The sequence below is a fragment of the Salvia miltiorrhiza genome, chromosome 7 (genome assembly GCF_028751815.1).
Source record: "Salvia miltiorrhiza cultivar Shanhuang (shh) chromosome 7, IMPLAD_Smil_shh, whole genome shotgun sequence".
In the NCBI taxonomy this organism is placed as follows: domain Eukaryota; kingdom Viridiplantae; phylum Streptophyta; class Magnoliopsida; order Lamiales; family Lamiaceae; genus Salvia; species Salvia miltiorrhiza.
The window spans coordinates 22,292,756-22,434,421 of NC_080393.1; the positions used below are offsets into that span (position 1 = coordinate 22,292,756).

Genomic DNA, 141,666 nt, shown 5'->3' on the forward strand with positions numbered 1-141,666 from the left:
AGATATAATAAAAATATATAATTTTAACTGAATCTATAAAAAAATAAAGAAGAATTTACAATAATAAAAACCGATATAATAAAAAAAATTAAGAAAATAAAATAAGTTAAAATGAAAAGAAAACAAATTAAAAAAATATATTTATTCAATAAAAAAGGAGGGAGAGGATATAATTTTCTTAAGTTTTAATCATTACATAAATTTAAATTTTACGTTTTAAATTCAATATTTACATAAAAATATATCAAATTAAAGCTCTAGTTGTGATCTTTAATTTGATATGCATATCAAATATTTTATCATTAGTCAAGTTTCACAATTTTAGAAAATAAATAAGACATGAAAATAAGAAGATAAAGAAAAAAAAGTAATATATGAATAAATCTTTAATTTTATTATAATCACAAAATTGCTACTCAATTTTGAAATTGAAAGTTGCATTTTTTTTTAATATGTTACTAGTATTTACACCTCACGCAATGCACGGGAAATGTTTTTATATTTCTATATTTATATAAAAATGGTAACAACTCAATTATCATATTTATAAATATAATAAAAATAATAATAATTTTAACTGAATATATTTGAGATGAATATTGAAAAAAAAATATTCACAATAATAAAAATTGATATAATGAAAAGGTAAAACAAAGTTAAAAATTAAAATTAGACTAATGATATGGAAATGCTTGAAGAATTAAGATAAATAAAAATACAGTCTAATACATATTAAACAATTGAATAACATATTAAGACATCACATATAATACATATTAATAACATGTAATTATATAATATATCGATTGTTTGATAATAATATACAGGACAAATAGCAGCAAAATCCATCAATTATGGGTGAATTCTCATTTTTCCTATAACTTTTAAATATTAGTGTAAAATCCATCAACCCTTTTATCCTCTTTCTCTGATTCCACCATGGCCTCGGCTGGTTGTCCTCTAACACCGTTTGTCGTTCGCTCATCAAACTCTGAAAAATTTAGCCGCTATTCGTTGTTCACTCATCAAAGGGGATAAGAGAAAAATATACTCCCTCCGTCCCCAAAATAAGTTCCTCTTTGGGGACGGCACGGGTTTTAAGGAAAATGGTAAAGTGTATTGATAGTGGAGAAAAATATGTTATACAATTAGTATTGGGAGTGGTGAAAAGGTGAAAAAGTGGTATAATTAGTATTGGGAGTGGTGAAAAAGTGAAAAGTAAGAATAAATAAAGTATTATTAGTGGTGGGGTAGTTGTCCAAAAATAGAAAGAAAGAAAGAGGAACTTATTTGGGGGACGTCCCAAAATAGAAAAAGAGGAACTTATTTCAGGGACGGAGGGAGTAATTAATAGAGGGAAGAGTGAGTATTAGAGGAAAAGGAGTCAGGTCGCAGCGGTGTTCCTCTCAACGACGGGTTGGTGGACGTGACGCTGATTGACAACGGCGACTAATTGCCGAAAATTAAGAAGTGAAAGGGATGAGACTGGCCTGTAGACGAGAGATGGATGAAAAAGATAAGCTTGCTTATATATGTGAGTGTTAATTACGTAGAAGAAATTGAAACATTTTATTAAACTTATTTGAAATTATTTTGAAAATAATAATTTTTCAACACATGAAATTGTATAATAAATGTTATTATGTATATATTAAGTATTAATTATTTGATTATATATTTTGAGTATGAAAATAATTTATCTATCTCTCTATATATATAGATTAAAATACAATTTTTAATGATACTTTTCTTATCATCAAAATTTTAAAATTCAATTATTTGTACACTTTTTTAAATACACGAAGTTTCACCAAATTTATATATTTTGCACATGACCTTAAAAAATAAGATCCATAATACACAAACTATTGATTTAATTGCAATATGCACACATGTTGACCATAACCTAAATCCTAGTTGACGTGGCTCCCGGAATTTGCAGACGTGGACACACCGACATTCAAGTAATACGACGTTGTTTTGTAATTATATTTTAACACTCAAAGAGACGTCGTTTTGAGTGAGTATAATTAAAAAACAAAAAAGGTGGGAAATCCCCAGATCTGCAATCCACCGCACCGCCACCTCCAGAATCCAGCCACCCCAATCCACCGCCGCCACCGCCTGAATCCAACCACCCCAATCCAACCCTGAATCCAGCCACCCCTTTCTCGTATAAGGGGAAATCCCCAGATCTGCAAATCTCTCATCCCAAATCCTGCCGCTGTCGTGACCCTCTTACTCTCCTCGCTCCCGGCTACCGCCACCGCAGTGAAGGAGAAATAGGGAGAGTTAGAGGAGAGGGGAGGGAGTTGTTGTTGCTATCAACGGCGGTGGCTTGATACTGAGGGCCATTTTCTCTCCAAACTGCTCTCACATTTTTTAAGAAAAAGGCTCTACAAATTTCCTCACACGCACACACCATTTTTCCAGCTTTTATACTCACCATTTGCACATTTCAAGAGCCAAAAAATTGTGATTATTGAAAACCCTTTCTGCTTTTCTGATGCTTATTTAGTCGTTGTATTGGTAGGGATGTCAATCTAGCCCAAAATCAGTGGGCTGGCCCGATTAACCCACCACCTAAGAGGGTTAGGGTTGAATATTTTCAACCCGATAAAAGTTACAACCCGATTAGCCTGTAACCGAATAGCCCGACACCCGATTGGGCCGGCCCGACTAACCCGATGGGCTAGCCCGAAACCCGAATACTTAATATTAAATATTTAGATATACAAATAAAAAAATAACAAAATATTATAAAGTCTCATCATTTCACTTTTCTGTATTTTTTAGATGCTTTGCTTCTATGAATTCAAACTATTGTTGGATATTTTATTATTTTTTCGTTAACAAAGTTGAACATTTCATTGTTACCAACTTATTTTATATGTTATGCAATTTAGATGTTTTTTTCAATATATTATATTTTTGCATTTCATGCTTGCTATATAATTTATATATTTGATTTCTATGTATATTTTATACATTATACATTAGATCATTAAAAATAACAAAATACAAATGATTATTTTATTTTACGCATTTAAGCCAACTAGCCCGATGGGCTAGCCCGAAACCCGAATGTTTAGGGTTATGGTTGAAAATTTATAACCCGACAAAATCCTCAGCCCGATTAGCCCGCACCCGATTAACCCGAAACCCGAAACCCGATAGGGCTGGCCCGAAACCCGGTGGGCTGGCCCGATTGACATCTCTATTGGTTATTACACGTAAAACATGCAATTTTGGGGTTTTCTTGTTTGATTTTTGGTTCTTTTTGTTTTTGTTTTGGAGTTCATTTGATAGTTGTAATGGAGAATTGCTAGTCAGATCTAAAGAGGGTGTGTTTGCATTTCTAGATCTTTATTTGAAAGGGAAGTTCAGAGATGGTGGCTGAGATTTGGATTTTGAGGATGGGGAATCAGGTGAGTAGCGAGAGAGAAGACGAGAGAGATGGGAGACAGAGGAGGATGAGGAGTGTCAGTGGTGGTAAGGGAGCCGACGACGATCGCAGCCGCCGGAGAAGAAAGAGGAGCCGACGGCGGTAGTGTGTATTCTGAATTGTGTGTGTGTTGTGCATGTGCAAGGTTAAAGAAGAGAAATGGAGTTTCTCAGGTCATTATGTTAAAAATGCCACGTCTACTGCCACATATTTTAATAATAGTCCACGTCATTGCCGGTCAATGTTAATTTTAATCGAATTTCTCACCGTGTGCACATTGCAATTAAATCAGTAATTCGTGTATTATGGAACTATTTTTTAAGGTCATGTGCAAAATGCAAATTTGATGAAGCTTCGTGTATTTTCCGGCCATTAACCCTAAATTTAATGATAATTGATATATAAGTTATGAATAATATTTAAATTCAACATAACAGAGATTATATTATCTCTTTTTAATATGTGATTGACTTATGCATTAAAATGCTTCATTGGCGACCATTATTGTTCCTCTTCAAAAATATATATATCCAAGAGTTTTTAAATTTTATGGTAGCATGTCTATTTAGAATTTCAAAAACCATGTACATGTTATTTGAAAATGAACGATATAGTCTTAAGTTCAAACTTTTTTTTTTTCACTAACTCGCTGATAAAAATAACTATTGGTAAACGGCTTAAATTAAAAATTTAAATCTATACAAAAATAATTACTGTCATATTTCTTTTTGGGAGTTTTTGAATCTATGCTTATTTTCAACTCTCAGAAGCATTTTTTAGTTTTTTGCCATGTATCTCCTCACAACTCACCAGTACTGTTCATATCAATATTTATCTATACTCATTATCAATTAAAATCAATTAATGTATCTAAAAGGAATCAACTGTTAAAAATATAAAATTGAAAATTTATATGTTTTTAAATTCAATTTTTTTATTGAGTAATTGATAATATAAATTATTTTATTTAGAAAACAATTAGTATATGCTTATATTTAAAATATTTATATTTGTTTATTTATAATATTATTTAATTTTGATGTTCGCCGGGCACCGACGACGACGTACTAATACTAGTTAAAACTTTTAAAAGCCACAGTGAATTTATTTCGAAATATCGAATGGAAAGTGAAATTTGACGGGACAAAAGTTTTTTTTGTCTTTTTGATTTTTTTTGTTTTTTTTATTTTTTGTTTTTTTTACGGGACAAAAGTTGCATTCATATTTCTTCCCACGCAAATTATTGGGTGCGATCGTCGCACAGGTGTGCGACGGGTCGACCCGGCTCCAAACCCGCACTCCTGACCCGAAACCCTGACCCGCGTGGGTTTGACCCATACTCCTAATTATTACATTTGTTTATAATAATTGTTACTTTTAATAAACATAATATATACATTTGTTCATATAAATGTATATTGATATGTATAATATTTTATATTGAATGAAGGTAAATATTTATATTAATATAAGTATACATTTGTGCGACCAAATGTATATCTTATGCTTATTAAAAGTAAATACTCCTATTAGGGTTTAGTGTTCAGGCTTAGGGTTTAGTTTTCACCTATTAGGGTTTAGTGTTCACGCTTAGGGTTTAGTTTACAGGGTTTAGGGTTTAGTTTATAGAATTTAGGGTTTAGAAAATATAATACTGTACATTAAATGAAGGAAAATACCTATATTTATATAAGTATACATTTGTGCGAACAAATGTATATTTCATTCTTATTAAAAGTAATAATTATTATAAACAAATGTAATAATTTAGAATCTAGGATTTTGAGTCTGGAATGCGGGCTGGGTCGGACGCGGGTCGGGGCGGACCCGTCGCACACTGTGCGACGGTCGCACCCAAGACCAGCTGTTCTTCCCAAATGAAATTTGACCAAATGTTAATATCATAACTCTTAAGGGACCAAATTACTATATTTCCTATATAGTTAGTGGGGTAGAAGTGAAAATACCGAAATACGGCCGGCTGCTCCTGCCTGCGTCGGTCTCACTCTCTCAAGTCTCTCTCCACTTCACTTTTCTCTCTGAACGCTCCCCCGTCAGAGAAGCCCCTTTTCGCATCCCAAAAATTTGGCAAATGGTAATTCTATTTCTTGAATGGCCCTTGTTGTATTTGACCAAGCAATATTTTCCTCTCAGTTCTTCTATAGAATAATCGTTATCTTGATTTTGTTTGGATTAATGTCTACTTTTGTTTAATTATATATTTTTTTCTTTGTTGTCTACTATATTCACCATTGAGTGTTTAGTCAACCCGTCTGATAACTTTTCCGTGTTTCCAGGTAGCTGATATTTAATACTTTCCCCTCTGCATTTTTATGTACTCTTTCGATTTGGGTTTTGGAGAGGTGTTTTGGGGCTTATGATATAATGAGGGTTATTTTCAGGCGATTCGTCTGTGATTTTAGTGAAATTCTTCCAGAAATGGATTGCTGAAATAGAGAAAGGTTGAGTGAATGTTTATTGAGAAATAGTATGCGATTGCTTTTGTTAGTTTATTGAAATCAGATGTGAGATTTTATAATTATTCTTGCTTGTTCTTGTTAATGTGGAATTTATAAGTTCCTTCTCAATGTGGGCATGATCGCTTACTCACGCAGTTATTCCTTTCCAGGTCCGGGGGTGTTGTTCAGATCAGATGTCAACATAGATTCTTGATTACCTGCTCGTGATTTTGGAGGAATCTTTTGTATTTCATTCTCCAAATTTAGGATTTTGTGTTTGTTCCAATCCTTGTCAGCAACTAGGTGTTTTCCAGTGGTCTTGAGAGTGGTGTTCGACTTATTTTTAGCATGGAGCCTCTTTGGAAGCTTGCATATTTACTTGAACCGTCTTCACTCACCCTCTTTGTCACAGCCATAGTAGTGTCATATGCATCTGCTTCTAGAGCTCTGAATTACGGAAAGGAAATGGAGCGGAACCGTGATTTATCTGAAGCTTCCATTACTCTAGATAGCTCTCAGGCATTGATGATACCGATAATGAGCTCGTGCAGCTTGCTCTTTATGTTCTATCTGTTTTCTTCCGTCTCTCAACTTCTGACTGCTTTTACTGCAATTGCATCAGCTTCTGCCTTATACTTTTGCCTTACACCATATACTGCTCAAGTCAAATCGCACTTTGGCCTGCCCGATCCATATGTATCCCGGTGCTGTGCCAAGTCATTTACAAGAATCCAAAGTATCCTGTTATTGGTCTGTGTCGCTTTAGTTGTGGCGTGGCTGGTCACAGGGCACTGGATTTTGAACAATCTGTTGGGCATCTCTCTTTGTATTGCTTTTGTCAGCCATGTTCGACTTCCGAATATCAAGATATGCGCGATGCTCCTTGCCTGTTTGTTTGTGTACGATGTATTCTGGGTTTTCTATTCAGAGAGATTCTTTGGGGCAAATGTTATGGTATCAGTTGCAACGCAACAGGCGTCTAATCCAGTACACACGGTAGCTAATAGTTTGAATCTTCCTGGCTTACAGCTAATAACAAGAAAGCTCGAGTTGCCTGTCAAGATTGTGTTCCCCAGGAATATGTTGGGCAGTGCAGTACCTGGAAATAATACTTCGGACTACATGATGCTTGGTCTTGGTGACATGGTAAGATAATCCAGTTCTAGAACTGTTTTGACTTTATATGCTTGAAGTGGCCCAACATGCTGCTATTTGTGCAGATTAAGTCTTAAAATGGATCTAATTATGCGAACACTTTCAGAGACTCAGCATGCACTTAATTTTTATTTTGAGCTCTTTCATTAGCTGACAGGACTATCAGCATATTTCCATCTTAACTACCATTTACTCTGCCATTGCACTTTCTACCTCCTGTTGAAACTTTTTATAGTCTCGATTTCCATATCCTGTCACACTTGATCTTGCTGCAGCTATTTAATGCTTCAATTTCTGAATGGAGGCAATTCCAAAGTTTACGTTAGTGTTATACAATCATTCACATCATGTGCTGCTGCTTAACTTTTCTTTGACAATGAAATGCTATTGAAGTGTCCCACATTGGATTGGAGATAGTGGCATGAGCCACTTTATAGTGGCATGAGCCACTTTATATGGTGAGGCAACCCTCTCCCTTATAAGGCCTTTTAAGGGAGGAATGAGCCCAATATCCATTTCTAACATGGTATCAGAGCCAACTCAATCCAATGATGGGCCCCCCCAATATCGTTGTCAACAGATGGCGTTTGGGATAGTCCACGCTGCGCGTGCGGGGGGTGTATTGAAGTGTCCCACATTGGATTGGAGATATTAGAAATGGATATTGGGCCCATTCCTCCCTTAAAAGGCCTTATAAGGGAGAGGGTTGCCTCACCATATAAAGTGGCTCATGCCACTATCTCCAATCCAATGTGGGACACTTCAATACACCCCCCGCACGCGCAGCGTGGACTATCCCAAACGCCATCTGTTGACAACGATATTGGGGGGGCCCATCATTGGATTGAGTTGGCTCTGATACCATGTTAGAAATGGATATTGGGCCCATTCCTCCCTTAAAAGGCCTTATAAGGGAGAGGGTTGCCTCACCATATAAAGTGGCTCATGCCACTATCTCCAATCCAATGTGGGACACTTCAATAAATGCTCTCCGACTGATGTTGGTTGTGTTGATTGGTTACATTATACGAGGGTCTCTATGGGGGTCCGTTTTCAGTAATTTCATGATTGTTTTAACTTTTTGGCCCTTCATTTTGTTGTCTGTCAAGAATTTTTAAGAGATATGATAAACAACTATTGAGTATTTTTTGGTTCTGCTTATTGATCTTTTAGGCTATCCCCTCGATGCTTTTAGCATTAGTTCTGTGTTTCGATCACCAAAAGGGCCGGGATTCTAAAACTATCTTGGATACACAACCTTCAAAGGGATTCAAATACTTTTGGCATGCTCTTGCTGGGTATGCTGTTGGACTGTTTACTGCCTTGGCAGCTGGCATCTTGACACGCTCGCCTCAGCCAGCGCTTTTGTATCTGGTATGTCTGCTGATTTCTTGTTTGTTTTATTTATCTTTCCCAACATAGTCAGAGGTCATACGTTTGTGTGTTTGATAAGGGGTCAAAGGTCTCATGATCACAGTATCACTATGTCCTACATATCTATACTCGTAGATCCATTCCGTTTCCCCTATGACATCCTCTATAATTTTATTGAAGTAAGCATGAAAATATTTGCTCTATCATGCTCAGTATTCCGATTCCTTGGGTTTCCTCTTGTGGCCCGAGGGCAGCCTAGAGCGTTTGGAGGTACCTTTTTTTGAGCTGTCTCTTATACTGTAGCCCTCACTCGACTTGATGAATGTAGGTACCTTGTACATTGGGGCCGATCATCATCCTGTCTTGGATGAAGAAGGATCTAGCAGAGTTGTGGGAGGGAACGACGGGAAACCCTAACGAGAAAGCACATCTCACAGGAGTATGAGCGGTAGATCAGCCCTCGGGCTAGATGTTTGAGTCTACGGAAGTTCAATGGAGAAAATTTAGGACTGCAAGTCTTGGTAGTCAACTAGGCTGTCAAATGAAGTTTATTTCTTACCTAATGTCAATATTATCATACACCATGAAAAGGGCAAAATTGCATTGAAATTTACCTTTAAATTTCTGCAGGGAAGAAAATATGATGCTTGTTATTCTATCTTATGAGATGTTGGTGCTGGTATTTTGCAGCTTTGATATGGCATATGCTGCCAGCTTCAATCGAAATAAATAGAAAACTCGGCTAAACTTCACTTTTGTCACAACTACGTAGCCCCTTAAATTTAATATTTCTTTTTTATTTTACTATCTTATTTTAGTTAGCCAAAAATTTAGGTAAGACTGAGTGCATAGGTGAGACGGGGCGAGGCTGGAGTGCGGGTCGGGATGAATTTGGGCGTAGGGCGGGTCTGGGTGTGGGTCAAAGGTCAATAATTCAAAGTCAAAATCATTATTGTGATGAAAAGTAATAGTAATCGACATGAAGAAAAATATTATAGTATTTTTTTTATGATAATTGTAATATTTACTCACAAAAACTTGATACTTTTCGTTTGTTTGGCAAGTGATTATTATCGTAATAAAAAGTAATCACTGATATGATCAAATATAATGTTTCTATATATTTTTTTTCAGTACATAAATGAATTTTAAGGCTGCGCTTGGGCCGCGACAAAATTGCCCTCGTGACCTGCTTGCATTTGTCAGGCACGGCTGTGCCATAGCCCGCCATCATGCCCTCTCTTAGTGAGAATCGGTTTCACGGGATACCAATTCTTTTAATTAAAAATGAAAAAAAAAAAAGTATTGGCACAATATAATTTATTTTACAAGAATTCAACTTCTCAATCATTGTTATAATACGTGCATGTTCAAAATTATTAACTTACAGTTAAGCTATTATAAATAATATTCGATACAGTCACTACGACTACTATTACTACTAAGAATCTAAAATAATAAAAATAACAATAATTTCCGTAACATAGCAAATGGAGACACAGAGTAAAAAATACTTATAAAGAGTGAGCTAATAAAATATTTATAATGTTATTGTGAAAACAAAAGAATAGCTATTTTTATAATTTTGTACTCCCTCCGTCGCAAGCCAATAGGCCCAGTTCATTTCGACACGGAGATTAAGAAACTCATTTTTAGTAGGTAAATGGTGTGGTCCACCAATAATTAAGTATTTAAATGTTCCCTTAATTTTCCTTAATCATATTTGCAATTTACTGCACACCAATAATCTGAAAATTAATTAGAGGAATCAAACACAATGAATTCAACAATGCAGAAATTCAACAACAACAAAATTCGTCTTATCGTTTCACAATGAAGAACTCATCTTATCGTTTCAACAACAACAAATTAATTAGAGGAAACTCATCTTATCGTTTCTCAATGCAGAAGTTCAACAACAAAATCAAAGAACTTAAAATCAAGAACTTAAAAATCAAGAAGATCTGGAGAGGAGGCAACTTAAAAATCAAGAAGATCTGCAGATTCTTCTTCAGATCTGCAGCCACCACATCGTCTCCTTCACCAGATCTGGTCATCTATTGCAACAACAGCCCCGGCCAAGCCATCGTCGTCGCACCTACTCCCTCATCTACGGCGGCAGCGTCGCCCCTTGCTCAGCCCGGCGGACAGCAGCAGCTCCGTGCCACCGCCACGCCCCAAATCCTCCGGTCCTAGCCCTCTGCAAATCCCAACCCAATTCACCTCTCCTTGCTCCGATTCCCGACGACAGCAACTAAAAACCAACAACCGCCGCATGACCCAAGCCCCCATCTCACTTTCTTCAAGGTTACCACCGCTGCCTCTGAAGTCTCCGGCGAAATCACTATGAAACGCTAATCACAGACCGACTCTGTCGCGGCCACCATGGATGCTCCGTCTCGCTCCCCTCGGACGACCGGCGCCTTCACCAGTCCTCGTCCTTCTCAAACGCGTTGCCCCAACTCTTCACCAGATCTAGAAGAAAACCCTCTGGAGAGAAGGCTAGCTAGGGTTTCGAGCTTGAGAGAGGAAACGACGAATGAGAGAATGAAAAGGCGGAGGAGAGAGGAAAAAATTGAGGCAGATTAGATTTTAGTTTAAGGGGTATATCCCCCTTTAATTAAGTATCTTTATGTATTGGAGTGGGACAGCCAAAAAAGGAAACTGAGCCTATTGGCCTGGGACGGAGGGAGTAATTATTACTCCTTCCATCCCACTGTAAGTGAGATATTTTTTTTGGGCACGAGAATTAAGAAATGTGTATTTTGTGTGTAGGTGAAAAAGTGAAAAGGTGTTTAAAGGGGAAAAACTTTTACCCAAAAAGGAAAGAGTCTCACTTACAGTGGGACGCCCAAAATAGAAAGAGTCTCAGATACAGTGGGAGGGATGAAGTATTCTATTTGTACACAAGAAACAATCATAGAAGATAGTGACACGAATTTTAATAAAAATGATTAAGTGTATTATGAGTGGAGAAATGATTGAGTAAATAAAGTAAATTATTTTCTTTTTGGATTGAGACATTATAAATGAAATGCCTAAAAAGAAAATTTGGGACGGAGAGAGTAATATATCGTGAGTAATGTCTATAAATAGAATATAATTATGTTTTGTGGATATCTCAAAAAAAAAAAATTATGATTACTTTTTTATGGACGAATGAAGTAATATAATACTCACTCTGTCCCGTATGTTATCTACAATTCACAACCATAAAACTTCTTATTATAAATATATCAAAATATTCATCTTATTAGATAAATAGTAAAATGGGTATTTTGATATATTAACTTGACTCGTATGAAATCCGTTAAAATTTGACAGGTATCACTTGATACTGTGATTTATTTACTTGTTCGCATAATTTTATTTGTAATTTGAAAGATTATAATTGAATTTCGAGTATCATCTCGTTTGAAGTATGATAGATACTCTATGGATACATAGATTATGAATATTATCCCGTATGAAACTTAAAATATCATAACTAAATTATGAAGATCATCACTTCTGAAGCTTGAGAGTGAAATTATATTAAGTCATAATTCCACTTGATGGCTCTCTAGCAAACACAAATCTAACAACTTACTTAATAATAAAATAATTTTTTTATTATAATTTAGTAGTAATTGATAATTTGAATTTAATAATTTGTAGCAATTAGAGTTCAGTAATTAATATCTAAAATTTTGGCTAAAGACAACAAAAAATGACTATTAATCTACAATAAAATAAAGAAAAACACATAAAAGTTATCTTAATAAATAAGATAGGATTAAAAATTAATTATTACTTGTAAACAAAAATACTTAGAACGGGCAAAGAATAGTTTATTTTTAAGTTTCCAGGAAGAAGAAAGAGATACCGAAAGTTTCCAAGAAGAAAGAATGGTTGGAAATACTGTAAGCAAAAACTAGCTGCGACCTCCTTAATTGTTGAAACCTAAAACCGGGAAGTTTGATTTTGCAGACGCTCTTCTCCAACAAGTTCACTCGTGGAAAAAAAAGCCCTAAATTACCCGTTTCTGTGGCGCTGCGTTTTCCCGCGTAAAATCCTCAAGCACCGGAGCTACGACGGTGAAGCGCCGAAAAAATCTGAGGCTGTAGAAGATAAATAACCCACATTGAAATGGGGACGTCAGTGCAGGTGAAGCCGCTGTGTGGAGTGTACAACGAGAATCCGCTGTCGTACTTAGTCTCAATCGACGGTTTCAATTTCCTCGTCGACTGCGGTTGGAACGACCAGTTCGACACCTCTCTTCTAGAACCCCTATCCAGGTCTTCAATTTCACTCTATCTTGTCATTGCAGGATATCTTTATTACACTTTTGTTTTTCCAATGCTTAAGTAGAAAGGGTTTAGGGTTTAAGTGAATAATGCATCGTAGTACAACCCCCCTCCCCAACATTATATTTTCAGTTTTTCTACGAGAGTGAGATCTTCACATAATTGTGGTTACTCATGTCAAGGTAATTCGTGCGCATGCTAGGAAGTAAAAAAAAAAAAATGATTCTCATAGTCTCGTCATCCTCCTAAGCATTAAATTAAGTCAATATAATTGGTGTGAATCAACATTACACTAGAGCCGTCACTTGACGTTTTCTAACCTCAAAATGTTGATTATTGTCTCCACAGAATTGAGTAGTGACCATGCTTAACTATGTGAAAGCATGGACCTCTGCCAAATTCTCCTCATCTACATAATTCTGTAAATTCAATCAATAATCGTCATGTTTGAATCAACCTTGCGTACAAAATCAAGCATGTAGTCTGCAATAGACGGGAAAAGTGTTTTAAACGGAAAGGAAAGTGTAGATAAGTCGGATTTTGAAGAACATAATTGACCAACTTTGGGGCCTTGCTTGTATCATAATTTAATATAATCATTTAGTTTGCTGCTAAATTCTTTGCTTAAGAAAATAATTTGTTGTACTTTTACAGTAAATTTATAGTTTTGATCTGAACAAGAGCCTATATTTAGTAGTTATTGTGGCCTCTTCTGTTCTCTAAGTTGAGATAGCTTGCAATGGTTATCAGGGTTGCTTCAACTGTGGATGCTGTCTTACTATCACACTCAGACACACTTCATCTTGGTGCTTTACCTTATGCTATGAAGCAATTTGGAATTTCTGCTCCAGTGTTTGCAACTGAACCTGTCTACAGATTGGGCCTCCTGACCATGTACGATCACTATTTGTCTCGAAAGGTGAAATTTGATCTTGGGAATGTGCCTTCGTTGAGTACCCTTGATCTTGATTTTGGTTCAGTTTAGTGTGCTTTGACTGTCAATTCAGAGTTGTGTAAGTGATTTGGTGTTCCTGTTTTCTTCTGAAGTAATCTAAATTAAAGTAATGAGATTCTGAAATGGTGTTGATTCATCAATCATAGTCCATGCTCGATCTCTGATTTGCTTCACTAGGTTTCAGAATGACTAATTGCCATGGCTCAAACTTATCCAGATGTGCTGCATATTATTGTAATTGAAATGATATCAAGGAAAAAATACACTTGTACTACAGATTTTCTCCAAACTAATATATAGTCCACTGTTGATGGTTAAAATTGTGTCACATTCTTAATGTTTAAATAATTTTCAATGTAAAGCATAAAGTGAATGCAAATTTTGTACTGCAGCGATACTGTTATGAAGGTCTTTCAGTATCGAGCAAATACTTATGACGGGGCTCTATTTTATGAACATAGCAATTTACCTTTCTCCTGCAATGGACTACAGTGATGCTTTCAACAGACTAGAAAGGAAAAGAATGATGTGAACCCTTGAAGAAATGTAACAAATCTGAATTGAAAGCTGTGGCTATAAGTGACCTATACAATTGTTATAGGTGCTGAAGTAGTATATCTTATCCTCTCGTGTAATAAGTCACCATTCTTTCTGTCCATACTTTTGTTATATAATTTTGAAAAAAAGTAATAGAGATTATTTCTAGCATGTCATCTGTATTTGGTGCAGTTCCCATTAGATGTATGAAGTTTATATGGAAATGGGTACAGACTGTGATTATCTTGTAAACCATTTTATTGGAAGTTTTACCAGAAGATGATTCTGTGATTTCTATGCATTTCATCTTCTTCATAATGAGCGCGCTTCTTCTTTTTATTGATGATAATTCTTTATCTAATAGTATCTGTTTGTTGCAGCAAGTATCTGAGTTTGATTTGTTCACCCTGGATGATATTGATTCTGCATTCCAAAACATCATCAGATTGACGTACTCCCAGAATTATTATATGTCTGGTAAGTTGTTCTATGTTCTCTTGCCATTTGGAGATAAAAAAATATTGTCTATGTTATATGTCCTTTTTCCCTTTATGCTACTTTTGTGCGTATTTGGCTTAATTTCTCGACATGTGAGCCTTTGTAAATGCCTTTTTTTTGTGTGTGTTTGTGTTTCCGTCTTTCATTCTGTGTGTGTGTGTGTGTCACTTGTGAGGAGAAAAAGAGGCTGATTTCATGTCATACTAGCACCTCAAGTTGCAAATGTTTATGTTAAATTTTACATTCTATATCATGTTTAGTTTGACTCTTAGCTGTTCCATTACTTCCATTTCCCGATAACTAGTAAAAGTTGTATTAAGTCTGTATACCTATTTTGGCGAGGAACTCTGTCATTATTAAAGATGATATTAGTTGTTCATTGCAAGTGAATCGTGTGGATATGAGTATGGATCATGTATTGCACTAATACACTAATCTTACTCTTTGTAATGCATCTTATAAGTTTCCATTCTAACCGTCTCTAGGAAAAGGAGAAGGAATTGTTATTGCACCCCTTGCAGCTGGTCACCTTTTAGGGGGCACATTTTGGAAGATCACAAAGGATGGAGAGGATGTTATATATGCTGTCGACTTCAATCATCGTAAAGAAAAGTTGTCTTGTGATTGCATAAATTGTTTTAGCCATAGAATGCTTCTTGTATGGATGGGTTTCTTACTGATGCTTGCTCTTGTTTCAATCAGGCTTTTGAATGGAACTGTTTTAGAGTCTTTTGTGCGCCCTGCTGTATTAATAACAGATGCATATAATGCTCTGTTAAGTAATCAGCCTCCAAGACGTCAAAAGGACCAGCAATTGTTAGGTAATGATTGCCATGCTGACTATTGCTACGACTGTAAATTTTCTTGTCAAATTTTACCCTCTGAAAACCATCCAGACGCATTAGCTGTATATAAATGTGTGAGTGTGTACAGTACACATAGAGAGGAAGGGACAGAGAGTATAAGATGCTGCTAAACATATATCATCTATGTGAATCATATATTGCAATTAGAATTGCTTCACAGCCCACATCGTTATATCTTCTCCATCTGCTCCCTAATGGAATCATGACTTGAGTTTATTTAGGTACATAATTTAGCGGATCAACATCCTGTTTTCTTTTAGTTATTCTTTTTCTTGAAGTATTTGTAGTCATTTTTTTACGTTTATACTTAATTGTTTAATGATAGGGTTGCTTTACAAAAAAAATTGCCTTTCCTTTTGCTCTCATTTTTCTATATGAATGCCTTCAACATTAGGGCATGGTTTTTTGGACAAATCATTTATCACATTCTTGTTTAGATGCCATACTGAAGACATTAAGAGCAGATGGTAATATATTAGTACCTGTCGATACTGCTGGTAGAGTGCTGGAGCTGCTTTTGATACTGGAGCAGGTGAGTTAACCTTTATGACCTTGCTCTTTTGTTCAGACTTTTATCCATTTCTAATGTTTACTTTTGAATAAACCTGCAGTACTGGGAGCACCAGCACTTAACTTATCCCATCTTCTTCCTGACATATGTTTCATCGAGCACAGTTGATTATGCAAAGAGTTTTCTTGAGTGGATGAGTGACAAAATAGCCAAATCCTTTGAGGACACACGAGATAATGCGTTTCTTTTGAAGTAAGATGTTTTTTTTAGCTTTCAGTTCTTTCTCAGGCGACTTCACAACTGTGTAGAGTCAGAGAAGGACTTAATATTGGAATACTACATGTCTTACTGGAGAGCTAGTTTTACATTATAATGGCTTTTCTAGTGAAATTACACACTAGCTCGCTTGGACTTTTTCATATTGTTAATATTGTGATATCACTGGGGTGGATGTGTTGGCTTGTGATTTGGTTGCTTTTTCTTGTGAACTTGGCCTTTTGCCATAAAACGCCTAAGCAAGTTGATGATTGATTTATCAATGCTAATGCTACTGTTCATGTTGTGTTCTCCTATGTGAGGTTGCTCATCACTGCCTTTAATATGTCTGTAGTAACTGTTACTGTTAAAAATCCAGAAGTACCCAAGATGTCGTGATAGTTTCTCATTAAGGATGTTATCTGAAAATTTGCAGACATGTAACACTTCTAATCAGCAAGAGCGAGCTTGAAAAAGTTCCTGATGGCCCAAAGGTTAGGATGCCTGAAGAATTTATAAAATTATACTATTTTGGAATTGTTCGTTTTCTTATTGATAAATTGTTTTTTACATTTTGATCAGATTGTCTTTGCATCCATGGCAAGTTTAGAGGTTGGGTTTTCTCATGATATTTTTGTTGAATGGGCTGCAGACTCGAAGAACCTTGTACTTTTTACCGAGAGAGGCCAGGTTTGCTCTGCAGCTGTGGTTCTTATCAATTGATATATTTAGCAATATCATGGGATGTCCTAGCTAATTGTCCTTTGAAAAAAGATAGTATCATAATTTGGGATCACTATTTTGAAACTTATATGTTGAAAACTGAACACTAATGCCGCAAATTTGTTGGGCTGTGAAGTTCAATAGTTTTTGTATTCTCATTTAGAGCATCCACAGCAGATCTCTCAAAAGTAATCCTAACTTTAAATTTGAGCTAAAATAATAAAAAAGTGAGATAAAATGATCATCCAACAGATCATCTATATTAAGTTGGGCCCACAAAAAATTTACACCCCCTCAAATCTAATTCTAAATTTACACCCCCTTGAATCTAATCCTAAATTTATAAAATAGATAATGAAAAATAGGAGAGCTGCTGTGTGCAATTGTAAAATAGGGGTTAAAAATAATTTAGGGAAGACTTTAGGAGTATTTTTAGGAGTAAAATTTTGAGAGATCTGCTGTGGATGCTCTTAGTTTGCTATTTTTTATCCTCTCTACTACCTTTAAGTTCTAATAGAGTGCTAAAGCCCTTAAAGCTCTAGTTTTGTGGTGAAATTACAAAATTACCCTTGAATATTGATGCCTTTATTGAAAAACTTAGTTATCTTTCAGATTTTACAAAACTTCCATTGTCCATTGATGATTGTCATTGTGCTGGCCTGTCTTACAAATTGTATATTCCATTGTGCTCCCCATAATGGAAACTGCGGATGTAATCTGAAAAGATGATTTTGAATTTTAATGTCACCCTTGGTCCCTTGCACTATTTTTCACAAAATGTAATGAAACAATATTAATCATTATCATATTGAATTTTCAATTTTTTATATGAAGGTACTAAAATTAAGGGTGAAGTAGATATTTATCATCCTTGTTGAATTTTCATTAGGTAAATTAACTGGAGGGACCTTTTATTTAACATAAATCTGCTGAAGCAAGTGACTTTTTTTGATGTAACATTTGTTGGGCCTTGTGAGCTGCACTGGTGCAATGAATAGTTAATATAATTAATACTAGGTCTTATGCATATGCTTTCACATATGTAATTGCCTTACCCTATTTCTGCACTTTTGAAGCAAATTGCAGTTGTATTGTATTAATCACATATGATTTCAAGTATTATCTCTTTTGTATCTTTTCTGTTGGTATTCTTGTATCCCTCTGTTCCAAAAGAGTCTCTTCCCCTTCAAATTTAAAAAGATATAATGCTAATATTGTTGTTGTGCTAGTCATTCAAAAGGAATTTGGAAAATACAAAGAAAAAGAACGGTGATATTTCTCTGCAACTATTTCATTTATATAGGCTAACGTTTCTTCACTTTGCAGTTTGGCACACTCGCGCGGGTGCTTCAGTCAGATCCTCCTCCAAAAGCTGTTAAAGTTACCATGTCAAAGAGAATCCCCTTGGTTGGAGAGGAGCTTGCTGCTTATGAAGAAGAGCAAAACCGGAAAAGAAAAGAAGAAGCCCTTAAAGCTACTCTTATCAAGGAAGAGGAATCAAAAGCAACTCTTGGAGCAGAACTTGCTGTGGGTGATCCGATGATTATTGATGCTAAAATCAAACAACCCTCTTCAAATGGTATTCTTAAGCCCTTTATCACACTAACCAAATATGCCTCAACCAAATATGGAAAATGCACAATTTTGTTTCCACATTTTCCTTCCAACCTTTATTAGCTAATGGGACTTAATTCTTGTGCTTGATCCTAAAGTTTATAGCCCCAACCACACAAGAAAATATACTCATCTTGACTTTAATGTTTACTAAAAAATATTCCATACATCTTTCAGTTGCTACTTTACAACACGGAGCATTCAAAGATGTATTCATAGACGGATTTGTTTCACCCCCATCTAGTGCTGGCCCCATGTTCCCCTTCTATGATAACACATTTGAATGGGATGATTTTGGTGAGGTTATCAATCCAGATGATTATACGCGCAAGGATGAAGACATGGACCAGGCATCTATGCAGGTAATTTGTGTTTATTGTCCTTGCCTTCTGCGTGCTTATCTCAATTTCTTTTACGGCATCTTATCCACCGTACGATTTGTATAAGGAAAGAAAAAGCTATATACTCTGACAAGTATTGTTTATTATTAGAAGTTGTCCTCTTTACATTTTATGTCCGTACTAGTTAGAAATGCATTCCTTGTAGATTTGGATGAGAAAATTAAAGTTGTGTGTCTCACAAAATTATTTGTCTAGGTTGGAGAACTCAATGGGAAGCTTGACGAAGCATCTGCGAGTCTGATTCTTGATGCAACACCATCAAAAGTAGTATCTTCTGAGCAAACAGTATGTCCAACCTGCTTTTATTTTCTTGCATGGCTGAGGCTGAAATTACTTCTATTTCCTGAAACGCTTAGGGGGGGGGGGACCTAACACTATTACATTATTACAAGTTTCTAGTGTTGCACCACCCTACTCCAATTTCACGACTCATGAAAACTCTGCAATGAAAATGGAAAATTGTTCATTGTATTTCTTTAACTTCATAAATAGCTTCTTTTGCTTTCCATCCTTATCCCATGCATGGGTAAAACTCTTAACTGTGTTTCAGATATTTTTCTTCTAGAAATCTCAAATGCAGTGAATATCAATAATATAGATGCTGGATCCATTTTTTACTTTTGAAAAAGAATCTTATATTTCATGGTGTAGGGATATTGTACAATCTGTAGAAGAATTTTATTATATAGATTTGCATAACTTTGGGGAGCTAAATTCTCTGAATGCAGTTTTGCTGCATGTTTCAAAAATTTCCCTTCCATTGTTATAGTGTTGAGTCAATAACCAAAGGCTTGAGATTATCATATATAGCAATTCAGTGATATCGAGCTATTTCTTTGTCCTCATGTCTCAAGTTATGATGTCTTCTTTATTGCTTTGTTCTGAGGATTTATATATCACCCCTCCCCCCACACAAATACAACCAAAGAAAAAGCACCACTGTCACAACAGCCCAGCGTAAAATTGTCATTAGCATTGTACTATTGGATGAGTTGATCTTACTGATAGATGTGCAGATTTGTGCTTATACAACCGTTCACTATCTCTGTGGTTGATACTTGATGCCTTGTGGAACAACCATTCAATGAATTGTCCCATGTTACTGATCAGTTTTAGTACAGGGATTTTCCTTTCTGATTTCAGCATCTGCTCTTTTGCTGAACATTGCATGTTTTCTCCTTTAATGTTGATCGAATGCTTTCTGCCAATGCAGGTCTATGTCAAGTGCTCATTGGTCTACATGGACTTTGAAGGCCGTTCAGATGGCGGTTCGATAAAAAAGATTCTAAGCCATGTATCTCCGTTGAAGCTTGTGAGTATTCTTTTGTACCTTGCATCTGTAAAATATGTTACTGAATCTGACATCTCATGTTTCTGGAAGCAATAAACTAATTATTGTTATCTCGACTTTCTACATACCAATCATATGGTTCACTTGGGTTACCACCTATAGCTGTCAGTATAGTGTGTAAAATCTGGCTTCTTGCCATTATTGAATTCTTTTGGGAAGTATTCATGCTTTACAATGATAAGCTAAGGCATGAGAGGTTCATTTGCCTGCTTAAGGCATGTGAGATTCATTTGCATGCTTTATAAGAGAAGCAGCTCCAAGTCATATCAAATAACCTTTCTTTTCCAAGGAGCGTAGAAATTTAACTTTGTGATGCTAGAGAGTTTCTAGAGATTAGAAGTCGTGGAGCATTAGTAATTCTAGACTATTATGGGAACTGGTTGGGGTATATGATCCTATTTCTCACCAATCTATCTATCGAGTTATTTATATCTAATGCTTGCTTCTCTGGGAACTAAATAATACTATAGTTTAGTGGCTTCTACTGTTGAGAGGTTAAGTTACTGTCGCTTTGATTTCCGCCTTGAAGGTCTTGGTGCATGGGTCTGCCGAAGCCACTGAGCATTTGAAGGAACATTGTTTGAAAAATGTGTGTCCACATGTATACGCTCCTCAACTTGAAGAATCAATTGATGTCACTTCAGATTTGTGTGCTTATAAAGTAAGTTCGTTCATGAAGCAAAACTCACAAGTCCTTACTGAATCACCTTTCTAACCACTCGCCTTTGTAATCTGGGATTCATTGATATTTAACTTGTGATACAGGTTCAACTTTCTGAGAAGTTGATGAGCAACGTCCTATTTAAGAAGGTAATTATATTTTTATTATTAGTTGCGTCTATCAATATTTATCTTTTATATGAATGTCTGTCATGCTGTCCCTAATTTTGTGGATGTATAGAAATCGATAAACTTTGTTAATGCCATATTTTGTTCAGCTAAGGTTTGAGCCTGTGTCCTACACTATTCCTCTTCTGAGTTATGTGAAAGTAACATGCTGAATTTAAGTTAGATTTCCCGTAGCAGACACTTTGTTGTATTCTCTCTCCATGCTTCTGATATCGATATGTGAGTTTCTTATTTTAGCTTGGAGATTTTGAAGTAGCATGGGTTGATGCTGAAGTAGGAAAGGCAGAAAATGGCACATTGTCTTTGCTTCCTCTTTCAACCCCTCCACCACCGCATAAGACAGTCTTGGTAGGGGATATCAAGATGGCAGATTTCAAGCAATTTCTTGCGAGCCAAGGGATTCAGGTATGGCAATCTTCTTTTTTCTAGTCCTTGCCTTGTATACAAATGCACTTCCATCATTTGCATGGGTGTTTTATTCTTCCTTGTGCATTTTCACGGTTTGAATATTTCCACAGCTTGTGAAGTTGTGATGCATTAATGGAGTTCATATGAATTAGAGATTATTTGGTGCCACTTCCATGCTGAAATCACTACTTGCATTGCATAATATACTAATCCAGAATGAGAAGTCGCTATCTTCATTTTACACTCTACCCAAAATTCCCTATCTGAGATGTAAAGTCTGATATACACAGGTGGAATTTGCTGGTGGGGCGTTGCGTTGTGGTGAGTATGTGACCCTGCGGAAAGTTGGAGACTCAAGCCAAAAGGTCGGTATCCTCTGACTAAGTGACTATAGCATAAAGCTAATCTATATTTTCTTTCAGTAGCCACGAAAATCAACGTTTGGTGGCCTGACTTTAGCTCCTATTTCTGAATGTGGGGACGGTTTGTTGTAGGGTGGTGGTAATATCCAGCACATCATACTTGAAGGCCCTTTATCGGAGGAGTATTATAAAATTCGCGATCATCTATACTCTCAATTTTATGCCCTTTAGATCATTTATCAGCATCACTATATTGGAATGTAACACCCTTCTACACTTTCTGTACAATATAGGCATGCCTCTGTTGTAACATTTCCAATGTGGTCCGATCCATTTTGTGGCAGCGAAGCCTAGTTTTTTCAAATTTGTCGAGGCAGATCTTATTTATTGCGAGGAGATTGAAGTTAAATTTAAAATTCAAATAGCTAGACACTTAAATATGGCATTGGTTAGGTCACATGTGATGCTCACATGACCTAACGTGGTTTTGGAGGACAAGGATATAATGCATCTTGAGAAATATTAGAAGTTGACTATTAGATGAGAAATCACTGTTACAATTGGCTCGCTTTTTTTTTTTTCATTAACTGAAATTATGATAATGTATAATTTTTTTGACAGAATCTTCCTGTCGTTAAAAATCCCATGCGATTTAGGCATGGTAACTCACGAAATTTCGTTATCTTAGATGTGAATTGGGGCCCTTGTCATTAAAATAATTGATAATCTTGTGCAGTATTTTTGATATGATCCGTTACAAAAAGAAAGACGTAAACAAGAATAAGAAATTTTGTGCATTTATTGTTTGCACGCAAGTAGACCTTTGTAGAAAACATTCGGTAAAAATCTCTAAATATAGATTATATTAAACCTGCGTAAATTTCAATACTTTGAGAAAAAAAGGCAAACGAAAATAGTTATTGTTATTCAGAAGAATAATTACGTAGCAGTCAAAATAAATAACAAGAAGGCATAATTTTGTGAGGAAGGGAGCGGCTAACAACCATAAAAGCCCAACCAAACGAGGTATCATGAAGGCATAACAGTGAGTGGATAACAACCACCATAAAAGGCTCTATCAAATCCCCACATTCCAAATCACTTAACCATCCATCTGTTATGAACTCCTTTTCAATCTCAATTTCCTAGTCAACATCATTTCGCGATAATGGAACTCTAATTATTGCTGTCCCGCTAACTAATTTTGCAATTTCGCCCCTCAACACCATGTAAATCCTAAATATGGCCCTCATTTTTTTTTTCAAAGGATGTCTTTTTATAAGAAAAATATAAATAAAATGCAAGTGTCCCTATTAAATGACTCGACACGCCTGTAAAAGAACAAACTAAATAAATATGGACACAATCTTTCCTCCTTCACTATTCTCTTTCATTCATGTAAGTATCGCTCCATCGCACAATAATAATGCCCTCTAAAAAATATCTTGTGTCCAATCCCGCATGCTAGTCGTTTTCCTTATATAATTCCTTCTTATCTCCCCGATTACTCCATCTCGTGGAAATCAAATTTCTATGGTTTGATGTCTTAATTACTAAATATTACTGTCAGCTTTGTGTTTTATTCAACCAATATATGTCATAACTATGTATTTATGATAAAAATTAAATTTAATAATACAGATATGAATATATAATAGTGAAACACAAGATATTATGAAATACTATGATAAACAAATTCGTTCCCAAGCCGCTTTAGATGTTTTGTGTTATTTTTGAATTGCAGTTCATTCCATCCTTGAACTTGTGAGTGAAGAATTCATAAATATTCCTTAGCTTCGAAATATGCTTTGTCTCTCTATAAAACAATTAACCAAACCATATATCTAAACGGATTCACATTACGTTTCAATCATTCTTTTCGTTGTTCCTTTCATGTGCACGTTCTTCTAAAGTAGGACCAAAGCCTCGAGAACTTTGCCTGCACAACGTCTCTGCCTCTCTCTGTCTCTCTCTCTTCGTGTATATATTCACACACACACACACATAGAATCTCGGTCTCTATATACATATATATGAGGCATTTTGGGAGATAACAACTCAGAAAGCCGACAGAAATGAAGGCGAATGCGGCGATAGCCGCGTTTAGGTTTCTGCTACTAACGTGCGCGGCGCGGTGCATTAGCTCGCAGGGGCAGCGGCGCGTGAACATGACTCTCGTCCGGAACGCTTCGTCGATGGGCGCATGTAAGTTTTCCGGCAGTAACATGAATCTGGTGATCTCTCATTTCGATTCTCATAGTTACAAGCTCATTTAATTTTTTATTACTTAGAAACAATTTTTTTTTGTCGTCGGGATATAATTTGAAAATTTTGTTTAGATTGCTTGGACGGAAGTTTGCCGGCGTATCATTTGGACAGAGGATTTGGGGCGGGGGCGCGCAACTGGCTTTTGCAATTTGAGGTAATTTTATGGGGCAGAAAGGGCAAAAGCATTCATGCTTGCTCTGCCATGTCAGACTCGTCTCGTCCCTTTTTCTCTTTTCTTTAATTTAATTTTTCTTGTCTCTCTTTTCTGTTTTGTCAACATTTGCTGCACTACACTTTATGGTACATTTCCAATGAGAATTGAAAGATTCATAGGATATAAACATTGAATGGCTAACTAAATGAGATATTTCTTCACAATTGTTAGTTTTTTTTATTATTATTATTATTATTATTATTATTATTATTATTATTATTATTATTATTATTATTATGTAATTTGGATAACAATTTAATTTCTATTTTTAGTTTTTTTAGGGTAGTTTCTATTTTAAGTTAAGCAAAAACAATTATTTATAAATAATCTTTTAATAATACTACTAGAAAATGCCTTTAGGAGGCCTCATACATCGCCTGTGTGTCGACAACGAAAAAATAGATTTTATATTGCCTCAGTTAAAATGGTTGACCGACATGTCACATATGTACTTGACGACAAGGATACCTAGTTTAAAGATCATGGATTCATGGTTAAATGGATAAAACTGAGCTGAATACCTTAATTTTAGCCCACTGGCCACCAGGTCCTCACCTTAGTGAAGTGACCCGTGTTCGATTCCTCTTGGGAGCGAATTGGAGATTGGAGATATAAGGTGGATTTTGGTGAATGGAGAGATAAGGTGGTTCTTGGAGTGGATGGGGGAACTAATTACTAACATCTAACATGACTTTGCCCGATCAAAAAAAAAAAAAAAAAGAATACCTTAATTTTACGATAGTATATAATTTAATTAGAATCCGATTTCATATTTTTCTTAACGCATGGTACCTTAAGCCTCACTTCAAATTCTAACTCCAATTGAGCTGCTATGTTAATAAAAAAATTACGTACATACTTTTATTTATTTATTATATTTTTTACTATTTCATAAGAATAGTAGGTATTATCATTATATTTTAACAACATAATAAATATAGTATTAAAAGATATAGATAGAGCTATGAATATGATAGCTACTGCCACTAGCACTAGCACAGTCTTGTTTTAGCAGCAAGAAATTAGTTGTCAAAAATAAAGTTATGTGAATAATAATAATACAGGGTGGTGGGTGGTGCAACGACGTCAAATCCTGCCTCGACAGAGCCTCTACTCGCCGTGGATCCACTCTTCACATGTCTAAGGTTGAGATTTTCTCTGGCATTTTGAGCAACAACGCTTCATTAAACCCTGGTATATATGCAATTTATCTCATCTCTTTGCTTCCATATATGCTTATTGTTGAATAGGACATCATTTCTTTCTAATTAATTCATATCTGATTATTGAATAATTATCCGACCCACTACAAATATGTTTGCACATGTAACATGTTGACAGCCATAAAATAATTTATACCAAAGAGAAAAAAGAAAGAAAGCAATAGCTATCATAATTAAAGTTTGCTCTGTTTATTTTTTGGTCCCCATAGAAAAAAATAAAAAAAATGAGACGCCTAATCAGACGAGCCTTTTGTCGACTGTTCGTGTAATGCCAATCATAATTCCTGCGGACATAGTATTAATTGTTACTCGAAAAAAACAAAAACTGGAAAAGGCAAAGAAAGGTAGCAAACAAATTAAGGTAGGAAAAGGCCATGTTCTTCAGCACTTTGTGGGGACACCGCTCTATTACACACGAGCTTCCCAGTTCGCTAAAGTAAAAACCCTCGTTGCAGTAAATCCGCATGTAAATTTTATGTATTCTTTTTTATCAAACTATCACACAAATTTTATTTTTCACATAAAATATCGATCTTGATCAATTAATACTCAAATTACATGATTAGAAATTAGTATTTCTGAAAGCTTCTTCCAACTTGCCTAAACTGACAGATTTTTACAATTGGAACCGTGTAAAGCTAAGATACTGCGATGGTGCCTCTTTTGCTGGGGATGCTGTATTTGATAATGGAGTAAGCTAATCGCATTACGTTTTTTCTGCAAAGGCCTTAATTAGATTGAGCTTTGTTTAATCTGAAAGTTTCACCATTTTGAATGAACCACAGACATCATTGCTTTATTTCAGAGGGCAAAGAATCTGGCAAGCAATCATTCTTGATCTTCTCCCAAAAGGCCTAGGCCAAGCAAAAAAGGTTCTTGAACCCTGTGGTCTAAGTTTCATTCTGTTTTCAAGAAAATGAATAGAGAAATTCATGTACCATTTACTTGACTCTGCATAGTTTCATCCTGTGTTATGGCAGGCTTTGCTTTCTGGTTGCTCTGCTGGGGGTTTGGCCACCTTTCTGCACTGTGACAACTTCAGTAGTTATTTGCCACAAAATGCAAGTGTCAAGTGCCTAAGCGATGCTGGGTTTTTTCTTGATGCGTAAGCTCTTAATATGGATATATGCAACATTTACAGACTGAATTTTCTGCACTACTCTATCCTTTATGATTCAATTCTAAGCTGCTGCGTTAACCCTTGTTGCAGACGAGACATTGCTATGAACCACAGCATGAGATATTTCTACAAAAGCGTTGTTTCTCTGCAGGTATGTACGCCTACCGCTGCATACAAAGTCCAGGGAATTATGTTTTGTCACTTTGTTCTGATATTCAGAAATCACCATTTCTTAACTTGACAGGGTGTGGAGAAAAACCTGAATAAGAATTGCACCACTTCTGGTTTTCCCGAATTAGTACGACACTCTTCCTATGTTTTATTTTCATAAGCTAAATAGATGAGTTGTTAATAACCCCCCGATTTCCTTGCAGTGCTTCTTCCCACAATATGTATTGCCATATATCAAGACGCCCTATTTCATCTTGAACACGGCGTATGATGTGTATCAAGTAAGAATATCTAGCATACATGATCTTTGTGCTTGTCGTGCCACAGCAGTTAAACTCTTCATCTATGCCTCGACAGTTTCATCACATCTTGGTGCCACCGGCTGCTGATCCTCACGGCCACTGGTTTCATTGCAAACTTAGTCCAAAAGCTTGTAATGCAGTCCAGCTAGCTACTTTACAAGGTTCACCTCCCTTAATGCTAATCTTCTTCTTTTCACCAAATCACAAAAAAAAAGCACTTATCTAATAGATTGAAGCACAACATTACTCTACATTCTCCCAGGATTCAGGAGATACATGCTCGAAACGCTACGGCCTTTTTACATGAACTCAACAAGTGGAGGGATGTTGATAAACTCTTGTTTTGCTCATTGCCAGAGTGAATCACAGGACACATGGTTAGCACTCGACTCTCCAAGAGTACACAATAAGGTTTGTCACCTTCTTATACATGATCGAGTCGAAAGTAATTTGTTACAGCAGCTGACGTCGTATTAACAGACCATCGCAGAAGCAGTTGGTGATTGGTACTTCAGCAGAAGGATAAGCAAGGAGATAGACTGTGCATATCCTTGTGATAATAGTTGCCATAATCAGTTAAGCTGATAGGTAGATTCAGGTATGCATGTTTCGATCTCGTGGAATAAAGATTTTCCAACTAGAACAAGCTGGTATTAATCTACAGTTTGTTTCCCAGGAATTCTTTTATACAAAGAAGCAGCATACGTAGAAGGATATTCTTTAAACAGGGGTTTTCCATTCTTCAAGGAAGCAGCTTGGACTCAGTTCAAATTTAGGCCTAATAGCATATGGTAATACTACAGATTAATTGTTGGTGAGACCTCTTCTTTGTAAGGGATGAGATCTAAGGATCTAGTCCCACCATTCCGCCTCCTCCAAATTGGAGAAAAAACAATAAGAAAAAAAAAAGCAAGAAACTACAGATGATTGGGAAATTTACATTAGTAATTATTTGCAAAATTTAGGAAGTGAACTTCGATTTTAGATGTGGTGGATGGATCTATTTAACCACCCAAAAATGCACGTTTTCTTACGAGGGTGTGTGTGTGAGTCTATTAATTTCTATACTTAACTTGTACCCATCCCCTGAATTCGTAATCATGTCTTTACTATTGGATTGCTAATATCAAATCATGTAGTCATGTAGAGAAGTTGTTGGAAATATTATTTATATGAATAGCCGAATAGGAGTATTAATTTAAGTGAGCACATTTCTTTAAAAGAGTTCAATTAAAATAAGAGTTTTTTGCATTCCAAGCCCAGTTAATCTGAAGCTCTAATGAAATGAAATAATGAAACATATTTTGATTGATAATAATTAATACCTTTTCTCTAAGAGTAATGCTAAACACCCACATTGTGGCTGCCCACAATTTACTTAAGTAGAAAATAATTTAATTTATTTAATTTATTTTTTAAAATAAAAATAAGATTTAGTCATTTTATCATATTCTCTATATTATAGTAATTTTTTTGCAATTTTTTTGTAACTTTTTTATTTTTATTAAAAAATAAATTAAAAATAAAAAATGCAAAAAAAAATTAAAAAAATAAGTACAATATAGAGAATATAATAAAATAACTAAATCCTATTTTTATTTAAAAAAATAAATTAAATAAATCAAGATTATCCTTATTATATTAGTGTGTGGGTGGCCACAATGTGGCTGCATAGATTTATTGTTTCTCTAATCATTAAATAGTAAGTTTGAGTCATCAGTTTTTTTTTTTTTTTTTTTTTTTTTTTTTTTTTTTTAATCTCGAACGAAATGACAATATGTCTTTTTTAGGGAATGCATATGTTTTTAGGTAGGTGGAAAATGTAATTAGGAAATTTAAAAAAGAGCGACATCGCCTTTTCTAAAGAAGAGATTGAAGAAGCGAGCGACATCGTTTTCAGGACTAACAAAAATAAAATTACGAAATTGCAGAGAGCGTAGCCGTAAATATACCACACAATCTTCAAATAGATTTATCAGATCTTAAGTCTACGATTCTATAACTAAGCTATCCTTTTCATTCTATAGATAATTTACGTTTTACTTTTCATTTTCGGCAAATGATATTGCTTTACTATGTATAACTACTAATGCCAATGGCACTCCGTATGCGAATTGCAATGCACAAGAATAGTTATAATTATTTAAATCAGATGGTCTCCTGTAAAATCGGTTTCACGGTAAAACTGATTTTATAGGAGTTTTTATATATATAAATTAATAAAAATAATTAAAATCAAACTATATATTATATATAATTAATTAATTAATTATAAATAATTTACTTGTAAGTTGTAAATGAAAAAATTAAATAATTAAATCATTCATTTGTAATTAATCAAGCAAGACGATATATTAAGTATATATTGCTTTAGAACATATGCTATAATTATTACTTTTTTATGCTTGACGAAAATTATATTGAATACTTTGATTCCTTAGAAAACTGACAATCGGGCTTAGCAACAATGTATTTTATTCTCTCATTTCTCGATAGTTTGTTATCATGCATTTATTTAGCACATTAGCAAAAATAAAAAATGAGGGAAAAAATGAATAATTTTGTTGTCTTTCTTTTGCTAAAAGTAAAGGTAGAATAAGTACAAAAATTAAAAGTTGGACCATGATTCAGTTATGCCTACGTACCAAAAGATCGATGTATAATAGAAGTATAATCTTTCTCTCGAATCAATTGATCGGGGATTTGAGTTATTTAGAGCGTATAAGTGTGGGTATATGAGTTGTAACAGAAAAAAAGAAACTTTAAAATTTGCCGTCACATTAACATTCAATATTACACCCTTCGTCCTATGTAAGTTGATCAATTTCTTTGCGGCATGGAATTTAAGAAACTACTCCCTTCATCCCATAAAACACATGCATATCATGAGACGATATGAGTTATAAGAAATCTTGTAAAATACAATGTAAGTAAGGAAATGTTAACGGTCTCATATTGATTGTAATGTTTAGTGGAAGAATTATTACTATAAATGGGGTATGCATGTTTTTATGAGATTGACAAAAATGAAAATTATGCATGTTTTTATGGGATGGAGGGAGTAGTGTTTTAAGTGTGTGTTTGGTAATAAAATGAATAAGTGATTAGATGTTTCCTTACTTATATTTATTCTATATAAGGAAATTGATCAACTTATATAATTGGGACGACTCGAAAAGAAATATTGATCAAGTTAGTTGGGAACGGAAGGAAAGGAAATATTAATGTAGTAATAATATTAACCTTTGTAATGTAACACATATGGGCTTAGTTCGAAGCCTAGTATTAGTAGTTAGCAATTTTTTTGTTGGTATGGTGTGTGATTTACGTTATAATATAGTCTCATTCTTATGAGTTATCTCAAATAAATATACAATCAACATCTGTAAGACGTGCAATTCAAGATTCAGATTCACACTGATATTCGGTGATATATTTATTATTTTATTCACTCTGAATTATTTTTTGAATTCATGATACTAACATGTTTAATGAACTTTACGTACTGTCTATAATCTTTACTCCTTAAGAAAAAAAATTGCTTACTATCTAAATAGAGTTGCACTCAAGATATATGTAGAGTCTATTCACATAATTCCTCATTAATCTTTTTATCCATAAGAAACAAAGTTAATCTTTTCATTGGATCATATAGGCCATGCAGTTGACTTATGAATTAGCATGCCAATCTCAAGTTATAATTTCCATATAACCCACACAGTAAAAGAAAATATCCCAGCACGCTTCCTGATATAAATATAGTATACTATCCCATAATAAATTCTCACCCATGATATTCCACTATAAAAATAAAAAATACATATATCAACAAATGAGCCCTACCATCCAAAGTTGAAGCTACTTCAAGATTCCCAATATTACTAATTTGTTACCATGGACGCACTTGTCTATTCTTCTTTGGCATTTTTCTTCACCTTCTTACTCTATAATCATGTAGGTAATTAAGAAAAACACATACCTCTCCATTCTCATTTTTCCTTTTTCATTATTTCTTTCGAATTTGATTTAACTGATGTGTATGTACAGAAGGTGTTGGAGCTACAGTAGGCATCAACTATGGGCTACTGGGAAACAACCTTCCATCTCCTTCCAACTCTGTATCACGCCTTCATCAGATCAAAATCACCAAAATTAGGGTTTTCCAACCCGACAAAGACGTTCTCACAGCCTTACACAACTCCGGCATATCCGTGATCGTCGGAACTTTCAATCAAGACTTGAAACCACTGGCCTCCGACAAATCCGCCGCCGCCGCGTGGGTTGCGGCGAACATCCTCCCTCATCCATCCGGCCGTCAAATTCACGTGCGTCGCCGCAGGCAACGAGGTGTACCCGGGGGAGCTAGCGCAGTACGTCCCCGCCGCAATGCGGAATCTCGACGCCGCCATCGCCGCGGCCAACTTATCCATACCGGTGAGCACGGCCGTTTCCATGCAGACGCTATCGACCTCGTACCCTCCCTCCGCCGGCGCCTTCGCCGAGGGCGCCAAGCCCCTGATGGCTGAGATCGCGGAGTTGCCTGGCGCGGAAGAAGTACCCTCTGCTTGTGAATGTGTACCCTTACTTCGCCCGCGTGGGGGACCCGCTCAACGTAGAGCTGGACTACGCGCTTTTCAGAGAAGGGGAAACGGTGGTTCACGATGGGCGGAACACTTACCTGAACCTGTTCGACGCGATGACGGATGCGGCCTACGCTGCTTTGGAAAAGGTGGGTGGCGCAGACGTTGAGATCGTGGTGTCGGAGACGGGATGGCCGAGTGATGGAGGGAGAGACGCGAGCATAGAGAACGCTGGGACGTATGTGAATAATCTGATGGGACACGTGTCGTCGGGGAAGGGGACGCCGATGAGGCCGGGGAAGGACATCCAGACTTATATATTCTCGATGTTCAACGAGAATCAGAAGGCGGAGGGTGTGGAGCAGCATTGGGGCTTGCATTACTCTAATCTCACCCCAGTTTATCAACTGGATCACCTTTGATTCAATTGTGTATATATATATATATATAACAACAATGATTACTACAAGATCAGCTGCCTCACTAATTTTAATCAATATGCATGGTAACACTAATTTACTCAATTAACCAACATAAACCTGTGGTTACAGCTAATGTTAATTTTCAAGTTAATTAAATGAGTCCAAATAGGTTATATAAACTCTGGACAACACGAAATCTCCTTCGTCTATATCAAAATATGTATAACATATAGAAAAAGGAGTCGCTCTCCGGTGAATTCAGATGAAGCTTGCATCCTACTTCAATTTTAATAATTATATATATATATATTGTTAGTCATTTGTCATAATGTAAACATCTCATTGGAAGTTACTTTTTTTGATCTGTATGACAACGCGAGTGCTTTGTAAAATTTTTTTGCAACATTAATCTGAAAACCTTCATTCTTCGAAGCGAGTGTTTTTGGTAATGAGATTGTTGGCCTCTCCTTAATCTTAGGTCCTGGCTTCATGAGGGAGCTTTATTTCAAATCTATGCAATTTTAGAGCCTTTAACATAAATTTAAACATGGAAATCTCTTTCAGTATGGAAATCTCAAATTACACATAGAAACATTTTAGAGTTTAAAATTATTTAAGTCCACTATCTTAAGGTGGTTTGCAAAAATAGGCCAATATTTTTCGCACTTGCAAAAATAGGCCAATTATTTTAAATTTCGGCATCCGTGAGCCATATTTGTACCCAATTAGGCTATTTTGGGCCATATTTTGACCCAAAAAAGTGGCCTATAAATGCTGAATTGAGCCCAAATGTGACCTAAGAACACCAAAAACTAAAATAATTGGCCTATTTTTGCAAGTCCGAAAAATATTGACCTATTTTTCCAAATCGCCCTAAGATAGTGGTCTTAAATAATTTTAAACTCAACTTTTTTTTTATAATTATCATACTTTCTTTATTTCTTTTTAATTTTTTAATTAATAAAAAATATTCAATATACATATCAAATTAAAGATCGTTGCAAGAGCTTTAATTTGATATATAATATGTAAATAATAGATTTAAACTAAGAAATTCAAATAAGCTAAAAGTTTTAAAATAATACTTCATTTTTCTCTCATCTCTCTCATTTTTTACGCAATATAATTTTTATTGTATTTGAAAATATTATATATACATGTAATATTTGATTCATGGAATTCTAAGACTTGGAGAAATAAAATTAATATAACTATTCAAATAGTATATGATTTTTAATAGGGGTAATTGCCTGTAAATTCCTAACGTTTACACGAAATTGGTTTTTGCACCTTTTTTATTTTTCTTCTTTTAAATACCTAACCTTTAGTTTTTGTCTGAAAATTATCCGGCGATCGGTTTTTTCTTACGCCGGCGTCGGAAATGCCACTGTGACAGCCGGAATCGACAAGGTGGCAGCCGGAATTGCCACCAAAACCTATTTTTTACATGTGAAAAAAAAATTAAAAGAAAAAGGAAAAAAGGAAATCCCCCACCCCAAATTGTCCTTTCCCCTTCCCCCACCCCAAACCCTAACTCTCCCTCCCCCCACCTGGCGCCGCCCCCTGCCACCTCCACCACCTTTGGCGCCGCCACCCACCGCCACCACCACCAACGTTCCACCGCCTGGAGCAGCAGAGGAAGCTCCAGATCTCGATCAAGCTCCACCCGCCGCCGTCCTCCGCCTCACCAAGCTCCAGATCGAGAAGCTCCCCCACCCACCGCCGCTCCCTCCCCTTTCCCTACCCTCCGCCGCAGCCCAGCGCAACCCCATTTTCCGACTCCGCTACGACTCCCTCGCTTGGAAGATAGAAAAATAATATCTTTTTGTGTTGATAGAATTAGGGCTCTGTTGGGATTGAAGGGGGATTTTCAGACGGATGGGGTTTGAGGGAGAAACGATGGCGGCGGCTTCGCCGCTGCTATCGCTGGAATTTTAGAGAGGGGGGAGGTCGGAGGTTGTTGAGGAAGAAGGAAAAGTGTCTGTTGTAGCCGGAAGAAGGGTCGGAGGTCGGAGGTTGTTGGGCCGCGGTTGGAGATGGTGGCTGGAGGTGTGATTCCGGTGGTGTATGGCTGGTGGTCGGATTTCAGAGGTTGGGGGCGGCGCGCCGGTGGTCCTTGGTGTTTCCATGGTCCTTGGATTTTCTTCTCGCTCAAAACAACGATTGGCGGCCGTTCACCGGAGCTTAAGGGTCATCAGCAACGGTGGAATCTGAGGAGAAGAGGTGTTGTGGGGGGGTGTTTGATGAGAGCGGCGGCGGGTGGGAGGAAGGGGCGGCGATGGTGGTGGCAACAGAGGGAAGAAGACGAGAGGGGGGTGGGGGATTTCCTTTTTTCCTTCGCTATTTTCGTCGGTAAATTTAAAAAAATTATTAAAAAATAAATTAAAAATAATAAATAATATTTAACGACAAATTATTTTCCGTCGCTAATAATTTCGTCGGTAAATTAAAAAAATAAATAAATGAAAAATAATGAATAATATTTAACGACAAATTATTTTCCGTCGCTATTCCGTCGATAATTACCAACGGATTATTTTCCGTCGGTGTCCGATATGTTTTGTTGTAGTGTAATATTCGAGTCTCTATTGAAATGGATAACCAATTATTGTGATAAATTATATTTATAAATATAAATTTGTGTAGATATTTAACAAATGTTACTATACATATTTTTTATGAGAACAAATAATAAATCGTTATTTACATAACAAATTCATTACTTTGATATAAATATTATTTTATTTATTACAATTATAAATATAATTGAAATAAATACCCGTCGAATTTCAACGGGTTACACACTAGTGTTATAATATAAGATCCTTGAGAGATTTATTATGGCGTGTGGATCAGTTTAGCTAAATTATATTTTCTTTTCTCTTGGTACCTATTCGTTTGGAATATTTCCTACATGGAATTTTTTTTCACGATTACACCCTATATATAAATTGTTGAAGATTCAAGTGAAGGTTGTCGTTTTTTAGTCTTGTTTACTTAGTATTCTCATAAGATTCTATGGAATTCAAACCCAACACATTGAAGTATTTCAACAAAGTAATAAATCAATCACAGATCTTGATAATCTAAGAGTTGAAAATAATTCTTATTATATATTAATTTTAAATATAGTTCTTATTTTTAATTTAAAACGCCAAATAGAGCTACATGGCTAAATAAGTGAGTATGTTCAACATATCATTGTTAAGTATTTCATAATTCTATTTTTAAGGTTCCAGTGAAAACAGCGATCAAGTTCATAAAACTAACGATAAAATTATATTCCAGTAATTACCGATGCACCTAAAAATTATTGGGGATTTGGGAGCGAAATGTTGTTTTAACTTATATTAATAATTACATACTATCCCCTAAAGAACATTGTATACAAATGATTTTGAAATCTTTAATATATATGTAAACTTTTTATAATTATGTTGGCCAAAAATAATTGACATTATATTTTACTTTTGGTGCGAAAGATTAAACAAGAAGGGTCCATAGCTCAGTGGTAGAGCAATTGACTGCAGATCAATAGGTCACCGGTTCGAACCCGGTTGGGCCCTTATATATATATTTTTTTTCATTTTGCACATTTAAATGAAAAAGCTCATCCATTGCCCTTTATGTTGATTCCTTTGTATATATTTTTTTCTTTCATTTTGCACATTTAAATGAAAAAGCTCATCCATTGCCCTTTATGTTGATTCCTTTGTAATATAGTACGAAATAAAATGTACATTTTCGATTTACTTTGTATCATCTTTTTTTCTTCTTTCATTTTGCACATTTAAATGAAAAATTTGCTCATTCATTGCCCTTTATGTTGATTCCTTTCATTTTGCACATTTAAATGAAAAATTTGCTAATTCATCGCCCTTTATGTTGATTTTTTGTAATATAGTACGAAATAAAATGTACATTTTCGATTTATTTTATATCATAACATATAAAACCATTTTAATGAAAAATTTGCTCATTTATTGTACTTTATGTTGAATTTTTGTAATCTACGAAATAAATTTATAATGTACATTTTTTATTTTTTTTTAATATCATAACATATAAAACCAGTTTAATGAAAAATTTGCTCATTTTTTGCCCTTTATGTTGAATTTTTGTAATATACGAAATAAATTATAATGTACAATTTCAATTTATTTTAGGGTAAAGGTGCAGATTAGTTCCTAAAGTAGACCCCCTAGAGCGTTTAGCCCCCCACACTCGACTTTGGTGCAAATACCTCCACTATAGTACATGAAAAATATGCAAATAACTCCACCTATTAACGGACCTTTTGACGCCGTTTACTTAATTTTTTTTTTATTTTTTTTTTGAAATTGGTCTCTCTCTCTCTCTCTCTCACACACACACACACGTCAGTTCACACCCCCACCCCAATTGAGATTTTGGGGGTTGAAATTGGGGGAAACGGCGTCGTTCAGGGACACGAGGAAGTTGGTCTTGGCCTTAGAGCCGCGGAGCGAGCGAGCGGCGGTGTCGTAGGCGCGGGCGGCGTCCTCCGCCGAGTCAAAGGTGCCGAGCCAGACGCGCGTCTTCTTCCACGGGTCTCTGATCTCCGCCGCGAAACGGCCCCATGGCCTCTTCCTGACGCCGCAGAATCTGACCTCCTTAGAAATACCAGATCCGTTGACTTCGCCGCCGTGAATCGCCTCCGCTTGCCTCGCCACCGCTCTGCCGCGCCGCATCGCCCAAATCAAAAGATGAGATAGGGGGGGAGGGGGAAATCAAATCTATCCATTTGATTTGATGGTGCGAAAATAATTATGAAATGAAAAGGGAAGGGGTCTGGGCTAGGAAGAAAACATATGTACAAGGGAAACAACAACGCTGCAGATACTAGAGAGAAGGAGGCTTAGAAGAGATGAGATTTGGGATAATCTTGTTCATTCAAAAAATTGATACCACTTCAGTTAACTCACATTAATTCTTAAGGTGTTTTTTTTTCAATATGCAAAGCCAATCGCAGAGCAGTCAATTGAGGCAGCGCCGACATCGGAGCAGCAGCGGCGGTGTTTGGTCGGAATGTGCTTGAAGTACCTTCTTCGTCAATTTCCCGTAGACCGTCCTCCGTCGCCCTTTCCCACTCACCCTCCTCTGCCGTTGATGGCCAACAATAGTTGCTGCCGCTTGAAGCTCCCATCCACCGTTGCAATTCGTTGAAGTGTGTGTGTGTAAGAGAGAGAGAGAGAGGTAGAGAGAGAGAGACCCATTTCAAAAAAAAAAAATTAAGTAAACGGCGTCAAAGGTCCGTTTGTAGGTGGGGTTATTTGCATATTTTTCATATACTATAGGGGAGGTATTTGCACCAAAGTCAAGTGTGGGGGGCTAAACGCTTTAGGGGGGTCTACTTTAGGGACTAATCTGCACCTTTACCCTTTATTTTAGTATATCATAACATATAAAACTATTTTAATGAAATTTACGATTTTTTTTTTGATCAGAAATAAGGTGTATATTATACCGAAAAGGTACCAGTAGTACCGTGATACAAGCAAGAGAACAAGAGTATCAAGAGTATCAACTCAAGTTCAAAAGGCACCCAAAACCAGCACAAAAAACCTACGAGAAAGCTGCCAAGAACCAGTTCCTAAAATCCGAGGTAGAACTCGACATCTTGTACGTCATCTTCCATCCCCAAAGCCTCGATTTAATCTCTGCAAACAGCTTCTCTCCATTCCACTTGCCTTGATTGAATTTGCATTCATTTCTCTCTTTCCATAAAACCCAAGTCGTGCAAATCCAAACTCCACGCAGGAAGCGCTGATCCTCCTTTTTCCCCAGATTTGTGAAGGCATTGTAGTGATCTTTCACCTTACGGTGCAACACCGTCTGCTGACCAAGCCAAATGATGATCTTTTTCCAGATGTCATCTGAGTTTTGACAAGCAAAGAAAGTGTGTTCAATCGTTTCTTCCTTTAACTTACACCACACACACAAAGCCTCAGAGTTTTGAATTGGAACCTGTCGTTTCAGAAGATTATCACATGTAGGAAGTCTTCCTTTGAATAACTTCCATGCTGTGGTAACAGCCTTAAGGGGGGCTGGGGCTTTCCAGATAGTCAACATCTCCTTCTTCATCATTCCAGTGCTTGTGGGATTCGCCATCAAACAGATAGCCTTGTAGGCCGACTTGACTGAGAAAGTGAAGTCCGAAGTAGCTTTCCACTTCCAAACATCCGATTTCCCAGCTGTAAGACAATAGTTGCTGAGAAGGTCAGATAACCGGTGCACCTGTTCCTGCTCACTATCCCTTAAAACTCTATTCCAGCTGAGCTTCCACCTCCATTCTCCCCCGATCCACTCTCTCATGCTTTTAATAGAACCTCCCTGGTTATTATTGAGACGGAAAAGTCTAGGGAAAAGGTCCGAGAGTCTCTCATTTCCGGCCCAAAAATGATGCCAAAATAAGACCGAATCCCCCTCCCCTAACAGAATTTCCAAATTCCCCCTAAGCCACTTTCCTTCCTCTCCCCAGCTCAGTTTCAAAATGTTTTTCCACCAGCCTGTTCTCAACCTCCCATTCCCCTCCACCCGAAAGCCCTCGTCATCCCAATTGAGGTTACCATGGCGCGACCTAATAACCCGAGTCCACAACGTCTCTTTTTCCACCAGAAACCGCCAAAGCCATTTGGCTAAAAGTGCCGCATTGAACCAATCAAGATTTTTGAGGCCGAGACCCTAGGGCTGAGCATCGGTTCAAAACCGAACCGAACCGAACCAATTTCACAAAACCGAAACCGAACCGACATAGGTAGTACACGGACCGAACCGAACCGCCTGGAGCCCGAAAACCGACCATAACCGAACCGGCTGAAACCGATCGGTTTCGGTCGGTTACCGAACCGACCGATTTGCCCAATTTTTTGAAAAACAGCCTGTAATATTCGAAAAAATATATAAAAATTTGCCCAAATCAAACCCCAATCTATGCATTCATTCGATTTACCAACCACCAAAAATTCGAAAAAAAAAACTGACCAAAACAAACTTCAAATTTTAATCGAAAAAACAACAAAAATTCGATTTACCTTTCGGACGAGGGGAGAAAGGTGACGGGTGGAGGTCTGCGTGACTGCGTCAGGCTTCAGCGGCGGAGGAGAAGCCGATCTGGAGACGTTAGACGCGGCGGGGGGCGGCCGGCGGTCTGGCTCGTGCTGGAGACGTCAGACGCGGCGGGGGGCGGCCGGCGGTCTGCTCGTGCTACCGTGCGCGAAGAATGGAGGCGACGCGGGCAGGTGGTCGCCGGTCGGAGAATGGAGGCGCGGCTGGGACTTGGGAGGGAGGGAGGAGAGTTGGGTTTCAATGGAGAAGGAGGCGCAGGCAGCAGTTAAAAATTGGGGGGAGGGGCTAGGGTTTTAGTTTTACATTTAGTAAATGTAATATAAAAATATAAAATAAATAATATATATCATGTATCGGTTCGGTTCGGTTCATAACCGAACCAAAACTAAAAAACCGACAACCGAACCGATACCCATCGGTTTTTATACTTAAAAACCGAACCGAACCGACAACCAAAAATTCTAAAACCGAACCGAACCGGAAATGATCGGTTCGGTCGGTTTTTTCGGTTCGGTCGGTTCGTTGCTCAGCCCTACGAGACCCCCACAACTATAATCCACACACATCTCCTCCCACTTGACCCAGTGGATTTTCCTCTCCTCCAAGCCTCCACCCCAAAGAAACTTACACAAAGAAGCGCGAATTTCAGCTAGGATGCAAATGAAATTTACGATTAATTTGAGTTTATTTATATCATAACATAAAACATAATTGAGTTTATTTTAGTGAAATTTGAAATCAATTTCAAATCAATTTAAAAATTCAGTGGTAAATTTGTAGTTATAATTATATTAGTGGTTTATTTATATTTTTTTATTTTTAATTTCATTTTTCTTTATCTTTTTTTTCTTTCTAAAATTGTGAAATTCGACTAATTATAAAATATTTCATATGAATATCTAATTAAAGATCACAAATAAAAGCTTTAATTTGATATTCCCTCTGTCACATTCAACATGACCCCTTTACTCTCACAGAAGGGGCCATGTTAAGTGGGACAGAGTGAGTAAATATTTTATATAAATATTTGATTTAAAATGTATAAGTTATACTCCCTCCGTCCCAATAATCTTGTCCCACTTTCCTTTTTGGGTTGTCCCAATAATCTTGTCCCATTTCCTTTTTTGGTAATAATTAAAAAATGTTTAGCTTCTATCTCTCTCCTAATTAACACACTCACATCTCTTTCATAGCTCTCTCTCTCTAAACCCCTCTCTCCTACCCACCGTCTGGACTCTCTCTCTTTGCCGGAAACTCACGGCCGCCGCCTATCCTCCATCCTCACGGCCGCCGCCCACCCTCTGGACTCTCTCTCTTTGCCGGAAACTCACGGCCGCCGCCTATCCTCCATCCTCACGGCCGACGCCTTCTGTCCTATCTTCTCCATCCTCACGGCCGCCGCCTATCCTCCATCCTCACGGCCGTCACCCCCTCATGCTTCATCTTCTCCATCGCGCCACTGTGCCCAGATCTAAGCCAAGGGAGGGGAGATCTGTAAAACCGCTGTGGTGAAAAGCCCATGAGAGGTCGACGGAACCCTAATCGGCACTGTAGAGGAGCCTCAATGCACCTGCCGCCCTCCCACCTGAATCTGAGCGCCACATCCGGCGCTCTCCCACCTCCACCCTTTCGAGCTCCTTCGCCCTCTCGCCTCCACCCATGCGCCGCCTTCACCCTTCTCCCACCTCCACGGCCAGCGCGCCATGTTCTCCCTTTCCCGCGCCGCCGTGTCGCCGCCTTTCCTGCTTCATCTTCTTCGGCTGAACGGCCGGAGCCACCGCCGCCGCCGCCTGTAGAAATGAGGGTTAGCAATTTGGGGGTTGGGGTTTACAGAAATGGTGTGTTTCTTTAATTTCTTGAATTTCTATAAACACTTCTTCAATATAGGGGAAATTTATCTGTTGGTTGTTGGAATGATGGTGTGTAAGGGAAGGAGGCGTCGGCGCCGGCGCCGGCTTGCCGGAGTTGAGAGCGGCAGCATAATTTTGAAGAATTAGCTATTGCTTTGTTAACCATACTTAAATCAATTAATAATATAATTAAACATGTGGGTCATACAACTTAACCTCTAATACAATTTTTCTTAATCTCCGTGCCCAAAAGAAAGGGGACAAGCTTATTGGGACGGAGGGAGTATTTATTTAAAGATTAAAATTTTAAAAAAAATCTCTCTCATCTCTTATCTTTTTTTGAATAAATCTATTTTGTAATTCTTTTTTATTTTTATTTTAATTTATTTTTTCTACCTTTTTATAATATCAATTTTTATTATTGTGAATTAATCTTTATTCTTTTTATTTTTTTTATATTCAAATTAAATATATTCAGTTAAAATTAATTTTTTTTAACTGAGAGAATTAATGTGCCGGCAGATTTACGCCGATGGGAGAGTTTATGCACTCATAGGCTGAGTGAGAGAGAGAGAGAGAGAGAGAGAGAGAGAGAGATGAATGCGCTGAGAAAGAGATGGGTAGTTCATGCCAAGAGAAAATACGCTAAGAGACACAAAGGAGTTTAATGTGTTGAGAGTGGAAGTTCATGCCAAAGGAAAATACGTTTATAGAGACAAAGGAGTTTGATCCAAAATCTTTCACAAAGAAATTTTTTGGATATATCAATTTTGTCACTCGAGTTATGCCTGACGAATTATTGTCTTTTTTATACTTACGCGTATGTTCTGTGGGTAGGTGGGGGCAATCTCTGTTCCATTCAAATTTGAGTCAAAACTCAAAAGCATATGAGTCATATGACAATTATTTCAAATTTGTTCGTTCTATTGCTCGTGAATGTAAAAGCATTAATTAAAAAATGAAAATCATATGAAGTGTAGATATTTTAGAATGTGGGTAGTTTTGACAGATACTTATAATTTGATATGTTACCACTAAATTTTAATATGAATATATTCAAATGTAAATTTGTTTAATTGTCAAGTCAAGTTTCGACCAATCACATCACTTTCAATTTGTCTTATATGAGTGACACATGAGTGTCACCAATGAGAATAGTCTAAGAAAGTGGACTCCAATTAATAGCTTATAAAATGGGCTTTAAAAATTTCATGTTCATTTCATTGAAAATAACCCATTCAATTTTAAAGTCAAACATTTAATTAATTTTAAAATTTAAATATTACATTAATTAAAATAAAATACAAAAAAAAAATTATACACAATCCGTCCTGTAAAAGATCCTAATTTTTGGAGTGTTCACAAAAAAAATAGTCATATTGTATTTATGAAAACTACCCCACAATAGATTATGCTTCATATATTAACTTTTTAACATATTGTACCACTCATAATATTTCTCTCTCCTTCACATACACAATCCAATTCGACCATATCTCCACTCACAATACAATTAATAATCATTATTAACACTACATTACAATGGGACACCGTTTCTCTAATATATTTAATTAATTTTATTAAAACTCATGTCACTCCCTCCTAGGACTATTTACAAGACGAAGGGAGTAATAATTAAAATAAAATTATAATAATTTAATTGTTGGATCGGTGTGAAGCCGACTCTCCCAATAGCGTGTTCGCGCTATTGGAAGTAAGGATCCGCCTCCACCACATTTACGATGCGTAAGAATAAGGATTGAGCATACTAAAATGTGGCCAGAAAAATGCTTCCCCAAATACCGAATTAGGGGCGAAGTAATCCTGATAAATTCATTGACCACCGGCTTCACGATCTCGATGAATGTATGCTTTTGTCTTTCCTCTTGTTTTTAGAGGGCTATCCAATTCTACATGACTTGTTATTTCTCAAAATCGATTTTCAAGGTGCACAAATTGAATGACGGGAGGAACGTTCAAAGTCGGGACGACCGAAATCTTATTGGTGTTTGAGTCGGAGGAAAGTTGGAAGAGGAGTGGGAAGAAGAAGATGTTTTTAGAGGAGAAAATAAGAAATAGGAATTGAATTTAATGTGAAAATTTAAAAGAATATTAAAATAGTATTTATAGAAGAATTTTAGAATTAAATAAAAAAAAGAGCCGTTTGTAACGATTAATTTTTTTGAAAAATCAACTAAAATAGCCATTTAAAATTAAATAAATTTAATTTCTTATTTATTTATTTTTTGTTGGAAAGAAGAGCCAGCCCTCGAGCCGGGGGGCGAACGAGCTGGGCTCGAGGCGCGTATTAGAGCCCACGGTCCGATATATACTCCATATTTTGTACAAAGTCTTTCTTTCATTTCTTTTCTTTTTGTGTTTGAAGGCATTGTGGTACAAAGTTGGTTGGCACGTAAACGTGTAATATTGATGTAGTGGTAATGGTGGAAGATAATGTGAAATAAAATGATTGCTAATTAATTAGCACCATAAATTTCATTTATACTTTAGCAAGTAACCATGATGATAGAGTAGTTTTGAAGTATTTACTCCATATTGCAACTTTTCCCACTGTTATTATATCCTGGACTAGTGAAGTCGATCATTTCTAAATTATTAATAATTGGGTATAATTTGTTAATCTTCCTGGACAATGGGGCCCTTGGATGAGATCTATTTGTAAAGGAAAAGTAGAAAAAATCAAGTGTTGAGTTTTCTTGTGGCTTAGTCCTTTCTTATATTACTGCAAGCCTGATCATAGTTTGTTAATCCATAATATGAGCAACAACTCAATAGCTACCAGTTTAAGTAACAAGAAAAATCATGTGGTGCAGAGGATTTGTACCTGTAGCTATTAAGTTGTTGAGAGCATTCTATCACCTGTTGTGTGTGTGCAGAAAAATCATGTAGTGCAGAGGATCAAACCTTGTTGATGCAGAGGTGATGAGGTTCTGCAAGGAAAACATGGCTGCCTTCAAGGTTCCAAAGAGCTGATTCAGTCCCTAAAACTGCTACTGGCGGCGAATTGTAGCACAACACTTCCTTGCCCTGATATCTACTGCTAAAGTTCCCATATTCGGAGCTTAAGCTGCCTGCTGTTTTCTCTGCTTATTACAAGGCGACCTAAGTGTTTCCATTTTGTTTTTGCTGTGTTTGCATAGAATGCAACATAATATTGTTTTTCTAGCCATCAAACAATATTTACTGTGTTTATATTCATGTATTTGGTGATATTGAAAAAGTTATATAGAAGTCAAGTATCAGTAAAAGAGAAAATGTGCAGCAGCCTAACAAATTGATTGATATTCAAAGATAGCATTAGTTAATGAAAAGAAAAGCACATATTAGACATGCCAAGGAGGCAGGAGTAATCTAATCCGAGAAAGCAAGTAAATCCCTTAAAACACAAACAAAAACACCTGAAGCAACAATAAGAAGACAAAATTTATGCTCCCTCCTGATACTCATCATCGTCTTCATACTCGTAGCCTTCCTCCTCCTCGTCTGCCGTTGCATCTTGATACTGCTGGTATTCAGAAACTAAATCATTCATGTTGCTCTCCGCCTCCGTAAATTCCATCTCATCCATACCCTCTCCAGTGTACCAATGCAAGAAAGCCTTCCTCCGGAACATGGCTGTGAATTGCTCACTGACCCTCCGGAACATCTCCTGAATTGATGTGGAGTTACCAATGAAGGTTGACGCCATTTTCAGGCCAGTCGGGGGAATATCACAAACGGTAGACTTGACATTATTAGGGATCCATTCTACAAAGTAGGATGAATTTTTGTTCTGGACATTGATCATCTGCTCATCCACCTCCTTTGTGCTCATTTTCCCACGGAACATGGCTGAAGCTGTCAAGTAACGACCATGGCGAGGATCAGCAGCACACATCATGTTTTTCGAATCCCACATCTGCTGTGTAAGTTCAGGAACGGTGAGGGCTCTGTACTGCTGTGACCCACGAGAAGTGAGCGGAGCAAAGCCAACCATGAAAAAATGCAGCCTAGGGAAAGGAATCAAGTTGACAGCAAGCTTGCGGAGATCTGAATTGAGTTGACCAGGGAACCGCAGGCAGCAAGTCACACCACTCATGGTTGCGGAAATCAGATGGTTGAGATCTCCAACTGTTAAACAAATGATCATATATTGTAGTAAGATCACGTGAACTTCGAATGCAAAGAAGAATGCATGTGTTAACTTAGCAGACAGTATGAGATCATTAACCAGCACATACAAGCTACCATGTGATGGCATATGAAAGTCAGATTGTATAAATTGTAGAGAATAAAAAAGGAGAATCAAAGTTTAACAGAAGCATATCTTTCTGTTTGATATCTAGAAAATAACCAAACTTTAGCTTCCTTACAAAAAAACAATGACTCACATAGCTAAAGACACTAAGCATGGGATAACATATTCCTTACACAAAGCATGGGATGACATAATCATGTAAAAACACTATACACCTGAAGCCAGAGATAGAAACAATAAATCAGAGCAACTTACAGCTAGGTGTGGTGAGTTTGAGGGTTCGGAAGCAAATGTCATACAGAGCTTCATTATCCAACACCATGCACTCATCAGCATTCTCGACAAGCTGGTGAACGGACAGAGTGGCATTATAAGGCTCAACAACGGTGTCTGACACTTTAGGTGATGGGAACACAGAGAAAGTGAGCATCATGCGGTCTGGATACTCTTCCCTGATTTTAGAAATCAGAAGTGTTCCCATTCCAGAACCAGTTCCACCTCCCAATGAGTGGCACACCTGAAATCCTGAGAATATGACAAATAAAACAAATGGTTAGTCAAGTGAACTGTATAAAATTTAAACAAAATTCACTCTCTTCATCAAGAGCAAAAACAATTTCAATCTGCTTGATTAAATAAAAGCAAAAACATATTGCGGTCCGGAGAGAATAAGCCATTAAATCTCGTGGAAAATGGGATATCCAAAATGATAAGGTCTTTCAACAGGTCAAAATCGTAATGCAAAGCTTGCCACGTGCAATGAATCTCAACTCAAAACTTATTCTCAGAAGTTCTCTAACCAAGATCTATACAAGGACTGAAACGAACAGAGGTCTAAGATTCACACTCTCCATTACGCCATATACACAGCACGAGCTAAATATCTAAACAGTTAGAAATTCGCTAAAGTGTATTCCAGATTGGAGAAGCCGATACAAATCGCACTCAAATCCACAGATCTTTCAAAATCACACCAAAAAATAAGTACTAATACCTTGCACGAGCCAAAGCAAAACGTGAAATAAGATAAATCATAGCTCACCCTGCAAGCAATCACAATTCTCGGCCTCCTTCCGCACAACATCAAGGACGGAATCGATTAATTCCGCCCCCTCAGTGTAGTGGCCCTTCGCCCAGTTATTCCCGGCGCCGGACTGCCCAAAAACGAAGTTATCAGGCCTGAAAATCTGCCCGTACGTCCCAGATCTAACGCTGTCCATGGTGCCGGGCTCCAAATCCATGAGCACGGCACGCGGAACAAACCTCCCGCAGCTGGCTTCATTATAGTAGACGTTCACGCGCTCCAATTGGAGATCGTTGTCGCCACTGTAGCGTCCGGTGGAGTCGATCCCGTGCTCAGCGCACACTACCTCCCAAAATTTTGCACCGATTTGGTTACCGCACTGGCCACCCTGGATGTGCAAGATCTCACGCATTTTGCACAAGTGAAAGAGAAGAGAGTGTGTTTGCACAGAGAGAGAAGGAGAGAGTGAGTTTGTGAGTGCGGAGTGCAGAGACTGATGAGTGAATGGGGTTCAAATAACGGGCAGTTTTCACTCGGAATTTGAATTTTGAATTTCTTCGAAAATTATAGATTTGGTTTCGGAACGAGTAGCCACGCGATCAAGGTTGGGTGGAATTTACGCGCTGGGTCACATGATTATCAGATTATGCATTTATGTTGCGGGGCATGTGGCAATGGCATGTTGTGAAAAAGGCACAACCACGTGATATAATCTTTTTTCCCAAAAAATATTATTTTATGTCTCATCATTTTAGTGAATTATAAAAGAATATTCAATTTAAAGAATTCTCAAAATGATACCCAATATTTATAAAAAAATATTATTTATATCCTATTAAAATTCTCGGTTTCCGAAAATTGACGTGGGCTGCCGAAAAGCCTACATAGCTTGCCTATGTGGATATATATTAAAACATAAAAAATAAAAACAAATATACACATCATACTACACGTTGTCGTTTCTGTGAGGTTGGCCCATTTCTCATTCTCTTCTCTTTTCTTTTTGGGTCTGGGCCAACTTCAGGGCCCAGAACCGAGCCCACCCACTTATCCCTAGCCCACTTCCCCTTCGGATATACCCCACCCCGCCTCTCTCTCTCTCTCTCTCTCACTTCACTCAGCGCCGCTCCACTAACCCTAATCCTCTCTTCTCTCTCTCTGACTCCTCGTTTCCTCCCCCTTTTCCACCGCCCTCTTGCCTTGGTTTCTCCAGCGCCTTCAATGGCGATTCTCCCTACCGTTGCTGCTACCCTCCTTAAATCCCTGATGCTCTCTCATGTTGGGATAACGTATTATTGAAGAAAGAAAGGCTCTGCTATTCCTTTCAAGTGTGGTTGATTCTTTGATAATACGAGATTCCCTGCGTGGGTGGTGGTATCACCGGGCTTTCCTGTCCATCGGAGCCCTGTTTAGTGGTTACCTGAGTAGATCTGAGCCGCCGGAGTTCTGACCTTGGCTCCTGCTGTTGGCGGTTCTGTTGAGATTTGAGAAGCTGCTCCGTCGTCCATCCCTGGTCTTGATCATTCAGCTGCCGGAAGGGTCGCTGAGTTCAAGGGGAAAATCTGAGCCCCTGTGTCCCGAGGACACCTTTTCCCCTTTCCCTGAACTTCATCTCTTTCATCTTTCTTTTCTACGTTTATTTCTACTGTCATTTGCTCTCTTCCTCTTGTGCAGATCTGGTGAAGAAGAGACAGAGGAAGAAGCCACAGCTCAGAGGAGAAGAGAAGAAGACGAAGCCTAAAGTGCTTGAGCACGAAGTGGGGAAGATAGGAGGTTCGGGAACCAAGCGGTGAACCCTGGCTAGGCGAAGATACCCAACAGTTTCTGTTTTCTTCTCCATTGCGCCCCATTCTCCAACAAAGGGCGCCACAACGAACCACCAACACCACCACACTCTCTCAATCTCTCCCTCTATTTTCTCTTTATCTCTTTCTAACCTCTCCTTCCGGAATACGACAAACCTGTGTTCGTCACGTGGCCGATGAAGAAGTTGTCGCATCTGCAGAGGTCGCGCGCAGTGGAATTGCGTTGCGCCGTCTTTTGATCTGTGCGCCAACGAATCTGCAAGTGCGAGTGCGAGAGGCATAGATTTGAAGGCGCACAAAGGAGGCATGAAATACTCGCACCAGAAAGCTAGATCCGCTATGGACTGCGGAGGAGTACGAGTGGCAAGGCAGCTTCAACGCTGGCGCCAGTGTCGGAGACCGGGAGAGGAAGGTGAAGAAGATCAAAAAGTCGGCAAATATGACGTTTTCTTGCTTGACGTCATCGTCGAGAAGGAACTCGACGAAGTGGATATTTTTCAAGGATCTCGAGTGAGAAACAAGGTGAGGTTCTGGTCAATCTCGTTCTCTCAGGAAAAGGAGATGAAGAAGGCGACCTCGTCGTCGGCGTAGTCGCCGGCTTCGTCATGTGACGAGAAGAATGGGGGAATTGAGACCATAAGGAGAGTTGCGAAGGCTCCGGCGGTTGGAAAACCGCGAATAGAGCGCAAGATGAGGATATGAAGAAAAAGAAAACGTTTATGTCGTGCAGGCTGAGGAGATGAGCGAGAGAGAGAGATAACGTGTATTTTGTTTTTTATTTTTTTTCTTTTCAATCCACGTAGGCAAGCCATGTAAGGTCTCTAGCAGTCTACGTAAATAATAACTCTTTTTATACATTGGGTATCATTTTGAGAATTCGTTAGGTTGGAATATTTTTTAAAATTCGCTATGGGACATAAAATGCCATTTTTGCATCTTTTTTCTAATACCCACTCCCTTCCATAATACTCTATCCCTCCCTTTTCTTGGTTATTTGATTTGGTGATTGAGATATATAATATTGATAAGATTAAGAAATAATTAATTTAATTTTGAGTGATAAATAATTATCTAATACTCTATTTGATAGGCTTGATAAGGCCCATACAACAAATCTATATTGTTTTATTTAGTTATTTGGTATCCATGATATACAATGAGAAAGGCTCGTTGTTTTTTTGGAACGGAGAAAGGCTCATTTTAAACTAAGGCCAGGTGAAAAAAAATTATTGTTTCTCTACACATAAGATATCTAGTATCCACCATCGGATAGATTTCTCATCTCAACAGTACCCTTAGAGCATCCACAGCGTGGCTGTGGCGCCCTGGGTCGATCCGCGTAGAGCACGCCTCGGTTGCGCTGTGTCTATGCTAAGCAACATGTCGTTGGGGAGAAAAGTATGATCGCGTGTCTCGTGCGACGCGCAGAAATTTATAAAAAGAAAAATGAAAAATTACAGAAGAGAGGAGAGATAGATTGCAGGCCAGAGAAAGAAGATGGGAGAAGAAGAAGAAAAAGAAAGAGTGGGGTGGGTGGGCGGGTAGGTAGGATTGATTTTGACTTTTTTTAATATTTTTAATATGTTTTTGTTTTATCTATTGTTTTTTATTTTTTAAAATTTGGCATTTTTTAATTCCTTTTAATTTTTAACCTAATTTTTATTTATTGTATTGTATTTAAAATAATATAATATTTATTGTTAATTTTTAATAAAATATTAAATTTTAAAATTGAAAGAGTAATTTTTTCGTAATTTTTAATTATTATTATTTAAATTATGTAATTTTTATTTTTATTGCAATGTTTGAATTTTAAGTTTAATAAAATTTTAAAATTTTAAAATAAAAGTGCAGAATTTGAAACACTATGAAAATGAAGATTTAAGATACAAGTTAAGATACAAGAGATGTGGAGACTGTGTCTTAGGTGGGAACCACCACCTAAAACACAATCTAAGACGCAAGGACTGTGAATGCTCGTAGATTAACTTCGGGGTAATTGCACAAAATGTTACCAAACTATGGTATTTGTATCAAAATTGTTACTAAATTTTAATTTGTTTCACAATAAATACTAAACTTATATTTTGTATCATTAAGGTTTTTAATTCAAGTTCTCTAATAAATTTATTCCATGTGGCAGTTAAAATCCATGTGGTCATTGATAATGAGTAAGGATCTCATCAGCTATTCTATTCTAGAAGGCGGGATTTTGTTAACTTAGTTATCAAGAAATTACTAACCATAGGAAACATTGGATCACCATAGGGACACGGAAATGAGAGTCAGCAGCGCTGACTTGGGCTTTAGGCACACTTGGTTTAAAGAACGTAGACGCATTACCCAGTAACCAGAGTGGGGGATCCAGCGGCGTAGACGAAATTCAGCGCAGACTAAAAAGGGCGGTTCGGCCTCATGGTAATGCCTGAAGAAGACTTAGAAAAGGAAGCATTCCTAGCTGGAGCAAGGACTAAAAGGATGGCTGCGCAGATAAAACCAAAAGGCGACACAGACGAAGGGTTCAATTACGTCTTGTATGAGTGTCAGCACAGACGAAGGCTCGTTCAGGCGAAGTCGGCGCAGACGAAAGTTCATTTGGATGAAGTCAGTGCAAACGAAGGGCGGAAGCAACCAGTGTTGGCGGGAGGACCACACGTTCATCATAAAGCTGCAAATTAGTTAGAAAAGCTTTTTGATAGATAGTGATTCATGATCGTACACCGCTTGTGGAGTACGTGAGTGACTTGTAAAGTCTTTTTTACCCTTCGCCCTAATGTAATTCTATAAATACCTCATGTAATCCATCGTTAGAGACAGGTAAAAAATATCTTAAGAAATCTACAAGTTCTTCGTCTGCAAGTTTCTTTTCCATTCTGAATCACACAGGTTAATCCGAGCGCCTTCTTCACTCATTTAGATCTAGGTTTGAATGTTAAGCTTTACCAGTCATCTCCATCTAAATCAATTAATTAAAAGATTTGCCACATCATTTTTTTATAAAATAAAGTAAATGAAAGAAAAACTAAAAGATTGGAGATAAGTTGAAAACAAACCTCTCGAAAGGAGCAAAGCTGAGAGTAACAAGGAAAAGCCAACTAACAAATCTTGCTTGGTTCAACATGAAATTTTGTCAATTTTAATCATTAAAAATATACAAACTAGAGAAGAGACTCATTATTTTGGATACATATACTGAACTTAATAGGAATTTAATATTAGACATGCGCAGGTAGAATAGCAAAGTCATTTCAGAAAAAAAAAAAAAAAAGAAAACTACATGCTTTGTTAAGAAAATTATATACATCTTCTCGTTGTCTGAATACCATTACTGTATCTTTGGTCTACTTTTGGTGAAGAAACACATTGTTTTACTCAAAGTGGCAGCTGTTTAAAGGAATGCTATAGATAGAGTTCAAGTTTGCAAAGGCATACCATGTGTTTAATAGAATGCAAGTTCAAGACCGTGGGAGCCTCAGCTCTTCCCTGAAATTTTACTTTTTTTTTTCTTTTGTTTACTTTTTTCGGTTTTTAATTTATAATTGATTAAAGAATTGTAGTAACATGAGTAATGTTTATCTACAGATGCATATTGAAGTAATATCAACAATGTTTAACCCATTTTATATAGTGTATTTCAAAAAGTCTTACATTTTTAGTGATCACCTCAATGAATTCAATGAATTTCAAAGGCTTGTGTAGTTGAATCTTGTAATTGTTGTCAATGAGGCAACTCTTTTTCAAGTTCTAGTATGCTCTTTGCAGTGAAAAGAGACAAATGAACCTTGTGATCGGAAGCGCAGAGGAGGAGAAAATTTAGCAAACGAATTTTTTTGATATTTGGGAGAAGAATTTCGCTCTTGTTTCCGCAATGCTAATCTGTTGTAGTGTGCTGTAGTTAGGGATGTCAATCTAGCCCGAAACCTGTGGGCTGACCCGATTAACCCGCCACCCGAGAGGGTTAAGGTTGAATATTTTCAACTCGATAAAAGTTACAACCCAATTAGCCCGTAATCGAATAGCCCGGTACCCGAGGCCCGACTAACCCGATGGGCTAGCCCGAAATCCGAATACTTAATATTAAATATTTAGATATAAAAATAAAAAATGATAAAATATTATAAAGTCTCATCATTTCACTTTTTTGTATTTTTGAGATGCTTTGCTTCTATGAATTCAAACTATTGTTGGATATTTTATTGTTTTTTTGTTAACAAAGTTGAACATTTTATTGTTACCAACTTATTTTATATGTTATGCAATCTTGATGTTTTTTTCAATATCTTATATTTTTGCATTTCATGCTTGCTATATAATTTATATCTTTGATTTCTATGTATATTTTATACATTATATATTAGATCATTAAAAATAACAAAATACAAATGATTATTTTATTTTACGCATTTAAGCCGACTAGTCCGATGGGCTAGCCCGAAACCCTAACGTTTAGGGTTAGTGTTGAAAATTTATAACCCGACAAAATCCTCAACCCGATTAGCCCACACCCGATTAACTCGAAACCCGATAGGGCTGGCCCGAAATTCGGTGGGCTGGCCCGATTGACATCTCTAGTTGTAGTTGTAGGAGACTAGGAGTAGGAGTTTATGTAGGTTATAATAGGTTTCCTTCTATTTACTTTATTTTATAAAAAAATGGTGTGGCAAATCTTTTAATTAATTAACTTAGATGGAGATGACCACATGGATTTTAACTGCCACATGGAATAAATTTATAGAGAACTTGAATTAAAAACCTTAAATGATAAAAATACCATAGTTTAGTATTTATTTTGAAACAGATTAAAGTTTAGTAACAATTTTGATACAAATACCATAGTTTAGTAGTAACATTTTGTGCAATTAACCCATTAACTTCTCCAGACAAAATTACCCTCTGCAAAATTCACCCCGCCATCCTCATCACATTCACCCCATCACTCCCTTCGCCTCTCTCTACAAAATTATCCCTCTTCATTCGTCTTCTTCGTCTTATTCAAAAATCCTTGTAAGCGTTGTTAGAGTCTATCAGATAGGCTAGGAGGCTCTGTTGATTTCTCTCCATCATTTCTTACTAAGCAGCGTGATATTCTTCATTTTGATATAAATTGTATCTGGATTTTGACCATATTTTGAGATGTAATAGAAGATATCGAGAGCCTTCATCGGCGACTAGAAACGCCGTCGCTGGTCAGAAACACCGACCAGGGAAGCCCAAAATCGAGAAATCGAGAGCCTTCATCGACGACAGAAAACGCAGCTACCGATCCGATTCATATGTTTAATTTGGCATTCCTTAAAAATAGAGAAACGAAATAAAATTTCTCATGAATGGAGAATAGAAAAATTCTTATAAATCGAGAATAGATAATTTCTTTTCTTTCTTTTTTTTGAGTAGGAGAATTTCTTTTTCAAGATTATGTAATTTGGTTCACAACCTTGATTTCAAGATTTTTTTTTTTTCAAGATTATAATGGAGCCTCATGAGAATTGATGAGAATTGGACGTCTTGATTTGGATTTGCTGAGAATTGTTGAGACTTGAGAATAGTTCGGATTGGATTTGCTAAGAATTGCACATCTTTTTTCTTTTTCTTTTTCTTTTTTAAATGTTGGGGCATATTTATCTTTTTCAAATTTTAAGTAGATTAGAATTGTAAATCCTAAACAATCTAAATTTCAAACTGGAGTATAAACATGAATTTCATACCATCTAAATTTCATATATAGTATATCAAACACATGAAAATTATACCAATAACCCATTATTAATCTAACATATCTTGGCTTAAGCTATTTCATCATATCCTAATACGGCTATCAAACGAGCCGGCCATATTTGGTAGCCTAGATAAATCCTAAATAGCAAACATATATGAGGTTATCTTGGTGTTTGGTATTGTATAGGGCAAAATTTGTATGAAGCCCAATAAAGTTTATTCGGTCCGACTAGACGATCCAATCGGACGGGTCAGACTCGATCCATATCGAAAGTCCAAATTTGAGCCCATAGACATACAGGTTCGTCATGTCAAACCCTTGAAAGGGCTGCTACTTGGTGAACAAGAAAGGCAATGAGGCATGGTGGTATATCTTTTCCTAAAAGGTCGGAACAGTTAGGGTGGAACTTAAGCTTAGAAGCAACCCTAGCCACCAAGGGACTACTATATATATAACCCGACTAGGTCAGACGACCCATCCAATCATTCATACTCTAATCACTGCTACATGCACTTATACTCTACATGATTTGCTTTCTTGCTGAATCAATCCGCCTCCACGCTCTCACGGTCTGAAGTTCAGAACAACCCTGACCCGTCAGGCTGACTAGTCCGACCAGCCAGACCTACTACTTCAACCCTACTCTATTATTTCATCAATTTTACGTTTTATTATTATTTTTACGGATTCCGTCAAATATCTTTTATTGTTGAACTGACTTGAGCGTCGGAGGCCCTTCAATTGACACCCCCACCGATGTTCCTAGAAGGGCTCTAACGTGTTTATGGTTCTCAGGTTGCTAGTGCCCGCCGACCCGGACATACCCGACGTCCTATTTTGTGATTCTTTGCTTAATTTAACGGTGATAATTTAACCTTTAATTATGATTTTATTTTATTTATTTTATATAATAAATGTTATGTTTGTCATTTCATTTATTTTATGATCTCTCACTCCCTTGGGTTCGTCAATGGAGACTCACGCTCTCTCTATCTCTCTCTCCCTTATAAGCTGCCGCCACATATGATCTCTTCTCCGGCGAAACCGCCGGCAGCAGCGGCTCCCTTCGACAGCAGTCAAACAGCCACTGTCGCCACCGTTTTTTCATTTTTCAGATCTAGCGCCTCCCAGCCGCAGCCGCCTATCACTTCTCGCTTGCTTTTCTCGACCAAACGACCATCAACGAAGAACATCGACGCCACTGCCTCTCTGCCCGTCTTCTCCGGCAGCCGTGGCGCGACACCGCTCGATGACGTCGGCTCCTCCTTCGCCTCTCTCTTTTATCTCGACCAGACCGCCACATCTCCCACAACGAAGGCGGTGACAGATCCGTTGAAGGTAGAGGAAAGTGTGTTGAAGCCCAGATTCGACAGTAGCGGCGCAGGAGGCTTGGGCGGCGTGGCCGCGTCTTTCCCCTCCTGCTCCGAAGGGCGCCAGAGGGAGGTGTGTCGAACACTTGCTTGAAGGTGTCCAGCTCCACGACGATTACCTTATTGGCCGGAGCTGTTAAACGACATGGCGAGGCAGCTGGACGATGCGTCCAGAAATAGCAGAGAGAGAGTGAGTACAAATGAACATACTAAATGTTCGTCGATATGTTCGTAGGAAAACAAATAAACATATTAATGTTCGTCGATATGTTCGTAGGAAAACAAATGAACATACTAATGTTCACCTATTATGTTCATCGACGGATCAGGTCCCAGAATGGGAAGAGATGAATTTTCAGGATTTGTTCAACGAGATCCCAGATTTCGGTGGATTTGAGTGGACATATTTGCCATTTTCGGATTAAATAAATGTAATTAACCAATATTTAAAAAAATCAAATCAGGAAATTATATGAACCGTTGATTGGAGTGAGATGAATGGCCTTGATTTGGTCTTTATTCTCTATCTAGGGGAGTGATTTTCATAGAATGCAACCATATATATATATATATATATATATATATATATATAGGGTCGCATTCTACAGAAACAGAGCTTATACAAGAACATCATAAACATCGAACATGCATTGAACATGGCAGTAAATGTTGTTGAACGTACAAATAATTTGTTGAACTTTTGGTGGCTGAGGGATTCGAACCCTATTCATGTTCAACACAATTCCGCTTTGAACGTTGAACGAACGAACGCTGACCGTTAGATTAGATAAGATCAACGGCTGAGATTAAGACTCTATACTCCGCCTATATTTGTGTTTCTATTGAACTCTCCCCTATATATAGGGAAGGGCTACCGTAAAAACACTTCTTAAAGTAAAAATAAAAAAGTTTTTCAATGTACAAATTTTATGTAGAACACGTATGAATTCATCCAACAGGGTTACGAATTGTGAAAAATAAATTTTTGGTATCTCTGAGATTCGAACTCAGGATCACGAATTCATCCAACAGGGTTACGAATCAACCGTAGATCTTGATGATTTTAGGCTGAAAATTATTTATATTTTATATTTTAAGAAGTATTTTTATTCTAGCCATTCCCTATATATATATATATATATATAGTAAAAAATTATTTTTTCACAATTCGTAACCCTGTTAGATGAATTCATACGTGTTCTACATAAAATTCGTACATTGAAAAATATTTTTATTTTTATTTTAAGAAGTGTTTTCACGGTAACCCTTATATATATATATATATCTATGGAGAAGTTCAATAGAGACTAGTATATATTCAAAGAACATGGACCAAATCTCAGTTGTTGATCTTATCTAATCTAATGGTCAGCATTCGCTCGCGCAACGTTCAACGGGATTTTATGTTGAACGTATACATGGTCGAACCCCAGAAACCCCAAATATTCAATATAATTTTATGAACGTTCGTTTAACGTTCAAAAAAATTACTGATATGTTCAACAGTTCGTGGTCTTCATAGAATGCGACCATATATATATATACTCCCTCCGTCCCATAAGCTTAGGCTGATTGGGATTTTCACAAAGATTGAGAAAAATCATTGGAAATGAAAATATATAAGTAAATTTCCTAGTATGCCCATATTTATTATTTAATGATGTATTAAAGTGAGAGTAAATTAAAGAATTAAATAGGGATATAATAGTAAATGAGTAAAAAAATATTACTTTTTATGGAAACAAGTCTATATAAATGGGACATTAAAAAAAGGAAAACAAGCCTAAGCTTATGGGACGGAGGGAGTATATATAGGGTTAGGATCAAGTGAAAACCACATCTTTTCGTAAAAACGGAAAACCATGAAAAAACACGTAAAATACATGAACAATAGATAATCAGGTCGTGAATAATTATAATACATAAAATTCATGAACAAGAGATGGTCGGATTATGTATGCATATCTCTCTTGTTCATGTATTATATATATATATATATATATATATAGGGGAGGGCTAGAATAAAAACACTCTTAAGTGTATAAAATATAAATGATTTTCAGCCCTTAGATCATCAAGATATACGGTTGATTCGTAACCCTGTTGGATGAATTCGTGGTCCTGGGTTCGAATCCCAAAGGTAACAAAAAATTATTTTTCACAATTCGTAACCATGTTTGATGAATTCGTAACCCTGTTGGATAAAATTCGTATATTAAAAAACGTTTATATTTATATTTTAAGAAGTGTTTTTACCGTAGCCCTCCCATATATATATATATATATATATATATATATATATATAGGGAGAGGTTCAGGAAAGAACCATAAATAAAAGAAGACCGGAGAACCATTTTCAGCCATTCGATCATCAAGATCTACGGTGGATGCATCACCTTGTTGAATGAATGCAGATCCTGGGTTCGAATCCTGAAGGGAGCATTTTTTTTATTTTTTTGAGTGCATTAATTTTAACAGCGGATACATTAATTTTTACAGTGAATGCATTAGATTTGATGGTTCTCCCGTTCTCACAAATAATGTAGTTCTCTCTAGAACCACACCCTATATATATATATATATATATATATATATATATATATATAGGGGTGGGCTAGGATGACAACACTCTTAAGTGTATAAATATAAACGTTTTTTCAAATTACGAATTTTATCCAACAACGAATTCATCCAACATGATTACGAATTGTGAAAAATAAATATTTGCTACCTTTGGGATTCGAACCCAGGATCACGAATTCGTCCAGGAGGGTTACGAATCAACCGTAGATCTTGATGATCTAAGGGTTGAGATTCATCCATATTTTATACACTTAAAAGTGTTTTTATTCTAGCCCTCCCCTATATATATATGGTGTGGTTCTAGAGAGAACTACATTATTTGTGAGAATGTGAGAACCATCAAATTTAATGCATCCATTGTAAAAATTAATGCATTCGCTGTTAAAATTAATGCACTCAAAAAAATAAAAAAAAATTGCTCCCTTCAGGGTTCGAACCCATGATCTGCATTCATCCAACAAGATGATACATCCACCGTAGATCTTGATAATCGAATGACTGAAAATGGTTCTCCGTTTTTTTTTTTATTTATGATTCTTTCTTGAACCTCTCCCTATATATATATATATATATATATATATATATATATATATATATATATATATTCATGGTTTTCCGTTCGGACGAAAAGTTTATATTTTCACTTGATCCTTTACCAATATGTGATTGTAACTAGTTATATGCACAGCATATAATTGGCTAGAGTCCAAAATTCTAGGGGGGCATTTTTTAACCCAAAAGTGCGTGTATGTGTACATTTATGTATTATGTTTTCAAGAGACATCCAAAAACTTTTCTTTGTAAGAGGTCTTGGGTTCAATTCTCACCTGCATGCGGGTAGTTTTCCCACATTTGTGTGGATAGTGGTGCCGTCTACGTGCGGTTGTTTTCCCACATTTGTGTGGATAGTGGTGCCGTCTACGTGCGGTTGTTTTCCCACCTTTATATAGTATAGAGGTCCCGTCTGCGTACGAGTTGCTTATTAGATTTTATTAGATTATATATTAGACACATAAATATTTATATATTTTAAAAATATATATATATTATGTTTTCAAAGACTAATAGCCATTATTTTTTACTTAAACCCAAACAACAACATCGATGATAAAGCCAGAAAGGTGAGTTAAGTGTTTCACCTTTCAAAAAAATTATTTAATAAAATATATTTGTTAAATTTGGTTATAATTTGTTTGTTTTTTTTTTTTTTTTTGGTAATAAGGATTGTCCCCCTTGTTTTCTTTTTTTGTTTTGTGAGTGTGTCTACCGTGTTTTTTTTTAATCTTTATAGAAGTAAAGAAAATTTTCATATGAGATCTAGTAAATTTGAGGGTATAGATTAATTTGAATATGTTAATTAATTAAAAAATGATGGAATAAAAAGTTGGTTAGAATATGGGAAAGTATCGAGCGAAGAGGGAGTAAGACTATTCTTAACCCTGTGTTTATATAATGTTCGCCCGCATTTCTCTCTCCTTTTAAAACCACCCTACTTCCTCCTCTCCACATTCATGCCATTCCTCTCTCTCCCTTTTCCTTAATTTTTTATCCTCTTCTGCAGGTGTTTCTTCCCCTCATTTGAAGACAAAATGGTACACGCATTTCTGCCTCTTCCACTCACTGCATGCTATTTTTTTCCTTATTTTGATTCAGTTTCTTAAGAAATAAGAATGCCAGATATAGTTGATCTTCCGTCGTTTGGATCGTTTCCAAGATTGATGCTGATAATTTTAATTTTGGACTTGGACGCATGAGATTAATCGGTTATGGCTCATGAATCTAGTAATGAATTGACTCATCGTATATATATATTTATTGAAGAGATATTGTGATTCCAGCGTCATGCCAGATTCAATATTTCCTTGAGCTGATATTTTCCTAATTTATGCTGAAAATCTCTGGACAGAATGCTTCTTTTGTTTTGTTTTTCTTCTTCTATGGTATGTGCTTTCTCTTTCCGCGTGATATTTTTTTGCGGAAGAATCCATGGATACTCTGTACATTTTCCGATGTGCGGTTATAATCAAACTAGTGCGATCAAGAGGCCGAAGGGGAGAATAAATCATTGTCTCCCTTATTTAAGAGACATGAAGACGTTTGAATGTTTATTTGAATTGAATTGATAAGGAGATGTGACTTGTTGTGTTTGTGTGTGGTTTAGGCGAATTCTGCATCTGGGATGGCGGTGAACGATGAGTGTAAGCTCAAGTTCCTGGAACTGAAAGCAAAGAGAAACTACCGTTACATCACCTTCAAGATTGAAGATCAAGAGGTGGTGTTGGACAAGCTTGGCAGCCCTGATGACAGTTACGACAAGTTCACATCGTCTCTCCCTGCTGATGAGTGTCGCTATGCTGTCTATGATTTCGACTTCACCACTGATGAAAAATGCCAGAAGAGCAAGATCATCTTCATCGCATGGTACCTAATTATCTATTTATGCATACTAAATTAGAGTATGTTTCATTTTTCAAAAATAATCTGGATATTGTATTCTTGATTTACAGGGCACCTGAGACATCCAAAGTGAGAAATAAGATGGTCTATGCTAGCTCAAAGGACAGGTTTAAGAGGGAATTGGAAGGAATCCAAGTTGAGCTGCAAGCAACTGATTACAGTGAAATGAGCATGGACATTGTAAAAGCACGTGCCGCCTGATGCTCTCCCATCCCTCTACACTTTCATGTTTTTCCAAAAACTTTCCTTGTTTTCTTGTTTCACAGCACACATTTGTGCCCTACTTTTTTTTGTCTTAGTTTACTGTAATTCTCCGATTCACGAACTACCTCGTATGCTTTGATATGCAATAGTCTTTGTGTTGTTTTGATATGTTTCTTTTTTCTACTGCCACTCTCTTCTCTTCAAGCCAAGACTAATGCTTTTATTCTCTAAACAAACACATAAGCAACTCAAGGGGGGTTACAAAAATACAGTTCAACACAATTCAGATATTCGTTTTGTATATCTATATCACTATATGTATCTGTGAAAGAAGAAAAAAGAAAAAGAAGAAGAAGAAGAAGATGACGATGATGATGCTTAGGTACCTACCTACATTTGCTTATTATGACTCTGCCAGTATTCTCTTTCCCAAGTGTCTACTTGCTTCATACCATCATCTTTCGTTTCAATAACAGAATGAAGAGAAGCAGGGTCATACGGCGGAGGCATGGCGCATGGCTCTGTCAAGGCAGGACCTACCACTGAATCAGTCATGAATTTCTTCTCATTTCCCTTTGCAGGACACGCCATCAGCTCCGAGCAAAGTTCAAAGGCTTTCTCAGGTACGGTGGGCTTGTATTTTAAGAGCTTAGCGTACTCGCTCAACAGATGGAACATGTAGTCGTAAACAAAATCCATCTTCAGTTCGTCTTGGATGAAACTGCTTGCAGCCTTGCCAATGGCCTGTGCCTGTTACTCAGATAAAGAAACACGACTCAAGATTTATACGAGCCAAAATAGATATAAGAGGAAATCTTATTTCTTTCTGATTATCACCTCTTCCTGATGGCTATTTCCCCACTCCACTGCGTGTTTAATGGATCTGCACTTGTCCTCGTCCTTAACCGGCCAGTAATGTTTTAAGGGCATCAAGCTTCTCGTGAAGAAGTCGTAGTAAATAGGCTTCACGAGCAGTGTAACAGAATCACATGCCAGAATGTACTTCTCACTCACAGACCATGCCGATCCTTCAATATAGATTTTGAATCTGTATTCATTTTGAGATGAAGTTTATCATCGGATTTTGAAACCAAAGAAAGGAGATATCTACAGTCAAGAGGATCTCCCAACCTGTGAATGCATTGGCTTGCTAAATCTGATTGTTTGTAACCCTGCTTCTGTTCCTGCCCCCAGTCCTGCAATTTCGACACCCTTGTCAAATTTCACTGAGTGCCACGAACCAGAAGAGGTCAAAGTTCGTTTTACCTGAGCGTAGACACGAGCATTCCAGTCCTGTTTCTCCGATACATTACACTTGAGTAAGTCCATCCTTGTGGCAGCTACAACTGGATTACCCTTCCAGTAAGCATATGGCTCCCTATCTCTCCATCGAGTCCTCGTATTCCCCTCTTTCAAGTCCTTAGACAATGCCTCCCACGGCTTTATATTGATCTCGGGCCTAATTAATCATAGCATTAGCAGTCAGTTACAACAACGCCACAATCAAAACTACGACTATGAAAAAAACGTACCAGCCCCAAAAGGACCAGTCTGGAAACACAATGTCCAGTGTGGAGTCATTGCCACAGTATCGGAACAGTGGAGGAGGGGCGGGGTATTTGGGAGCGCGGAAAGTGTCCTTCTTGATGATTGGCCAATCAACACAATCGAACATGAGGTCCAAGTCAGGGAGTTTGCCTGGATACCGCCTCAGCAACTGTAAGATCCCCCATAGTGTGAAAGTATCTCTGCTCTGAAACGATTTTCTGTATCTTTCCACGTATGCTTTCCCGTCTACTACTACCAGTCGGAAATTTGCTGTCCGACTGGCACTCATCACCATCTCTCTAGTAATACCTGTCTCCCTCCACGGCCACAGATCATCATAGATCCAACGGAAGTAATCCGGACAAGATGGGGGTGGCGAAGACGAATGGTGTTTAGCTTCAGCTAAAATCTGGGACGGGTAGTAATTGGCAGGGCAGGTTCTAGAACGTTCACCCAATGAACAGTTTAATGGGATGTTTATGGGCTTGGGAGCAGTCTGGAGATTTTGAGTCGAACCAGAACCGACTACTTCCGGTGTAAACACTGGTCTTTGAGGGGAATTTGTATCCATCAACTGCAACAACATATCAACTTATAACATCACCTAAGGCTTGGAATGATATAATCAAGTGTATTTTGAGAACTCATTCTGCAGTTAATCTTGAATGCTAGTCCATTTGTCTTTTCGTATGCACAAACTTTGAATTATTTGAAAGAATGAAATACAATGAATTTCTTGAGTATTATAACATCTTCCATGTTCTAATGCTGTTTAATTCGGGTTAGCTAGATTTTAGATATTCTCCACTAAATAGTGTTCTTTAAATCAGTATATACTTTATCTTAGATTATTTGACGAATCTAACCATGAGACTGCATAGAAAATGTGATGCTGAACAAAATTAGACAGAATTAATAAAATAAAAAAAAATATGAGAAAGTAAACCATGAGTTGTACTGGTACAACATTATATAGGAAAAATGATCATCAAATACACCATTTATGTTCATTAAAGATACAAATCCATTATCAATGCTGTCCAAGACTAACAAGTAGCAATAATTTATCCATCGATAATGGGCTTTAATTGTTTTAATAATTTACATAGCTTAAATTGCACTGTGACTGACATCTAAGTAATTGTCATAACTTGAAAAGTAGGTTAACTAATTCTAAATAATTCTAAGCGCTTGAATTATTCAAAAGTTACAGTATAGTTATAAACTTTACACTCAAAGCTTATTACTATAATGTTTGCCGTCCATAAATTAGTGGCGCGCACATGTACTAGATCACATTCCAGGACCACAAAACGACACGTACCCATCTTACATTTTCTTAGTCAAATAAATTCCCTTTTTTCCTCTCATTCAAACACCTACATCAATAATGTACAAACAACTATGGAATTCAAATAACAATTGAAAAAGGATCTGAAATCATTTTTTGGTGTCCGTCACAGTCAAGAAGAATGCATTAAAATATTCGAGGAAAAATGATAATCCCAATCCAAGGCAAAATAAATAAATGAAGTAATGAAAGAGTTTTGAGTTATGTCGGCAAAAAAAACTTACGGCGGCAGAGGAGTCGAGATAGCGCGTGCAAATGAAGGCGCCGAGAGTGAGGACGACGAAGAAGAGCGCCACCAGCGACGATTTCGCCAACGGCCGCCGGATCGCCTCCATGTCTAGAATGTGTTGCTCTCCACAGTCCGCGGGCAGAAAAAGGATACAGAATCTCACTAACAAACAAGAATCTCTTGATAAAAGCTGATTTAGATTTCGAATGTAGGAAAGTAATTAATTAGAGGGAGACAAAGATGAGTTGCTCACATTCTTATCGGATTGAAGGAGTTGAATGAAATTTATTTATGGGGCTTCAAAGGAGGTTAAAAAACAGTAGTACCTACGTTACTTGTACTGACCTGGATGAAGAATAACTGGAAAAGAAGATGATTTATTAGTAATGAAACCTTTGACTGCTAAGCTGAAAAAGAGTTGAAGGGGTTTTGAGATGGAGATTGAACTGCTATGTGAGGAAGACGATGAAAGGGCAAAAGTCAGAAAAATTGCACGAGGAGAGAGAGAGAGAGAGATAAGTTTAGTGTGAGAGCAAGGCTCTCTCGTGAGTGAGAAGTCCTAAAACGAGCCAAAAGTAGGCAACCTGCCAATCTGTTTCATGTTTTCACTACATATACAGTTTTACTCCTCAATTTAAATTAAATTCTCTCTCTTTTTCCCCTCTAGAAGGGGAAGGGAATTTGTCGTCAAATATGGTACTTCATCTCTTGTTTTCTGATAGAATGTGGGTGGCCACAATTTTTTTATTTTTATTAAAAAATAAATTAAAAATAAAAAAAGCAAAAAAATAACTACAATATAGAGAATACCATAAAATAACTTAATCCTATTTTTATTTTAAAAAATAAATTTAAATTTTCTCTATTAAACTAAAATGTGGATGGCCACAATGTGGCTGCATAGATTTATTGTTTCTGATATATAGGCATTTAGGGGTGTGAGGATATGAAAGGACTTAATTATCTTACATGATAAATATACATATAAACTGGAAGGTTTCTGTATTAAGGATTTGTTACCTGATTAAGCGAATTGAGTAATTTCACATTCTCTTCCAAATTAGGAGAGTCTGTTTGTTTTTAAAATTTTGTGAATCTAATAAATCAGGTTTTGAAAGAGCACACAATGATTTGAAAGTGACAAATAAAATCAGATTTTTATCCGAGGATATCTCTAGAAAATTTGCATCATCAAACTAATCAAATACTAGTAAGTTTCAGAAATAGAAAAGGGACCTCGTCAAATAAGTGCGATTTGGGCTTGTATGATGTATCCATGATACTCGCCTCCATTTGATGGAGTTTATCGGTATTCCATATTTCCATTTGCACTATCGATTCACACGCATCTACTTATACTTGTATTAATTAGTTAGTTTAAAGTTTATTCACATGTAATTCAAGATATTGTAATTCAAAAAAAAAAAAAAAAGGTTTATTCACACGTATTTAAATTACTTGAGTTCATAAATCCATCGGCACAACATTATTTGTTTCATAAGGGCACGTTTATTCTTAATAGTAGGATTTCTTTAATTTCACAATTCAATAAGATATAAGAGTATTCATAGCGGGGGCGTGCTACCTCGATGCGGCACGTCAGCCCCCCTCCCCCCCCCCCCCGACTCGTGTTGGGTGTGATCCATGGTGCCGGCACTTTGGGAGAGAAAAAGAGGGGCGCGTGTTGTACACGCGTGATCAGAAAAAATATAAAATAAATAATCATTTTTAAAAAAATAATTTTTTTAAACTGACCGATTGAGAGTGAACAACTCTTTCAATTTTCAATTTTTAATTTCCTTTTATCCTCTATAAATAGCACTTCTTCTCCACTTCATTTTTCACATCCTACACAACAATTCTCTCTTCTTCACTCCCTTTTCCATCTTATTCTCTCATATCTAGTTCAAAAATTGAATCGCCAAGTCGACGACTACATGAGGAATTACGCTCAAGGCTCAAGTGTTCCTAGTTCTTCCCCGACGATGGGGTTTGCGCCTTTCTCTCGAGGCTCAAATATTTTCTCCCCAGGCTATCTTCCAACCTCGGCAAACCCAAGCCCCGTCGTTGAAGCCGATGCAGCCAAAGACGTTGAAGGCCTGCACCGGGTACATCTCCATGGAGACGGAGCTCATTTGCATGTTATGGGTGAAGGCTACGTACCCACAACTCAATATTGGGGACGGGCCAAAAGGTTATCCATGGGGAGATATTACCCAGAGATTCAACGACAATAAACCTGAGGGAGCTCATATTCGTGAAAACAAGCATATCAAATTTCACTTTCAACACGTCCAAAAGGATGTCAAGGTGTGGGAGGAGATCTACGACAAATGTAAAGCCAACTAGGGTAGAAGAATAAGTGATGAGCAAGCGCAAGAGATCTACGAGGCCAAGAATGGAGTCCGATTCAAGCATTTCAAAGCTTGGATGATTTTGTGCGAGTGTCAGCGGTTCGTGTCCTAGGGCGAAGATATGCACTCGTCGATGAAGTCGAATGGCTCGGAAGGGCAGGCCACGACAACATCTTCCGAGCCAAGTATCACGGCGAGGCCCCAAGGCCAGAAAGCGGCAAAACGCGACAAAGGCAAGGGGAAGAAAGTCGAGTCCTCATCGAAGAAGGTTCAATACTACGACGCAATGGAACGCGTTGCCAAAGGAATCGAGGAATTTAACACCCAGTTTTATCGCCACAATGAAAAATGAGGCTTTCGATCTCAGAATTCTCAATGCGGACACGTCGAAGATGTCTGAGGCTCAATTGGCATTGCACAACAGCATGCTCCAATAAGTGCTCAAGCGTAGAGGATTGATGTAGTTTAGATTTAAATTATTGTAATTTTTTTAATTAATGTAAAGTAAACGCTGTTGGAAATATGGTTTTAATGCCATATCTGGAAATTATTATTTAATTAAATATTTATTATTTAATTAAAATAATGATTGTATGTTAATCTACATCTCGAGTAGATCAACGTGATATACTTGAAGTCTCAAAACCGATTTCCGATGAGTGAGATATTGTATGTCAAAGTTTGGATGTTGAAGAGGAAAAATAACATTTGTTATGTTATCCCACATTGGAAAACATAGAGATGTTTTTCATGTATAAGAATAGCAAAGCACATGGAGTTAATAAATTGACTTGTGGGCTTGCTAGTGGGCTTGATCTAAGTACTAGCCTCGCGCGCACACACACACGCGCGCCGCCGCCGACGATCGATCGGACGGACGGACGACGACGTCGTCGCCGCCGCCGCCGCCGGACGGGCGGGTCGGGTCGGGTCGGGTCGGGTACGGGCCGCGGCCAAGGACTTGGATCTTGGCAATTGGTGCTTTGGGGTGGTGTTTGGGGCCCAAACTATTTTTTGGACCAACTCCATTGGGCTTTTAATTTTTTGGCCCAACAGAATTATTTTATTGGCCCAACAGAATTTAATTCCCAAGCCCACAACAGCAACAGTTGACAGCAGCAGCAGTTTCAGAAGCACGCCAGCTTCGACTTCTGCATGGCGTCTTCAATTTTGCAGCTGAGTTTCTTCAATGGCTGCGCCCACCGGCCATCATCTTCAACATTTACGGCTTCCAGCCGTTGGAGTGGAATTCAATGTATTGATTTCATACTTACCACATGTCTATAAATAGACTTGTGGAGAGCATGCAGAGAGAACGAACAACACCAACAAAATCCTGCATTCTGCCATTTACACTCACTGCAAACACTTGTGCTCAGTTCTTGATCCTATTAAGTTCGCCGGAGCTCGCCGGATTGTGGTGCTACATCCGACGAGACGTAGTCGTTTTACCTTTGGGGAAGATACGCCAAACCGAAGAGCACTACCGGGGTGATAATCTTCTTGCGGGAAGAGATTCATCTCGACTCGACTTTGTTTATACGTATAATTTATTTATACAGTGTATTTCAGTTGTATCGAATTATTTGAGTTGTAATTTCTCAAATTATTTACTTTGTAATATTTTCAATTATTTTGAGTTGTAATTTCTCAAAATAAATATTTTGTAATATCTCGATCGTGTACCCGGTTCTAACAATCGCAAGAAGATTATTTCTCTGCCGTTGATACACGTTCGAGAAATGGCTCACACCGACGTCAATATGGATGGCTCCACCACCTCTGCAACCATCGGTTCAACCACGTCGTCAATATTTTCCTCGTTTGCATCAACGGGGGCTTCATCGTCAACATCTAGAACTATTGGTCTTGCCGAGAAACCATCAACGTTCTCAGGCAAGAACTTCAAATATTGGCAAGAGAAGATGTTATTCTACCTCACAACCGTGGGGTTTGCCGGATTCTTAATGGAGGATAAACCTCCAACCCCGAGTGAAGGGGAAGGGGAGACAAGCCAAGAAATTTGTGCCGAATATTTGAACTGGTGTCGCGGCGACTACTTGTGCCGTAACACCGTTCTCATGTCTCTGGACGAACGGCTCTACCGTGTTTTCAAGGTTCATGAAACCGCGAAACAATTGTGGGAGGCCCTTGATCTAAAGTATCAAGTGGACAAGGCAAATACTACCAAGTATATTGTCGCCAAATGGTTGGAATATAAAATGGTCGACTCCCGGCCATTGATGGACCAAGTGGAAGAGTTCCAAAATCTTTCACATGAGGTTCAAGCCGAAGGGATGCCCTTGGCGGATGCATTGCTCGTTGCAATCATCATAGAGAAATTACCTCCTAGTTGGAGGAAATTTCAAAACCTTTTGAAGCATGAGCGCTCGGAGATGTCCGTGCCGATATTAATATCCAAGCTTCAAATGGAGGATCACGTGAGAAGTCGTGATCAAAAGGGAAAAGCTCCGATGGAGGCAAAGGCCAATCTCACCGAGAAAGGCGGTCCCTCCAACAAACGTGGTCGCCCTAACCCTAATAATAAGGGTAAAGGGAAGCAAGGCGGACATCAACCATCAAAGTTTGATGGTGTATGTTATAATTGTGACAAAAAAGGTCACATGGCTAAGGATTGCCGCAAGCCAAAGCGGAAGAAAGCAAATGGCAACGTGAACAACGTCGAGAAGGACTTCGACGATTGGAACCACGATGACTTTGCTGCCATGATCTCCGAGGTGAATCATGTGGACAACCCGAACGCTTGGTTCGTGGATACCGGCGCTACCGTCCATATATGCATAAATCGTGAGTTGTTCCACAACTACAAAGAAGTGGAAAACAAAACGATAATGGAGGCTAGCGAACGGACATCCCAAGTCCTTGGCATGGGAGATGTGATTCTTCAACTCACGTCGGGCGTGGAGATCACATTGAAAGACGTATTACACGTTCCAACTGTCCGAAAGAATTTAATTTCGGGCTTTAGGCTTACGAATAAGGATTTTGAATTGTTTTTCAAATCTGACTATGTTGTAATACGCAAGTGGGGAAAGTTCCTAGGGAAAGGCTATGCCTCCGAAGGACTTTTCAAACTTGGTGTAAGAGCTTGTAAGCCTGCCAAGGCTAAGATCAATAAAGATGCATCAACCTCTTCTGCTTACTTGATTGAGTGTTCTGATTTATGGCATTGTAGACTTGGACATGTTAATCTAAATGCTATAAAGAGATTAGTAAAAATGAATTTACTAAAAGTTGATGAATACAACTCACAAGAAAAATGTGAAGTTTGTGTTGAAGCCAAAATGGCTAAGTTACCGTTTAAATCGGTAAAAAGGAGCACTCAACCTTTGGAACTTATTCACACTGATGTTTGTGATTTAAAGTTCGTGCAAACTAGAGGTGGCAAGAAGTACTTTATCACCTTTATAGACGATTGCACAAAGTATTGTTACCTTTACTTATTGAAAAGTAAAGATGAGGCTATTGAAGCTTTTATAAACTTCAAAAATGAAGCCGAGAATCAACTTGGATGTCGAATTAAGATGGTTCGAAGTGATAGAAGTGGAGAGTATGTAGCTCCGTTTGCTGAATTATGCAACGAAAGTGGTATAATCCATCAAACGACGGCTCCTTATTCACCACAATCTAACGGCGTTGCTGAACGCAAGAATCGAACTCTTAAGGAGATGATGAATGCCTTGTTGATTAGTTCAGGATTACCCCAGAACATGTGGGGGGAAACTGTCTTAACGGCCAACTATATCTTGAACAAGATTCCACTCAAAGGGAAAGATGTAACTCCCTATGAGCTATGGAAAGGAAGGAAACCTTCGTATAAATACCTCAAAGTGTGGGGGTGTTTAGCCAAGGTAGAAGTGCCTTTACCAAAGCAAGTTACAATAGGACCTAAAACGGTGGATTGTATCTTCATTGGTCATGCACTTAATAGCAGTGCCTATCGTTTTATAGTGCACAGATCGGAGATACCTGATATACATGTTGGGACAACGATAGAATCAAGGAATGCTATATTCTTTGAAAATATCTATCCTAACAAGGATAAAGGTACATCGAACTCTAATGATGGAGTTGATGGTGATGCTACAGGTTCTAAACCTATGGAAGTAGCTAGTAATTCTACTCAAGTAGATGATGCCACGGGTTCTAATCATGTACCACCTAATAGGAAAAGACCAAGGTCTAAACCTATGGATGTAGAACCGAGACGTGGGGAACGAGTTAGAAAAGCTAATGTCTATGGACCGGATTATGTTGTCTTGATGCTAGATGGCGAACCGGTGATGATTAAAGAAGCTATGTCTGGCTCAGATGCAGCTCTCTGGAAAGAAGCCATCGATATTGAGATTGATTCCATTATGCAGAATCATACTTGGGTGTTAGTGGATCTACCACCTGGAAGTAAAGCTTTAGGATGCAAATGGATCCTAAAGAAGAAGTACAAATCTGATGGTACTATAGATAAGTACAAAGCCCGACTTGTCGTTCAAGGTTTCAGGCAGAAAGAAGGGTACGATTTCTTCGATACCTATTCACCTGTGACCAGACTAACATCTATTCGGATGCTTCTCGCTATTGCTGCCTTGCACAATCTCGAGATTCACCAAATGGATGTGAAAACTGCGTTCTTGTATGGCGAGTTGGAAGATGAAATATATATGAAGCAACCTGAAGGGTTTGTAGTACCTGGGCAAGAGCACAAAGTATGCAAACTTCAAAGGTCTTTATATGGGTTGAAGCAAGCACCGCTTCAATGGCATTTAAAATTTGACAGTGTAATGTTGTCAAATGGATTCAGAATCAATGAGTGCGATAAATGTGTCTACATTAAGAATTCTAATAACGGATATGTTATTGTTTGTCTTTATGTAGATGACATGCTCATCATGGGAAGTAATTCCCGAGTGATTCAAGAAACCAAAGGCATGCTAAGTAAAAATTTTAGCATGAAAGATATGGGCTTAGCTGATGTTATCCTTGGAATTAAAATTCTAAGAAGACCTGATGGTATTACTATAACACAATCTCACTACGTTGAGAAAGTGTTAAAGAAATTCAACGCTTTTGAAAAGCCAATAGCTAAGACACCATGGGAACCTAGTGTGCATTTGAGTGTACACAAGGGAGAACCTGTTGACGCGATAGAATATGCGAAGATTATTGGGAGCTTGTTGTATCTAACAAATTGCACTCGTCCCGATATAGCATGCTCGGTCAACAAGTTGGGCAGCTTTACAGCTAACCCTAGTAATGAACATTGGAAAGTCTTGAAAGGGTTTTGAGATATTTGAAATATACTCAAAACTATGCGATTCATTATACTAGGGAACCCTCTGTACTTGAAGGGTACTGTGATGCAAATTGGATATCTGATGCCAAAGACTCGTTTTCAACGAGCGGTTATGTATTCACTGTGGGGGGTGGTGCTGTGTCTTGGAAATCCAAGAAGCAAACATGTATTGCTAGATCGACCATGGAATCAGAATTCATAGCTTTGGATAAAGCTGGTGAAGAAGCCGAGTGGCTTAAAAATTTCCTCGAGGATATTCCATGTTGGTCGAAACCTGTGTCGTCCGTGATAATTCATTGTGATAGTCAAGCTGCTATCGGACGAGCACAAAATCATTTGTATAACGGTAAGTCGAGACATATTCGTCGATGTCATAATACCGTGAGACATCTGGTCACTAGTGGAGTTATCACAATTGATTATATAAGATCAATTGATAACATAGCGGATCCTTTGACAAAAAGTATCCATCGAGATCAGATGTATAAATTGTTAGGGGGAATGGGTTTGAAGTCCACAAATTAAGGATAATCATAGTGGCAACCCAACCATGATGACTGGAGGATCCCAAGAACTTGGTTCAATGGGACAACTAAGCTATGAAAATCCGTGTGTTGAACACTCGAATTGCCTATTCCTTGTAGAACAGTGAGTGTTCGGAAACCTGCACGTGGTGAGGTTAAGTCTTTGACTTTTAATGACTCTAGAACTCCTCGAAGAGGACAAGTATAGCAGGATACTTGAGTTAAGAGTCACCTATGTAAGTGTGAAGTGGGGCCGCTTCGATTGAAACACTTATGAATCCAAAGAGGTGTTCCAAGGCCTGTAATGGACACAAACGTGAGAACGAATAAGGATTGAAGCAATATTGTGTCAATATTGTTGACTCAGTATACACCGAGGAGGACTAGTTCAAGGAACACAATCCACTAGGCCGCCGGTATACTCGATAATATTGACTATGGCAGGTTCAAAGCCACAAGCTACCTTTCCAAATGCAATGTTGTATCTTAAGAGGACTGAGCTAAGTGTTTGCATACTTTCGCATACTGTTTTCGCACTCATGTGGGGGATTGTTGGAAATATGGTTTTAATGCCATATCTGGAAATTATTATTTAATTAAATATTTATTATTTAATTAAAATAATGATTGTATGTTAATCTACATCTCGAGTAGATCAACGTGATATACTTGAAGTCTCAAAACCGATTTCCGATGAGTGAGATATTGTATGTCAAAGTTTGGATGTTGAAGAGGAAAAATAACATTTGTTATGTTATCCCACATTGGAAAACATAGAGATGTTTTTCATGTATAAGAATAGCAAAGCACATGGAGTTAATAAATTGACTTGTGGGCTTGCTAGTGGGCTTGATCTAAGTACTAGCCTCGCGCGCACACACACACGCGCGCCGCCGCCGACGATCGATCGATCGATCGGACGGACGGACGACGACGACGCCGCCGCCGCCGCCGGACGGGCGGGTCGGGTCGGGTCGGGTCGGGTCGGGCCGGGCCGCGGCCAAGGACTTGGATCTTGGCAATTGGTGCTTTGGGGTGGTGTTTGGGGCCCAAACTATTTTTTGGACCAACTCCATTGGGCTTTTAATTTTTTGGCCCAACAGAATTATTTTATTGGCCCAACAGAATTTAATTCCCAAGCCCACAACAGCAACAGTTGACAACAGCAGCAGTTTCAGAAGCACGCCAGCTTCGACTTCTGCATGGCGTCTTCAATTTTGCAGCTGAGTTTCTTCAATGGCTGCGCCCACCGGCCATCATCTTCAACATTTACGGCTTCCAGCCGTTGGAGTGGAATTCAATGTATTGATTTCATACTTACCACATGTCTATAAATAGACTTGTGGAGAGCATGCAGAGAGAACGAACAACACCAACAAAATCCTGCATTCTGCCATTTACACTCACTGCAAACACTTGTGCTCAGTTCTTGATCCTATTAAGTTCGCCGGAGCTCGCCGGATTGTGGTGCTACATCCGACGAGACGTAGTCGTTTTACCTTTGGGGAAGATACGCCAAACCGAAGAGCACTACCGGGGCGATAATCTTCTTGCGGGAAGAGATTCATCTCGACTCGACTTTGTTTATACGTATAATTTATTTATACAGTGTATTTCAGTTGTATCGAATTATTTGAGTTGTAATTTCTCAAATTATTTACTTTGTAATATTTTCAATTATTTTGAGTTGTAATTTCTCAAAATAAATATTTTGTAATATCTCGATCGTGTACCCGGTTCTAACAAACGCCCCTCAAAGTGAATGTGTTGATCGAAACTGAGAGTTAAGCTTGAAGTTTTTTTTTTTTTCCGAGGGAAGATAAGCTTTAATTAAGTTTGAAAGAATGATTGCAAAAATTAATGAGTAAATGGTCCAATAGTTCTCCATTACCCTTTTTTTTATGAAAAACACTTTATTAAATAAATGAAATGAGTAAATTACAAACTACACTCGGACATACTAAATGGGAAAACAGGCGTGTTAGAGTCATATTTTTAACTCTAAATATTCAATTTATTCGAATAAATCATTTAAGTTTTATCTTCTTCATTTTATCAAAGTCTCTCTTTCATAAAAGATTATTGATCCAAATTTTGTAGTTATTTTTGACAAAATTCTCTTATCAGGACGAATGTACTATGCGACCTAGGTCAACCTCCCGCCATGCTCTATCCTGCCTTTGGCCATCCGATAAAGTATTATTTTTGTTATAAAAATGTCATTTACATACATTAAAATATAATGTATGATTTATTATTATACAAAGTGTAATTTGCTTTTATAAAAAATATAATTTACATTTAAGAAAAATATTATCTTTTTCTTTATTAAAAGAATATGACTATAAAAAGAATTATATTGTACGCTACATTTTTTTTGTAAATTTTCTGACCCAATGTGCTAGATGGAAAATCGAAAGTTTAGAAATGATCGTAAATTTTCAGACCAAAATAAAAAAAGTCTAAATAACTCGAATAAAAAATATTCCTAAATTGGATGGGACAATCAAAATCGATCGAGTGATGACCTGGTCGAAATCGATACTACTAAGGGTTCGTTAACTTTGATAAAAATGAAAGAAAAAATATATTTCATAGTTTCATGTGTTTACTATAGTAGAAAATTTTCTCCAGACAAGGTGAAATATTTTATCGGACAACTCATTTTCACTCATTTTCTCTTAAATGTTGGATAATAATATTATCTTTGAGTAATGGTTTGAAAAATACTTTTCAACATTTTCTCATATTTTCATCTCTAGTAAACATATGATAAAAAAATATAAAATAAAACAAAATTTTCTCATTTTTCTTAATCCATCGTTTTTAAATGAAAATTTTACAATCAGGGTGTGTTTTTTTTCTTTTTGTTGATAAATTTATCATTAAAAAAAATCTACCTTTAAATGTCTCATTTTCTACAAAATAGAATTTCATTATTTTTCATTCTTTCTTTTCATTGTAAGAATGAATAGTGTTATCCATTTATTTTTGATATGATAATATTATTCTTCTTTTAAGTGGAAAGGTGGAATGAGAAATATTGAATTTTTTATTGTAAAAAATGAAAGAAAATTTAGAAGATAAATTTTTAATATTATTTATTTTTTATGACAAATTTATGAAGCAAAGCCAAAGAGATAGGCACCTCAGAGAGTGGGCTACCTGCCTACCTATTCGAATTTCACAGCCTTCTTTGTCTGGTTAAAGAATAAAGCGAAGAAATATAGAATTACACAAATATATTTATACATGTAAATGTGATTTTTATATAAATTAGGAAGCTTTAGCAACTGGGGCGGCGGAAAAAAATTAGATGTGTATGGGGTGGTCTAGTAATTATCAGCTATTGGGTTGACTATGAATAGTTATCTTTAGCAATAAGAAAATTTTATTGAATAAAAATGAACAAAGAATTAAAGGATAATTGGGCATTGGTGTAGCCCTATAATTAACTACTCCTAATCTCCTATGAAGCAACCAAAATACGGTGGTTATACAAAACTCGAATATAAGATGAATTAGAAGATGTATTTAGTTTACCCATTCTTGTTCGTAATACACACACATTTATAACCCCTTGATTTCTCATTGTTTAATAGAGTTAGTAATATACTTCCTCCCTCCGTTCATGATAAATTTTTTTAAAAGGGAATATCACAAGTTTTAAGACGAGGTTATTGAGTGAATTAAAAATGATGAATATATGTTATAATTAGTATTAAAAGTAATAAAAAAAGTAAAAAAATAAAAATAAATATGATATTACAAATGATGAAATATAATTCAAAAATAAAATAATTTAGTTTATTAAAATGAAATTAAGGCGAAGGAAATGATGATTTGGACATTGTTGCATATGCAGAGTGTCTTGTCTTCTTTGAGGATCCGAAGCGGCAGCCGTTTCTCTAATTAAATTAACAATAATGATGTTTGGACACTAGGTGTGCAATACACCTCCAAAAAACCACCAGTTTTCCTACTAGTCCAAATGAGTCGGTTTTTAGTGATTTATAGATTTACTAATTTATCCTTTATTAGATATATTGTTTTATTATTTTTTTTTTCTGTGTTATGATTTTTGAAATTTATGGTTTTTTTGTTTCCTAATTTTTATTGGTTTTTTGTTTCCTTATATTTTCCAACGTTTTAAAAAAAATTAATATTATTTATTTTTATTGATGATTAAATTATTTATTTATATTCTAAAATTGTGTTTTATTTTGTTTCCACTAATTTTATGATTCTCTTTAAAAAAATTCTTTTTTTTGTTTCCACATATTATTTTTTTATTGTTTCGAAAATATTTTTTTTTTTTGAATTTTTTGTATTTTTTGAAAATTATATATTCTTTTTTTTGTTTCCACATATTATTATTTTATTGTTTCGATAATATTTTTTTCTGAATTTTTTGTATTTTTCGAAAATTATATATTTTTTTATTTGTTTCCACTAATTTGGATATTCTCCTAAAAATAATCCAAGATTTGTTTCCACAAATTTAGAAATTCTCCTAAAATAATCTTCGATTTGTTTCCACTAATTTAGATATTATTGATGATTAAATTATTTATTTATATTCTAAAATTGTGTTTTATTTTGTTTCCACTAATTTTATGATTCTCTTTTAAAAAAATCTTTTTTTTTGTTTCCACATATTATTTTTTTTTTGTTTCGAAAATATTTTTTTTCTGAATTTTTTGTATTTTTCGAAAATTATATATTCATTTTTTTGTTTCCACATATTATTTTTTTATTGTTTCGATAATATTTTTTTTTTCTGAATTTTTTGTATTTTTCGAAAATTATATATTTTTTATTTGTTTCCACTAATTTGGATATTCTCCTAAAAATAATCCAAGATTTGTTTCCACAAATTTAGAAATTCTCCTAAAATAATCTTCGATTTGTTTCCACTAATTTAGATATTATCCTAAAATAATCCTTGATTTGTTTGCACTAATTTAGAGATTATTATAAAATAATCATAGATTTATTTCGACATTTATTTTATTTTTCGATTTTTATTTATTATTTTGCGAATTATTTGTTAATTTTATTTATTTCTACTAATTTAGAGATTCCTTTCAAAGTATTCCTAGATTTGTTTTCATTTTTATATTTTTTTCAAATATTTAATTAAAAAATTCGAAGATGATTTAAAAAAAAGCGAAATACAAGAAAAAGAATATGTGAGTTATACTTTGCCACCTTGTCCGGTAGTGGCAACCGCATTAGTGAAGCGTTAGAAAGAAAAATAAAATTAATCATATGATGGGGCATCGATTGAAAAAATAAATAACATATACTTGGATTAAATGTATTATAATAATCCAGTAAATTTTAATTCAACTTCATTTCATTGAGTATAATTATTTCGACTTCATTATTTACACTATAGTAGTTCATTTTTTTATTATCAAATCGACTTCAATACTATATTATAATACATTGTCTACAAGTATATGTTATATAGTTTTATAACGAATAGTTGAATCGACCTGCTATATATAGTCTTGCAAGTGAAATACATTCATATCAACCATTTCACCTCATTTTATTATATTTTTCCTCAAAATCAATAATTTAATTTAAAATAATTAATAAATATTTATTTTATAACGAATAGTTGAATCGACTTGTAATACATAGTCTTGCGAGTGAAATACATTCGTATCAACCATTTCACCTCATTTTATTATATTTTTCCTCAAAATCACTAATTTAACTTAAAATAATTAATAAATGTTTATTTTATAATGAATAATTGAATCGACTTGTTAAACATAGTTTTGGGAGCGAAATATATTCATATGAACCATTTCACGTCATTTTATTACGTTTATCCTCAAATTCACTAATTTAACTTAAATTAATTAATAAATGTTTATTTTATAATGAATAATTGAATCGACTTGTTAAACATAGTTTTGGGAGCGAAATATATTCATATGAACCATTTCACCGCATTTTATTACGTTTATCCTCAAATTCACTAATTTAACTTAAAATAATTAATAAATGTTTATTTTATAACGAATAGTTGAATCGAATCGACTTGTAATACATAGTCTTGCGAGTGAAATACATTCGTATCAACCATTTCACCTCATTTTATTATATTTTTCCTCAAAATCACTAATTTAACTTAAAATAATTAATAAATGTTTATTTTATAATGAATAATTGAATCGAATCGACTTGTTAAACATAGTTTTGGGAGCGAAATATATTCATATGAACCATTTCACCTCATTTTATTACGTTTATCCTCAAATTCACTAATTTAACTTAAAATAATTAATAAATGTTTATTTTATAACGAATAGTTGAATCGAATCAACTTGTAATACATAGTCTTGCGAGTGAAATACATTCGTATCAACCATTTCACCTCATTTTATTATATTTTTCCTCAAAATCACTAATTTAACTTAAAATAATTAATAAATGTTTATTTTATAATGAATAATTGAATCGAATCGACTTGTTAAACATAGTTTTGGGAGCGAAATATATTCATATGAACCATTTCACCTCATTTTATTACGTTTGTCCTCAAATTCACTAATTTAACTTAAATTAATTAATAAACTTTTATTTTATAATGAATAACTGAATTGAATCGAATATTTATTTTATAAATATCCGAAATTATAACATAATTTTATATTAGATAAAAATAAATAATATTATTTTTATCTTATAAAAAAAATCTAATTTTTGAAAAAATTTAAAAATAATATCCAAAAACAAATCTAGTATTATTTTAAGGAGAAACACAAAATTAGTTGAAACAAATTAATAAAAAACAAATAAACACAAAATTTAGGAGAAATAATTTTTGAAAAAAATAATAATATTAATTTTGAAAAGAAAAATAGCTAGAAACAAACCTTGAATTATTATAACAAGAAACACTAAATTATTGTTAACAAATCAATAATTAAATTTAAAAACAAATAAATCAAAAACAAAACTGAACAAAAAAAATAAAAAATCGAATTATATAAATTATAAAATTTCCCAAAATAAAAACATAAAAATAAAGAAATAAAAGCTTAAAAAATAAAGGGAATTTGGCCGAAAAACTAATTAACCATGAAAATAAGGGAATTTGGCCAAAATAAAAACATAAAAATAAAGAAACATAAGGAAACAAACTAATTAACCAAACAAACTAATTAACCGAAAATAAGGGAATTTGGCCGAAAAATTGTACATAAAATGGCAGAAAAAAAGAAAGAAAATGGATGGAATAAATCAAGGATAAATCAGTAAATATACTAAATCCATAAAACCGGCCCACACTTTAAACAGGTAAAAAACCGGTTTTTTACCAGGTGTAATGTACACCTGGTGTTCAAATATCACTACTCTTAAATTAAATGCTGAGATTTGGGTTTGAAGTAAATCTCAAGTTTAATTATGTGAAAATGGTAAGCGAAGAAGTTGAGAATTTGAGGGAAATGATTAATACGACATAGTTTTTTTGTGTCAATAGGCAAAAATACTTTATTTCTTATATTGTATATGAAAAATGCCCTAGTTTTTATGTACTAAATTCTCCTTTTCTTTTTCATATTTTTCAGGTATGGAATCGTGGATCCGCCAATGACAATATTTCTTTCTTTAATCTTTCTTTGGACGTCAGACCATCGAAATTATATTAAGTTCACATTTAAACAGTTTAAAATTAAATAAAACAATTGCAATTTGCAAATAAGGTCTTGCTCTAGTGGCAAAGCTGATCGAGGCACCCAAAGACTTTCCTTTGTGAGAGGTTTGAGTTGAATCCCGCCTGCGTGCGGTGATGTTTTCTAACTTTAGGTGGTGTTGTATTTCCGCCTGCGTGCGGTGTTGGATTGTTTGTGTTGAGGTCCCAAACGCAGGGCGTTTCTTGCTTGTGTGCGGTACTATTTTCCCACCGTTTGGGTGGTGGTGAACGGTGTTGTATTGTTTGGTTTTGAGGTCCCACACGCAGGACGTTTCTCACCTGTGTGCGGTAATATTTTTCCACTATTTGGGTGGTGGTGAGGTTTCGCTTGCGTGCGGATTGCATAATTGATTATATTCAGATACCTCTTGTAAGTTCAATACATCTTCAGTCTTCAGTCTTCAGTCTTCATTCTTCAGAACTTCAGTCTTTAGAAATTCAGTCTTCAGTCTTTGCCTTTTCAATCTTCAGTCTAGCTAAAAATATTGACTCTAATACTTGAGTCCAGAAAAGCTCTAGTCTACTGAAGATAAACTAAGTATTTTGGAATTATCAAAACAAAGATAAGATATTTTTATTATTTTCCCAATAACTAGCTTAATTTTTTTTTTACTTTTCTTAATTTGTGGGTCATTTTCTCCACTCACTAAATAAAGGATAAATATCACTTTAAACCCCAAACTATTTTCGCACTATCAATTATATCCTGAATTATCTAAAATAATTTTTTAAACCTTGAACAATCAATTTTGTATCAATTGTACCATTCGTTCATTTTTTAGCTTAAAAAATTTGACGTGGCTAACCGAATACTACAATGTATTTAGAATCATTCTTTTTTTGACCTATATTATATAAAACGACGTGATTATATGAAAAATGAATAAAGGGTACAATTAATACAAATTTGATAGTTCAAGGTTTAAAAAATTATTTTCAATAGTTCAGGATATAATTGATAGTGCGAAAATAGTTTGGGGTTTAAAGTAATATTTACCCCCTAAATAAATAACATAATTTTTTTAAAACTCATACCACCCTCTTTTAAGACATTTTTTTTTATAAACGAGGGAGTTATTTGGGAACGGAACGACAGTGACTTAGTTGTAAGTAAACTAGAGAGATTACAAATAATTTCATTTCATATCAAAATGACGTTATTTTGATGTTGAAATCGATTTGGCATTAATCTTTTGGTGGAGACCTTGATGTGAAAATATCGTCCTTTTGTGCCAATTATTTTTAATCTATTTTGTTAATATTCGGCTCTTCTTTTGGTGTGCCATATAAGATTTTTGTCGTTGAAAGTTAACCGCCAAAACGTAATTGTTAAAAAGTCTGATAGTTCGAATATTTAAATTGTAACGTTAATGGTAGTAAGAATATATAATTATTTGAAAATTAAAGTGTGATTATCTAAAATAATATTAGTAAAACGAGAGAAATTGTAATGATCTGGAAGGCGGATTTTCCTTTTGGCTTTTAGATATTGCTGTTGCCGACTCATCTTAATATAAGATTATTTTTTCTTCAAAAAAAAACGTGAGAAACTGATGTGAAAGCATAGTAATTTTTTTTTATTTAAAAAGATGTGAAAGCATAGTAATTTTTATTTATTTAAAAAACAATATAAAGACATGAAAATTGAAAACGAAAGTACGATTGAATTACCTAAAGTAGATTCGGGGGGTTTTCTGCATATGCTGTGAAAAGCATGTACATCTTCGTCTTTCTGTTCCTTTTTGCCTCTCATTCTTCTGTACCATGTATGATGTAACCAAGGATCCAATTTTTCGATCTACTTTATCAAATCCCACTTTATATTTTGCACTAAAAAACACTAGTAAATTTTCAGGGACCCCATATCTATTTTAGTGTCAAAACTCATCATTTTTAACTAACTTTTGATTTTCTTTACACGTAACCCAATCTGGACCCCCAAAATTCAATTTGATCCGTCAATTTATTGATTCGACTCACTTTGCACCATTTCTAGACTATCATGTTAAAGGAGTGTACTGACCAACTGACCAATTTAATTATCCTTCAAGAAACAGTGCATACAAAACAATGTGTGTGCGTTCTCTATAAAAGTAAATAATATCTTGTATATATAATTAGAAAAAAAATTAGTATATCTTTCACTTTTTTTTTTCTAATTATAAATAAACATTCAAACTAAATCTGGAGCTTTTAGTTTGAAAATGCAATATAATTTGAAATACATATTTATGTAGAGTGATGTGAGTGTTTTCCGGTGTTTGACTGAGATATGCACTTGGGATCAAGTCGATGTCTCACTTTATGCTCCACTTTTATTTTTTTTCTTTCATAATTTAATTTTATTATTGTTAACTATGATTTATTCCATCCACTTATTAAGTATATAATTATTTTTATCATATATTTTCACTTTTATTAGTCAATAGTTAGTTATTAGGGTTGATAAATTCAAATTTAGAGCATGTATTTTATTTTTTAATTTTAACATTTTTGAAATAATAATTAAGTATATAATATTATAATAAAATTTATTTTTATAAAATATACTATTAAAATAATAAATACATAATAGGACATGGCGATACACACAAAACTGTAAGACGCTAAATCTCATCGGCAAAACATGAAGCCCACCAATTTTTTTATGGCTTATGGGTTTTACTCTTATCCAATTAAGTTCATTATGCTAGTTAATAACATACTCCATCCGTCCCACGAATTTTGACACATTTGGTATTGGCACGGAAATCGAGGAGTTGTGAATTAGTGTTTTAAGTGTGTAGATAATAAAGTATAAAAGTGATAAAATAGGAGATAGAAGATAATAAAGTGATAAAAATATGAGAGAGAATGCAATATTTTTGAACTAATTATTACTACCTTATTTGAAAATGTGTCAAGATTCGTGGGACGACCCAAAAAGGAATACGTGTCAAGATTCGTGGGACGGATAGAGTACTAATTACGTACAAACATAGGATGATGGAGAAGTACTCTTGTATCTAATAGACGAATTCAGATTTTCTGTGTGTAAGTAAAATTTAATAAATCACGTACGAGAGTGCAATCCATCAATAATACACGAGGATAAGTGACCAACACAACAAAAAACATTATTCTAGCACGTCTAGGCACAAAAAAGGATTGTAAATCTAATGATTCTAATCGTCTAAACTATAACAAAAAAATACTAACTAGGAGAAATATTAGAAATCCAAACTCAAAATCTAACTTTAATAATTTGACCAGATACTCTTGAAGATCACCCTGTTTGTATGGATTTAGATTTAAATCCAAAACAATTTCAAACATGAGGTTGGATTTGAATATGAGCACTATTTTTTATGGGTTGTTGGCGTCTAAATGCACGAACTTTGGGCCCATTTTGATTTTTCCCACGAGTTTTGAAAGTTGTTAAAAAAATACAAGAACTTTGGCTCATTTTATTTTTTCTCACGAACTTTGAGAATTATCGAAAAATACACAAATTTTGACTCATTTTATTTTTTCCCACGAAATATATTGTTATAAAATACTCCATCTGTTCCATTAAAAGTGGTATGTATTCCATTTTAGACCGTCCCACTATAAGTGGGCTATTTTCATAAATGAAAAAATTTAACCGCAAAAAAAGTGTGGGTTCTACCACTTTTAACCAATTTACATATTCTCTTTAATTCTCGTGCTGAAAATTTTTTGACCACTTATAGTGGGACGAAGGGAGTATGATCCAAATAATTCTTTTATTTTAATTTTTTATCAAAACAATGTCGTTTTAATTACGAAATATATTTTAAAATTTAAAAAAAAATATGTCACCATGAACAATTTTCATCTATCATTAATTAAATTAATTAAGCTAGTTGATTAATTATAAAAGAATTATTTTGTTCATATTTTATAACAATATATTTCGTGAGAAAAAAATGAGTCAAAGTTTATGTATTTCTCGATAAATCTCAAAGTTCGTGGGAAAAAATAAAATGAGTCAAAATTCGTCTTTTTTTTTTTTTGACAATTTTCAAAGTTCGTGAAAAAAATCAAAATAGGCCCACAATTTGTGTATTTAGACGCCAATAATCATTTTTATCATATATTTATACTAGATCGAGATGAAAGATGAGAAAATATTTTCACACCCCTACCATAAGAGCTGGAGAGAAAAAGAGTGAAAAGAAGCTGCCCGAGAAAAAACATTTCACCATTTTCGAAAAAAAATTCCAATACAGTAAACATGTGAAAATGAAATAAGTGAAAAATATATATTTTCTCTTCTTTTCCACCAAAGTAAACACATTCACTCTTGGTAGTCTCTAAAGTTTTAGGGCCTGTTTGATATGGGTTTAAAAGCAGGATAAGTTAAATTAATATGGATTTATGTAGTGTTTGATATTATGTGTTACTAATATGGTCAACTACAGGTTTATCCCAAGACCCTAGCTTATTTTGTGGGATTAACCCACACTAATTATCCCACCTCCCCCATGGGATTAACCCACACTAATTATTCCACCCCCTCCATAGCCTACTAATTTAGGTATTTGATATGTTAATCCAACCTATTTCAATGGATACCTAACACTTTTTGGGATTAATTACCAATGATATCAAACACCCATCTGAGATTAGAAATCATGACTAATCCACACTAAATTATCAGGATAATTTATATCCTGATTAATCCAATACTGAAAATCAAACGGGCCCTTATGGGAGAGCTAATTAAACCATCACAATAGAGATCGAGTTTAAAAACTCATCTACCATGCATAGTCCATGGTGTCTCGTAAGATGGAGACTCTCATTCTTATCTTCGCGGGCTGGAGAACGAACTACATATTGATACAATTGAAAACAAATAGGTATAAACATATAGTGAACGATCATTTAACCCTCACTCCTTGCTGCTAGCATTAATCATTTTTGGGACTTTAATTTGATCTATGTATAGGCTATATATGTTTTTGTCCTTTTCTCTTAGGCCTGAAACTGAAAGCATCAATTAATAACTTTTTTTTTAATTATTATTGACCATACAACTCCACAACAATTTTTTTCATTATTTTTTAATTATTTATTTTAGACTGACTTATGTATGGAAGCATTTAATATCCAAACCAAATAACAGGTGCTGCAACCGTAACTCCATGAAATCATACATACATATGCCAATGAAAATGATATCCTTGGTGCTCTGAAAAAGCTTTTGTTGTGTGAAAGCTGCTTCTTTTTTCTTCTTTTTTGAATAAATTATACAAGTAAATAATAAAATTTAATGACTGCACCACAATTGACTCAAATTCAGGATTGAGCATTAACCAACTACCGCTAGACGAAAACATGCACACTCCGATAGACAACAATATGGTCTGAGAGAACTTATTGTATTTAGTATATTTATCACAAATTTAATGAATTATTTGAGTAAATGTGGTTAAACATAGTGAGAAAAGGTACGTTACAAAGTACTCCAAACTTGTAAAGGCTTTACACTTTGCAACTTGTTTGATCTAATTTACAATTGCATCGATCTGACAATTTGCAACCTAATTAAACTTCATGACTGATCATTTTGGCTTTATTTTTGAACTTCTATTTGTTGCCAAAAGTTACATCTTACAACCTTAATAATCAACATCCAACGTATATTTTGGCAAGAAAAAAAAAAAAGTAAATGAGGTTCCTGAGTTGCAAAATTTTCTTGTCCCGAAAAATAAGGTGCGTGACACCTAATTATGAAGTTGGAGTAGGGTGTGTTGTGTTTGAAAAAGCGAGTCACGCTCTCCCACCCCCACGCCTGACCCCCTTCTCTGCTTTCTTGTCTCAATCTCCAATGCCATTCAATATTATGACCTGCCTCTCTTCTTCACTACCTTCCATCATCACCCCAAAACACTATACAGGCACAACTCTCCTTTTCAATTTTCTTTATATAACCAAATAATTATCATCAATCTTCCTCCACTTTTCAGTTTCATATCTATCTCAATATGTCTGTAAGTTATTTTTTCCTCTTCCTTTTTTCTTGTTAATTAGTATAAATGTAAGTGTAATGTAAGTAATTTATATTTGTAGATGTTGGAAGTGAGGGTTCCCAACTTGGATTGCGAGGGATGCGCTACCAAGGTTAGGAAAGCTGTACTGAAGCTGAAAGGTGAGTCCATATATTTAGATGAAATATATTTATGTTTATATAGTAATGAAATTGAAAATGCTAGGTGTGGATGAGGTGGAAGTAGAGATGGAGGTGCAGAAAATAACGGTGAGGGGTTACGCATTGGAGGAGAAAAAGGTGCTCAAGGCCATTAAACGCGCGGGAAAGGCGGCGGAGCCATGGCCGTATCCCGGCTACTCATATTTTTCCTCATTTTACAAATACCCTTCTCACGTTATCAACCATTACTATGAAACCTCCAGAAACGTCGCCGCGCCAAGCGTTCACACCTTCTTCCACACGCCCGCGGTCTACTCGGTCGCCGTCGCCTCCGACGAGGCGGTCGCCTCCATCTTCAGCGACGACAACCCTCATGCTTGCTCTATCATGTGATTCTCAATGCCATGCCCCTTTTCTCCCTATATTTTTGGATTTTTCTTTTTTTTTTTGGTAGGGAGATTTTGTGGTGATTTTTTTATTTATTTATTTTGCTGGCGCTGCTCATATTCTTTTGTTTTAGGCTGTTTTTGTACTAGGGTTTATGGTTTTATTATTGCTTTCTGATATTTTACTGCTGCTGGAGGATGAAGGATTTTAATGATACTTAAATTCTCTAGTTCTGCTGAATGCTGATGTTGGATGTAGTAATATTTAATGTAGAGTTTACATGAATTTTTAAGATTTAAATTTAAGGAAAAGTGTGTGAGATGTTTGATTTCATTAGGTGGGAATATTATTATTTTTGCAAAAAGATGATGGGTGTTTTTGGGCTTTTATTTTCTCAAATAAAGGCACACTCCTTTCTGTAAAAAGCACTCGGGGGGACCTGTCTTTATTGTTTCCTATGTATAATAACTGCATGGATTTAAATTGGAGGGGAGGTCAAATGACAATCTTCATTTAAATGAAAAATATGAGAATTATTTTTAGGGTGAATCTATTTGGATTAAATTGATTCGGAACGAGGATAAAATAATCAAAATAAAAATATATTTTACCTTATATATTAAATTAAGTTCAAAATTTGAAATATATACTCCATCCGTCCCACTTAAATTGGCACACTTGTCTTTTTTGTTTGTCTCACTTAAATTGACACTTTCTTAAAATAGTATTTGGTCCCTACTTTATCTACACACATAAAATAAGTGGATCCTACCTACTTTACACTCTTAACTCTTTATTCTTAATCTCCGTGCCCAACTTAAAAGTGTCAATTTAAGTGGGATGGATGGAGTATATATTATAATACTCATTCCGTCCCTGAAATAGCTTCTTCTTTTTCCTTTTCGGGACGTCTCCCAAATAACTTTCTCTTTCTTTCTTTTCATTTTTGGACAACTAGCCCACCACCAATAATACTTTATTTATTCTTAACATCTTCTTTCTTTCTTTTCATTTTTGGACAACTAACCCACCGCCAATAATACTTTATTTATTCTTACTTTTCATTTTTCACCACTCTCAATACTAATTATAATACATTTTCACAACTTCCAATAATAATTATAACACTTTTTTTCCACTACCAATATTCAATATATTTTATAACTTTTCCTTAAAACCCGTGTCGTCCCCAAAGAGGGAGCTATTTTAGGGACAGAAGGAGTATTATTTATATAATTTAACATATTTTAAAAATAAAATGAAAAATTATATTTTTATTAAAATAAATTACTATAAAAATAATCAAAATATTAAAAATAAATTACTATTAAAAATAAAAAATCCATTTAATGATGATTTTTAAAGCTAATTTAATGATGATTTATTAAATACAAATAAACCAGTTAAAATATTTTTGAAACGGTATAACCAAGGACAAAATAGTCACAAAACTATTATGCGCTCAATTTTTTCTTTTGAAGCAAATTATGCGCTCAATTAATTGTATACATTTTGATTTGGAAACCGTATAAAGCTACGAAGTGTCCTAATTGAATGGATATTTCAACATCTAGATAACGCAGGTAGCAGATCCAACTTTTTTCTTTTTCTACGCCTATGATAGATTTATCCACCAAAAAAAATGGATAATATAAATTTATGCATTTAAATATCTTTTTTCTTTCAACACTTGACAAAAAAATATTTTTTCTTCCTTATTTTCATTTTAAGGATGGATAATATTATCCCTCCAATCTTGAAATGAAAATAAAGAAGAAAAATGATAACTTCTCTTTTGGGTGTAACATTCTCTATGTTTGTAATAGTGACAATACATAGTAGTAGCATTTTTTATAAAATAAATAAGTTAAGTATCAAGGGTCATAAAAAAATAAGTTTTGTAGCACATTTGACCTAAAGTACATAGTGACAATAGACACTTGTAGCCAAAAGCATATAGTTTATGACTTTGGTAACCACCACTTTTAAAGAATGACTTTGGGGGTCAAAATGGAATGAAAAGACAATCTCACCCTTACTAATTGCTAAATAAAAATAAAGAAAAATTGAATTTACTCCTCACCCACCTCCAACTGCCAACTCAGCAAAAGGTACTCCTCACCCACCCCTCTTCATCTTCTCTCTCTCTCTTTCCATGGCTTCCATTACTCTTTCCATTGCTTCCATTAATGAAACTGCCGATCTTATTCTTCATCGTATCTTTGATTTTCGTAGGTTAAGATGGTTCGTACAACTAAATTAATGTGATAATGAATGCTAATGTAAAGTAGGTTGGTGAAGAAATGGATGAAAAGTGGATTTGTGTTCTTCTTCCTCATTCTTTTCTTTTTTGGTGGAAACCCACGAAAATTTTCCCCAAAAAAATAGCGATTTTATTATTTGAAAACACTTGGGTCGGACGAAATTCTTTGGGCATTCTGATTGTATTTAGGTATGTATGTTAAATTCATGGCAAATGTATCAATTGTATGTCTTGTTTTTCGATTTTAGTGAGCGGTGAACAGTAATTTTGCAGAACACAGTTGTATTTGTAAATGACACAGTTTAAAATATATTGATATCAAATTCATGATTTGTTGTTTTGTCATGAAAAAATTTAGTTTATTCACGTCTAAGACCACATTGAGTGTGAAAAATATAAAATAAATGATTGATTTTGATGACACAGTTTGGGAGCTATGAATGTGTTCTTAGCTACACAGTTGAGAGCTCAACTGTTCTTAACTACACTGTTAGAAACACAGTTGCATCCACAATAAAAAAAAATGTTGTGCATTGTTATTAATTATTTGAATTTGTTAATTAATTATTATTTGATTTTGTTAATATATTCATTAACAAATTATTTGAATTACAAGCTCGTATAAATCTTAATAATTTATTATTAAAAATTAATAAATATTTAATTTTGTTAAATTAGCTAGTTAATTAAGTGACTAATCAAGTATATTATTTATTTATTTATTAATTAAGTTAAATTGTATAATTTAAGTGATTAATTAAGCTCACTTAAATACAATATTTATTTTCTACACAGTTGAGTATAATACGTACACAGTTGATTATGTAAATATTGTGCACAGTTGAATTGTATATACAGTTGAACTCAATTACTTTACGTGATTCATTTGCAGATATGTCGTCGCGACGTGTAGCAATTCGTCATGGTGGTCATTGGGAGAGATCGAATTACATAGGTGGGGACGAGGTTCTTGTACACATGCATGTGGGTTTGTTATCTTATGATAATCTAGTACGAGAGATTAACGAGCAACTGGATTGTGATGAAAGCGTCTCTGATTTTTTGTTTTACTACCTGACGAGCATGAGCGATGGTAGGAGAACAAAAGTTGCTTTGAAAAATGATACAGATTTTTTTCGATTGCTTTTGGAACAAAATGACTATCCAATAGTATATGTGGTCAAGAAAGGCAAACAATCAGCTACAGGTGTAGACAACCGCACTGAATCAAGGCGTTTTGGCGATGGCAAGCGTCCAACAGTCAACCGCGTATCAATTACTACGATGCTATCATATGTACTCTAACACGTACTCTTAGTATACTTAACTCTCATGCGATATATGTCCAATATGTTTGAGGGGGTAATGGAATTGAACACTATTGACTCATTTTTATTGAATATAATGCCTATTAATTGAAATTGCATACTTAATTTCACTTAATTGCATAGGAATTACTAAAACATGACCCGTTTGTGGCCGACTGTGTACGTAATTGTGCACTGTCATCGTGCACCGTAGAACTCTTGCTATTTTCCCAATTTGAAGGACATGGGGCATCGGAAATTTGGATTTTTAATCTCCTATGTCAAATTCAAGGGTTAACACATCAAATGGAATACTTATTTTTTTATCAAACACGTATCAATTACTACTGATGCTGTCATATGTACTCTAACACGTACTCTTAGTATACTTAACTCTCATGCAATATATGTCCAATATGTTTGAGGGGGTAATGGAATTGAACACTATTGACTCATTTTTATTGAATATAATGCCTATTAATTGAAATTGCATACTTAATTTCACTTAATTGCATAGGAATTACTAAAACATGCCCCGTTTGTGGCCGACTGTGTACGTAGTTGTTAAACTGTGTACGTAGTTGTGCACTGTCATCGTGCACCGTAGAACTCTTGCTATTTTCCCGATTTGAAGGACATGGGGCATCGGAAATTTGGATTTTTAATCTCCTATGTCAAATTCAAGGGTTAGCACATCAAATGGAATACTTGTTTTTTATCAAACACGTATCAATTACTACGATGCTATCATATGTACTCTAACACGTACTCTTAGTATACTTAACTCTCATGCGATGTATGTCCAATGTGTTTGAGGGGGTAATGGAATTGAACACTATTGACTCATTTTTATTGAATATAATGTCTATTAATTGAAATTGCATACTTAATTTCACTTAATTGCATATGAATTACTAAAACATGCCCCGTTTGTGGTTGACTGTGTATTCCCCGATTCACTGTGTACGTAGTTGTGCACTGTCATTGTGCACCGTAGAACTCTTACTATTTTCCCGATTTGAAGGACTTCGGGCATCGGAAATTTGAATTTTTAATCTCCTATGTTAAATTCAAGGGTTAACACATCAAATCGAATACTTGTTTTTAATCAAACACGTCTCAATTACTACGATGCTATTATATACACTCTAACACGTACTCTTAGTGTACTTAACTCTCATGCGATATATGTCCAATGTGTTTGAGGGGGTAACGGAATTGAACACTATTGACTCATTTTTATTGAATATAATGTCTATTAATTGAAATTGCATACTTAATTTCACTTAATTGCATATGAATTACTAAAACATGTCACGTTTGTGGTTGACTGTGTATTCCCCGATTCACTGTGTACGTAGTTGTGCACTGTCATTGTGCACCGTAGAACTCTTACTATTTTCCCGATTTGAAGGACTTCGGGCATCGGAAATTTGGATTTTTAATCTCCTATGTTAAATTCAAGGGTTAACACATCAAATTGAATACTTGTTTTTAATCAAACACGTCTCAATTACTACGATGCTATTATATGTACTCTAACACGTACTCTTAGTATATTTAACTCTCATGCGATATATGTCCAATATGTTTGAAGGGGTAATGGAATTGAACACTATTGAATCATTTTATTTTTGAAATAGGCGATCATTTGACCGTTTTCTCCATAAATCTTTCCCTTCAAGCGCTCCGTCTTCTCCATCAGCACGCCGTCCCTCCTAGAGACCACGCGATCCACCGGGAATTTTGGAGTGGAGTAGTTTGACCGTTTGTTGTAATTTGTGGCGGCCAGTCACAACTTGGTTGGTGGGACTAAGCGCCGCCGCCGCTGAAGCTCTATCGCCGCCGCCGCTGGAGCTCTGTCTCGGCCCTAAGCGCCGCCTGCTGGAGTCGTCGTGGAGAAGAGGCGCTGGAGGTTGCGCCGTGAAGAATCGCCGAGAACGGAAGTCGACGGTCGCCGTGAAGAATCGTGGAGCAGAGATGGCGAGAGTGGAAGGTGACAGACGACAATTTTGAAGAAAATGGGGAAGAAGTTGGATGGTTTTGAAATGGGGAAAAAGAAAGGTTTTGGAAGAAGGGCCGTCAGTTTTTTTTCTTAAAATTGTAAGTCAAACTTTCATTTTTTATTTTGTTTTATTATAATTATTTTAAGACAAATGTTATTTCAATTTTCCTTTATTTTTATTGACTAATTAGTAAGGGTAGCTTTGTCTTTTAATAGCATTTTGACCCCTAAAGTCATAGTTTAAAAGTGGTGGCTATCAAAGTCTCAAACTATATGCTTTTGGTTAGTTGTGTCTTTCTCCCAAGTACATAAGTACAAGTCAATAAAGTGAATGATAGTGACATATTACTTATTTTTGATTTAAAAATAATCAAATAAAACCAAAATCTGATTCTCTCTCTCTCTATTCACGTTAAAATTAAAACCGAGTATTAAAACCATATCTTATGGCATTATGGCGTGAATTTATGTGATCAAATCTGATTCTCTCTCTTTGATTTAAAAATAACCGAAATCACGTTAAAATGTGATTTAAAAATAAGCAAAATCTGATTCTCTCTCTCTATTCACGTTTATGGCGTGATTTTATGTGATATTATGGTTGTTGGGTGCATTTACACCAACTCAAACACTTGTTAAGGAAACAACCTTAAATTCACGAAATTAAATGCTCCGTACACGGTTGCTGTGGGTAGTTAATGAAGGATACCAACCAAATGTTCATTCATCAGACATTTGAACAAGAAAGAAGAAGAAAATCCTCTCAATACACATACACGACTCATACACGGTTGCTCAAAAATTCAAAAAAAAAATCATCTAAAGGCTTGTATTACATAAGGTATGTGAAACACATACTTTTTTTTAAATTTCGGCTGTACACGGTTGGTGTTCTAGAGTACACGGTTGTACACGGTTTGAGTTTTAGTGATTTTTTGTTGTTTATTTCAATAATTATGTTATATATATGACTTATTACATGTTTTGGACTAAAAAACGGCATAAAAAAACACTCTATACGCAAATTACCTTATTTTTGAACCCTTAGTGTTCTGCTGTACACGGTTAGGGTTTTCGTGTACACGGTTGTACACGGTGGTCGAATTTGCTGTACACGGTTGAGTTGAATATGATTTTGATGTTATTTTTAGCATGTTTGTATATTCAGTTGATGTATTGGGGTACACAGTTTCCTGTTTGTGTATTTAAATGTTGTATTTTTGTCGTTTTGAAGCAGATGTCAGTTTCAAGCAATCGTTATACGGCACAGTGGTCAGTGGAAATTAACCTAGTATGAAGGAGGCGATGAGGTTGTCGTGTACATGTCTAAGGAAGACCTTTGTCATGCGAAGTTGATGCAAGAGGTGCACGATCAATTAAACGAGGATGGTCGATCCACTTATATGCTTTTCTACACATCGACCACGGACGAAGGGCGAAAAATAAAAGTGGCTTTGAAGACTGATTCGGATTTGAACCGGCTGATTTCCGAGCATAAGAAATATCCCGTTGTTTACGTGATCGAGAAGGGCAAACAATCTGCGGCTCCGGTTCCTCAGACTCAAGAGCGGGTATATTATGAGGGACATCGGTCTACTGTGTTTCCTATCGGATGAACAGGAAGCGTGGAGACAGACAGGGCCTCAGAATTTCACATCGGATGATCAGCCCGATGTCGAGCCTCGTGTTGGAGTTCAGCAGCTTGAGGCACGTGACTGGGGGATTCCAGTCCTCGATTTTGACGATGCGCCGGCATTAGGTTGGGAGGCTTCTAACGTATTGGAGAGCGGGATATTATCAGTGGGGGCTCTATTCCGGTCGAAGAATGATTTGGCAATCGCTGTTGGCCTGTACCATATGGAGAATCACGTGGAGTACGCCGTGCATCGTTCCAGTACGACCCGTTTGTGGTTTGTTTGCAAGCATGGCAACGGTTGTCCGTTCATGCTGCGAGCCGTTCAGAGTGCATCGATCTGGAGAGTGATCAAGGTGGTGATGGATCATACCTGCCACACGGATTTGAATCGTACTGCCCCGAGACAGATTCCGGCGAGGGTTGTTGGAAGATATTTTGCACAGAAATTGGTAGGCGAGGGGGTCGTTTTGAAGCCGAAGGAGATGATGTCAGAGATGCAGCGCTTATTCGGTATTGAGATCAATTACAGCTTCGCTCTCCGTGCAAGAAACATCGCGATTGAGATGACATATGGTGATTTTGGGAACTCGTATCAGATGCTCCCATCGTATTTGTATATGCTGAGAATGAGTAATCCCGGCACATTATACGACCTTGAGATGAAGGATGATGGCAAGTTCCATCATATGTTTGTTGCACTTGGACAGAGCGTGGCTGCCTTTGAGAAGGGTTACTTGAGGCCGGTCATCGTCGTAGACGGGACCCATCTGAAGGGAAGGAACGGCGGCATTTTGTTCGTCGCTGTTACAAAGGATGGGAACGAAGCAATATTTCCTCTCGCAGTTGGGCTTGGTCCTATCGAGAACGACGAGTCTTGGACTTGGTTCTTCCACCGACTGCGGACTTGCTTTGGTCAGCCGGATGATCTCTTGATTGTGTCTGATCAGCACAAGAGCATCAGAAATGCTGTGGAGTGTGTCTACCCGAACGTCCCTCACGGGTTGTGCTATTACCATATCCAGAAGAATCTCGCGCATTATGGGCAGCATGTAGCTGCAGTCTTCAAAGCAGCGGCATATTCCTATCGATCAGACGATTTTCAAAGGAATTTTTCTGCGCTTCAAGTACTGAAAGTCAACGCGCACACACGCCTCAACACTATTGGTGTGGAGAGATGGGCCAGGTCCAAGTGCCCTGTACGACGCACGAGCTTCATGACGTCGAATGCTGCCGAGATGATGAACAGTAGACTGTTGTGGGCACGATGCCTCCCGGTTGCTTCATTGATCGAGACCTATCGAGCCATTATGGAGAAATGGTTCGATAGGCGACGCATCTCGGCTGCATCGAGGTCACATGAGTTGACTGAGGTAGTAGAGGGAAAGTTGCATGTGGCTGTCGAAGCGGGTCGGCAATTGGCTGTTCGAGGGACGACGACGCACATGTTTAGTGTTGAGGATGATCATGCATTCTACATTGTCGATCTCGAGAATCGGATTTGTAGTTGTGCTCAGTTCGACCTGGATGACATTCCGTGTCGTCATGCTTGTGCCGCTATTAGGTACCTCATTTATTACAAATTTTGCATATTGAAGTAATTTTTTGTAAATTTATCTTTTTATCTTTGCATTTTATTAGGCGTGCATGACTGCAAGTCACGGATTTTGTTGGAGGATATTTCAAACAATCCGTGCTGTTGGCCACATATATGGAGCGTATTGTTCCCGTTCCACATCCTACGTATTGGAATGTGCCCGATGAGATATCAGCCTATGTTGTGAAACCCCCGGATATCACGGTCCATGCGGGACGAACGAAGTTGAGTAGGGCTCGTTCAGCAGTTGAGGGTCTTCCTAATTTGGGTCCTCCTAATTCGGGTACTCCTAATTCTCGACCTCAAGTATGCTCACGTTGCAAGGGTAGAAGTCACAATGCCCGGAGATGCAAAGCGCAAGTGGGACCATTGGACTTGAACGTGCCGGTGGAGGGTGTCGAGCAACCACCCGATGCACGAAGGCGACGAAAGAAGAAATGCGGAATTTGTAGGAGTGGAACACACACTAGGAATGCATGTCCTCAAAATGTTGGGTTGTGAGTGATTCTGGATATAGAGTCAGATTTGGTTTTGATTAAGTGGAACACACACTAGGAATGCATGTCCTCGATTTGATCTTGAAAATGAATTTGGTTGTTTGATCGTTGTTTGAACATTGAATTTGTTGTTGCTACATGTTGATTTGGCTTTAAAATTCAAAAAACAGGTGTTTTTGGGCTAAAAATCGGTGGCCTGCCCTCTGTACACGGTTAGACCCTAACCGTGTACACCTTGGGACCAATCGTGTACGCAACCGTGTAGCGATGAACACGCAGCCGTGCACGGTGACACGGTTCATTGTTTGGCCGTGTGCTGTACACGGTTTCGAGTTCTTCCGTGCATGGTTGCGTACACGGTTTCGAGAAACTGTACACGGTTAGGGTCTAACCGTGTACAAAGGCCATTCAGCCCTTGTTCACCCCAAAAACACCAACAAGTCATAAAATCAACCGTATTTTAACAACCAACAACCATGCCAAACACAAAAACAGCAAACCACCAAACATAAGCACAAATCAAACCACAAAACAACAGCAAATCAAGTGTATTTTAACAGACATTCGTTTTAAACATAAAAATATTGTTCATCAGCTGAACTGAATAGGGGGAGGATCCGTACACAACTCCCATATCCTAACAGCTATAATTTGTCGATACTTTTGTATCTGTGCGGGTGTCCTCAGCTGCTCACGTGTTGGTGGGCCACAAATCAAACGATCCAGATAAGCACATGCAAACACACCACAACTTACACTATTTTCTTGGAGGAATTGCTCTCTGATTGGCATCAAGACGATCTTCATAGCCACATCTGGAGCATGCACAAACCTCACGGGAGTGTGTGCATAATAACCCACAGTGTGCAGCAATTTAGGCATCAGGCGAGTGATTGGCTTCAATGCACTTGGTCGACGCTTTCGTGCACCTTCTACATGTGACAATGAGTCATACACTCTCACCTCCCATGCGGAGATAGATATAACCACAGTACACCAATGACTCTTATCGACATTGCAAATAGCAAAAATCTGCAACACAATATGAAAAATATTTAGAAACGTTATGTATTTCAGTTAGAAAATTCCAAAATATGTTTATATTATACTTACCTCTTTCGCTTCCAACCAAGGCCATGTATGGCCTGAATCAGTTCCATGAAACATGGCGATCAGCTTGTCGGGCACCACCCACTCCTCGTATCCGTGTCGAGCCCGAATGTTGTCCCAATCTGGCTCATTCGGATGCAACGACCTAAACTCTCTCCAAAGGGTCTCCTACAATCACAGATTCATGATTAATTTATAGGTAGTTGTATATACATAAACAGAAATTATTCTATCAAAAACTTACATAAAAATCCAGAAAAACTTACACAATTTAAACAATCAAAAACAACTAGTTGTCCCGATTATCGGACCCATCGGTGCCGACGCCCACAAATCCGATTGGATTTACAGATCTGCGTACGCCGGCGACCGTAACCTCACGTCTTAATTCAGTAGCTTTCCCACAGACGGCGCCAGTTGGTGTTTACGGAACCAACACCTAAATCTATGAAAGGAAACGTAAAATTCTACCTAGTCGAGAAGGCTGGAAAGAGTAAAAAGAGTTGATCGGGAACCTTGCTCAAGAGAGAAAACAATTGCAGTATTCGAAAATATGAGATAGCGTAAAAAATAATACACGAGCTCGGGCCCTATTTATAGATTTACAAGCGGAGGGGTAAAATAGTAAAAACATCTTCGGTGCATGCGTCCTGCGTGGTGGAAGGGTACGTTGGTAATTTCGATAATACGCGGGAGACCTTCCCGCGCGTTTATTGGCTCCTCTGATGGAAGTGTCTTCTCTGGCGAAGGCGTCTTCTCTGGTGATATTGACATCTCTGGCATGAAGAACTTCCCTGGTAAACACGTCTTCTCTGGCAAGGGCGTCTCCTCTGGCGGTAATGACTTCCCTGATGGAGTTTGACTTTTCTGGCGCGGATGATTTCTCTTGGAGGAGAGGGCTCCTCTGTCAAGAATGACTTCTCTGGTGCGGATGACTCATCTGGCTAGAGTCATTCCTCTGATGGATGAAATCCTTCTGGTATAAATGGTTCTTCTGACCCATACGGCTCCTCTGATGAGAGTGGTTCCTCTGATTTGTACTCTCTCCCTACTCTGCATATATTGTTCCTCACCAACCACTCCCCCCTCTAGTCTGGTTGAACCGGGTATTCTTCGCGTTCAACCAGTGGTGTGTTATCAGCATCAAAGCTTTGTTATTTTCCTTGGCCCCTGTAAATCATAAAGACATAAGCATTTTGACATTATGAGAGAATAAAAAGAAGCCCTGTAAATTGTTCTCTGGCGTTTTTGTTACTCCCACCCCCTGGTCTGGCTAGTTCACTCTGGAGAGATGCAACTAGTCAGAGGACTCGCCCGCGTGGATGACGTCATCCGCATTAAATGTCTGCCCAGTCTACAGTATTTTCCCCGTACCCGAGGTTACTTTTTAACCTTTGCGTCCTTTCGCCTTTCCGTATAAATTCCCATCCGTTGATTTCTTCCGTATGCCACGTGCCGTTCATCCCGCGTGCTGGTGGTTACCCGCGTACAATCTTACTTAGGCGATTCGAACTCCCCTTTTTTCACTATTCTTCTTCTCCAAGTTTACCGAGCGAATTTTCTGCATTTTCCGGCGATTTCCTCACTGTTCCGGCATTCTCCTACGACCCTTCCGCTCCAGGTTTTACCGTCCATCTTTTTCCGGTCTAGGTAACTCGCGTATCTTCTTCGCTGCAATTTTATATTTAATCGTAGTGTAGTGGTATAACTGTTGGTGCTCTGATTGAGCGTGCTAGAAACCCTAGGGTTGGTATCTCCCATCATGGCCTGCACCTCCGCCCCTCAACCCTCTCGCTCGCCCTCTCCTTCTGCCCAAGACCCTTCATCTTCCTCCCCATCGCGGCCAGATCCTGAAAATCTTCCTTCCCCCTCTACTTCTGACGAATCTCAAACTGCACCCCCTCCTTCTCCACCTAGGAGAAAAGGGAAAAAGCCCCGCCTACCCCCCAAACGTATTCCTCATTCCCGTCTTAATGTCGCAGAGGTGGGGAAGTTGAGAAACAAATGTAGGCGTCCTGATGGTTTAAAATTCGAGGCCTTTTGTAAGGATTCAACGCCTCCTGAAAGCCTTCGTCATCCCAAGGTGATAGTTGTTTGGAAAGCTCAAATAAATGCTGGTTTGAGACTCCCTCCTCCTACTCTGCTGGTTGATGTTTGTAACTATTTTCACATCCCCTTTTTTCAAGTCGCTCCTTCTGCCATTCGGAGATTATATGCCTTTCATGTTTTGTGCCGAGCTCACGGTGTTGGGGACACCGCCAAATTGTTCTGTCAGACCCAGACCCTCCGCATGCAGGGCAATCCCCTGTATAGCTTTGCTGCTCACCCGAAATATCCTACCACCTTCCTTTCCTCTCTGAATTCTTTCGATAAGGGTTTCCTGAAGCATTATTGTTATGTGCGCACCCTTTTCGGCACCTGGCGCGACTATCACGTTTCGGAACTAGAATGGCATACAAGTCGCACTACTTATAAGCCAGCCTCTCCCGAAGTCCCCTCCACTCGCGACCTGAGTATTATAGCTCATCTTAATGCTATGAATAAGGCCCAACCTCTAGACTGTAGGTATCTGGCCGAGAACAACTCCTCTCTGGCATATAATGGTCTGTTTCCCCTGTATCCAGCGAGATCAATAGGTAAAAAATATACATTAGAAAACACATTAGCTTTTGTTACCCTGCTTTTAATGTTGTGAAATTTTGGTTTGCAGATATGTCTTGGAGATCGAAATGTGGGGACAATTTGCCTGACACCCCTTCTCTTGCTGGCCACGGAGCACATGGCTCGGGCGGTTCTGCTTCCGGAACAAGTCCCTCGGAGCAACCTGCTGGGTCCGAACTGATCCCTATTCCCCCTGTAGTTGAGATCCCAGAGAGAAATGTGGAAGCTTCGCGCCCCTTTGATGCGGAGGAAGTTGATGCGGGGGCCCTTGTTCGCAGGGGTAGACACTCCAGCGTTGGTGATGTCACTGGCACCCGTGAAGAAGATATCCAAGTCGTGGATATTACTGATGAGGTTCCTTCGCCTGATTCGGCTCCCGATGCTACCCTTGCCGACCTTACGAAGAAGAGGAAGAGAGGTTCCCTGATCTCTGTGGGTGAGAAGGAGAGGCAGGAGGGCCTAAAAAAGGTTGGCAAGTCCTCAGAGCCAGCGAGGAGGTCTGCTGGTGGTGTGAAGATTCTCCCTCCTACTGGGGACAAGGGCAAAGGGCCAGCGAAGAAGTCAGCTGGTAGTTCCAAGGCTCTCCCCTCTGCCGGTGGAAAGGGTAAGGGCAAAGCTGTGGTGCCCTCGGCTGACGAACCAGAGGATCTTGTTCCTGGGCCGATTTCGAGTCTGTCGGGGCAGAAATTAATTGATGCTTTGATAGCTCGTGTCCATTCTCAGGATCAGGAAAAGATGGAGGCGCTGACGCGCGGGGCTTTGGCTACTAAGTTGTGCCAGCTGGCTCTTCAGGTATCCTGCCTCTTGTATTTTTGTTATAGAAAATTTAAGTTACTAACCTTTTGATTGCTCTGTCATTACCCATTTTGTTTTCCTTGCAGATGGAATCCGGGATCTGGGGAGCTGTCAAGTGTATTCATGATTATGATGTGTCTGAAAAAGAGAGAGAGAAAGAGCAAGCGGACGTCGCTAAAAGCGATGATGATGTTGCTGGAGTTGTGGAGCGCCTAAGCAAGGCTGAAGCGGAGGTTATTGAGTTGAAAGCTAAATTAGCTCAGATGGAGGTGGAGAAGGCGTCCTTGGCCTCCGAATTGTCGAGGGCCACAAAAGAGGGCCATGAATGCCTGGCCAGGTTTAAAGCTGGTTATGAAAGAGACTACGAAGAAGCCAGGCGGGGCTGGAAAAGGATACTTGTGGAAGCTCAGAACCGTGCGTACGTCCTGGGGGCTCGAGATCAACGCCTGGAGTACTTCTTGTCTCCGCGAGGCCAACACTTCCTGGGGGTGATGCTGGAAGGCACTCTGGAGTCTTTCAAAAAGACTCCCGAATACTTGGAAGATTTCGGACCTCTTTTTGCTTATGTGATAGAGCAAACAGCTTCCAAGGCATTGGAGATGGCGGGGGCCACCCCAGAACAACTTGCCACTTTGAATTTCAGAGCCCTGATGGATAACCTCCAAGACGAGGAGATAAACAAACGGATGGGCATTTCTGAACACTCTCCAGAGAAGCCAGAGTGGTGGTATCCAGTGCTAGAGAAAGCCATTCCCTACTTTTCTCTTGGGATTGGATCTGACTCGCTGCCCTCTGCTCCCATATATGCGCCTGCGTTCTCTGCTTCCCTGATGAACTTTGTGAACCGGCTATGGGATCCCTCTGGCGAGAGCACCCGAACATTCTCTCAGTTCGGCCTAGAGCCCCCTCTGCCCTCTGACTTAGCGGCTTCTGCCTTCACCGACTCTGTCTTTTCCTCTGCTGCGGTGGAACAGCTGTTCGACCTGTATCAAGATGAGGATCTATATGTGCAGGAAGCTGCCAAGTTGTTGGATTTGGGAGTGCGTCTTCCCCAACCGGTGGAGACTGGTCCGTTGCCCGTGTTCACAGAGAAGACCGTTTCTGGCCATGCCTCTCCAAGTGGTGCCCCTTCCCCAATTCCATCTGCTTCTGCCCCTGTCTCCTCTGCTGTTGCCCCAGCTGTCTCTGTTCCTCCCTCTTGATGCTCCTTATCCCTTTCCTGTCTTTACCGAAAGAAATTTTTGTAACTCTTTGATTTGTATAAGCTGAATATTTACCTTCAAATTTTGGTGTATAGCTATGCCCTCCGGGCATGTTTTAGTGAAATTTCCTTCCCTTCCTTGCTCCTTTTATCTTTATTGCCTATATTTGTTTTCGTTGCTTGTTGATGACTCTTCTGGCGAAGGTTTTGATAACTCCTCTGGCGAGGATTTTGTTGACTCCTCTGACGGGGATTCTGATGACTCCTCTGGCGAGGATTCTGATGATTCCTCTGACGAGGATTTTGATGATTCCTCTGACGAGGATTTTGATGACTCCTCTGACGAGGATTTTGGTGACTCCTCTGGCGAGGATTCTGATGACTCCTCTGTCGAGGATTCTGATGACTCCTCTGTCGAGGATTTTGATGACTCCTCTGACGAGGATTCTGATGACTCCTCTGGCGAGGATTGCGATGACTCCTCTGACGAGGATTTTGATGACTCCTCTGACGAGGATTTTGGTGACTCCTCTGGCGAGGATTCTGATGACTCCTCTGGCGAGGATTGCGATGACTCCTCTGACGAGGATTTTGTTAACTCTTCTAGGAAGGATTTCACCGCCTCCTCTGACGAGGATTTGGTTGATTTCTTTGCTGGCGATTTCGTGCTTCCCGTCCACGCTGCTTCCCATCCATGCTTGAGCACTCTGCGCGGAGCATGGAAGACCCGGAGGGTGCAACCAACTTTCGCGGCTTACGATTACATAGTAACCCTCTGCGTGGAGTATGGAAGGCCCGGGTGGCGCGACCAACTTTCACGGCTTACGATTAAATAGTAACCCTCTGCGTGGAGCATGGAAGGCCCGGGTGGCACGACCAACTTTCACGGCTTACGATTAAATGGTAACCCTCTGCGTGGAGCATGGAAGGCCCGGGTGGCACGACCAACTTTCACGGCTTACGATTAAATAGTAACCCTCTGCGTGGAGCATGGAAGGCCCGGGTGGCACGACCAACTTTCACGGCTTACGATTAAATAGTAACCCTCTGCGTGGAGCATGGAAGGCCCGGGTGGCACGACCAACTTTCACGGCTTACGATTAAATGAACACCCTGCACGAGGCTTGGTAGACCCGGGGGGTGCACACCACCTCTCGTGACTTACGGTTAAGGACAACCTCTGCGCGGAGCATGGAGGACCCGGGGGGTGTAACCAACTTTCGCGGCTTATGATTATGTGCCACCTCTGCGCGGAGCATGGAAGGCCCGGATGGCGCGACCAACTTTCGCGGCTTACGATTGAATAGTAACCCCCTGCACGGAGCATGGAAGACCCGGGGGGTGCGACCAACTTTCGTGGCTTACGGTTAAAGGTCCACCCTGCACGGAGCCTGGAATACCCGGGGGGTGCAACCGGCTTTCATGGCTTACGGTTAAGTGGACACCCTGCACGAGGCTTGGCAGACCCGGGGGGTGCACACCACCTCTCGTGACTTACGGTTAAGGACAACCTCTGCGCGGAGCATGGAGGACCCGGGGGGTGTAACCAACTTTCGCGGCTTACGATTATGTGCCACCTCTGCGCGGAGCATGGAAGGCCCGGTTGGCACGACCAACTTTCGCGGCTTACGATTGAAAGAACACCCTGCACGGAGCATGGAGGACCCAGGGGGTGCCACCAACTTTCGTGGCTTACGGTTAAAGCAACCTCTGCGCGGAGCATGGAAAACCCGGGGGGTGCAACCAACTTTCGCGGCTTATGATTAAGTGCTATCTCTGCGCGGAGCATGGAAGGCCCGGATGGCACGACCAACTTTCGCGGCTTACGATTGTCAGCAACCTCTGCGCGGAGCATGGAGGGCCCGGGCGGCACAACCAACTTTCGCGGCTTACGATTGTCAGCAACCCCTCTAACTTGTTGAGCGTGACCCCTCTGCTCTGGTGGAGCGTGACTTGTTGAATTTAAAAATTGGGATCTACGGGTATACACCCTACTCCCCCCTCTGGTGACATGTGCAATACTCTGTTATGAACATGTTGTCCCATTTATTTCTTACTCCTTCCTCGGCCCATAAACTCGCGTAGGCCCATTATTTCTTAGCCCATTTTCTAAGCCCAGTATCGCCTCTATATATATCCTCTTCCGATCCTTCAAACCCTGGGTCTGTTGATGTTTTGCCTCCCTAGATCGGTTGTATGACACTCAAGTAAGGGAATTTCCCCTCTAAACACTCACATCCCTGAGGGCTCCGCCTTTTTCCCCTGTGCTTCTGGTGTAGATCCCTAACTTTGTGGTTGTAACGAGTGGAGTTCCCTTGCTTGAGTGTTTTATAACCAGGCTCCTCAGATCTAGACGTTGATTTCCCAGATCTGGGCGTTGGGCCTTGTTCCTCCTCTGTATTCTTTCTTTTTGGCATTTTGACTTGTTTTTCTTGGTATTCTGCAGACACAAAATGGAGTTGAAGTAGATCTGAGAGGTGAGCGTGTCCCAGCCACGAAAAAGAACTCGGAGTGTTGGATCATGAAGGAAGAGACGTCCATCCCTGATGCTTGTTTTCCCTTTGGCCTGCTAAGAAGCAGTTTTTGTATTTATTTCTCCCTTGTCCTGCTAAGAAGCAGTTTGCATTTTGAGTTTGCATTTTGAATTTAAAAATTGAGGATTATGGGTATACACCCTACTCCCCCCTCTGGTGACATGTGCAGTGCTCTGCACGAACATGTTAGGTAGCATATGTAACATAAGAAAACAAAAATTGAAATAAACAAACACCACACCAGGGAATTCCCTAGAACCACATATCTGTTTTATTGATATTATGGCCCCGGACCTCGTTAAAACCCCTGTGGGGAAAAAGAGTATCCGGTCTACAAGTGATTACTCCTGCTAAGAAGCAGTTATACATAGAACTTTTTGAGTGTGTTTATATTCCATGGTCTGGGTAGAGCTCTGCCGTCTGAATCCGACAATATGTACGCACCTCCTCCCAAAACCTCTGTGACAATGTATGGCCCTTCCCAATTGGCTTCGAACTTACCCACCGCCTTTAATGCGTCAGCTCGCTTGAGAACCAAATCTCCCTTCGACAATTTCCTCACTCTGACCCTTTTGTCATATCCCGCCTTGATGATGCCTTTGTACTTGGCCGCTCTGATACGGGCTTCCTCCCTCTGTGCTTCCACCAAGTCCAGCTCTGCTCGGCGGAGCTCCTCATTGTGCTCAGTGTCATACGTGGTAATCCGGTATGATTCTAGTCGTGCCTCTGCTGGTATCACCGCATTGGATCCATACACCAGCGTGAATGGTGCCTCCCCTGTCGCCGTTTTTGGACTGGTTCGGTAAGCCCAAAGAACGGTATCCAGCTCCTCCACCCACTTCCCTCTGCTCTGATTTAGCCTCTTCTTGATGCCCTCACATATGGTCCTATTAGCCAATTCTACTTGTCCATTTGCCTGTGGATGAGCCACCGAGACAAAACGCTGTGTGATATCCATTCGATCGCAGAAGTCCGCAACCCGTTGCCCCGTAAATTGAGTCCCATTATCAGACACGATGATGCGTGGCACTCCGAATCTGCAGCAGATATTCCTCCAGATAAAACGTTCCACTGTAACTTCATCGATCTTGCTCACGGCCTCAGCTTCGACCCATTTGGAAAAATAGTCCACTGCCACAATGAGAAAGCATTTCCCTCCAGGTGCTGTAGGCAGCTTCCCAACTATATCAATGCCCCATTTATCAAACGGACAAGCGGCGTACATTACACCCATGGGCTCCCCTGGTATGTTGATTTTCCCGGCATGCCGCTGGCAAGCTTCACACTTGCGGACAAATTCTCTGGCTTCCTGGTTGATGTGAGGCCAGTAAAAACCTGCCCGAATGATCTTGCGCACAAGGTCTCGAAATCCGGTGTGCCCGCCGCAGCAACCTGCATGAATCTCTTTCAGAGCAAAGTTAGCTTCCTCTGGCGATAAACATTTTAGCAGAGGTTGAGTAAAAGATCTTTTGAAGAGTTGATCATTGATTAGGCAGTAATTTTCATAGCGAGCCCTCTGGTTGGACTCTCTGCTTAGTCGTTCCCCTGTCTTCAGAAAGTGTATAATCGGAGCCCGCCAATCATCTCTGATCTCTACCGAGAATACCTGCGAAGTTTCCATCTCTCTGGTGTCACAAAGTAGAATAATCTCGTCGCTCCAAGTTTGCTCTACTGCGCTAGCCATGCGCGCCAGTAGGTCGGCCTTCGTGTTCTCTTCCCGAGAGATCTGTTCGAGCTTGAACTCCATGAATTTTTCTTTCATTTCGTTAATTTTGGTATGGTACGCCTTCATCCTCTGATCCTTGACATTATAACTTCCCGAGAATTGTTGTGCAACCAACTGGGAGTCTGTCTTTATAATGACACACTCAGCTTTAAGCTCTGACAGGATATGAGCCCCTCTGACCACGGCCTCATACTCCGCCTCATTGTTAGATAACCGACAGGTGAATTTGATGGCGAACTGGTATGTCCCATAACCTGGCGAAGTAATATAAACCCCGATTCCGCACCCCTCTTTTGTCACTGACCCATCCACATAAGCCACCCAGAACTCTGGTATGGGACGACGAGTTGTTTCTTGTATGAAGTCTGCCAATGCCTGCGCCTTGATCGCCGTTCGTGGCTCGTACTCTACATCATATTCCCCTAGTTCCACAGCCCATTTGACCATTCTTCCCGACAAATCTGCGCGCCCCAAAACTTGTTTAAAAGGTAAAGACGTGCGCACCACCACTCGATGTGAAAGGAAATAAGGCCTCAGCTTTCTTGCCGTGATCATGACCGCCAGAGCCGCCTTCTCGATCTCTGTGTAGTTGAGCTCAGGGCCCTGAATAATTCTGCTGACAAAATAGATAGGTCTCTGATGACTTCCTTCCTCTCTGATTAGCACAGAGCTGATTGACTCCTCCCCCATAGCTATGTATAAATACAACGTTTCTCCCGGGACCGGCTTGGTCAGGGTTGGGAGTTTCGCTAGGTATACTTTAAGATCCTCAAATGCTGCGCGGCATTCCTCTGTCCACAAAAACTTGGCTCCCTTCCTCAACACTTTGAAAAACGGCATGCTCCGTTCTGCCGATCTCGATATAAACCTGCTTAGGGCAGTGATACGCCCGTTCAGGGTCTGCACCTCCTTGATTCCTCTAGGCGGTGTCATTTCCAAAATAGCTTTGACCTTGTCGGCGTTGACCTCAATCCCTGCTGGCGTGACTTTATACCCCAAGAATTTCCCTGTTGTGACCCCAAAAGTGCACTTGGCTGGGTTCAACATGAGTCTGTGATCTCTGACTACCGTGAAGATTTCTTCCAGATCTGCCACATGGTCCTCTGCCCTGTTACTCCGTACGAGCATATCGTCTACGTATACTGAGATATTCTTAGCAAGCTGTTCTTTGAAAATTTTCTCCATCATCCGCTGATATGTGGCTCCTGCATTCTTCAGACCGAACGGCATACTCTTCCACCCATATACTCCGCAACAGACGGCAAAGGCCGTTTTGGCTATGTCTCCCCTGCTCATCTTTACCTGATGATACCCTTGGTACGCATCCATCATGGATAATAAGGCACATCCTGAAGTGGAGTCCACTAATTGGTCAATCCTCGGCAGAGGATAGTGGTCCTTCGGACAAGCAGCGTTTAAATCTCGGAAGTCCACACACATCCTCCAGGTGTTTGTTTTCTTGGGTACCATCACTGCGTTTGAAATCCACTCTGGGTATTGCACTTCTACAATATGCCCAGCTTTCAATAATTCATAGACCTGCTCTCTGATGGCAGCGTCCTTTTCAGCCCCAAAATTCCTTGTCCGTTGCTTTACCGGCTTGACCTTAGGGTCCACGTTGAGGCAATGCTCCGCCAACCCTCTATCGATTCCCTTCAAATCTGAGGTACTAAAAGCGAACACATCCGCATTTCGTCGAAGACAACCAATGAGCTCTTCTCTGACTTGATCACTCATGGCCGATCCAATCTTAGTCTGGAAACCCTCTTTCCCTGGAAATAACTCTATCATATTGCAAACATCGCTAGTGGACACCAGCGCGGTTTTCTCTGTGGAGTCTCTGTCTTTTAATAAATCCGCCAACTCTTGGCGTTCCTCTGCTGGGGCATGCACCTCGCCCACTTTCCCCCTCTTCCGGGCGTTCGATCCCTCTGTCCATCTTTCCCTTTTCTGCCCCGCTGACTGCGTGAGCATTTGCACGTGGCATGCTTTTGATGTCGTCTGATCGCCACAAACTTCTCCCACTCTTCCACCCTCGATTGGAAACTTCATTTTTAGGTGAAACAAAGAGATAACTGCCTTGAATGCCGTCAAGGCAGGCCGGCCGAGTATGACATTGTACGAGGGTTTGGGCATATCCACCACTAAGAAACGTACCATCCTTGTTTTATTGCCCGCCACTGTACTGCCAAGGATCAACGGCAGCTCTACATACCCTAGGGGCATGACCATCTCTCCTCCAAACCCAAACAGAGGAGCATTTGTCGGCTCAACATGAGCGTTAATTCCCATATTTTGGAGACATTCCTTGTACAAGATGTTTACAGCGCTGCCCGAATCCACGAAAATTCGGTGAATAATGCAGCCGGCGATGTCCGCCGTGATGACCAGCGCATCATCATGTGGATACATTAATGTGCGTATATCCTCTACTCCAAAAGTGATTGCCGGCTCCTCTGCCGCGCTGGTGATTTCCATGACCCTTTTAGGATAATACCCTGCTTTGACTGCTCTGACGACTTGCTTTTTAGCCCTATTTGATGTGGGCATCCCGTTTTCCCCACAAATCATGTGAACTTCCCTTCTATATGGGGGGGGAGGAAGATTTTGTCTATCTGCCCCTTCTCTGCGATTATCCTGGTTATCATCGAGCCTGCGATCTCTGTTGTTATTCCCCTGCTCTCGTCGCTGATCCCGGTTATTTCTTTGATCCCTCTGATCTCGCTGATCTCTCTGATCCCGCTGATCCCTCTGATCAGTCCTCCTCTGACCTTCATTTCCCCTGTCAATGAAGTGGTCGAGACATCCCTGGCGCACCAATAACTCCAATTGGTGCTTAAGGTGTCCGCAATATTTCGTGTAATGCCCGAAGGAATTGTGATATTCACACAACTTATTGTTAGGCCCTTCCTGCGGCGGCCCAGTCCGGTAGGTCCCTGGTGCCCTAAAGAACGGCTGATCCTTTATTAGATGAAAAATTTCTTCTTGTGGTTTAATCAGGGGCGTGTATTCGGTAAACCGTGTTACTTCATTCACTGTGCGCTGTTGATTAGATGGCATTCCTCCCTGGGGTGGGAGTACCCTAGGAGGCAACCCTCTGAATGGGGCCCTATCCTGCTGTCTTTGTCGTTCGGGTACTTCCTCAGCTTTCTTGACTCTGTGTTTCTCATTTTCCACCTTCCTCGCCATTTTGGCATCCTCCAACTGTAGATACCCCGGCAGCCTTGCCATGATGTCATCAAAATCCCTTGCTGGTCGAATTTGTAATTCGTCAAAAAAGATTCCTGGCCTGAGTCCTCTGACATAGGCGCAGTTTTTAATTTGCGATTCTGCCTCTGGCACCTCCAGAGCAGCAAGATTAAACCTTGCTGTGTACTCCCGAAGCGTTTCTCCTTGCTCCTGCTTAATATCCATCAGCGAAAGGGCTGATTTCCCTACCCTCCGTGAGCTCGCGAACTGACGCAAAAAACGAGTCTGTAATTCTTCGAAAGAGTGAATGGAATTTGGGGGCAACGTCCCAAACCATAACTGGGCTGGTCCAGTAAGGGTAGTGGAGAAGATCCGGCACTTGATGCCCTCCGTGTACATGTGCAACGTAACCAACCCTTCAAACCGATTGAGGTGCACCTCCGGATCGGTAGTGCCATCGTAATCCAGTGAGATGGGCTTGTAGCTTCTAGGTAAGGCATCTGCCAAAATATCGTCCGAGAAAGGACTGCGGTTGTGGATCGGGTGGAACCTCGATGTCTTAGCTCTCTTGTCCCCCTTATGCCTCCCCTGTTCCCTTCTGTCCCTGGGTACTTCATGAGCGTGGCGCTTGTGGACTCTATATTCATGTCTGCCAGAGGAATACTCCGGCTCTCTTTCCTCTGACCTCTCTGTGTAGCGTGATTTTTCCGATCGATGGGACTTTTCCACCCGGTGCGATTTTCCTGACCTTTGTTCCCTGTCCTCCCTTCGGGATTTCTCCCTCACTGATTCCTCCAGATCCTGGAGTTGATGTTTTAGCTGAGACACTTGGTTTTTTAGCCGAGCTTTCTCCCTCGGTCTCTCTTCCTCGAACACCAAAGAGACGGATTGACTATCAGACTCGTCAACCCTCTCCTTTCTCACCACACTGTTAAGTCTGACCCGGCTCCCCTCTGGTCTTCTTTCCACTTCCCTGTCAGCAGGGTCCCCTTGTACTTCCAGAGGCACCGCAGCTTGTTTGTTGATTGCTAAAGTGTTTACCTCCTGAGCAGCGGGAGGTGGGGCCTCAGCGCCCTGCAGAGTAGCCGTTCCCACCAGTGGAGCTACAGTGGGAACAGCGGACAACATGGGAGTTCCTAGTGCCTGACGCACAGCGGAGTAGTGAAGCAGCGCCATCATCTGTTCCATCGATCCAAACGTGATTTGTCCCGCTCCAGACGCGGGAGTTAAGCATGGCATGTCAGATCCTGGAGTCACCAAAGCAGATCTCTGGAGACTTGCATTCAACCCTGTCAACGGAGTGGCGGGGATAGCCTGAAACCCTGGTGGGGCAGTGAAGGTAGCATTGCCCTGGAGGCCCGGGAACAATGAAGGTGGCATCTCCGTGGTGAGAGCAGCGGAGTCGAACTCCCTTTCTAGGTTGCGGTGAGCATCTGATGATCCCATGGTACCTACATGTAAACAAAGTGAGAAATGATATCGAGGACGAAAGAACAAAACCCTCCGCTACCGACGGGAATTCCGGTATAAGAAACCCAATAAAAAATCTCAATCACCGGTACGAAGACCGTTAGAACATTCCCTTCCAAGTAACCCTACACTCTGAGAAATAAACCCAGAGTATAGTTTGAGAAAACAGAGCCCTCAGTAAAATCCAGCAGATGCAAGATATCCAGAGACAAGTACAAGCAGAGCAACCATCAGAAGACATGTTAGCACGCTTCATTAAACATGATAACAGAAGGAATTATGTAAAATGCTACTATAATATGAAGATTAGTCAGGGAAAACATGGAAAGCATAAATAATCATTTCCCATAAGTGAAGACCGTCCCCAAAACAACAATGCGAATCTCACCACAACAAATACGCATCCATGCCGGTAAATACCCTCGAAATCGAAGATTAGCCACGAAAACCCATAGATCCGCAGTAAAAAACCCCAATATGCCAGGAACAGAACATAATTTCCCCACTCCATCATCGGAATCGAAGATCAACCACGAAAATCACGAAAAACACCCATAAACCCCCTCCCTTAAACGAAAAAAACGTCTATAAACCCCCGGCACAGAGCCAACATAGCAAGAACAAAGCATCAACTCCAATCCAACGATATAGAACAAAGATTTATCATTCAGGCAAAGGAAGTAACGGTAATTATCGAACCCCAGTAAAGAAGACCCACGGATTTAACAGCATGAACCCAAACACAGCAGAAGTAAAGTACTAATCGACGTATTATCGATGCAGACCCATGGATTAACAGTAATAGCCACACGCTTGACTGAAAACAGTACAACATTCGGTAAATCCCTAGTATAATTCTAAGATTATCGGAGGAAACACGTAAATCGCCCACAATTATCACATTGACACGTAAAACACCCATGCACAAGTGGCATATACTCAAGATATCGAAGATCCATAAGAAAACGACGAACATAATTGGAACAGAGCACCAAATTATAATTTCTTCATGCAAAACACTGGATCGGTGAAGAAAACGTCAATTCTACGAGAGAACCCCTTATTTACGGACAACTAGTCCGGATCAACGGTAAATAAACGTAAATTTCCCCCGATTCATGTTTCATACCCGTCGCCACCTTTCCTCATGCACTCAAAACATAAATCAGCGCAGATTAAAGAAAATTAATGACATATTGACCCGGAAAACACAATTTAAACAATCAAAAACAACTAGTTGTCCCGATTATCGGACCCATCGGTGCCGACGCCCACAAATCCGATTGGATTTACAGATCTGCGTACGCCGGCGACCGTAACCTCACGTCTTAATTCAGTAGCTTTCCCACAGACGGCGCCAGTTGGTGTTTACGGAACCAACACCTAAATCTATGAAAGGAAACGTAAAATTCTACCTAGTCGAGAAGGCTGGAAAGAGTAAAAAGAGTTGATCGGGAACCTTGCTCAAGAGAGAAAACAATTGCAGTATTCGAAAATATGAGATAGCGTAAAAAATAATACACGAGCTCGGGCCCTATTTATAGATTTACAAGCGGAGGGGTAAAATAGTAAAAACATCTTCGGTGCATGCGTCCTGCGTGGTGGAAGGGTACGTTGGTAATTTCGATAATACGCGGGAGACCTTCCCGCGCGTTTATTGGCTCCTCTGATGGAAGTGTCTTCTCTGGCGAAGGCGTCTTCTCTGGTGATATTGACATCTCTGGCATGAAGAACTTCCCTGGTAAACACGTCTTCTCTGGCAAGGGCGTCTCCTCTGGCGGTAATGACTTCCCTGATGGAGTTTGACTTTTCTGGCGCGGATGATTTCTCTTGGAGGAGAGGGCTCCTCTGTCAAGAATGACTTCTCTGGTGCGGATGACTCATCTGGCTAGAGTCATTCCTCTGATGGATGAAATCCTTCTGGTATAAATGGTTCTTCTGACCCATACGGCTCCTCTGATGAGAGTGGTTCCTCTGATTTGTACTCTCTCCCTACTCTGCATATATTGTTCCTCACCAATAACCAAGCGAGGCCTCTCTCTAGCACCCGCCTCCTCCTCTGACGAAGTCCAGGAAACATTCAGATCATCATCTACATCCCCCGCCTTAGGCGCAGGGGTCTCTGGACTATGGTACCCAGCCGATGGCCCTGGGCGATCACTGTGACGTGAGGCGGATCGCCTCAAAGATGTCTGCCTCTCACCATGATGTGAGGCTGATCGCCTCATAGATGCCTCCCTCTCACTGTGACATGAGGCAGATCGCCGCTGACTCGCAGGGGGTGGATCCTCTCCACGCTCTGAGCGTCTCTGACTGCCACGAGGCGGATCCATGTCTCCAACTGAGTGCCTATGGCTCACATGAGGCGGATCCTCACGCTCTGATCGCCTAGGACTAGGAATGTGAGATGTAGACCGTCTCTGACTGGGTCTCGGCTGGTTGAACTCCTCACTCCCATGTCTATGACGACTGGCATGGCTGGATGATGATCTATACCTCCTCGAAGAAGAGCGTCTCCCAAAGATGTCTTTCACAGCGGCTATGACCTTCTTCGTAATCTTGGCAATCAGTCCATGCTCAGAGTCGTCATCTACAAGCTCGCGCCGTATCTCGCGCCGCATCTCAAGGACCACGGTCCGGATCTGCTCCTGTGTGATACGGGCAATCAGGTCATCATCGCGTCGCCTCCAATAATCCTCATCTCGGTCTGCCTGAGGCTCGCGATCATCAAACTCCTCCGACCTGCGCCGCTTCGACGGGCTGCCAGCCGGCTCCTCATACGTCTGTCTATGTCGCTCGACATGGACAGGGACAGGCTGCTTCTCACGAGCCCTCTCTGCTCGTGAGCTACTCCTCGGGACAGGGACAGGTTGCTTCTCACGAGCCATCTCTGCTCGTGAGCTACTCCTCGGCACAGAGGGAGGCCTAACAGGAGGAGGCGGCTCCGGTACAAGTGGCTCTGTCAAGCCAGCATATTTCCCTCCAGGATGGTATCGTACAGAAAAAGGCTCTGGAAGCCTCAGGGTCTGCAAATACCATGAATCATTCTCCTCCTCGACCGGTTCGAGTGTCCGGTGACAGTCGTCCTGCACAAAGATGAATCGATCATTTCTCATTATTCGTTAATCATAACATAATAAAAGGATTGAAACTGTAAAAAAACAACAATAATTACCTCATCAGCATCAAAAAAGTGGGTGAAGTCAGAAGCCGACTTCCAAGTCGTCCAGTTCACCAATCGTGGCATCTGCAAGCTCGTGTCACGAGCCCCACACGCGCGGCCCAACCTCGGAATGGCCTCGTACGACCAAATCTGTAATGCCCATATGGGCCCATAGAAGTGGTACGTCCTCCTATTACCGGTAATCTCGTCGGGATGCTTCTTCAACACACTCATCCCACGACACAAAATCTGGAATGAGTAAGAGCCCCACGGGAAGTCGGACCATGCCTGATCATCCTCTACCAGTGCCCACACCCAATCGTGCACGTGTTTATAATCCCGACAGAAGATGAGATCATACGCCACGAGAATATTGGCCACCCTCAAATAATCCTGGGCACTGTTGCCCAGACTGCGGCTAACGAACCGCTTCCGCAGATCCTTCACTTCCACCTTCTTGCCTTTCAAAACTCGGTGCCATAGACGCTGCTTCCCAACACGGTGATCCACATTAGGATCAAAACGATGCGGGGATGGCCCGAAGCACAACCCTGTCACCAGACAATACTCCACTGCGCCGAATCGAATGTCGTGTCCACCAACGTGGAACCACTTCTCCCACGGACCGAATGCTTCGTCATACAACTCATGTGCAAGAAGATGGTGCAGTGCGGCATTCGCACTATCCTGCCTCTTCAACTGAAGTAAATGCCCAAACGGACCTTTCTTAAACTGTTCAAAACACCGGTAATGCGTCAGACAGGTCTCCACTTCCTTCAGTGTTTTGTCCTTGATGTAGTGATTGATTCGTCCGGCATAACCTTGCATGCACGGACGTAACCAAACATGCCTCGGAGGCTGCAATTAATTCAAAATGATGATCAGTATCAAAAAATATCAATCGTGTACAGATTCTAGACCAACCGTGTATAACCGTGTATAACCGTGTACGGATACCCTAACCGTGTACGGTTGTACACGGTTGTACACGGTTAAATCGTGTACAAAAAATACCCATATACGTCTAAAATACACAATTAGGACATATTACATGATTTAAAATCAACCGTGTACGATTTTAGATAAACCATGTATGGATGAACAAACCGTGTACGGCTGTACACGGTTAAATCGTGTACGAAAAATACCTTTATACGTTAAAAATACACAATTAAGGCATATTACATCAATTAATCCTAACCGTGTAACATAATTGTCTAACCGTGTACTGAAGAACCGTACACGGTTGTACACGGTTGTTCAAAATAATTTTCAGATTCCAAATTTCGCAAATTACCAACATAATTGTCTAAATAATGCTAAAACCGTGTACCTAATAATCAAATTTAACATTACAAAACACAGAAACTCAAATTTTTACAAATATAGGCCACGGTTACTTACCGGATTCGGCGTCGGGTATTTTTCGCTCCTCCTTGATGTACTCGGGCGACTTCCTCGTTGTGCATCTTCCCCATCGTAATCTGATTCCGTTGAACTCATAGTGGCTGGAGTTTCTTAGAGAGATAGGCGTGTATGGAGTGCACGGTGGGCGTGAGTTGTTAGAGAAAGAGAGAGGCGTGCACGGTGGGCGTGTATGGTTAGAGAAAGAGAGAGGCGTGTATGGTGAGTTTTTTAGGGTTTTTGTCTCTTTGTTTTTTGAATTTGGAAGATGCAAAATCAAATAATAATAGAAGAGAGAGAGAAGCGTGTATAGTGCACGGTCTTCTCAAGGCGTGCATGAGATTCTTTTTTTTTTGGAATGATTTGAAACAAGATTCCCAACTTTTGACCACTTTTGGGCTGAATCAGCCGATCCTCACGATTCATGCACTGCTTCTTTATTTTCATGCAAGAAAAGAAACCCTAAACCCTAAAAGATATATCAAATCACGATTTTGGAGAGAGAGAGAGAGACATAATAAGACAAAAAATAATATGTTGAGAAGATTCTGTGGACACGTTTTTTATTGTTTAAAGAAAACAATTTTTTTTAAATAAGTCAAAGATTTGGTGGGGACCATTAAGAATGTGCTACAAAACTTATTTATTTATGGGGTGTGATAGTTAACTTATTTATTTTATTCAAAGGGCTACATAAAAATCTCACCCTTTGTAATATTGTAACACAGTAATAATATTATCTTTTCTTTGTAGTGAAAATGAGGAATGAGTAAATGTCAAATTCTATTTTGTATGAAATGAGAGAAAAGAAATGAAGGATTTAAAGAGTGAAATTTTATTTGTCATTTATTTTCTCATGATATATGGAGGAAGAAATGATATATTTAAAGACATAAATTTTTATTATTTATCTTTTTTTATGAATAAATTTATCCATCAAAATAAATTCAGCCTAGCTAGTTGATATGAGATGTATTATTATAGTATCGAACTGATAGGATTTGGTTGGATCGTTTGTTGACCGCGTGAAGCATTCATTTGGGCCTATAATTGGGCCAGCACATCTAACTACCATTATGTAAAGACCATGATCATCAACCACAACTTAATTCTTATCTCGTCCAAATATGCAATTATGCATGTCGTAAATTGGAAAAAGAAGGTCAACTCATGTAAATTTCTCAACCGCCATTTGTTTGACCCAAACAAAATGTCTGGATTCATTTATATATCTCACCTTTTTATTTATTCGCCGCCATAACGATAGCTTATTGATCAATTTTTATTTTATATGATGAGAATGAGAATACGTCTGCTTTATTTAACCTGCAGTGTTGGTGCGATTATTATTCATGTTACCCATCAAAACAAGATAAAAATAAACATCCCAACAAAAAAGTCCAAGCTATTTACTTTGTTTCCAAATCTTTATTCTTCGGTAGCTCCATATTCCAGAGTTTCTCTCTTCTCATGGCTCAGGTACTCTCTCTTTCTCTCTCCTTCTACTTCCATAGTATAGCTGAGAAAATTAAAAGAGAAGTAATTAAGATGCAATGATGAGAAAATCTTAATTTCATATATATTGAATCTGATGTTATAGTGTTTGTATATATCAGAAGTTGGTGGTGAGGGTGTTAACCATGACCGACGAAAAGACGAAGCAGAAAGCCATGGAAGCAGCGGCCGATATTTTGGGTAAAATATTTAAAGTGAATAAATGAATTTGGATGCAGAGATGGAAATGAAGCAAAGTGGTGCAGGTGTGGATTCGATCGCAGCAGATGTGAAGGATCAGAAGGTGACGGTGGTGGGCCAAATGGACGTAGTTGCTGTTGTCAACAGACTCAAGAAAGTTGGTAAGCTCGAGATAATGTCGGTGGGCCCAGCAAAGGAACCCCTAAATACTACTCCTATTCAAGAGGATAAGAAATAAGAAACTAATTTAACATATAATTTCATTTTGTTTCTCTAACTTTTTGCAATGTGGTTCCCTTCTCCATCCCAATTTCAAGTGTGCACCTTTTGTCATGTAAGGTTTCAGTAGGTTTTATTTATTTGATATTAAATTATCAAAATATTTTGTATCCAAAACTCTCTAAAATTACGTACGATATGTGATACAATTCTAACAAATTTTGATTTATTTTTCTGTCCGTGAATAGTTGAGATTTAGGATTCAAATCCCACCGATCTCTCTCCCAAATCCAAAAAAAAAAAAAAAAAAAGCTTTTATTAAGCATTATTTCACTAATCACTAATAAGTTGAAACAAATTAATCCTCAGTTTTTGAATAACAGAAAATATAATTTAAAAGGCTCCACTCGCACTGTTTCCATTAAACTTATTAAAAGATGTGTGTAAAAGATAAAAAAATCAAATGAATGATCTACCATCAAATTTGTCACCTGCTAGTGATTTGGCTTCTCAACCCAATTACCGCATCAGAAATTGCCTGAATAATAATTGCCTGAATAATAAATAGTCTTAATTATAGCACATGCATCAATTAAAATTTATTGCAATTTCAATTCAAAAATATAAGTATAATTAAAAGAGTAATTTTATTATAATTGATGATGACGTACGTGCACACAGCACATATGTATGTAGCTCAAGTATATCTTCTAAAGTAACTTGATTCACATTTGTGTCAGTTAATAAGATGCCAAAAAATCTAGTATATCTGTTGCCATCAGGCCAGCTCTTAATGACCATATCAATCGCCTCCAAATTCACAAAGTCTTGTATTTTCCAGCTCAGATGTCCATCATCACATACACATCCAAATTTAGGCTAAATAATAATTAAATTATATATATATATATATATATATATATATATATATATATATTTTGAGAGCAAAGGAAAGCTTCTCATTAAGACCGCCATCACCGATCCCTTATTCTTTCCCGGTTCCAGCAGACAACAGCAAGGCCATCATCGACTCTCCCCTCTCCTTCGTCCCCATGGCCATAATGTTCATTCCATTGATTTGCTCATGAATTCGAGCTTGTGCTGAAGTTTTCATCCATGTAATTTGAAGAACCATAAATCCTCTTCAGATGCGAAATGCAGAGAAACCCTTGATTTTGGGTTAATTTGTCAACAACCACAATTAAAACGACGCCATTTTAATTAAATGTCAAACGACGTCGTTTCATTTAACGGACGGCGGAGACACGCTAGATCTCTGACTGCCAGCTCGGATTAAATTTGGGGGGAAAATCGGACGCAGGGGAAATTTTTCAATCGCTTTTTCAATTCATAGATTTTAAAGCAGATTTTTTTTGTCATGGGAAATAACCAAAAATTGAAAAAGTATTATGAATTTAGCGGCAATAGCCCTTTTCTTAATTTATGTGTCCCATTTTTTGAGACATTATCATTGAGACGGATGAAGTACTTAAATTTTATATAAGAAAATTAAAATTAAAATTAAATTAAATAATTGAAAATAATTCCATAAAATAAAATTAAATAGTAGTAAAAAATAATTATATACCCTAATTAGATAGAATAGATTATAAAATTAAATTAGAGCTTAAAAACATTAAATTAGAAGAAAAAAAATATGTAAATAAATAAATAAAATTAAGAGTCGGTCTCATGTCATAACAGTCTCATAAATGAGACCGGGGGGTTCACGAGAATTCAATGGTGAGGGCGTGATCACAGGCAACATGGCGGCTTTGGCCGTGACAGCAGCCACGACCACAACCACAGGGTGTATCTTGAGTCCAAGTCTATCCCGACCCGCGTTACCTATACATTCAGTTTCATTTAAATTTTTACCTAAAATCTATACTATATTAAAAAGGTAGTTTTCAATTTCAAATTGATTTCAAATCAATTTCAAAATTAAGTGGCAATTTTGTAATTAGAATAAAATTGAAGGTTTATTTATAAGTTATACATCTTTTTTTATTTTTTCTTTTCTTTAACTTCTTATTTTTCTATTTTATTTTATTTTTTAATTATAAAATTCAACTAATTATAAAATATTTGATATGAATATCAAATTAAAGATCATGACAATAGCTTTAATTTGATATATGTTATTTAGATATTTGATTCAAAATACAAAAAATATATTTATTTAAAGATTAAAACTTAAAAAAATTCTCTCTCGTCACTACTCTTTTTTTTTTTTTGAATAAATCTATTTTTTTCAATTATCTTTTAGTTTATGTTGTTTTTTTTTTTACAATATCAAATTAATATTTGATAAAAATATAAAAATATTTTTCGTGCTAGTTAAAAATAAAATTCATTCTACTAAAACTATTAAATGATCAAAACTCATGCTTCTGCATCTCTCTCTCGAAAAAAGTTAAATATTATACTCCAAAAACGGAAGTGGTAAACCAAAAACATACAAAAACAAGTGACCTATGTGAATCGGCAGATGCAGATTGATCTGAATAAAAGTCAAACCCATTTATGAGATGGGCATTTTCTAGAAAACCCAGTGACCGTAATTATCGTTGAGTATGGAATGGGTGTGAAATTAAAAGCGAGCATTGGCGATAGAATCCTGCGCAGTCTGTATTCCATTACTCTTGGAGAGCCAGGAAGTGAAGGCGTTTTGCAGCCTCTCCGCCACTCCCTGCCCCGTACTGTGCTCCCCTGCAGCCAAGGCGTCCTCTCCTTCCCTCTTATTCTCCTGGGTCGTGCCCAGCCGCTCAGCCACCTCTTTCGACACCGTCACTTTCCCCCGCTTGGCCTTCTTCTGAAATGCATGGGTTATTGCCTCCGACAGCGCCTTATCATCATCTCCTGGTTTCAATTTCTCCCACAAGTATTCCTTCATCGACTTGGTTGCATTGGGCTTGTCTGCAACAGCACCACTGCCTGATGATACTTTTCCGGCCATTGTGTCTCTAGAGTCTTCACCTTTTGGGTTGTTTTGTTCGGAAACTGGATTGGATCTTGAATTTTGTCCATCATCGCTCCTCTTTTCTGATACATGGACGGATACTCATGTGTCAAATCACCTCACTCCTATTCTTATAATAACCGTGCCTTCTCTTTGATTTATGTAGAAAATTTTTATGACAATATCACACCACCATCTACGATAATATTGTAAATTAAAATAAGAAGGGCACACCATCCTGCCCAAAAGAATTACTCTGAACATGTGAAACGGGATATATACTTGTAGTAATTAAGAAATGATGAAGAGATAATAATAACTAGGCAGTGAAACGAGATATAATTACCGGTGGCGGTGGATGTGGAGTGAGGAAGATTTGCAGGAGAATTATTTGGGACAGTGTTGCTCTCCTCGACGAGATTTGTGGATTGGTGCACTACAAACACAACAAAATTATTCTTATTATTATGAGGAGTTGATGTTTCTCAAAGTTGTGCGCATATGGATTAATTCCCCTTTGGTTTGAGAAAAAGAAGGAACCATGGTGGTTGTGGTTGTGGTGAAGGTGGGCGTGTTTCTTGATTGTGTGCTTGATTTTGTTTGCCTTATCCTTCACCTTCTTCAAGCCTGATTTTTTCTCCCCTTCATCTCGTGCCTCCACCACTTCACCAACATCCCAACACCGGTTAAATACACAACTCAACACTATCGAATATATATTAATACATGCTCTCAACCTGAATGCTCTTCATGCCCATGTAATTGTGCTTCCATCTTCTCTCTCTCTCTCTCTCTCAGAAATTAATTTGTTTGTTGATTCGGGGGAATGGGCTTGCGGAGAGATTTATGTCGATGAGAAAGGGATTATATTTGGAAATTAGGGATAAGAGGAAGGCCACATTTTGTAGAAAGAAACGTGGGAAATTTGAACGAAGCCACGCCTCCTTCACTATAACACGTAGTATTTCGAATTGCACCTCAATTCTCCAATATTGCTGATTCATGCACTTTTTCTTCTTTCTTTTCTTTTTTCCTAAATATAGCATTACGAAATTTACATGATCTGTGCGTGGCGTTATATAAAGCGACAGGATGTACACTATTACATTCACTCTGACTTCTTATTTATAGATTTAGGGTGCGTTTCATACAAATTGAGATAAACGATCATAAATAAAATCTAGATAAATAATAAATTAGGTATATAAGTTTGTTAATATTTTATAGGTGTTTGGTAAATAAGATATAAATACTAAGATAACTAATGTTATTGTTTGATACAAAAAATACCACTATAGATTAAAGAAGAAATTAAAATTTTAACCTTATATTTAAATAAATAAACTAAAAAAAAAAAAATAACAATGTGTCAGCAACACGTATCATCCCCTACCCCTACCCCTACCCCCACCCCTTTTCTTTATTGATAGAAACCTCCCACGTCCCACCCCTCCCACAACCTCCCAGCCAGCCCACACCCTCTTTTTCTTCTTTTACTTCCATAACACAACCTAAACTCTCTCTCCCTTCTCAATTCTCGCCGCTGCCGTTCCTCTTTAGACGGGCGGCGCTTCCTTCATTCCTTTTTTTTTCTCCCTCTTCATTCCCTCTTCTCAGACACGCAATCAAGCCCAAAAGGGACGAGCCCCCATCTTCTGATCTGGTCCACGCGAGGTTGCCGGCGACGCTGTTGAGGGACCGGCGAGTCGTCGCCCTTCCATTGCCTCTAGCTTCAGCCCCACGTTCGTCCTCTCTCAATCTTTCTCAAATTTCATCATTTCAAAATACACAGGCTCAAGGAATTGAGCCCTAGTTTGTTCACAAGGAATCACCCCTTCTTTCTTTCTCAAAATCCGGCGAGGTCGCCGCCCTATAGTCCGGCGAAGCCAATGCCTTCCTCTGTTTCTTCCCATTTTTTCGATTTTTTCGTTTTTGAAGTTGGGTTGACGGGGATAAATTTGTCAACCATAAATTAATACTCCCTCCGTCCATGAAAAAGAGTCTCATTTGGGACTCGGCACGGGTTTTAAGAAAGTTGTTAAAATAGGTGTAAGTGGAGAGAGAAGTAAATTTATAGGGGTAGTGTTAATAATAATTTTAATTGATTAATTCTTTATTAATGAATAAACAATTTCAAGCAATATTGAGCAAACAATTTCAACAACAAATTCGATTCCAACAAGAAATGAATTTCAACAACAAATTCAAACAAATTCAACAAATCAATTCCACCTACAAATTTAGGAAATTACAGCAACAAATACAAACTCTCTACAACAAATTCGATTCCAGCAAATTCAACAACTTTTTGGATATTCAAAACAAATTCGAACAAATTCAACAACAAATTGGACAACAAATTCCACCAAAACAAATTCAAGCTCAGGTAGAGCGAGGCGGTGAAATCAGGGTTTCGAGCTCTGAGAGGCGGCGATTTGAGGGTACAACGAGGGGTTGTCGTTGTTACTTGAGAAATAGAGAGAGAGCGAGGGATGAAGGGCAACGCAGAGAGAGGCGGTCAGCGGCGGCGTTCCTCGCCGGGGAAGAGACTGGGCTCGGTGGCGGCTGTCCGTCCGTGAACGGAGAAGTGACTGGGCTCTGCGGCGGTGGCCTTCCGGTCGTGGCGCTTAGGGAAGCGGTGAGAGAGAGAGAGAGAGAGATGAAGCTAGGGGATTTAGGGTAGATTCTGGACTTTTGGGATTTAGGGCTGAGTAGTGAGAGAGAGAGATTAAGCCAGGGGAGCGACGCTCAGGCGCGTCTTCGCCGAAGAGGGAACCGCGGCGGTCGCAGCCCTCACTGCTGTCACCTTCGCCGGCAGTAGATGAAGGCGGCAGAACGTCTGGGTTGAAGGGTGCGTGAGAGTTTGAGAAGAGAGAGAGAGTGTGAGGCGAGAGGTGAGAGAAGGAAGGTGCACCGGTGGTGATTCCCGGAGAGCCGGCGATGCCGGTGAGGAAGAAGGGGGGGAAGGGGGCGCCGCTGCATCTATGCGTGTGTCGTGTGTGTTTTGTGAGTGTGTGCGTGGGTTTTAATTAGGATTAGTGTTAATTAAGGAATTAAGTGAATTATTTTTAGTTATTGAGGTAGATGTATTAATGGCAAAGTAAAGTAAATATTGAAGCCCATGAAGGGTATAATTGTACAAAAAATGAAACAGGACTCTTTTTTGTGGACAAAAAAAAGAGGGGAAACATGACTCTTTTTCGTGGACGGAGGGAGTACTTGTTACTGTTCAAATCGGTATAATGTAACTTGGGGTGGAGGCTGGTTCCAATTTCTAAAAGGAACAGTGAATTATATGTGGGCCTTGGCTTTTCTACGGGCCAAGGCCACTATTAAGCAATTCTATCAAACACTCTATTAGGAGAGATAAACAAGCAATATAGGGCTTTTCTCCCCTATCAAACGGGGCCTTAAGTTTATGTATTTATACACATGTTTATACTATTTCGCAATTATAAAGATTTTACGTCATTCTCAATCTATTAATTTTAGCTCATATATGCATTTATGGTGTAAGAGTTGCAAAATACATAAGTTTTTTTTTTCATTTTTTAGTTTATATAATAATTTTTTAATTTTATCAAAAAATACATCAATTAATAATTTATTTATAATTATTCCACGGCGAAATCAAAACTAATGTGTTACTTATATAGCAAAATCAAAATTGATGTGTCAATAGATTAATATATATATATATATATATATATATATATATATATATATATATTTCAATTTCTTAAGTGAAACGACGCCTCACCAGCGGCTATTACCACTGATCATCATGCGGGCGACCTTGGTGTTACAACAGAACGACACCACCGTCGTTGGTGTTATAGCACCCTTTTCCTTCTCCTCGCCTCCCAATCCTCAATCATCCCCAAAATTCATCGTGTCAAATTGCCAAAATAAAAACAAGTTAAAATCGAAGAAAAAATTTAGAAGGAGGTTGAGAATTTATTTGTATGAATCTGAGGTCGACGTCAAACCAATATGAATTGTGCGTCCACGGTCTGTCGCTGCTGGCTCGCAGTGGAGGGGTAGAGTCCTTGGTCTACGTACTACCAATGGCTCACAGAGGAGCAATGCCGCCACCGTCTCTCGCTGAAGGCCGTGGCAGAGAAAAACGTACAAAAGACCTATGTATTTTCTGACTATTACCCTATATTTATAGTATATATAATCATTGAATATAATATATCAACTAGCCTTTGTTGAGGAAGAGAAATACTACGATCCTAAATACTTTAGAACTTAGTAAATCTGATTTTCTTTTGTCAAATTTTGCAATCGAATTATTACTTATTATATGTAATCGAATTTTTTTACGACAAGTGCTTTTTCGACGTTTCTCGATCCTTTCGTGCTTGTTTATTCGATTCTCGAGCCCGATTCTCCTAATACTCGACCTTTGGACCTCATTATCAATGTTATGCTTTCATGACACTCAAATCTACATCAAAATAGCCAAAATAATGTACCCAACGTAATATCACGAAAGAATACAAAACTCATAACAAAGGATATCGCAATCAAGCATGTAACACCCTAATCTAATTAAGAAGTTAAATATAAAATTTAAATAAATATTTAATGCGGAAGTCTTTTAAAATAATTTAAAAGTCACTTTTAAAATAAATATTTTCGAAAATAATTTTAAGAAAAAGAAATCTTTAAATAAAATTGGTTTTTAAAACACTTTTAAAACGATTTATAAGATATCAAAATTTTCAATAATGTATTCAAATATAAATCTTGATTTTGAAATCATAAATTTTACAACTTTATTTTCAAAGCACGACATGAAGATGTCAGAAAAATAATTAACTAATTAATAAAACTTGTACTAAGGAAAACTCTAAATATAAAATAATATCTTTTTAGCAGCGGAAAATATAACAAAATAAAATCTTTATACAATTAAAAATTATGTATGTATCCATGTATATATTTTCGTAAAGATATACTCCCTCCGTCCCAGCCCAATAGGCTCAGTTCCTTTAGGCACGGAGATTAAGAAACTCAATTTTTTAAGGATAAATGGGGTGGTTCCCACAACTTTATCATTTTAAATACATCCCTAATTTTACTTAATCATATTCCTTCCCTTATCTCATTTAACCGTGCAATCTGAAATTTAAAGCCAATAAATTGAAAAGGGCAACTGAAATTTAAAGCAAATCTGAAAATTAAAGCCAAGAAAATTGGCAGGTGTTCTCTGGCAGCAGTAGAACACCATAGCAAATCTGAAATTTAAAGCCAATAAATTGAAAAGGGCGGCTGAAAATTTGAAGCAAATCTGAAAATTAAAGTCAAGAAAATTGGCAGCAGTAAAACACCATAGCAAATCTGAAATTTGAAGCCAATATATTGAAAAGAGCGGCTGAAATTTAAAGCAAATCTGAAAATTAAAGCCAAGAAAATTGACAACAGTAGAACACCATAGCACCGCCGCCTTCTCCAGATGCTGAGCAACACCGCCGACACCTCCGTTCGCCATCTGTTCGCAGAGCCACTCTTGCCTCCAGAACGCGCCGGTCGCGACTCTTCACAACCTCTCCGCTTGACAAATCGCACCACCACAGCGTCGTCGCCTTCTCCAGGCACCGCTGTGTACCACACCGCCGGCCGCACAAGGCGCGGCTTTAATTTCCAGACTTCAGAACCACCGCTTCGTCTCCCCGCTCAAGGCAGTAGCAGCGCCGTCCGCTTGAGAGAGAGAAGGGAAAATCGAGAGAAGAGAGGAATTAGGGTTGCGCCGCTTGAGAGAGAGAAGGGAAAATTGGGAATGAAAAGAGGCGAAGGCCTTAGTTAGGATTAATTACGTCCCCAATTAGGAGCCCAATTTAATTAGCTCTAAATAGCTCCCTTATTATAATACTAAATGACCCCTAATTATTTCTATTTTAAGACTGAGCCTATTGGGCTGGGACGTCCCGAAAAGGAAAACGAGCCTATTGGGCTGGGACGGAGGGAGTAAATTCTTAAATAAAGATTTGAAATGAATTTAAATATAAATTAAACAAGTCATGACATTAAAATAATATAACAACATTTATTTAAACAAATCACAAATAGCATAGAATTTCAGAGTTTACATAACCAAAAGATATCAAATGAAATAACATAATATGTTTTAAGAAACATTTATTTTTAAATAGATGCGACGCGCCCATTCGACTCTCCACGCCTCCAATATCATTCACCTGAAACTGTTGAATATGGGATGAGCATACATGGTACACTCAGTGTGAAAACATGCAATAGTTGTCCATGTTAATAAAATGGTAACACATATTGTCATAACGTAACATAACTTCCATACGCACTGTGGCAATCCAAGGACTTTAATGTCCCGGACCCTATATGTGGGCCCCTGGCGACAATATAATGGTTGCAACCCTGTAACATGAAATCGCTTTGTGGCATACCAAGGACGGTGAAGTCCTGGACCAATTATGCTGGCCCCTAGCGATAAATATTTTTACAACACATACGGTAAACACATAATATTAAAATGGACAAATATTAACCACGTGCATGTACTGAAATAAATCCCACACCTGAAAATATGGATTTGATAGATAACTTGAATAATTTCAGATCAACAGTTATGTCCTAGTCGCGCCGCACCTAGTCATATAAATTCAAATAATAATACATAAGGGCCTAATTGAATTTACAAAGTACTTTAATATAACTAAACTTGAGAAAATTATTTATAAAAGTTTTTAACAAAAAAATCTGAATTGAAAATGATAATTAAATAAATTATTATTGCTACTTAGAAGAGTAATTAAAATAAAAGCCCAACTTGTTTATTAAAATTAATGCCCAATCATTTAATAAATTAAGCCCATTCAAATGAAACTAACCTAAGCCCAAGCCCAAAGACTAATATCAACCCCTAATATAACACTCATTCACTCACTTACGCACAGCAACTGCTCCACTTCTCTCTCCTTCCCTCTCTCCCTCGGTCTCTTGCCTCTCCTCGCCGCGCCAAGCCGCGGCCGCGTCTCCTTCTCCGGCGACCTTCGCCACCACTACCGCCCTCTCGCGTCGACAGCGGCACAACCCAAGCGCCTCTCCCTCCGCCCTGACCGGAAGTACACAGCAGCGGCAGAGACCACGGTGCCGCTGCCCCTGTTTCCTCTCTCGCCGTACGCCGCCCCTGCCTCCTTCCGCCAGCCGCCGTGGCGCGTGGCGCCGGCGGCGCTGTTCAACAGTCATACACTCACCAACAATTTCCCCTCCCTTCATCTATTTCTATTTTCTTTTTCATGTAATTATAAGATTTATTCTATTTGATTTCCTTATGGAAATTACAGTAAAAGGATGTGTGCATATTTTGATTTGAAAACAAAATTCTGTTGTAAAGTTTTGATTTTTGGCAGAAATGAGAAACCATGAATGAAAAAGAAACTTTGCAAAAATAATTAAAATTTACCAGCTGGGATTCGTAGGGAGAATCTGCAGATTTTAGTTAAATGAACAGATGAAGAGGTGAGTTGGGGATGAGGAATTGAGGTTTAAATAGATTGATTTCGTCAAAGATTTGAATGTGAAAGAAATCAAAAATTTGCTGCTTGTGGAAGAAAATCAAATCTTACGGAAAGGAAATTTAATTCAAGTTTGGCATGCTGTGATGTTTGTCAAATACTGCGAATACTGATATGTGTGGCTAAGGAGGAAATCGAATCGTGTTTTGTGTTTTATAAGTTTCAGAGGAAAAAGGATGGAGAGATTGAATTGAATATTTAAATACAAATGGAATTGAGAATAAAATATGGAATATGGATTGGAGTCTGCACAAGCAATTCTCATTCTTTTAGTTGATAAGTTATAAATATTTTAACTTAATAACTATTTTAGGTGCATCATAAAATTTGGACAATAATAAAAGGCCTAGTATTAAATAAGAATTATATAAATACTTTAAATATAAGGCCCAACAATTTAATAATTTTATGTAAATATTTGTCTATGGCTCAAATTAACTAGAAATACTTAAAACATAAATCTATATAGTATACATTTTTAGAAGATTTATAATTTAAAATCATACATCTAACTAGGAGCGCGATTAGATAATTCATGACATAGACTAAAATTTTAAATAACCTCACAATTTAAATATAAAATGCTTCAAAATAATTTAAATATGAAATAATTTAAAACAAAAATTTAAATGAATTATTTGGTTTCGGGCTGTCACAAAGCATAATTCTAAAACTTCAAGCAATAATAGACCAATGAAAAAAATGCAAAATGAGTGCTTATCAGAATACGATAGTTGTGTTTACTTCAAAAGAAATGGCGATGCGCTGTTAGCATATTTATTACTATACGTAGATGATATGTTAATTGCAAGTAGAAGTGAGATAGAAATTGACATGAGATTTGCAATTAAAGTTTGAGATGAAAGATTTGGGATAATGTGTGCAGAGAATTCTAGGCATGAATACATCGACAAGATTTTAAAGAAATTCTATGTGCAGGAGGCAAAAACTGTAGCAGGTCCACACGCCCAACATTTCAAATTATCAAAGGATAATGTCCTAAGTTAGTAGAAGAAAAGAAAGAGATGGTTGTTGTACTATATGCTAGTGTAATTGGTAGTCTAATGTAAACTATGATTTGTATGAGGCTCGATTTAACACTAACTATTAGCATTGCCAACAGATATATGGCGGATCTTAGAAGAGATCACTGGGAAGTTTTGAAATGGGTCTTAAGATATATGACTTTTGTTTAAAAAATGTGATGAACATGAAAATGAGCCTTTGATTGGATATGTTGTTTCAAATTATGCTGCGAATTCGGACAACAGAAAGTTTCAAACTTGATATATCTTCAATCTTTTCAGATCAGTTGTTAGTTGGAAATCCACACTTCAATTGGTTGTAGCATTGTCTACCATGGATGCGGAGTATATTGCAATAATTGAAGTTATTAAAGAAGGGATTTAGCTGGGGATACTATTTGAGTTTGGCATCCAATGAGTTGTTTCAATATATTGTGATAGTCAAAATGCTTTGCATCTGGTAAGCACCAAGTTTACCATGAAAGATCGAAACATATTGATGTTAAGCATCATTTTGTTACAGATGTAGTTAACTAAGGGACTGTTAAGATGTTGAAGGTTTCAACTGATCATAATGCAGCAGATATGCTGACCAAGACTATGCCTATAACTAATTAGTTTATGCATTGCCTTGATCAGTTGGTGAATGTGTTAACTCAAAGTTAGAAGTTGGGAAGCCCTATAATGGGGCTAAGTGGAAGATAAGCTAATATGGAAGTAAGATGATTTTTCAGCCAAGGTGGAGATTGTTGAGTTTCTGTGACTTTTAACCATTATGAACTAAATTGCAAGAGGTCAAGGGTCCAGGGGGCTAAGTTGAAAATCTGTTCAAAATTAGTTTGAAGCAGTTGTAGATTGTTTCAGCTTATGCAAGCTAACTTGGACTAATCTTGTAGTATTTAGTGTGGATGTGATCATGTCCATATGGTGATTTAAATAGATAGTTTCTTAGTTGTTTTTAGTTGTAGATTCATTCCATATTTGATTGACAAATTAGATTTGTGACGTGAGAGAAAGAAGAAAGAAATAACAGAGAGAGAGAAAGGAAAGAGAACAACGTGTTGTTGCAGGTTTCTTGTTATATTTAAAATTTGTAGATCTCATATTCTTCATCTCTGGTGATCAATAAAGATTCTTCCGCTGATGTTCTCGTGAATGTAGGCTTCAAAGCCGAACCACGTAATTCCATTATGTTCTTGTTCTTATTATTCTGCATTTACCGTTTCATTGTTTTTTATTGGAATTTACAACAAGGGAAATATATATGAGAATATCTTAGAAAACCCTGTTTTGAAACAAATAATCAATAAATTTTGGTGTAATGATTTTGTTCTTAAAAAATACAGACACTTATTTATCTTGACATTTAATTTGAATTCATTAATTCTAATAGTAAGTTAAAATTAAAATTAAATGATAAAAAATAATTATATATTCTAATTGAATGAAATGAACTGTAGTTAAAAATCATAAAATTAAATTAAAGGATAAAAAATTAAAATTGAAGAAAAAATATACAAATACTTATATTTATATTTAAATTTTAACAAGCGCAGTCTGTTGGTAAGACGCTTCTCCTCCAACCAATAGGTTGGAGGTTCGAGTCACCCTAGGAGCTAGAGTGTGAGTGGGTTTTTTCATTTCTTTCGTGGTAACAAATTTAAAAAAAAAAATAATTATATTTAAATTTTAAAATTTTGAATTCAAATATAAAAATTCAAATTGTTTATCGAACTAAACCAAAATTATTTAATACCACTCGAAATAAACTCCCCTAAATATTAGTTTATATTATTATTATGTATCTATATTAACCTTTAAAGTAAACGTTTACGTCCCTAAATGTTAGTAGGATTGTAGCCTCATCTATATATACACATAACACACACAAATCGCAGCGCCTTCGGCCATCGCGTTTATTCCACAATTCACGATATTTTTTTTTAAAAAAAAAAGAAAAAAAAAAACAGAGAAAATAGTTTGACCTGAATTCTTGAAAATTATCCTGAAAGATTGATTATTTTCCGCAGGGATTCATACGAACCATCGCGCATGCAATCGTACGATTCCTGCAATCTCTATATATCTTATTTCTGCTTATGATTTGTTGTTCCCGTAAAAGTTTTACGTTGTGTTTTGATATATATAAGAAAGATGTGATCCGATGATGAAGAAATAAAAATGAATTGTGAATAGGATGGCGTTGGTAACGACAGCAGAACTGTGCGACGCAAACCCACAGTATATTATGAATGGGGAGCTGCGGGCGCTGCTGCCGATTTTCAAGATATACGGGCAGCGTCAGGTGTTCTACGGGCAGGTGGTGACTCTGAAGGTGTTTGAAGACAACGTGTTGGTGCGGGAGCTGCTGGAGGAGAAGGGCGACGACAGGGTTCTTGTTGTCGATGGCGGCGGCAGCCTCAGATGCGCCATTTTGGGGGGCAACCCTGTGGTTCAAGCCCAGAACAACGGGTGGGCCGGCATCATCGTCAACGGCTGCATCCGCGATGTTGATGAGATCAATGGCTGCGACATCGGCGTCAGGGCTCTCACCTCCCACCCCATCAAAGCCACCAAGAAGGGTCTCGGCGAGAAGCACCTTCCTGTGCATTTTGCTGGCACCAGAATTGCTAATGGTGACTGGCTTTATGCAGATACAGATGGCATTCTTGTTTCCAACACTGAGTTGTCTGTCTGAATCTCCCTCATCCCTTCCTTCTCTATTACTTAATTCATTACCTACTTTAGCTTTAGCCTCTCTCCATCACCCTTTTTATGTAATGCTCACTAATTACACTACATCATAACCCCACTTTATGGTTTTAGAATTTTATATAAAAATCATTTGAAATTACTAATTTTATTTTTATTTCGTTTTCCAATAACCATTTTATATTTATTACAGGCACTTAATCCGGATGGAAGGAGCATCTGTTGTAGTTGCTACTTTAATTTTAATCATAAAAAATGCCAAGGATGAAATTATCCATTTTGATCCATCTGGAGAGTTATTATTATTAATTTTTTGGGGCATCTGGAGAGTGTCTTGCACTTTTATTTAGTTAATCAATGAGAATTATAACCGGCCGCATTATTTGGTACGTTCTAGTATTCTACCCATGACAACGACGTAAATAATGCGGTGACGTATAACCGTTGATGACATGCATGCAGTAAAGTTATTAAATAGAAAAAATATATTTATAGTATATGTAGATTTTTTCGGTGCTTCATGCTAATATAGTTAATGCATAATAAGTACTTCAACCAAATATACTTTTCTTTTCGCGATCAATTAAGTTTTTTTTACGGAATTAATGAATTACAATCTCTTATTAAATATTCATAATAATTATATATTATTATTTTAATTTACTTTAAAAAAGACTGAAATTTAAGGACAAAAACATAAAAATTAAACATTTTCTATGCCTTTACTCCATAAGGAAACCTATAAGACACCCGGTGGTCCAAAAGTTTTTTAAGCCCGGCCCATATAATAGTTTATCAAATAATCAAATTAAACTTTAATTTTTATTATTATTCATCCAAAGCTAAGTAGCATGTAGCCCATCAAGGCTAGTTGCCTAACTTTATGCCTGGCTGACTTATTATGCGCTAATAAGCCACAAACTATAATTCTCGCATTAAAAAAATAATTAAAGTTTTGCTTGACAAGGATGATCTCTAATTAGGTTTTGACTAAGCAATGTATTATCTACTTAATTTAAGATGACTTATTCTTGAAGGTTAAAGCCTGAAAGCATTGCCAACTAAATACAGCAAATTGCCCTTGAAAGGGCCAATCTTGTAGCATTCTCTAGAAAAAGGAAATTCCAATACCATTATAACTTTATTAAAAACTAGATTACATGTGAAGGTCTACCATATTAATATATAGTAGATTAGTTGCTTATGCTTTAGTCTTTACTGTGCTAATTAATTTGATAATGAATAAAATTCTTCATAGACAAATAATTCAATAGCAAGTCGTGGAAAATATTAAAAACAGGAAAAATAGTAAGTGGATTGAAACAAAGTTTTTGACTGCCAACTCACAAATACGATTGAAGGCTTATAATATTTTAGTTTTGCAATCATATAAAGGATCCAATCTATTTTAGTAATACATGTGTATATACATTTATATTGTAAATTTAGACAATTAAGAGTGAATTGGAATTTATAACAAGGGAGTTGGATGTGAGTGCCTTGGTCTTGGGTGGGATTAGGACAAAGCAGTCATATTCGAGTAGTGGGGCCCAGCCCAGCGGCAGTGATACCCTGTCCGAGACGTCACCACAGCCTCGCTTGGAATCTTTGAGGCTTGAGCTATCACATTCACAATCCAACTAATCCATATTTTAGTATCATTTGTCCTGTGATAATGGATCAAGATTCTATCAAATGCAGTATCTCAGAAAATTTAGTAGTAGTATAATTATGGTATATTACTGAAATTGTACCTATTCAATACACGAATATCTCGCATCCACAAAAAATTAAAACACGCAGGAGATACTGATGCAGCACACCTAGAAATTAATACTCATAGAGATACTTATGCAATAAACGTGCTGAAAGTATAAAGAACAACAACACTAAAAATGATTACTTAATTCGATGATAAAACACCTACGTTTTGAGGGCTACGTTCAAAATAAATTATCCACTAGTGATGATATACAAAGGACTTACACACGAAGACTCGTCTTCCTGCCTCTATATCTTCTCAAACCTCCACCAATGTGAACAATTGAGAACAAGACAACGACTCACCCTCTAAGCGTGAATACTACACATTCACCATCTAAACCCAACAATATAATCACACACCAACACGCTGGTGCAAGAAATCAAAGTAATAATCCAACCCACAACACTTACAAGATGAAATAAGCGACATTTAGAACACACTTATATGTATTGTATGCTCTGAGCAAAAGCCACGAAAATACTCTCAATATGCAGTATATATAGTAACAATAAAAAGCAGTAGCACATTCAGTCCTCTTCATCGTATATATATTGGCGAACCCTAGCAGGAAGCATGCTTGAATAAGACTCTCTTTGATCAAGTTGCAGGCTTGTTGAAGTCTATCCATAAGAACATAACGAATGTATCTATCTCCAGCTGTAGATTCGAATCCATGTTTGTCCCCAAAACATGTAAAGTACATCTCCAAATATATCACAAAACCCGCAAGTATAAGGCTACTTTTTTTTTTGATCAGAAAAGGAAATTAAATATAAAAAGGAGAGTTCATTGGTACCAGAGATACCACTCACTCAAGCTTACATCAAGGAAAAAATGAGATCAGCAGCACACCAAGCTTGGACATCAAGCTCTTTGCCAACAATTCTAAACACCTTATTCCAACTCCAAAGCCTAATTTTGATCTCCAAAACAACAGAAATTGCATCCCACTCCTTCTTTTCAAAACGTTTCTCGTTTCTCTTCTTCCATAAAATCCAAATAGTACAAACCCAAGTCGACAGCAGCAAAGATTTGATTTTTTTGTCATTCCGGAATGAAGAGAACATACCGAAGAAGTCTTGAATACGAGCTGGCCGTGCCGTATAAAAACCCATCCACTGTTGTATCTCATTCCACACCATCTCCGCCTTTGGACACTGAAGAAAAACGTGATTGGCAGATTCTCCTCGCGAATGGCATTCACTACAGGTAGCTTCGTCTTCGTTTACGAGAATCTTCCTTCTCAGCAGATTGTCACATGTTGGGAGTCGGTTTAAGAGGAGTCTCCATGCCGTTGTAGACGCTTTTTGGGGTGTCTTTGCTCTCCATACCGAATTCAGAAGTTTAATGTCAACCCCCAGTGTCGGGCTCTCTGAGGTGGCATGGTTGATGATTTGATACGCTGACTTTGTTGTATATCGACCATCAGTAGAGGCGGTCCAAATCCACTTATCGGCGGTTCCTGCAACAATAGAGAACTGAGAAATATGGTTAGAAAGCTCAGTCACAGCCTCCATTTCGCATTCCCGAAGGACCCTTCTCCATTTACAATCCCAAACCCACTCCTCATTCACCCACTTTCCGGACTCCCCAACTAACATCTCCTTGTCTTCGGCAAGTTGATACAGCCTAGGGAAGGAGTTCCTAAGCGATCGTTGCCCCGCCCATTTAAAACTCCAAAATTTCGTTGAAAGTCCATTCCCTATTTCCCTTTTGAAATTTTCAACAAACCATCTGCCTTTGTTGCTTCTCCCAACTGCCACTATTCTTGCCCACCATCCCGCTTTCCTAGCACTCGCTCCTTTAAGGCCGAAACCTTCCTCGTCCCACTCAACATCCCCGTAGATCGACCTCACCACTCTAGCCCAAAGTGTCTCCTTGTTTTCCCAATATCTCCAAACCCATTTTGAGACTAAAGCTGCGTTGAACCACTCAATGTTTCTCAACCCCAGACCTCCCTCTTTTTTTCCGCTACACAGGACATTCCAACTAACCCAAGGTATAGATCCCGAGGTCACTCCCCCTCCCCATAAGAAGTTTCGCATCAAAGTATTCAATGCTTTAACAGTTGCTTTAGGGATAAAAGAAAACGAGAGTTGGTAAACCGGTATAGCCTGAAGGATAGCCTTGACCAACGTGATTCTTCCCGCAAAAGCCAGCTTCAAGTTCTTCCACCCCTTAATACGTTTCTTGACTTTTTCGACCAAATAATTCCAATTTGTAATGCTTTTAAATTTTCCTCCAACTTTGATGCCCAAGAAGTTGAAAGGTAAGTTACCGATTGGACACTTCAAGGTTGCCGCCATTCTCTCCATTTTACTGTCATCAGAACAAACACCCATCAGGCAACTTTTCTGGTAGTTAACTTTCAGCCCCGACATCAGTTCAAAAATTTTCAAAGTCAGTTTAATTGCCTCTGCGTTTTCCTCGCAATCTGAGACGATGAAAATGGTGTCGTCCGCGTATTGGAGGTGAGAGAGCGCCACCTTTTCCTTTCCAATCTCCGCCGGTTTGATATGGTTAGCCAACACTGCCCTTTTCACTAAAGCATTCAGTCCTTCAGCCGCTACAAGGAAGAGGAAAGGGGAGAGCGGGTCTCTTTGGCGAAGTCCCCTTTCCAGACCGAATTCACCAGCCGGAGATCCGTTGATAAGGATGTTCGCGGAGGCCGAATTCAGACATCCCATTATCCATTGTCTCCATTTCGAATCAAAGTTCAACTGTTCCAGCATGGTATCAAGATAGTCCCATTCAACCGAGTCATATGCCTTAGCAAAGTCAATTTTGAAGAACACCCTGCCTTTTCTCAAACTTTTAGCTTCCTCAATTGCCTCGTTCAAGATGACAACACCATCTAGGATAAATCTCCCGCTTAAGAACGCACTCTGGTTTTCAGAAATAATTGAGCCCATAGCATTCCTCATTCTTCCAGCGAGAGTTTTGGCAATCACCTTATACAGACTGCCAATAAGAGAGATCGGCCGAAAATCCTCCAAGGACAGACATTCATTCTTTTTTGGAATCAAGACAAAGAAAGATGAGTTGCTTCCTCTGGTGAGCTTCCCATTAGTGTGAAATTCCTGCATAAGCCTCATGAAATCCTCTTTGATGACGTCCCATGCCTCTTTCCAAAAGCTAATATTGAAACCATCCGGTCCAGGGCTTTTATTGCTTTCACAACTCCAGACCGCAGCCCTAACTTCCTCCTCCGTAAAAGGCCTAATCAAAAGTTGATTATCCTCCAAGGATAACTTCCTTTTGGCAAAGTTAACTGGAAGATTAGGCATAACCCGCTGCCTTTTTTTGAAGAATTCTTTGAAAAAAGTTGTTGCTTTTTCTTTGACCAACGTCGGCTCCTCGATCCATCTATCCTCGATCATCAGCCCATGGATCTCGTTCTTTTTTCTCCTGCTCACGATGGTTTTGTGGTAGAATCTTGTGTTCAAGTCTCCCTCCTTCACCCACTTTGATCTCGCCTTCTGTTCCAGTAAATCAGTCTTGTTTTTTGAAAAAAGAATAATCTTTGCTTTTGCCTCGTTTCTCCTGCTCACTTCATGCTCCTGAAGACCACTTGCTTCATCCTTCAAATCAAGCCTTTGTAATTCTTCTTTCCACGAATTAATCGAAACATCAATATTCCCGAAACTTGTGCTGTTCCAATTTTTCAAAGCGTGTTTCAATGCCTTCATCTTCTCTTTAAAAATAAAGCAACTCCATCCTTGAATTTCCGTATCCTTCCAGACTTTTTGAACCAAAGGTAAAAATTCTGGGTGGGAGAGCCAAGCGTTGATGAACCTAAAAGGTTTAGGTCCCCAATCGATGGATTTTGTCGATAGAATGATAGGGCAATGATCGGAGACCGTTCTCTTAAGACATCTTCCGTGAGAAGCCGGCCACCACGTGAGCCAAGCGTCGTTGACCAGAACTCTATCGAGTTTACTCTTACATCTGCCGTTCGCTTGATACCAAGTGTAGCATCTGCCCTGATTTTGAATTTCCGTCAATTGGCTTTCTCGAATGAAAGCATCAAACTGCCTCATTTCCGTGACCCCGTAGTTGCTTCCACTGCCGACCCTTTCTCCCGGATTCCTGACTGCATTAAAGTCACCAAGAATACAAAGCCCAACATCCTTGTTTTGAATGACAATCAGCTTAAGACAGTCCCAGAGGTTCGCCTGCTCTGCAGCATCACTTGGCCTGTACACATTGATGAAACAGAGATTCTGTTGACTTTGATTATCTCTCCCGTTGATGACCACCGCTCCCGGCATGTCCCACTTACTAGACAAGGAAAAAATATCTTTGTTCCACGCACATAGTATCCCTCCCGATCTCCCCTCAGAATTCCTAGCAGCAGTTACCAAATTGTTCCTTCCCCACCATGAGAAACCCACACAATCATTCCATTCTGTCAGCTTAGTTTCTTGCAGAAAACACAAATCGACCTTCTGATTACGAATCAAATCTTTAACCTCATTCTTTTTGAATGAGCTCCCCAGACCTCTAACATTGAAAGACATGATAATCATTAAATACACGTCATACCTTCTCCCTGACCTTGTTGATGCTTTGATGGGGACGAGAGTTGCATCGCCATTTCAATGTCTTTAAGAGAGCTTGACAGCCCTAAGCTTTTTCCGAACTTCCACGCCTTGACCCCTTCTTCCAATCTTTATGCTTGGTCTATGTTTGAATACGCGTCGCTCTCCAGACGAACTTCCTCTCCATGGTGTAAAGATTCGGCGTCCATTGGGGCAATAAAATCCCCCCATTTCTTTTTTTCTTTAGCAAGCTCCTGAGACTTGTGAGATTTCCTGGATTTTCGAATTTGCTTGGAACCTCTTCCCGCTCCCACCTCTCTTTTTTCCGAATGTCCTTTCGATTGAAGTTTCCCCTTGTCCGGAACTCTTTCATGGCTCGAGGTTGCTGTATCCCTGATACTTGTGGTCTTAATCGAAGATTGCGTCGAATCTGCTTCAATCTTTGAAGATGAAAGCTGAGCGCTTGAATCCCCTAATTCTTCATCCGTCCTCACCAGCGTTTCACCTTCTACAGGGAGCAATCCAGCTTGAGGAGTGAGGTAATTAAGGATTGGAGCTGTATCTGGGGTTGGAGAAGTTGATTTGCTGTCTTCCGCATTTGCCTTTGCCGTCAAAATCGTGTTTCCTTTTTCCAAAAGGGTCGTTCCGACTTGTGGGGCCAAAAAGGGCGAAACATGGGCCTCCACAGCATGTCTTTTTTCTTGCTGGACTTCCGGCCCAATGGCCTTTGGTCCACTTTGGGAGTTATCCAAATTCCTACTCCGCTCAAAATTAAAATTTTTGTCTGTTCTGGAAACAGTGCCCGCCGCAAAGGAATCGCTTTTTCCATTGGAATTCGAGAAACCGTTAGAGTTCCTCCCAGAATTCGAGGGGTCCCAAGGTTGGGCCACCGAATCGTCGTCCGCCGGATTCTCGATTTCGAGTCCCTTTCCGATGTCTACTTCCACCGGATCCACTGAATTCTCCTCCCATGACCAGTCGGAATCCGTCTCGTCTTCCCTTTGGTCCTTGTTGATATCGTAAAGCTTTTCTCCGAAACCTGGTGTCTCCTCCACTCTTATCTTGAAGGCCTCTCCGTCAATCCTGCAAAGCATCATTCTTCCCAGCGACGAAAAGCCTGTAGAAATCTGAATGTATGCATCGTCAAGCTTCTCTCTCATTTTCGTTTTTTCTTCTATTTTCAGAACCAGACCGAGTTTTGCGCCAGCGAGATGAAAAAATCTCGTGTTCCATGCCTGCATGGGAACTCCAGTCCACTTAGTCCATACAACCCGTTGAAGATTAACGTCGATATTTCTCCATGGCCGAATCCAATCGAACCAGAACTTGCTCCATTCCGCCATGTCGGAGAGAGTCTCCTTTAGCGGTGTCTCGCATAGGCTCTGTAGGAGTACTAAATTACCGCCTAGGGATTTCACCGACAATCTTCCGATGCACTCACAGTTTATCTCTTCTTTGATGTCATCCCAAACATAATCAGATTTGATGAATCCAGTAAATGCCCCTTCGACCCATTGTTTCTCCTCCTCTGAGGTTTGAAAGTGAAGTTCTTCGTCAAAGATCGGAACGTTTCCTTGTCTTTCACCAATCTCAGTCTTCCCGGCTAAGACTTCCAGATATGAAACACCTTCTTTCCGTTGATGAATCGGTAATGGCTTGAACATTGTGTTATTAATTCGCCTGTTCTTGTGTCTCGTCTCTTTTGTCGCGTGTATCTTTGTCTCTCTTTCAAACTTAGGTTTGTAAACCCTTATTTTGTAGCTCCCAATCCACAGAGAATTCAGTTCCTCAAGGAGTTTGTCAACGTTCCTAACCTCTGCGAATCTAACGAAGCCGAACGGCTTACCCTGGATGTCCCTCTTCGGTGGGCAGAACACATCTACCGTTTCCATAACCGTTCCGAACTTCCTTCTGAGAAAGTCACAGCTGCAGTCTTCCGGTATGTTGTTGAAAAAAAAGGTTGTCAGGTTCCTTTCCTTTTCGCCTTGGTTCGTCCCATTCATTCGTCTATACCTGTTATCGACTCTTCCTTGATGAGGTTTAGGTTTTGGCCTAGGGTTGGTTAAAGGTATCTGCCTCGCCGGAGTTCTCTCGGAAAAGGTTCGGACTCCCCCCCTCTTTCTCACCTCTCTCCATTCTCTCTCGCTCTCCATGTCTGTCTTAATAAAATTGATTTTTCGCAAGTATAAGGCTACTATATGTCTCCAATAAAACTTGGAACATCGGAATCAACTGTTGAAGCTATTGTTCTAATATCAAAGTAGAACATTGGAAGAGACATGTATTGTCTACATAATAACAACAACAATTAGTATAAAAATACTCTAACAATTACCATATTCCACTTAAAGATACTTATTTCTTCAAGAAAAAGAGACCTATTTACTTTCTTTCTTTTTTTCCATAAAAAAGAGTCTTATTTAACTTTTTGAACTATCACATCATGCATTTTCTCATATATTTTGTATTTTTATTCTATTTTTTAATTAATAATATGCTTTTATTCTATTTTTTAATTAATAATATATTTTTATTCTATTTTTTAATACTAACACTATCCCTACAAATTGTACATTTATTCTACTTACAATAACTTTAACAATTTTATCTAAAAAAAAATAACTTTAACAATTTTATTAAAAATTTGTATTCACCCTCAAACATGATTCTATTTCGTCGATAGAGGGAGTAATTAAATTGGAAACTGAATTTGGACAAAAGTTATATTGAAATAAGAATTCTTATTTTCTGTTTTATTCAATTTGAAAGAATTCAATAATATATCTTGGCATATGTGGTTAGTATTAACACCAATTAATAAATATTAAATTTTATTGGGAAAGAATAAATAAAATGTTTGCTTCGATTGATATTTTTGTATATATAACGGCGAGTTCAAATAAAAATATATATTTTAAAATATAAATTAAAAATCATTTTCAACCTTTATATCATGTGGTAAGGTGAATTCATTACTTTATTGGATGAATTCATAATTGTGGGTCCAAATTCTATAAAAAATGAATTTGTGATATTTATGATATTTATATATTGTCACAATGAATTTATATATATTTCAAATAAAATTTGTGAAATCTTATTTTTTTTTTAAATGCTTATAGTCTAACTCTACAATCTCACATTTAATCTCGAATAACATTCTGATAAATATACATGTATTAGCTAAGAAGTAAAATATAAGTTTAGTAGTATTTAAATATAAGTTTAGTAGTATTTATTTTGAAATAAATTAAGATTTAGTAATAAATTAATTTGATACAAATATCATAATTTAGTAATAATAATTTATGAAATTAATCAAGTCGTTTGGTACGCAATATGAGATAAAGTGTTATATAATTGATTGATATGTCTTCTAGTATACCATATTAATATCATGTTTGATAGAATGTATTAAAATATTTGTATTATATAGTCCATTGTTTTGCGTGATGTATTAAAAATATATATAATTAATAATGATTGTATTTATAATTTATACTACATGTACCACCTTCCTACGTAGTATACTAAAACATCTAAATTTGTAGTATACTATTTTCAAATTTTTATGTACGAAAAAATATTTTATAGCAAATAAAATATTAAAGTGTTATAAATATAATAATCAACCAAGCCCTTAAAATATGTGTTGTAATATGAGGCTGGTATTAGGCGCTGTCAAACCCAGAAAGCTTTGGAGGAACAACTCACATTCGTTGGCAGTTTGCGGCTTACTTGGAAAGATTCTTATAGCGGATTTCTTTCTTTCTTTTTTGAGGAAACAATTTCAGCAGATTCCCATCCTATATACTATTCCTAAAAATCTATCAATCTCCATGGATGCTTCGCATAAAATAAATCGGATGATGCAATACGGTATCTAATTAATATCATTGATTATATTTTATAGATTTTATTTTAATTCGAATTTCAAAATGAAAAAGAAATTTGTTTTTTATGCATTCAATGAAAGTTCATCTATTTTACTCCAAAATTCTTCGAAAAAATAAGTATTTGTCCGAATTATATAATCTAATTAAATTTTGTACAAGAATTATTAAAAAGAAAATCATACAAATTAAATAACTTTCTATACATCTCTTTATTCTTTGACATAACATTAATACTAACATTAAACGAAGAATCAAACAAAGGTATTTTAGAAATTGAGTTAAAATTACATCACTTTTTATGAAAATAGCCTAATTAAATATTTGAGATATTAGAAAAAATAAAATAAGCTAATATAATTGAAAGATGTTCCATCTGTATATATTAACCATTGCAGATAGTAGAAATCAATAGTTGGCCAAATTTAATTTGTAACTTTTAGCTAAATTTTAGTAT

General features: G+C 37.9%; 15 protein-coding genes and 1 non-coding gene across 28 annotated transcripts; 11 read left to right on the forward strand and 5 right to left on the reverse strand.

Annotated features, from left to right (window-relative positions):
* Window positions 1-5,331: 5,331 nt before the first annotated feature.
* LOC130993475 (signal peptide peptidase-like 1) lies at window positions 5,332-9,096 on the forward strand. Of its 3 annotated transcripts, none has more exons than XM_057918373.1 (4): window positions 5,332-5,540; window positions 6,075-7,050; window positions 8,233-8,433; window positions 8,762-9,096. In XM_057918373.1, the coding sequence occupies exons 2-4, from the start codon at window positions 6,253-6,255 to the stop codon at window positions 8,876-8,878; spliced, it is 1,116 nt and encodes a 371-aa protein (XP_057774356.1). In that variant the 5' UTR covers window positions 5,332-5,540; window positions 6,075-6,252; the 3' UTR covers window positions 8,879-9,096. The 3 variants fall into 3 exon arrangements, with proteins under 3 accessions (XP_057774356.1, XP_057774354.1, XP_057774355.1); XM_057918371.1 differs by having other exon boundaries at window positions 5,525-5,907; XM_057918372.1 differs by lacking the exon at window positions 5,332-5,540 and adding an exon at window positions 5,776-5,970.
* A 3,139-nt stretch (window positions 9,097-12,235) lies between these two features.
* On the forward strand, window positions 12,236-22,415 carry LOC130993477 (cleavage and polyadenylation specificity factor subunit 2). Of its 4 annotated transcripts, none has more exons than XM_057918375.1 (19): window positions 12,236-12,323; window positions 12,403-12,710; window positions 13,470-13,638; window positions 14,592-14,688; window positions 15,195-15,321; window positions 15,412-15,530; window positions 16,013-16,107; window positions 16,187-16,338; window positions 16,778-16,835; window positions 16,924-17,031; window positions 18,391-18,643; window positions 18,856-19,040; window positions 19,275-19,364; window positions 20,293-20,391; window positions 20,960-21,091; window positions 21,196-21,240; window positions 21,517-21,684; window positions 21,978-22,052; window positions 22,182-22,415. In XM_057918375.1, the coding sequence occupies exons 2-19, from the start codon at window positions 12,562-12,564 to the stop codon at window positions 22,278-22,280; spliced, it is 2,220 nt and encodes a 739-aa protein (XP_057774358.1). In that variant the 5' UTR covers window positions 12,236-12,323; window positions 12,403-12,561; the 3' UTR covers window positions 22,281-22,415. The 4 variants fall into 4 exon arrangements, with proteins under 4 accessions (XP_057774358.1, XP_057774359.1, XP_057774357.1 ...); XM_057918376.1 differs by having other exon boundaries at window positions 12,242-12,335; XM_057918374.1 differs by having other exon boundaries at window positions 12,277-12,710.
* Window positions 22,416-23,397: 982 nt separating this feature from the next.
* LOC130993478 (pectin acetylesterase 9) lies at window positions 23,398-28,282 on the forward strand. The gene is made up of 13 exons (XM_057918378.1): window positions 23,398-24,254; window positions 24,389-24,471; window positions 25,596-25,725; window positions 26,367-26,446; window positions 26,540-26,626; window positions 26,735-26,859; window positions 26,965-27,025; window positions 27,119-27,172; window positions 27,249-27,326; window positions 27,403-27,508; window positions 27,610-27,758; window positions 27,828-27,945; window positions 28,024-28,282. The coding sequence occupies exons 1-12, from the start codon at window positions 24,125-24,127 to the stop codon at window positions 27,930-27,932; spliced, it is 1,188 nt and encodes a 395-aa protein (XP_057774361.1). The 5' UTR covers window positions 23,398-24,124; the 3' UTR covers window positions 27,933-27,945; window positions 28,024-28,282.
* A 3,308-nt stretch (window positions 28,283-31,590) lies between these two features.
* On the forward strand, window positions 31,591-32,396 carry LOC130993479 (glucan endo-1,3-beta-glucosidase-like). Its single transcript, XM_057918379.1, is given in 2 exon segments — window positions 31,591-31,886; window positions 31,888-32,396. Coding segments are annotated over 2 exon segments (615 nt in total). The 5' UTR covers window positions 31,591-31,733; the 3' UTR covers window positions 32,350-32,396.
* A 3,447-nt stretch (window positions 32,397-35,843) lies between these two features.
* TRNAC-GCA (transfer RNA cysteine (anticodon GCA)) lies at window positions 35,844-35,915 on the forward strand. Its single transcript has one exon. It is a non-coding gene; the product is annotated as a tRNA-Cys (tRNA).
* An 813-nt stretch (window positions 35,916-36,728) lies between these two features.
* On the reverse strand, window positions 36,729-37,076 carry LOC130993966 (ethylene-responsive transcription factor 3-like). Its single transcript, XM_057919005.1, has one exon. It carries the CDS (start codon window positions 37,056-37,058, stop codon window positions 36,729-36,731), a length of 330 nt encoding a protein of 109 aa, XP_057774988.1. The 5' UTR covers window positions 37,059-37,076.
* An 856-nt stretch (window positions 37,077-37,932) lies between these two features.
* LOC130993967 (uncharacterized) lies at window positions 37,933-38,682 on the reverse strand. The gene has a single exon (XM_057919006.1). It carries the CDS (start codon window positions 38,680-38,682, stop codon window positions 37,933-37,935), a length of 750 nt encoding a protein of 249 aa, XP_057774989.1.
* Window positions 38,683-44,563: 5,881 nt separating this feature from the next.
* Window positions 44,564-47,097, reverse strand: LOC130993480 (tubulin beta-1 chain). The gene is made up of 3 exons (XM_057918380.1): window positions 46,586-47,097; window positions 45,799-46,068; window positions 44,564-45,416 (listed from the first exon to the last, which is right to left on the reverse strand). The coding sequence occupies exons 1-3, from the start codon at window positions 46,977-46,979 to the stop codon at window positions 44,731-44,733; spliced, it is 1,350 nt and encodes a 449-aa protein (XP_057774363.1). The 5' UTR covers window positions 46,980-47,097; the 3' UTR covers window positions 44,564-44,730.
* Window positions 47,098-59,469: 12,372 nt separating this feature from the next.
* LOC130993483 (actin-depolymerizing factor 7-like) lies at window positions 59,470-60,870 on the forward strand. Its single transcript, XM_057918384.1, has 3 exons — window positions 59,470-59,633; window positions 60,203-60,462; window positions 60,549-60,870. The coding sequence occupies exons 1-3, from the start codon at window positions 59,631-59,633 to the stop codon at window positions 60,697-60,699; spliced, it is 414 nt and encodes a 137-aa protein (XP_057774367.1). The 5' UTR covers window positions 59,470-59,630; the 3' UTR covers window positions 60,700-60,870.
* Window positions 60,871-60,901: 31 nt separating this feature from the next.
* On the reverse strand, window positions 60,902-64,514 carry LOC130993481 (uncharacterized). 3 transcript variants are annotated; one of them, XM_057918383.1, is made up of 7 exons: window positions 64,176-64,440; window positions 63,826-63,992; window positions 62,235-62,824; window positions 61,969-62,161; window positions 61,834-61,898; window positions 61,540-61,750; window positions 60,902-61,452 (listed from the first exon to the last, which is right to left on the reverse strand). In XM_057918383.1, the coding sequence occupies exons 2-7, from the start codon at window positions 63,934-63,936 to the stop codon at window positions 61,093-61,095; spliced, it is 1,530 nt and encodes a 509-aa protein (XP_057774366.1). In that variant the 5' UTR covers window positions 63,937-63,992; window positions 64,176-64,440; the 3' UTR covers window positions 60,902-61,092. The 3 variants fall into 3 exon arrangements, with proteins under 3 accessions (XP_057774366.1, XP_057774365.1, XP_057774364.1); XM_057918382.1 differs by having other exon boundaries at window positions 64,084-64,440; XM_057918381.1 differs by having other exon boundaries at window positions 63,826-64,514.
* Window positions 64,515-85,473: 20,959 nt separating this feature from the next.
* Window positions 85,474-86,520, forward strand: LOC130993484 (heavy metal-associated isoprenylated plant protein 31). 2 transcript variants are annotated; one of them, XM_057918385.1, is made up of 3 exons: window positions 85,474-85,735; window positions 85,815-85,893; window positions 85,958-86,520. In XM_057918385.1, the coding sequence occupies exons 1-3, from the start codon at window positions 85,730-85,732 to the stop codon at window positions 86,284-86,286; spliced, it is 414 nt and encodes a 137-aa protein (XP_057774368.1). In that variant the 5' UTR covers window positions 85,474-85,729; the 3' UTR covers window positions 86,287-86,520. The 2 variants fall into 2 exon arrangements, with proteins under 2 accessions (XP_057774368.1, XP_057774369.1); XM_057918386.1 differs by having other exon boundaries at window positions 85,534-85,731.
* Window positions 86,521-93,177: 6,657 nt separating this feature from the next.
* LOC130993968 (uncharacterized) lies at window positions 93,178-95,139 on the forward strand. The gene is made up of 3 exons (XM_057919007.1): window positions 93,178-93,426; window positions 93,476-95,052; window positions 95,130-95,139. The coding sequence occupies exons 1-3, from the start codon at window positions 93,178-93,180 to the stop codon at window positions 95,137-95,139; spliced, it is 1,836 nt and encodes a 611-aa protein (XP_057774990.1).
* Window positions 95,140-98,846: 3,707 nt separating this feature from the next.
* Window positions 98,847-101,350, forward strand: LOC130993969 (uncharacterized). The gene is made up of 3 exons (XM_057919008.1): window positions 98,847-100,145; window positions 100,235-100,714; window positions 101,162-101,350. The coding sequence occupies exons 1-3, from the start codon at window positions 99,405-99,407 to the stop codon at window positions 101,348-101,350; spliced, it is 1,410 nt and encodes a 469-aa protein (XP_057774991.1). The 5' UTR covers window positions 98,847-99,404.
* A 14,582-nt stretch (window positions 101,351-115,932) lies between these two features.
* LOC130993486 (heavy metal-associated isoprenylated plant protein 39) lies at window positions 115,933-116,968 on the forward strand. 4 transcript variants are annotated; one of them, XM_057918392.1, is made up of 3 exons: window positions 115,933-116,314; window positions 116,455-116,530; window positions 116,614-116,968. In XM_057918392.1, the coding sequence occupies exons 1-3, from the start codon at window positions 116,306-116,308 to the stop codon at window positions 116,766-116,768; spliced, it is 240 nt and encodes a 79-aa protein (XP_057774375.1). In that variant the 5' UTR covers window positions 115,933-116,305; the 3' UTR covers window positions 116,769-116,968. The 4 variants fall into 4 exon arrangements, with proteins under 4 accessions (XP_057774375.1, XP_057774373.1, XP_057774374.1 ...); XM_057918390.1 differs by having other exon boundaries at window positions 115,939-116,314; window positions 116,596-116,968; XM_057918391.1 differs by having other exon boundaries at window positions 115,940-116,314; window positions 116,452-116,530.
* A 2,257-nt stretch (window positions 116,969-119,225) lies between these two features.
* LOC130993485 (low-temperature-induced 65 kDa protein-like) lies at window positions 119,226-120,691 on the reverse strand. 2 transcript variants are annotated; one of them, XM_057918387.1, is made up of 4 exons: window positions 120,449-120,691; window positions 120,252-120,374; window positions 120,058-120,147; window positions 119,226-119,794 (listed from the first exon to the last, which is right to left on the reverse strand). In XM_057918387.1, exons 1-4 carry the CDS (start codon window positions 120,483-120,485, stop codon window positions 119,343-119,345), a joined length of 702 nt encoding a protein of 233 aa, XP_057774370.1. In that variant the 5' UTR covers window positions 120,486-120,691; the 3' UTR covers window positions 119,226-119,342. The 2 variants fall into 2 exon arrangements, with proteins under 2 accessions (XP_057774370.1, XP_057774371.1); XM_057918388.1 differs by lacking the exon at window positions 120,252-120,374 and having other exon boundaries at window positions 120,449-120,678.
* A 9,479-nt stretch (window positions 120,692-130,170) lies between these two features.
* Window positions 130,171-131,167, forward strand: LOC130993488 (putative 4-hydroxy-4-methyl-2-oxoglutarate aldolase 2). The gene is made up of 2 exons (XM_057918393.1): window positions 130,171-130,358; window positions 130,495-131,167. Exons 1-2 carry the CDS (start codon window positions 130,351-130,353, stop codon window positions 130,994-130,996), a joined length of 510 nt encoding a protein of 169 aa, XP_057774376.1. The 5' UTR covers window positions 130,171-130,350; the 3' UTR covers window positions 130,997-131,167.
* Window positions 131,168-141,666: the final 10,499 nt, after the last annotated feature.

Bases quoted from the DNA above. Each gene is read 5' to 3' on its own strand.
- LOC130993475 (XM_057918373.1), top strand. From the start codon at position 6,253: ATGGAGCCTCTTTGGAAGCTTGCATATTTACTTGAACCGTCTTCACTC. The intron at 7,051-8,232 runs GTAAGATAATCC...TTGATCTTTTAG, and splicing joins TGCTTGGTCTTGGTGACATG to GCTATCCCCTCGATGCTTTT. The intron at 8,434-8,761 runs GTATGTCTGCTG...TGATGAATGTAG, and splicing joins AGCCAGCGCTTTTGTATCTG to GTACCTTGTACATTGGGGCC.
- LOC130993477 (XM_057918375.1), top strand. From the start codon at position 12,562: ATGGGGACGTCAGTGCAGGTGAAGCCGCTGTGTGGAGTGTACAACGAG. The intron at 16,339-16,777 runs GTAAGATGTTTT...GAAAATTTGCAG, and splicing joins GATAATGCGTTTCTTTTGAA to ACATGTAACACTTCTAATCA. The intron at 16,836-16,923 runs GTTAGGATGCCT...CATTTTGATCAG, and splicing joins AAGTTCCTGATGGCCCAAAG to ATTGTCTTTGCATCCATGGC.
- LOC130993478 (XM_057918378.1), top strand. From the start codon at position 24,125: ATGAAGGCGAATGCGGCGATAGCCGCGTTTAGGTTTCTGCTACTAACG. The intron at 27,026-27,118 runs GTATGTACGCCT...TTAACTTGACAG, and splicing joins AAAGCGTTGTTTCTCTGCAG to GGTGTGGAGAAAAACCTGAA. The intron at 27,509-27,609 runs GTTCACCTCCCT...ACATTCTCCCAG, and splicing joins CCAGCTAGCTACTTTACAAG to GATTCAGGAGATACATGCTC.
- LOC130993966 (XM_057919005.1), bottom strand. From the start codon at position 37,058: ATGCGGCGCGGCAGAGCGGTGGCGAGGCAAGCGGAGGCGATTCACGGC.
- LOC130993967 (XM_057919006.1), bottom strand. From the start codon at position 38,682: ATGAGAGAGTGGATCGGGGGAGAATGGAGGTGGAAGCTCAGCTGGAAT.
- LOC130993480 (XM_057918380.1), bottom strand. From the start codon at position 46,979: ATGCGTGAGATCTTGCACATCCAGGGTGGCCAGTGCGGTAACCAAATC. The intron at 46,069-46,585 runs GTGAGCTATGAT...TCATATTCTCAG, and splicing joins GAATTGTGATTGCTTGCAGG to GATTTCAGGTGTGCCACTCA. The intron at 45,417-45,798 runs GTAAGTTGCTCT...TTTGTTTAACAG, and splicing joins CAAACTCACCACACCTAGCT to TTGGAGATCTCAACCATCTG.
- LOC130993483 (XM_057918384.1), top strand. The intron at 60,463-60,548 runs GTACCTAATTAT...CTTGATTTACAG, and splicing joins AAGATCATCTTCATCGCATG to GGCACCTGAGACATCCAAAG.
- LOC130993481 (XM_057918381.1), bottom strand. From the start codon at position 63,936: ATGGAGGCGATCCGGCGGCCGTTGGCGAAATCGTCGCTGGTGGCGCTC. The intron at 62,825-63,825 runs GTAAGTTTTTTT...ATGTTGTTGCAG, and splicing joins ATCTCGACTCCTCTGCCGCC to TTGATGGATACAAATTCCCC. The intron at 62,162-62,234 runs GTACGTTTTTTT...ATGATTAATTAG, and splicing joins GACTGGTCCTTTTGGGGCTG to GCCCGAGATCAATATAAAGC.
- LOC130993484 (XM_057918385.1), top strand. The intron at 85,894-85,957 runs GTGAGTCCATAT...TGAAAATGCTAG, and splicing joins AGCTGTACTGAAGCTGAAAG to GTGTGGATGAGGTGGAAGTA.
- LOC130993968 (XM_057919007.1), top strand. From the start codon at position 93,178: ATGTCTAAGGAAGACCTTTGTCATGCGAAGTTGATGCAAGAGGTGCAC. The intron at 93,427-93,475 runs GTATATTATGAG...TCGGATGAACAG, and splicing joins TTCCTCAGACTCAAGAGCGG to GAAGCGTGGAGACAGACAGG.
- LOC130993969 (XM_057919008.1), top strand. From the start codon at position 99,405: ATGTCTTGGAGATCGAAATGTGGGGACAATTTGCCTGACACCCCTTCT. The intron at 100,146-100,234 runs GTATCCTGCCTC...TTTTCCTTGCAG, and splicing joins TGTGCCAGCTGGCTCTTCAG to ATGGAATCCGGGATCTGGGG. The intron at 100,715-101,161 runs GTGATAGAGCAA...CTATATGTGCAG, and splicing joins TCGGACCTCTTTTTGCTTAT to GAAGCTGCCAAGTTGTTGGA.
- LOC130993486 (XM_057918389.1), top strand. The intron at 116,531-116,595 runs GTAAAATATTTA...AAAGTGGTGCAG, and splicing joins AGCAGCGGCCGATATTTTGG to GTGTGGATTCGATCGCAGCA.
- LOC130993485 (XM_057918387.1), bottom strand. From the start codon at position 120,485: ATGGAAGCACAATTACATGGGCATGAAGAGCATTCAG. The intron at 120,375-120,448 runs GTTGAGAGCATG...ATGTTGGTGAAG, and splicing joins TGGGCATGAAGAGCATTCAG to TGGTGGAGGCACGAGATGAA. The intron at 120,148-120,251 runs GTTCCTTCTTTT...TTGTGTTTGTAG, and splicing joins CCACAACCACAACCACCATG to TGCACCAATCCACAAATCTC.